This window comes from Rhinopithecus roxellana, chromosome 2 (assembly GCF_007565055.1).
Source record: "Rhinopithecus roxellana isolate Shanxi Qingling chromosome 2, ASM756505v1, whole genome shotgun sequence".
Classification (NCBI taxonomy): Eukaryota; Metazoa; Chordata; class Mammalia; order Primates; family Cercopithecidae; genus Rhinopithecus; species Rhinopithecus roxellana.
The window spans coordinates 40,476,318-40,620,496 of NC_044550.1; the positions used below are offsets into that span (position 1 = coordinate 40,476,318).

General features: G+C 36.9%; 2 protein-coding genes across 3 annotated transcripts in view; both read left to right on the plus strand.

The window, feature by feature from the left end:
• Positions 1-24,409: 24,409 nt before the first annotated feature.
• On the plus strand, positions 24,410-87,342 carry TMPRSS11D (transmembrane serine protease 11D). Its single transcript, XM_010365547.2, has 10 exons — positions 24,410-24,516; positions 53,507-53,628; positions 59,037-59,155; positions 65,452-65,519; positions 69,894-70,051; positions 73,122-73,160; positions 74,845-75,022; positions 80,688-80,947; positions 82,394-82,536; positions 85,721-87,342. The coding sequence occupies exons 1-10, from the start codon at positions 24,509-24,511 to the stop codon at positions 85,880-85,882; spliced, it is 1,257 nt and encodes a 418-aa protein (XP_010363849.1). The 5' UTR covers positions 24,410-24,508; the 3' UTR covers positions 85,883-87,342.
• Positions 87,343-144,036: 56,694 nt separating this feature from the next.
• Positions 144,037-144,179, plus strand: part of GNRHR (gonadotropin releasing hormone receptor) — a 14,834-nt gene continuing 14,691 nt past the window's right edge. The window contains exon 1 of one of the 2 annotated variants that reach the window (XM_010365545.2): positions 144,037-144,179. This exon is cut by the window's right edge and continues 420 nt beyond it. In XM_010365545.2, coding sequence (XP_010363847.2) covers positions 144,078-144,179 — 102 coding nt within the window. In that variant the 5' untranslated portion in view covers positions 144,037-144,077. The other variant, XM_010365546.2, reaches the window with a different exon arrangement.

The following is a 144,179-nucleotide window of genomic DNA, read 5'->3' on the forward strand; positions in this document are numbered from 1 at the left end:
TGTTCATCAGGTATATTGGTCTAAAATTCTCTTTTTTTGTTGTGTCTCTGCCAGGCTTTGGTATCAGGATGATGTTGACCTCATAAAATGAGTTAGGGAGGATTCCCTCTTTTTCTATTGATTGGAATAGTTTCAGAAGGAATGGTACCAGCTCCTCCTTGTACCTCTGGTAGAATTCAGCTGTGAATCCATCTGGTCCTGGACTTTTTTTGGTTGGTAGGCTATTAATTATTGCCTCAATTTCAGAGCCTTCTATTGGTCTATTTAGGGAATCAACTTCTTCCTGGTTTAGTCTTGGAAGAGTGTAAGTGTCCAGGAAATTATCCATTTCTTCTAGATTTTCTAGTTGATTTGTGTAGAGGTGTTTATAGTATTCTCTGATGGTAGTTTGTATTTCTGTGGGGTCGGTGGTGATATCCCCTTTATCAATTTTTATTGCGTCTATTTGATTCCTCTCTCTTTTCTTCTTTATTAGTCTTGCTAGCGGTCTGTCAATTTTGTTGATCTTTTCAAAAAACCAACTCCTGGATTCATTGATTTTTTGGAGAGTTTTTTGTGTCTCTATCTCCTTCAGTTCTGCTCTGATCTTAGTTATTTCTTGCCTTCTGTTAGCTTTTGAATGTGTTTGCTCTTGCCTCTCTAGTTCTTTTAATTGTGATGTTAGAGTGTCCATTTTAGATCTTTCCTGCTTTCTCTTGTGGGCATTTAGTGCTATAAATTTCCCTCTACACACTGCCTTAAATGTGTCCCAGAGATTCTGGTAAGTTGTATCTTTGTTCTCATTGGTTTCAAAGAACATCTTTATTTCTGCCTTCATTTCGTTATGTACCCAGTAGTCATTCAGGAGCAGGTTGTTCAGTTTCCATGTAGTTGAGTGGTTTTGATTGAGTTTCTAAGTCCTGAGTTCTAGTTTGATTGCACTGTGGTCTGAGAGACAGTTTGTTATCATTTCTGTTCTTTTCCATTTGCTGAGGAGTGCTTTACTTCCAATTATGTGGTCAATTTTGGAATAAGTGCGATGTGGTGCTGAGAAGAATGTATATTCTGTTGATTTGGGGTGGAGAGTTCTATAGATGTCTATTAGGTCCGCTTGGTGCAGAGATGAGTTCAATTCCTGGATATCCTTGTTAACTTTCTGTCTCGTTGATCTGTCTAATGTTGACAGTGGAGTGTTGAAGTCTCCCATTATTATTGTATGGGAGTCTAAGTCTCTTTGTAAGTCTCTAAGGACTTGCTTTATGAATCTGGGTGCTCCTGTATTGGGTGCATATATATTTAGGAGAGTTAGCTCTTCCTGTTGAATTGATCCCTTTACCATTATGTAATGGCCTTCTTTGTCTCTTTTGATCTTTGATGGTTTAAAGTCTATTTTATCAGAGACTAGGATTGTAACCCCTGCTTTTTTTTTTGTTCTCCATTTGCTTGGTAGATCTTCCTCCATCCCTTTATTTTGAGCCTATGTATGTCTCTGCATGTGAGATGGGTCTCCTGAATACAGCAGACTGATGGGTCTTGACTCTTTATCCAGTTTGCCGGTCTGTGTCTTTTAATTGGAGCATTTAGTCTATTTACATTTAAGGTTAATATTGTTATGTGTGAACTTGATCCTGCCATTATGATATTAACTGGTTATTTTGCTCCTTAGTTGATGCAGTTTCTTCCTAGCATCGATGCTCTTTATATTTTGGCATGTTTTTGCAATGGCATGTTTAGGGCTTACTTCAGGGTCTCTTGTAAGGCAGGCCTGGTGGTGACAAAATCTCTAAGCATTTGCTTATCTGTAAAGGATTTCATTTCTCCTTCACTGATGAAATTTAGTTTGGCTGGATATGAAATTCTGGGTTGAAAATTCTTTTATTTAAGAACGTTGAATGTTGGCCCCCACTCTCTTCTGGCTTGTAGAGTTTCTGCCGAGAGATCTGCTGTTAGTCTGATGGGCTTCCCTTTGTGGGTAACCCGACCTTTCTCTCTGGCTGCCCTTAAGATTTTTTCCTTCATTTCAACTTTGGTGAATCTGGCAATTATGTGTCTTGGAGTTGCTCTTCTCAAGGAGTATCTTTGTGGTGTTCTCTGTATTTCCTGAATTTGAATGTTGGCCTGCCCTACTAGGTTGGGGAAGTTCTCCTGGATGATATCCTGAAGAGTGTTTTCCAACTTGGTTCCATTTTCCCCCTCACTTTCAGGCACCCCAATCAGACGTAGATTTGGTCTTTTTACATAATCCCATACTTCTTGCAGGCTTTGTTCATTTCTTTTTCTTCTTTTTTCTTTTGGTTTCTCTTCTCACTTCATTTCATTCATTTGATCCTCAATCGCTGATACTCTTTCTTCCAGTTGATCGAGTCGGTTACTGAAGCTTGTGCATTTGTCACTTATTTCTCGTGTCATGGTTTTCATCTCTGTCATTTCGTTTATGACCTTCTCTGCATTAATTAGTCTAGCTGTCAATTCTTCCACTCTTTTTTCAAGATTTTTAGTTTCTTTGCGCTGGGTACGTAATTCCTCCTTTAGCTCTGAGAAGTTTGATGGACTGAAGCCTTCTTCTCTCATCTCGTCAAAGTCATTCTCTGACCAGCTTTGATCCGTGGCTGGCGATGGGCTGCGCTCCTTTGCAGGGGGAGATGCGCTCTTATTTTTTGAATTTCCAGCTTTTCTACCCTGCTTTTTCCCCATCTTTGTGGTTTTATCTGCCTCTGGTCTTTGATGATGGTGACATACTGATGGGGTTTTGGTATAGGTGTCCTTCCTGTTTGATAGTTTTCCTTCTAATAGTCAGGACCCTCAGCTGTAGGTCTGTTGGAGATTGCTTGAGGTCCACTCCAGACCCTGTTTGCCTGGGTATCAGCAGCAGAGGTTGCAGAAGATAGAATATTGCTGAACAGCAAGTGTACCTGCCTGATTCCTACTTTGGAAGCTTCCTCTCAGGGGTCTACTCCACCCTGTGAGGTGTGGGGTGTCAGACTGCCCCTAGTGGGGGATGTCTCCCAGTTAGGCTACTCAGGGGTCAGGGACCCACTTGAGCAGGCAGTCTGTCTGTTCTCAGATCTCAACCTCCGTGTTGGGAGATCCACTGCTCTCTTCAAAGCTGTCAGACAGAGTCGTTTGCGTCTGCAAAGGTTCCTGCTGCTTTTGTTGTTGTTGTTGTTAACTGTGCCCTGTCCCCAGAGGTGGAGTCTACAGAGACAGGCAGGTTTGCTTGAGCTGCTGTGAGCTCCACCCAGTTCGAGCTTCCCAGCAGCTTTGTTTACCTACTTATCCCTCAGCAATGGTGGGCGCCCCTCCCCCAGCCTCGCTGCTGCCTTGTGGTTAGATCGCAGACTGCTGTGTTAGCAATGAGGGAGGCTCCTTGGGCATGGAACCCTCCCGGCCATGTATGGGATATATTCTCCTGGTGTGCCCGTTTGCTTAAAGCGCAGTATTGGGGTGGGAGTTACCTGATTTTCCAGGTGTTGTGTGTCTCAGTTCCCCTGGCTAGGAAAAGGGATTCCCTTCCCCCTTGCGCTTCCCAGGTGAGGCGATGCCTCGCCCTGCTTCAGCTCTCGCTGGTCGGGCTGCAGCAACTGACCAGCACCGATTGTCCGGCACTCCCTAGTGAGACGACTCCAGTACCTCAGTTGAAAATGCAGAATCACCGGTCTTCTGTGTTGCTCGCGCGGGGAGTTGGAGACTGGAGCTGTTCCTATTCGGCCATCTGGCTCCTTGTTCCCACATTTCTTTTAAATAACTAGTTGGGATCACTTTGAAGCTGAGTTCATAAATTTGGCACTATTAATATTTTGGTCTGGATAATGTTTTATTGTGAAGGGCTATCCTGTTCATTGTAGAATACTTAGCAGCATCCCACTGGATGCCTGTAGCATACCCGTTTTCTCAAATTATTATAATCAAAAATATCTCCCGACTTGGCAAAGATCCCCTAAGGTATAAAATTATTCACTATTGAGAGCCACTATTCTGGATTCATTTGATCATTTTTAGAAATGTGAGAGATGACTCAAAGTTATGACACCAAATATTCAGAAACTATAGTTTTCTGATGAAGCTGAACATTCACTAGCATGTTCTTAAAAGAAATGGCAGAATACATGACTGGTGCTTCAGTCTGTGGCTGTTTCAAATGCAGACTGATCTCCCCAAACATAATGTGCTCAAAGAATTTGTCTAATGCTTCTGCCTGAACTAGAGTATAGTCATAGAGCACCATTAAACTTTTCCATGAAAACAGGGCTTTATGAAAAACACCCTCTAGCAGTTTCTCTACCTTGACCACAATTCACAGTAGGAAATATGTTATACATCACAGCTCCATACGTATACAACCAAATACATACAAAAATTGAAACATAAGTTTGATAAAACAATACTTACTATTAAAAAATGTAATGAAATCTAATATTTTCTACTTTATTGTACTCTATGCTATACAATTCTATTCCACTTTAGAAAAAAAAAAAAACATTTACCCCGTCTCCTAAATTGATTTCACAATCTAATCAATCATCATTGGCAATGCCAATAAAATGTTCTCAAATGATCATTTTCTATTATATTTTTTATTTGTATAAATTTAAGGGGTAGAAAGTACAGTTTTGTTACAGGAATATATGTACAGTGGTGAAGTCTGACCATTTAGTGTGTTATTAACATTCATTTGGGGAGGAGTGGATCAAGATAACAGAATAGAAGCCTCCACTGATTGTCCCCCTCCCCAAAGGACACCAATTTAACAACTATCTACACAAAATGATCACCTTCATAAGAACCAAAAATAACGTGAGAACTCACAGTATCTGGTTTTAACTTTATATCACTGAAAGAGGCACTGAAAAGGTAGGAGAAACAGTCCTGAATCACTGGCACCATGGCTCCCCCATACCCAGAAGCAGCGGTGTGGTGCAAAGAATATTTTGGTGTGCTGGGCAGAGAGATATGACAGTATTTTTGAGGCACTAAACTCGGTGCTGCTCTATTATAACAGAAAACAAACATAGACTAAACTTAGCTGACATGGAGGGAGTATATAAAACAGCCGTAATCAGAGGAGAATAATCCATCCCAGTGGTCCAACCTTGTGTTCCTGCGAGCCTCACCACCATGGGCTAAAGTGTACTGTGGCTCCAAATAAACTTGACAGGCAGGCTAGGCAACAAGGATTGAAACACTTAGGTGAGTCCCAGTGCTGAACTGGGCGCAGAGAGAGTGGATTGGAGGGGACATGTAACCTACTGAGACACCAACTGAGAGAGCGCTCGCATCACCTCTCCCCTAAGCCCAGGCTGCACAACTCATAGCCCCAAAAGAGAACCACTCCCTCCATTTGAGGAGAGAGGATAGAATAGTGGGAAGGACTTTGTCTTGCATCTTGGATACAAGCTCAGCCACAGCAGGATAGGGCACTGGTCAGAGTCATGAGGCCCTCGTTCCAGGTCCTAGTTCCTGGATGATATTTCTAAACATACCCTGGGCCAGAAGGGACCCTCCCTGCTTCCTCAAAGGGAAGGACCCAGTTCTGGCAGGATTCATCACCTGCTAATGAAAGGGCCCTTGGGCCCTGAAGAACCAGCAGCAATACCTAGGTACTACGTTGAAGGGTTTGGGTAAGACTCTAAGATGTGCTGGGCTCAGATGAGACTCAGCATATTACCAGCTTTAGTGGCTACGAGACTCCTTTCCTTTAAGAAAAGCAGAGAGAAAAGCAAAAGGGACTTTGTCCTGCACTTTAGGTACTAGTTTGGCCATAGGGGGATAGAGCACCAAGTGGGCTCTTGGGGTATCCAACTAGGACTTGAGGCTTGGATGGCATTTCTGGACCTTCCCCGGGCCAGAAGGGAGCCTATTCACCCTAAAGGGTGAATTTCAGGCCAGGCAAAATTCACCGCATGCTGACAAAAGAGGCCTTGGGCCTTAGGGGAACATCAGTGGCAGTCTGGCAGTACTCCCATGGGACTGTGGCAGTGAAGGCCATGGGGTGAGTCTCCTCTGCCTTTGGAAAAGGGAAGGACTGCATCTTTTGGTTTCAGTGCCAGCTCAGGCACAGTACAATAGAAAATCAGGTAGACTTCTAAAGTTTTTGACTCTAGTCCCTGGCTCCCAGAAGGCACCCTGGACATGCCCAGGGGTGGGGTGAACTTACCACCCTGAAGGGAAGGATACAGGCCTGGCTGGCTCTGCCACTTGTTGATAGTAGAGTCCCATGGTCTTGAATGAACATAGGTCATAGCCAGGGAGTGGTTACAGCAGGCCTTGGGTGAGACCCAGAGCTGTGCTGGCTTTGGGTCTGACCCAGCACTGTTCTAGCAGTGTTGGCCATAGAGATGCTTGTGTTAGTTACACCATCCCCAGTTTCAAGTGTCTTAGAAAAGAGAGAGAGAGAGACTTCATTCACTTTGGAGAAAGTAAGGAAAGAGAACAAGAATCTGTCTGGTAATCCAGAGAATTCTTCCAGATCTTGCCCAAGACCATCAAGGTGGTACTCTGTGAATCTGCAAGACCCACAGTGTTACTGGGCCTTGGGTGCTCCCTTAAAGCAGATAGAGCTTGGATCACAACACTCAAGTCCTTTTGAATATCTGGAAAGTCTTCCCAAGAAGGATGGGTACAAATAAGCCCATATTGAGAAAACTACAATAAATACCTAACTCTTTAAAGCTCAGACACTGAAGAACATCTACGAGCATTAACAACATCCAGGAAAAATGTGACCTCATCAAATGAACAAAATAAGGCACCAGGGACCAATCCTGGACAAAGAAAGATATGTGAACTTTAAAACAGGTAATTCAAAATAGCTATGTTGAAGACATTCAGAGAAATTCAAGACAAGACAGAGAAGGAATACGGAATGCAATCAGGTAAATTTAACAGAGATAGAAATAATTAGAAAGAATTATGCAGAAATTCTGGAGTTGAAAAATGCAATTGGCATACTAAAGAATGCATCAAAGTTTTTTTAATAGCAGAAGTAATCAAACAGAAGAAAAAATTAGTGAGCCTGAAGATAGCGTATTTGAAAATTCACAGTCAGATGAAACAAAAGAAGAAAGAATAAGAAAAAAGTGAAGCACACCTACAAGATTTAGAAAATAGCCTAAAAAGGGCAAATTAAGAGTTTTGAGCCTTAAAGAGGAAATAGAGAAAGAGATAGAGGTAAAAGAGTTTCATTCAAGGGATAATAATGGGGAACTTTCCAAACCTAGAGAAAGATATCAATATCCAAGTATAAGACGGTAAAAGAACACCAAGCCAATTTAACCCAAAGAAGACTACCTCAAGGCATTTGATACTCGAACTCCCAAAGGTCAAAGATAAAGAAAAGATCCTAAAAGCAACAAGAGAAAAGAAACAAATTACATACATTGGAGCTCCAATACATCTGGCAGCAGACTTTTCATTGGAAACCTTACTGGTCAGGAAAGAGTAGTATGACATATTTAAAGTGCTGAAGGAAAAAATATTTACCCCAGAATAGTATATCCAGCAAATATGTATTTCAAACATGAAGGAGAAATGAAGACTTTCTCAGACAAACAAAAGCTGAGAGATTTCACAACACCAGACCTGTCCTACAAGGAATGCTACAGGGAGTACTTCAATCAGAAAGAAAATGATGTTAATAAAATAAGAGATAAGAAGATACAAAACTCACTGGTAATAGGAAATACATAGAAAAACACAGAATATTATAACACAGTAAATGTGATGTGTAAACTACTCTTATCTTAAGTAGAAAGACTAAATGATGAACCAATCAAAAACAACAACTACAATAACTATTCAAGACAAAGTACAATAAGATACAAATAGAAACAATCAAAAGTTAAAAAGCAGGGGATCTAAATTAAGGCATAATGTCTTTGTTAGTTTTGTGTTGGCTAGTTTGTTTGTTTACGCAAACAGTATTAAATTGTTATCAGCTTAAAATAATGGGTTATAATATAGTATTTGCAAGCTTCATGGTAACCTCAAACCAAAAAAAATACAACAGATATGTAAAAAATAAAAAGCAAAAAACTAAATTGTATCACCAGAGAAAATCACCTTCACTAAAAGGAAGACAGGAGAAAAAGAAATAAGGAAGAGAAGATCACAAAACCATCAGGAAACAAATAACAAAATGGCTCAAATATGCCCCTACTTATCAATAATAACATTGATTGTAAATGGACTAAGTTCTTCAATCAAAAGACATTGAGTGGCTGAATGGATCTATTTTTTTTTTAAAAAGATCCAATGATCTGTTGCCTACAAGAAACATACTTTACCTATAAAGACCCAGGGATGTAAAAAGATATTCCATGCCAGTGGAAACCAGAAAAGAGCAAGAGTAGCTATACTTATAACAGACAAAATAGATTTCAAGAAAAAAACTATATGAAGAGACAAACAAGGTCACTATTTTAATATAAAGGGGTCAATTCAGCAAGAGACATGACAATTTTAAATGTGTATGCACCCAACACTGGCACACCCAGATATATAAGGCAAATATGATCAGAACTAAAGAAGGAGATAGGTCCAATATAATAATAGCTGGAGACTTCAGCATCTGATTTTCAGCAAAGAATAGATCTTCTAGACAGAAAATCAATAAAGAAACATCAGACTTAATCTGCACCATAGACCAAATGGACCTACTAGATATTTACAGAACATTTCATTCCATGGCTGCAGAATATACATTCTCTTCTTCAGCAAAGAATCATTCCCAAGGATAGACCACAGGTTAGGTCACAAAACAAGACTTAAAACATTTTTTAAAATTGAAATAGTATCCAGCATCTTGTTTGGCCACAATAGAATAGAACTAAAAATCAATAACAAGAGGAATTTGGGAAACTACACAAATACATTTAATTAAATAATATGCTCCTGAATGACCAGTGAGTCATTGAAGAAATTAAAAAGGAAATTAAAAATTTCCTGAAACAAATAATAATGGAAACACAACACACTAAAACCTGTGAAATACAGCAAAAGTGGTACTAAGAGAGAAGTTTATAGCTATAAGTGTCTACATAAAAAAAAAGAAAAAAAAACAACTTCATAATCTTATATTTGGAAAAACCTAAAGACTCCACCAAAAAACCATTCTAACTGATAAATAAATTCAGTTAAGTTGCAGCATACAAAAATCAACAGAAAAACATTAGTAGCATTTCCATATGCCAACAGCAAACAATCTGAAAAAGAAATTAAAAACATAATCCCATTTACAATAGTTGCAAATAAAATTAAATACCTAGGAATTAATTCAACTGAAGAAGTGAAAGATCTATATAATAAAATCTATAAAACACTAATAAAAAAATTGAAGAAGTCACCAAAAATGGAAAGATATTCCATGTTCATGGATTGGAAGGATCAATATTGTTAAAATGTCCATACAATCCAAAGCAATCTATAGAGTCAATGCAATCCCTATCAGAAGACCAAAGATATTCTCCACAAAAATAGAAAAAAACAATCCTAAAATTTATATGGAATCCCAAAAGACCTGGAATAGTCAAAGCTACACTAAGCAATAAGAACAAAACTGGAGGAATCACATTACTTGACTTGAAATTATACTACAGAGCTATTGTAACCAAAACAGTATGGAACTGGCATAGAAACAGACACACAGAACAATAGAACAGAATAGAGAATCCAGAAACAAATTCACACACCTAAAATAAACTCATTTTTTTCAAAGGTACCAAGAACAAACACTGGGGAAAAGACAATCTCTTCAATAAATTTTGCTAGGAAAACTGGATATCCATATGCAGAAGAATGAAACTATATCCCTATCTGTTATCATATACAAAAAATCAAATCAGAATGGATTAAAGACTTAAATTTAAAATTCTAAACTATGAAACTACTACAAGAAAACTTTGTGGAAACTCTCCAGGACGTCGGTCTGGACAAAAAGTTCTTTTTTTTTTTTGAAACAGAGTCTTTCTCTGTCACCCAGGCTGGAGTGCAATGCATGATCTCAGCCCACCGCAACCTCTGCCTCCTGGGTTCAAGCAATTATCCTGTCTCAGCTTCCCCAGTAGCTGGGACTACAGGTGCACATCAACATGCCTAGCTAATTTTTGTATTCTTAGTAGAGATGGAGTTTCACCATATTGGTAAGGGTGGTCTTGAAATCCTGACCTCAGGTGATCCACCTGCCTCAGCCTCTCAAAGTACTGGGATTACAGGCATGAGCCACAGCACTCGGTGACAAAAAGTTCACGAGCAATAACACCCCACAAGCATAGGTAACCAAAGCAAAAAATGGACAAATGGGATCACATCAAGTTGAAAAGCTTCTGCACAGCAAAGGAAACAATCAAAAAAGAGAAAAGACAACCCACAGAATGGGAGAAAACATCTGCAAACTGCCCAGATGGGATTTAATTGGTAAACTAACTTTTTAAACTGTTTTGATATTTTCTAAGCTCAGTAGACTCCTCCTACACCAGAAGTCACTAAATAAAATAAAGCAGAAAAATACTAAATGTCACACTGTAATTCAAAAAATATACCAATGGAAGTGATCTGGGGCTCATGAGCTAGCAAAAGACTGGAAAACAATGAGTGAGAGTATCAACACTCTCCACATAAGGAGGTACCTGAAACATCCAAACTTAGAGAAAGACTCGGTAACTAAAAACCACTTGTATATGAACTAATGTAGTATTAGTATTTTGAGCTAGCATTAACTTAGTATTTTGAGCTAATGTTAAAATTTCTGAGGTCAAGTTTTGGAGAGAAGACAAATCAAAAGCCATTTTACACATTTTTAATCTGAAGATTGTAACTGGTAGGGAAGGGAATCTGGATCCAAACCTACTTAGAGAATAGGTTCAAAAGAATGTGGACATTTAAAGCCTAATTCTTAGCCCAACAAACGGTAATCAGGCATATTATAATAAAGTAACAATATTGTTGGCAAAAATAAGGATGGAAAATTAAAGATACTATCTTATGTTTATTCATTAAAAGAACTAAAATGTGTCTGCTACATTTCTGAGGTAGGAAGTGAGTTACTACAGTGACTTCTCCCTCCAGCCCATATGCTTCCAAGTATGCAGAAACAGTAGTTAGCTGAGAACCTAACACTTGGATTTTCTGCCTCTGGTTAACGTTTCTGAGATAGGTAGATAAAGTAGAGTGAGTTCTTAGTGAACTGGGCATAGGTGAGAATTGTGAAAGAATGAATAGATGTAGATGGAGTGGAAACTGAAGCTCCAAATTACAAGAGAAATATTAATAGTTGCCAACACTTCAGAGGGAACCATTCAGCAGACCTCTAGACCCTGGCAATGGCCAGAGGAACCCTCAAAGAATATACTCTACACATACTCTACACAGCAGTCTTCCCTAAGGTTACACACTATTGTTGCACTTGATCTTGGTATCCCAGAGACTATGCTGGTGGCACTCCTGCATCGGGCTATAGATTTCCCAAGTGCTTTAAAAAAAGGCTATCAAGGGAATGTGTAACAGTATAGCCACTTTGGAAGAAAGTTTGGCAGTTTCTTACAAAACTAAACATACTCTTTGTTTGTTTGTTTGTTTGTTTGTTTGTTTGAAGACGGAGTCTCACTCTGTTGCCCAGGCTGGAGTGCAATGGCAGTCTCGGCTCGCTACAACCTCCACCCTCCAGGTTCAAGTGATTCTCCTGCCTCGGCCTCCCAAGTAGCTGGGATTACAGGCACCCACCACCATGCCCAGCTAATTTTTGTACTTTTAGTAGAGACTGGATTTCACCATGTTGACTAGGCTGGTCTCGCACTCCTGACCTCGTGATCCGCCCTCCTTGGCCTACCAAAGTGCTGGGATTACAGGCGCGAACCACCGCGCCCGGCCAACATACTGTTATATATAATCCATCAATCATTCTCTTTGGTATTTACTTAAACGAGTTGAAAGTTTATGTCCCTACAAAAACCTGCACATAGTTGTTTATAGCCATCATAATTATCAAAACTTGTAATCAAGGTGTCCTTTAGAAGGATAGTGGATTAAAAAAATAACTGTGGCACATCCATACAATGGAAACCTTAAATGTATACTACTAAGTGAAAGAAGACAATTTTAAAGGAATCAGTGGTTGTCAGGGGTTGCTGGGTGGGGAAGGATAAATACATGGAGCACAGAGATTTTTAGAGAAGTGAAACTACTCTTTACCATACTATAATGGTGGATACATGTTATTGTACACAAGTCAGAACCCACAGAATGTACACCACCAAGAGCGAACTCTAATGTAAACTATAGATTTTAGTTGGTAATGATATCAGGGTAGCTTTATCAGTTATAACAAATGTACCACTCTGGCTCAAAATGTTGATAGTAGGGGAGGCTGTGCACGTGATGTGGTAAGAAGATATATGGAAACTCCCTGTACTTTCCATCTAATTTTTCTACATACATAAAATTGCTCTGAAAAATAAAATCTATTTTTTATGTATTATTATTATCATTATTTTTGAGACGAAGTCTCACTCTGTCACCAGGCTGGAGTGCAGTGGCACGATCTCGGCTCACTGCAACCTCTGCCTCTCAGGTTCAAGCGATTCTCCTGTCTCAGCCTCGTGAGTAGCTGGGACTACAGGTGTGCACCACCACACCTGGCTAATTTTTGTATGTTTGGTGGAGACAGGGTTTCATCAGATTGGTTAGGATAGTCTTGATCTCTTGACCTCATGATCCACCCACCTTGGCCACCCAAAGTGCTGTGATTACAGGCATGAGCCACCACGCCAGACAAAATCTTTTTTTTAAAAAAAGCTACCAGATCCTCAAAGGCCCTTTGAGTTGTGGTGGAATATAGAGGAGTATAAAAGGAGAATATAGAGTTCTGGATGAAGGAGTGCAGGGAGTTAGAATAAGGGAATTACTTCTTCCATAGCTAAAGAATTCTGTGGCTGAATTTTATTGTTGAGAGAAAACATAAATCAGAAATTTTTGTAATAATCAAATTGAAACTCTTGATCAATGGATATAAGCAGAGAATAGGAACCAAAACTATTTTTCTTAAATAATGGAAGAGCTGAATATCATGTAACTTAAAGTTCTGTGGAAACTGATGATGATGATGTAGACAGAGGGTCAGTGCAGTATCTAATAGCCTCATGAGGATGTTGGAGACCTCCTTGCTAATGTCATAACAATGTTAGTGGGAAAAATCAAAGGTAACAAGTAGCTTCCACAGTCAGGAAAAGAAAATGATTTCTCAGATTACCCTCATCTGTCCTTAGCCTTCACATAAGCATTATTGGTTTGGGCATATTAGATGATATTATGTAGTATTTTCAAAATTTTTGCATAACTTACTTCATATTTTGCATGGGCTGTATTGATAAACTATGGTAGCATCATAGCACAGAAAAAGTCATAGGTTGAGTCACTCCCTGACTTACTGTCCTCGTGAAGTAAACCACCTCTGAATTCTGGGCCCTCCAGGGCCATCTCAGGAGGTTCTGGCATTCTGTTAGACACTATTATCCATAGCAATTCTCCAGTTATCTTTGAGGGATCATCTATATTAATTGGAGCCTGGGAGTTAAATGACTCAAATTCTCCAGTTAGTTAGATATCCTAGAGAAAAGTTTCCCTGACAAATCCCTGATAACCTAATTTCGCCAGTGTCAAGCCTATGAATGTGTTATGCTACCTGACAAAAGGAAATTTGCAGATGTAAATAAAGCTACCAAGTATTAGCATGTAGTTAAGATAATTCTAAGTTATCTGAGTGGGTCCAATGTAATATCATGAAACCTTAAAAACAGGGAGAGCTAAGCAAAATTTCACCAACTTTGAAAGGTGCTGTTGAAATGGTCTGCCTTAACATACTTAATAAAATTTCCCTTGAGGATTCCCAGAGCCAAATCAGGAAAAAATCCAAGTTCAATGAAAGGTTCGTGTGACTAAAGATCTAGTAGGATGTGTTATGTTTATTACAAGTAAAACAAAAACAATGGCAGCATTTTCAAATACAAACCCTAAATTGATCATAAGAACAAACATTTTGAATTGCAGTGTTTGACTTGAAGTCCACTTAAGCAACCCTACATACCTTGATCTAGAGAAAATAGTTAATTCTGAGGAATTATTAACTGCACATAATTAAATATAATTACTAAGTGTACATGTTTAAATAACCGTATATACTTAAATACAGTTAAAAATTCCTCAGAGCCACATTAGTCTATTTATGAGTGTTCTAACAAGATTTTTATTAATCAAGATAATGTGAACATTATGAGATCAACGGAAAAGATTTCCGCATGTTCTATTCTTAAAAATGGTTAACATAGGAAATAACTATTTCTTGAAACATTATGAGTCCAGATCATTTTAGAAAAAAAAAATTGTATATAATGTTTTCCATTCTTCCATGGTTATTTTTCACTTCAAGTTTTCTACTTCTTCAGTGAATTTCAATAATTTTCGTGTTTCATAAAATTATTTTCTTATGATTCAATATTTTTATCATAGTTTCACATAATGTTAGCATTTCTCATCTCTTCTGTGTCTGTTGTATTATTTTTCTCATTTTTAAAATTTTGCATTTTTGTGTACTTTTTATCGATACAAATTATACTTCTTATCTGTGTTAATGTTGTTGCTATGGACTTCTACCTATACTGTGTGTAGTAATCTCCTTTTTTTGAGACGAAGTCTCGCTCTGTCGCCCAGGCTGGAGTGCAGTGGCCGGATCTCAGCTCACTGCAAGCTCCGCCTCCCGGGTTTATGCCATTCTCCTACCTCAGCCTCCTGAGTAGCTGGGACTACAGGCTGCCCGCCACCTCGCCCGGCTAGTTTTTTGTATTTTTAGTAGAGACGGGGTTTCACCATGTTAGCCAGGATGGTCTCGAACTCCTGACCTCGGGTGGATCACCCCGTCTCAGCCTCCCAGAGTGCTGGGATTACAGGCTTGAGCCACCGCGCCCGGCCAATCTGCTGTTTTTGTTCTTCCTCTTTAACTTTTTTTGTTTGTTTTAGTTATGTATCTACTAATGCATTGGTTTCTGCTAACTGCATCTTCTTTCAAAAACCATTAGAAGAATCATTGTCTTTTACTATTTCTGTTGAAACAATTCATATATTGGCATAATCAACATTACATTTCTATCACATTTCTTTCTACCATTTATTTCTTATATTTTCTTAAGAACTTCCTAATCATCTATATTTTATTCCCCTAATACACACCCATCCCCAGAGCAACTGAGACCTTAGTAAATATTTCCAGGTACTTACCTCCCTTGGTGGGAGACTTTTTACTATTTGTTTGCTATTATTATTTGTTATAGTCTAATTGCTCCATTTTAAACAGATAGATGTTGTTCCCTTTTTTTAATTTTATTTTATTTTATTTTTTTTTTTGAGATGAGTCTCACTCTGTCACCAGGCTGGAGTGCAGTGGCGTGATCTCTGCTCACTGCAGCCTCCACCTCCAGGTTCAAGCGATTCTCCTGCCTCAGCCTCCCAAGTAGCTGGGACTACAGGTGTGCGCCACCATGCCCAGCTAATTTTTATATTTTTAGTAGAAACAGGGTTTCATCATGTTAGCCCAGGATGGTCTCAATCTCTTGACCTTGTGATCTGCCCACCTCGGCCTCCCAAAGTGCTGGTATTACAGGCGTGAGCCACCGCGCCCGGCCTATGTTGTTTCCTTTAAAGCATCTAAAACCAAAAATCAACAAAACAGTTTTTATGTCAAAACTTAATGTAACTTTATTTTCCACAACACTTCTGCTTGTTCTTCCTCTCCAGTGAAGCCGCATCTTTGCCAGAGGCCTGGTTTGTGTTCGTGCAGAGGCCTGGTGTGTGTTCTTATTAGGTTCTTAAAAAGAGCACTCACCATAGGAATTCATACCATGGGTTCTAAGGCCCTTAAATTACAACACTGCACAGCTATAGATATATTTTTCCAAAATAACTACTTTAAAATATTACCATATATTTACACCAATACATAATAAGACAATGTCTCTGGCTTTTAAAAGATTATAATTGATTTCCTTCTATATTATACAGGCTTATTACTGCTCAAGAATTCCTTTAAGATGAAAAGATAGATATAAATGTCATGATACTGGAAAAAAAATCAACTCTATGTCACACTCAAATTATACTTAGTCACAACCTGAAAAGAACATATTTCATAGCAGAAAACAAAGCAAAACAAAACAAATAACCTGTGACTTCTTTGGAATTTGTCTCTACATGTTAAAAAAGTGAAAATAATTTATTTATTCCACTTCCAAATGAGTAGGACAATACAACATATTTTAATGACTTATAACAATCACAATGAAATCAGTTATTTTAAAAAAATCTCTGGGAGACAGGAGAGGCTCCCTTCAATTATAAGGTATCTATGCAGTTAGAATGTTTCCAACAACCCAGATAGTGCTGTTGGCTAAGGCCCTCTAGGCAGGCAAGACAAACCCATATCTGGCATAGATTTCCATTCCTGTGAGAAGAAATGGCTGGTCCTTCCAGGATAGAAGGCATTCAACACAGCTAACTTGCCACTGACTGTCCAGTTGGCCCCTTTGAGTAACAGAGTTATCCAGTGGGTGTAGTTATTATCTAGGTTGATGGCAGGTTGGCATTCTGAGGAGGCATTTGTTGCACTGTTGTTGGTAAGTGGGAGTCCTTGCTGCTGGGCCTAGGCAGGACCTCTATCTTGCCCACTGCGGCCACATCATTTGTGCGCCCATCCTGCCAGCACTTAATGATATTGATCTAAGATGACCAATCATGCCAGTTTGCCTAGGATTGAGGAGGTTTCCAGGATGCTATACTTTCCATTTCAAAGCCTGGATTGTCCCAGGCAAAATGAGACAAATTGATCCTCTCCTAGTGCATATTCCACCAGCTCCTCTCACCAGCATATTCCTAACGGTCTTCATTTATTATCTGGACTTTCCCAGGGAATATAATTTTCTAATGGGTCTTCTGGCTTCACATAAGGTTATACATTACATCATGTCCGGTTCTCTGAGTCCTTTAATCCCCTTCCCTACTGTCTTCCATAACAATCCTAGCATTTCAACCTTGCTCAGGATGGGCCATCACTTTTTCCAGACTCCTAGGAGCCACTCCAACAGCAAGTTTACACCATTCCCTGGGTACCTTGTCAGGTGTTAAATCCTGTATACTGAGAGATTACTCCCAAATTAACAAAACTTTCCTCATCCAGCCTTATGCTACAATCCCCTTGACCAAGCACACTCAGGATCCTGTCCCACAGAAGGCACTCCCACGGTCTCTGCTGCCGCCTGCTGGCTACTTTATGCAGCACGTTTGGGGTGAAGATTGTTTCCTCCCTCTTCAGGCTTGACACATTCCCAGCTGGTTATGATAATAATCAGCTTAACTTTGATAGGCCCGGTAACCAGGAGAGGAGAGGCACACAGCTCCTAATTTATGAGCTATCGCCTTGTGGGGAAAAGGCCTGCCCAGTATCTCTTCACAATGCCAGCTGTCATTGAAAAAAGTGGGGCCACTTCCGCAAGGCCACAGGTTCAAAAGAAATCTGCAGAGTCAAAACCTTCAAGGCCATCTAGCTAGATGTCCACATCCCATGCATCAGGTCCCAGGTTTTCTTAATTAGACCCTTGACTTCAGAAGAGCAGATCTATTTCAACTAAGTATTTAACCATCATTGAAATTCAGCCACTCTATCCAATTCTGTGCTTGGTATTCATCTTTTCCTGCTCACCCACTAAGGTTAGGGCTTCTTAATAATCTACCAAAACGAGTCTCTGGAACATGTACGCAGCTTTTTCAATTACGTTCATTGCCCTCGACTTTTCATCATCTGCCTATTGGGCATAAAAGCAACCAAGTAGCAACCATGCAATTTCACTCTCGTTATGTTTATCACCCCAGTCCCCCATGCCTTTTAATATGTGAATCATCACACTAGCTTGTGTATTCACTAGCTTGCTGGCCTGCCTCACTACTAATGAAAATTTCAACAGACTACCACCTCTTGTTAGAGGTTGCCAGCTTGCCACCTACCACCAAGTCCTCATTACCAGCTGGGTAGTGAATAATAAGTCTCATCTTGATGCCTATTTTCCTGGAGTTGTCTCGGTATCAGCTATTACAAGTTGGGTTTCAGCACAGCAAATACTTACACAAAGTTAAAGTACAAAAATTTATTGAAAAGTAACACCTGTTAAAGGAGACGGAAAGAAGCAGGACTGGGCAGGGGTAGCTGTCAGAGAGCAGTGACAATCTGACAATATTTCTCCCAGGTCAACAGGGAATTTTGTAATAAATATTACTTGTTAGAGAAATCCATATTGAGTGGAAATAGCTAGACTCTTGTATCATCACCTTGCTCAATCACTGGCTTGGGGGCCACTGGGAAAAGAACATGTTCTTAGCTTGAAAGCTGAGGAAGGCCCTGACAAACCTATTAGTTAGACTGTCATGTTGTACTAAGCATGTCCTTTTTTTCTGATGTTTTCATATCTGCATGTCCTTATTGACCCTGGAGGGACTGCCCCACCCAGGGCTAACTAATTCCCAAAGATAGCAAATGACTCCTTAGGACTAGCCTGTCATATGCAAGCCAACCCTTCCCACCTGTCTTATGGAGCTCTTACACTCCAAGCCACTATTAGGGCCTTGCCCTAATTACTCCAGGGCCAGGTATCATGCAACTAATGACACCCCCCACACCTGAGAGCCCCTGATATTATTCAAACTAGCCAATCCGAAGCCTGCTTACCTTGTCCCACCGGTTCCTTACCACAGAAACAATAATAAAGGTTCTTCCTTATAGTACCTCTTTCACCCCTTTCATTCTGAGTGACCCTCATGCTTCACTGTGTGGCATGGTGTGCACCCTCCTCTTGGGAAGTGTGAGTAACAAGCTGTCTTTTCAGTGGCAATCTTCTTCTGATCACTTAGCCTCACCATACCTAAATAAAAAACAAATCTACAATTAAAAGACAGATACTCATACTCTTTGCAGTTAAGCACCAAGCTTTGTCTTGAAGAAGGATCTGAAGGATAGCTCCACGTCTGCTCTAAGAGTGAATTTTGTAACAGCTGAAACACAGTTACAGTATGCAGAAAGCAGTGAAGTTTTATTTACTCACTCAATAATTCAAAAATTATTCAAATAAATTAGTTAAGTAATTTATATAAATTATTGAAATTATTAAATGAATGATTAACCCCATGCCCGGTAGGAGTAACAGGCTCTGAGAACATAGCAATCCTTTCTTTTGTGGACTCTGTTGTCTACTGTGTAGGCAAATTTCAAAAAAAGTATGCTGAGGCCGGGCACAGTGGCTCACTCCTATAATCCCAGCACTTTTGGAGGCCAAGGCAGGAGGATTGCTTGAGGCCAAAAGTTTAAGACCAACTTGGGCAATCTAGCAAGACCCTCATCTCTACGAAAAATTAAGATATTAGCTGAGCATGGTTGCGCACACCTGTAGTCCCAGCTACTAGGGAGGCCAAGGTGGGAAGATTGCTTGAGCCCAGGAGTTCAAGGCTACAGTGAGACACAATCATGCCAATGCACTCCAGCATAGTCTATGGAGGAGTGAGATTCTGTCTCAAAATAAAATAAAAAAGTATACTGAGTGTTGTAAGGAGTATACGAGAAGTAAACTGATGATGGATCACACTTCTGAGGAACCAACCTACCAAAAGAGAAAAAGCCTATAAGTAGACCTTAATGATTATTCTGATTTGGGAATTAAGAAAAAAGTTTATTGAAAGAGGTAGAAAAAGATAATCCAAGCTAAAGGAACAGAACTGGAAGAGATAGAGGGGTAGCATATTGAAGTAATTAAAAGAAATTCAATGGATAGAGTGTGGAGTATTAGAGGTATGGTGGGAATGAGCATGAAAGGTGGGCAAGGGCCAGATACTACAGGGCATTGCCACCCATGTTAAGGAGAACAGATTCTATCTTAAGTGTACGGGAAGCTATTGAAGAGTTTTTAAAAGAATAGTGACATAATTCAATTTGTAATCATCATTCTTATAGCTGAGTAAACCAGAGTGGGAAAAGGATTAGAGGCAGAAGGGTCAATTAGAAGGCTGTGACAATGATCAAGCTGATGATTACCATGGCCTGGAGTCACGTAGTGGCAGTGGGGATGAGAGGGAAAGAAATTGGTTCAATAAATATTTATGTACATAGGGCACCAAGAAAAGAGATAGAGTCAAGGATGACACCTTAGTTTGTTAGGTTTCTGGAGTTCAAAACTGGGTGAATGGGAGTGGACTTGTGGAACTAGGGAATAGTGGAGAAACAGGTTTAGAAAAAGGAGAGAAGACATGAATACAGAGCACAATGAAAAGATTAGCCTCCCAAGGGATGAGGAAACCTCTTCTGCTATAACAGGAAGAACATGGGCAGATGGGTACAGATCTGTAGACATGATAGCAGGAAGTGAAGGGAGTGTCCATCTGAAGGCTTCTCTTTTGTTTTTCCAATAGTGGAAAGGTAAGTCATCTGCTGAAAGCAAGTGCAGTGAATAAGGAATGGAACATACATACTGGGGAAGAGTAGAAAGATTTGAAGTGGTTTTAATAAACCCTAGCTTGACATTGACCAGGGAAACCTAGCTGTATTGTTAGGCAGTATTGAAGGGCCAGCTAAGACCAATAGTCATAAATTTATAATGTACTAATTCTTAAAATAGATACTATGTAATATCTATTTTAATACATACTAGTATCTCTTTAATAACAGAGTTTATCAGTCAGACCATCCAGTATGTGAAATGATGTATGATGTTGCATGCTAAATGAAATTAGATTTATTTGCTCTGATTGCTTTTCTCAATGTCGAGAAAAATTACAAGAGTAAAATTTGTGAATGCGTGCAGGAAAGTGAAATTTACTCTCCATATAAGAAAACAACTCTATGCAGCTCAAAGGGGACGATGTAGAAAACTTAGGAGAGGGGTAAAGGATACATACGTCTTCCTTTAACAAGATTAAAGAATACCTCTAGTCAAGATGTTTCTTTGGCCTCCTATGGTTAAGTGCAGGTAAAAAAAAAAATTACTTGTGGAAAACACAAGAAAATAACTGACTGTCAACCTGAAAGCCATCACAGTTTGTAATGAGTGTTGGATTTCTTAAACCATGTTTGGATGAATGCTTTAGGAATAAGACTGATTTGTAGAAGCAAAAGAACATGCCAATCTAAGCAGGGGCGGTATTTTGGAAACATCCAGGACCAGTTTCAAACTGTATGAGGTCTCCACTCCTTAGAGATTATGACCCCTGTACACACACACACACACACACACACACACACACACACACACACACTGCCATGAGAACAAGTACCCTGCGAATTGAACATGACAAGTGCTTTACATTTATTAGATCACTTGATTTGATTTGACTAAATTTAGTTTTCTCAACTCTATGAGAATGGTATTTTAATCCAATTTTCACATGTTAAAAAAAACTCTGAGGCTTACAGAGATACATAACTTTTCCTGACCTTGTGGGGTAGTAAAGAGAAGAGTCAATGTTTTATTTAAAGTGTATTCTAACTCCAAAGAGAATACTGTTTCCATTACATCATGCCTTCTAAATAGATAAATGCCTTTAAAACATGGTAGAATGTACTTGTACCTTTGCCTCCAACTACCTGGAAGTCATAAGCCACAAAATTACATTTAGCCACACTAGCAAAATCCAATTATTACCCAATTTTAAAATGTACATTTATAACAAATATGAATACTTGTATTTAAATAACATTTATAGCTTTTATACGGTGAGCACATCCATTCTTTTTTCTTTTTCTACAATAACTCTGTGAGGGAGGTCATGACAAATATATAACCTACCATAACCATATGACTGTGCTTTCCTGGACTTGATGACTAAACAAACTTCAAATTCAAAAAAACACTACTGGCCCACACCTTCTTAGGTCATCTGCCTTTTTGGTTGTTTTTTTTTTTTTTTTTTTTTTCTGCTAATATTGTTATGACGGTCCCATTGAATGATTCACACTTCCTTCTAAACCAAGTGTGTTAATAGACATTTGTAGGGAAATATGTCCAGAGTTCAAGATTTCATGGGTCTCTTAACCACACTGTCTCCCTATCAGCAGGCAAAATAACCAGTCTTAATAGTTCTTACATAGCATAGTTCATCTTCCAGAAATATAAATGATCTCTACTATGTCCCTGAAAACTGTTCCTGTCATTCCTTCTCAGTCTAGCTGCCTTGGTTTTGTGACTGTTCAACCAGAAGAATAAAATCAGCCTGTAACCAGAAGGCAGACGACTTTTATATTTTTTGTATAATGTGATTCTACATTTCTCATTCATGCAATCTCTTAAAAAGAGAATAGGTCAAGGCCTATCCTGCCACTCCCTGAGGATCTAAAGATGAAGAGTCAACATCTTTAAACTGGTCCCTGTTATGAACAATTCCTTTGCCTCACAAACCATAATTTCCTGCCCCACCTCCCTTTCTGTGTTGAGTTCATCATGCGGGAAGTCACTTTCAGACTGAATCCAATTTTCCCCATACCTTTCCCCCGACTCATCCCCAAGTTCTGTTGTGAATAGTAATAGAGCACTGGGATTTGCGCTAATATGTTAATTACGAGACATCTAAACAACATATGTTGAGTAAGTACCTTTGGTAAAAAGGTCTTTACTGCTGAGCGTTCCAGGAAATAAAAAGACATACAAGAAAGAGCATGCATAATTAGGGAAATTTTCTGTAAACAAAAAACAGAAGATAACACTTTAAATCCTGGTAAAAATTATTAAACCAAAAGTAAAATTTTATAAGCCATTAAAATATTTAAATTACTTGGCTCAATAAGCCTCTTCAGTTTATTCTGAAGAAAAATTCAACTGTAGGATGACAAAGAAAAACTATGTTTGTGAAGGTAGTCATTCAAAGACTCATCTACAATTAAAAAAAATAGAAAATATCTAAATACTTCACATTAGAAGATAACTTTGGTACCTTATGATGAGTCCATTCAATGTAATATGATTTACCTTTTAAAGTGCAGCCATTAAAACTGCTAATAATGGGTGAATCTTGTGAGTTTTAAATTATATAAAACTAAAAAGTTATAAATATATAGCTACTAAAAATAAAAATTAGTAATACCAATATGTTTGTGAAATAATATTAAGTATAAAAAGCATAACACAAAATTATATACCATGATATAACTATATTTAAAGGTACTTGAAGTTAACATGTAAAATTTAAAAATGTTTTGTTTATGTAAGTTCATTTTTTAAACTTTTAAATCTTGTTATATTTATTTATTTATTGTTAAAAATAATGGCAGAATGTCAGGCATGAGATACAGTATGTAAAAAATTTATTTGGGAAGGGTAGAGAGTAACCACTCACTCATTCCTGTCTCTGTTGTTTGCTTTGCACATTATATTTTAAAAAGTCAAATAATTGAACACAACTGAAGTTGCAGTACTGGAGTAAATTTAATCATGAGTGGTCAGTGCTTTACAAGATGAAGTCAAAGAACTTTATAATTGAAAGAGTCCTTTAAGACCTCCTGATTCAACTTCCCATTTTCTTAGTAGATACATGTGACCCATGGAGAAATAAGTAAATTTTTCCCTTAAGCTACACAATTAGTTGGTGAAAAAGCTAAGACTAGAATTCATATTGTAATAATAATAATATTGTAATAATTCTATTACAAGTTCCAATTATTTAGCATTCATTAGTTCTCATAAAGTAACCCCAGTATAACCTTCCAAATTTATATCCTGCTTTGCAATGTTAGACAGGAATGCCCTTTTTCCCCTCCATGCTAGTCTTGTCTGCTTTCTTGAGCTCTCCACCCTTACCCTAACCCCCTACACACTCATACTGTCTTCTTCTATCTGCTACTCTTCTAGTAGTAGTGTGTTAGAATACCTTTTTCAAATGATCATATTTGGAAAAAGACAAAGTGGATTTTAGTTCCAACTATTCTGTTTGCTAGTCTTACTTTGTGCACCTACTCAATTACTGCTCTATTTCATATATTATGAGAAAAACAGCATTTAATCATAGAGATGAGGGAATTCAGAGGTAGTCCCCATTAATGTATGGAAAGTATATTCTGATAGTTCTTGGCTGGCTGTGGCAAGGTATGAGGTATATGACAGTATGATAACACGAGCAAAAGAATTGTCAAATCCTCTTGAACTAAAAGTGATTCTACAATTGTGAAGTAGTCACAGGCTTTCACAAAATACCTGTCAACTGTAATTGTGTTTAATGTCAACTTACCAGAATAAATTTTTTACTAATTTGTGAAATTCCTGTCTATTTTTAATTATCTTCCACAAGTCATACTATTGGTTTGCTGATTCCCTCAAACTTGTTTAACAAGTTATATTTTAATTACATGAGATTTCCTCCTTTGTCCTCAACTATAGATCACACGTAATACATGAGAGTCATTCATTTGAGTGGGAATCTCAAAGCAGTTGAGTAGGCAGAAAAAGGAACCCCTTCATTAAGGATTAAAATGTATAGGTAAGTCCTGTTTTTGTCTTTGTAGCTTTAAAAGTTTTACTATATCTTACAGTATGGGAAAAATATAAAAAAGCTTTGGAAATTTTGACTGTGTCTAGCAATCTTCTAGTTACTTCTCTGAAAACTTCATTGAAACTCTTAGATATTGTTTAGATAATATGCTTGATATTATTTCCATAAGGTACATAGTTGCTTAACTGAATTTTTTATAAAACAAATAACCACAAAAATTCAGCTTAGCGTTATGACAACATATCTTTAAATAAGGAAGTGGTTTTGTTTCTCATGTGCAACGTTTTAAAAAGTGGTGTGTGGATTTTAAAATTGCAATCTGTAAATAATTCTTTTGTTGTTTAGAACTTTTTGAGGATTCTGTATTTTGACTTCCATTACAGTTTTATTGCTAATTATTAAATAAATATGCCATAAATCCTAAAGTACACTTTTAGAAAGTAAAGACGGTATTTTTCTACTTTTTATGTAGTCGTGGAATTATTTTCAGGAAAGTTCTTGCTAATATTTAAGAAAAAATAATATCTCTCTGGTTTTCTTTTTAGTTAATGAATAGGTATTTTCATATACTTTCACATAAAGAAAGCAAAAAGTTGTGGGATAATCAAGTCACACGTTAATCTCAAAACAATGAAATGATTATATAATTTGGTATGCTTATATGTGCACTTAAGTGTATATATATGCATATTATTTTTCTATGACTACAGAAAAACATGATACTGGTAAGTCATGCTGAAAGGATCAACAAAAACATGAACAATGTGTTGGCTATAAGTGTAGTTGAATTTATTTTAAATGTCCTGAACACTGGAAAATTCAATCAAAAGTCAAACCATTTTAAATAATAAAAATATATATACAATTATATGCACTTGAATATATATATATGAGTGAAAAGTGGATAGCTGTCTAAGCTTCCAATGATAGAAGAAATAAAATTATTTCATAATCATGTAATAGATACAAGACATTTATTAAAGTAGCTTAAAAAACCTATGAAGTAATTCGCATACTGAGTTTGTTCTCGTTTTATGCGGAAAAAAAAACCAAATCACAAAATCATGTTTACTCATCAACTACTACTTTGTAAAGCTGTACATGGGAGAAAGTCTAATAAAGAACATAGAATATTTATCAGGTTTGTTATACTAAAGCAGTGAGTTTATGAATTATATTTTTTATTATTCTTAAACCATCTATAACAGTGTAATATTATTTGGGTAATATAGTGCATTTTAAAATGTATTTTGTGGAAATATTTTAATTTTAAAGGAATTGCTCTGATTTTAAAATATTGCCCTTATAAGCAGCCAAGTGTATATCAAAACATCATTCAATGGAAAATAATAAAAGAAGACATGTAAATAACACAAATCCTGAAAGAGTTGTACAATTTCAGAAGGCTTTGAATCAATCAAATTTCTAAGTTGATCCATCGTACAGGAAATTTGCCACTCAATCAGAGCCAACCTTGCCAATTACAAAGAACTCTCCTGTGGAATTTTGGTTTCTAAGGATCACACTTTTTGGAATATTTTATCTCTTTAATAGTCTGTACCTACTACTAATAAATAGTAGCTAGGTGTTTGTATTATATAATGGAAGGGAAATTAAATTGTACAATATAATTTTTTAGGTAATTCTAGGTAATTTTGGCATAATTTTAGGTAAGTCTTCAGGTAATTCTGAAATACTTTTGGTTGAAAATGGGCTGCCTTGGATGGTTTGATTGCTTTTTTATAAAAATTAAACTCCTAGCTCTCTTCCAAGCTGCTGCAAGATGAAATGCTCCTTTCTTTGTCTACCTTCTTCCCTTCTTTGAAGAAGGAAATCCCACCACAGGGCCCAGGAACCTAAACAGCTGTGTTACTCATTTCAGATCCTTGGTCACTTGAGATTTTCTCAGATTCACCAAGGGAACATCTGTGCCCACCAGATTACATAAAAAGTGAGAAATGAGGTTTGGGAAATAGGATAAAGATTTATAAACTGGAATTCAGAATATAGTTTATGGAAAGATTTAAGGTAAATGAGCACATCTCAGCTCAGGGACACACAAGTCTTAGCAGGAGTCCTCCTACCAAACAAATCTTATTTCCATTTCTTCCCTTTTCTCAAGACATGATTAACTGACTGCAGAGACATGCCAAAGACAATCAGATGTCCTGCCTCCCAACAGTCCAAAAGAACCTGAGACAGAAGTTGGGGGGGAAGAGCCATCGCTGTCAAAAATGCATTCCAAATTCTGCCTGTTGTTTCAATCCTGGTTTTTGAACTGCTATAGGAACTTAGAAAAACATGCTTAATAAATTGTAAATCATTAGGCAAAGAATATATTTCTTCATAGAAATTAGACAGGTGGACACCAATTTATATTTACAGTCATGAAGCCCAAAATAGTGCATTTAAAGTACAAGTTGTTGCCTATAAAATCTTGGGCCACATGCTAAAGCAGCTGCTGCACTTGGCCCAAATGTTTTTCTAATGATGGTGTGGGATGGGCCCGCACACAGGAGGATGAGCTGCAGTAAGTCATCTGGGATTATATATTTTCTAGCAAATTATCCCATGCCACTGCCAACTTGTCTTCCAGAAGGCACTCCCAATTTATTTTCTCAGTAACTCATTACTTACCTAATTCTTACACTACTGCGACTCCCAAATAGCTATGACTGGCACCCCTAAAATGAGTCATGAGGAAGGAAATCAATACCTACTGTTGTAAGGGAACTTAAAGTTATCCAATCCAATTTCGTAAAAGGTATTGCTCCCATTTGAAGGATCCCATTCTTTTGAGCAAAGAAGACTTGGCATGATTTCACAGTTTGGGGGAGTATTCTTTCTCTAGCTTTAGTGTGTGCTCATGACATATAAAATAAAAGCACCATCCCAAGTCTAAAGTCATTAATTGGATAACTGCCTAAGATTGTTGTAAATAAAATGAACTTTGGAAAAGTTTATACTGATGAGTCATTCAGCAGAAAGTAAAAGCAGATTCTATGGAATATTTACAATATCCATTTGCCAGAGGTTTTAAAAAGTGTATCAGTGATGAATAAAGTAATACATGCACTCAGAGTTCAAGGCAGTGGAGCAATAAGTCACTGATGGCCATGGTAGTGCTTGTATTCCGTGTATTCCCTGAAGGCTGAGGTAGGAGGATCACTTGAGTCCAGAAGTTCAGTGTTGCAGTGAGCCATGATCGTGCCACTGCACTCCAGCTGGGGTGACGGAGCAAAAACCTATCTCAAGAAAAAGATTAAAAATTATAAATAAATAAAAGCCGTCAAGTATATTTTTTCTAAATTAGACACGTTTTTATTCTGACAAGCTTTCTTCTTAGCCAAGATATCTACCTGAGTTTAATAGTGCAAGAATAAATTAAGATGTAATTCTCTAATGAATATTTGTCAGCATAAAGACATGCCATACTATCCCTAATTTTTAAAAAATCCCTCCCTTGGCCCATATCCCCTGTCCAGCTATTGCCTCATTTCTCATCTCCTGCTCTTAAAAGCAAAAGTATTCTAAAGATCTGTCTAAACCTATTGCCTCTATTTTTATTTTCTTCCTCCATTATCTCCTTTTGCTTTTTAACTTTTTATCATTAAACATATCACATATAAATTCTAATTTTAAAATAATGAACCTCTGGGTATGAGACATCTATTAATAAAAATAGCATCACCAGTATCTTAGAAGACCCCGTGGGCACCTCCTGTCTATTAACTGACCTTTCCCCACTTTTCACGATGTAACTGTTACGTGGCATGGTATCTTAATTTCTTTCATTTTCTTCATGATTTTACCATTCATAGATATATTCCTTAAAAACTTATGGTTTAATTCTACCTGCCTTTGAAAATCATATAAATGAGAAATATATTATATATTATATACAATAAAGTGTGCATAGCTTATTCGTGTTCATAGCTATATAATATTTCGTTGTAAGACTGTCCTATAACTTAAATATTTACTTTTCTAGTATATTGCCATTACAGATAATGTAGCACTGAATATTCTTACACAGGTCCAATGGTACAAACATGCAAGAGTTTCTCTTGGATATGTTCCTAGAAATGGATTTTCTGAGTCAAATGGTGTATGCATTTTTATCTTTAATGCATCCTCCCTTTTCCCAGTGCAATAGTTTCTGATCTTCACAGCTCTGAAACAGCTCTTGTCTTGCTCCACATTGCAAAATCCAGTGGTCAGATCTCAGTGAGTTTACATTATCACTCCACCAGAGACCATTCTTTTCTTGAAACGTGATCTTCACAGAGCTTCCAAAACACCATTCTTTCCTTTTATTTGTTTATTTATTTTTTTGCCTATCCCATGGGTCAAATTTTCTCTGTTTCTGTTACTAGAATCTACTCATTTTCCTGTCCCCCAGAGTTTAAGTGCTTTTCTTCTTACATTCTGTGTGATTCCATCAGTCTCATGGTTTTCAATATTACATAAGCTAATGATTCCCTAGGATAGATAATGATCCCTTAAGTCCACTATCATTCACTGGAAAACACAAAATGCTGTTACCTCAAAGCAACTTCTGATATCATATGGCAAAATAAACCATTTTGAATCCTAAATACCTTAGTGCTTTATTTATACTTATACATCTTTTATGATATGTACAATTGCTACATATATATATATATATATGTTTTGAGACAGAGTCTCCCTCCATCGCCAAGGCTGGAGTGCAGTGATGCAATCTTGGCTCACTGAAACCTCTGCCTCCCAGATTCAAGTGATTCTCCTTCCTCAGCCTCCTTATAGCTGGAATTATTGGCACGTGCCACCACACCTGGCCAATTTTTGTATTTTTAGTAGAGACGAGGTTTCACCATGTTGGTCAGGCTGGTCTCAAACTCTTGACCTCATCATCTACCTGCCTCGGCCTCCCAAAGTGCTAGGATTACAGGCATGAGCCACTGCTCCCAGCCAATTACTCCTTATATTATAATTCATTTATTCATTCATTCATTGAGTGCTAGGTATACAGCACTGGAACAAAAAGGCCCAGACCTTGTTCTCATGGTGCTTGCTGAGAAGACAGACACTAAAATACATCAGGCAAGCAAATACTTATCTAATTATAGTTTTGGTGGTGCTATCAAGAAAAGTTTAAGGACTTTGGGTAATTAAGATAAATGGAAACAACCATCATTGAAAACATTTACTCTGTGGAAATCTCAGTAGGGCAAAATGTAGTCTTTACTGAAAACCACAGACCTTCTCATTCAAAAGACAACTGTTCCAGTGATTAACATGGAAATATATAATTTCATTATGATTTGTTTAATACAACGACACTGAAATAAGTATTATAATAGTGAAAACGAAACCAGTCTAGAAGCTCATGGAAGACTTCTCTGAGGAAGCATTGTTTAAGCAGAAACTTAAAGGCAGGCAAGAAACAGATCCTGCTGCTTTTTGAAGACCATGTTTAGGATTTGGGATTATATCCTCAGAGAAACATAAAATTGTTAAAGATGTAGCAGGGCAGATATGTTATTATATTAGAATCTTTTTTCTTTATAAATTACCCAGTTTTAGGTCTTTTTTTTTTTATGCTTTAAGTTCTGGGGTACATGTGTAGGTTTGTTACAAAGGTATACATATGCCATAATGTTTTTTTAAAAGATGATCTTAGCTTCATATAGAGAACGATCTCTGTGGAGAAAGGAGATATCTTTTGATGAAGGGAGACTAGTTGGAGGCTCGTTCAGTATTTCGGAAAAAGGATAAACATGGCTTGGATAAAGTGGTGGGAGTGGTAATACAACTTGAGATGTGTCTAAGAAGTCAAAAGAACCAGATTTGACATTCAATTGGATGTGAGGGATGAGAGAAGTGTCAAGTATGATTTTCAGGTTTTTCACATGAATAACTTGGTGAATTTTGGCATCATTTACTGAGAAAGAAAATGCCAGAAAACGGTCTATTTGACGGGGCAAAAGAAGGTTTTGAAAATCAGAAAGACGATGATCAGCTCAGCTTTGCAAATGCTGAATTCTAAGCACCGAATAGAGATATGTGAAAGATGCAGCTGGATATTGTAGTCTGGAAATCATGTACAGATCAATGTTTCTCAGGTGTAATTTTTGGTTTATCTCTTTCTGAATCCCCCATGCTACTTGTATAAAATGCAGAACTCTGCGACGCAAGACCAGACCTACTGAAATAGTCTGGGTGGGTATTGGATTCAGTACAGGAATTTGCATTTTTCCAAGTTTTCAAGTAATTATTACTCACAAAAATTCAAGAAGCATTGGCTTAGATGGTAATTGAAACTGACTGAATGAGATCAACTAGAGAGAAAGGAGAACACCCAGGACAGAGCATGGAGCAACACCAGATACTTAGGTTGACTAGAGGAGATGCAACTAGCAAAAGATCTAAAAAAAAAAAAAAAAAAAAAAAAAAAAAACTTTTTATTGTAGAATATTTTAAAGATATACCAAAGTACAGAGAACAATAGAGTGAATTCTCACACCTATGGCCAGTTTCAAGTTACCACACCCCAGCAGCCAGTATTGTTTCCTCCATACCCTACTCACAACCAAAAGATATTTAAAGAGGAGATGGGGCCAGAAAGAAAAAAGAGTATGAAATTATGGAAATCAAAAGAAAAAGAGTGTTTCAATAAAAAGGGATATTCAAGGGTGGGAAATGCTGCTAAGGGGCTATGTAATAACCTTCTTCAGTAAGACATGAGTACTTTAAGGGAAGGACAATTATTTGGCCATTTAAAAAAATGTCCTAAGTGCTTGGCAGAATATTGCAATAGGTACTCAATAGCTATTAGTTTTTCCAACATTCATTCAATAAGCACTGTACCTATAGAGCACCCACCATGTCTTGGGTTGCAAAAAACAATAAGGCTTCAGAAAAAAAGCACAGACAAAAAAGTCAAGAGGTTTAAATGCTGGCCTCTCTGTGGTACTACTTAATCTCACTGCAGATCAGTTTATTTATCTGCATAATAGCAAAATCAGAGTGGATATTTTTGAAACTCTCTTCCATTGCTAACATTCTATGATTCCGCAAAATGCTATCAATCTTATAAAATGTTATTATAAAAATATATCATATCGTATACCTTGAATATATAAAATTGTATTTGTCAATTAAATATTTTAAAATAAAAATAAAATGTATATATTCTATTGCATGTTTTCAAAAAATGTATTATTTTTAGCCGAAGTTAGGTTCTACATATAAAAGACTAACAAATTTATAATTTATTGAACATACAACAGAATCTAAGTACTTTATAAACAGCATCTCAGTTATTCTTCACAACCCTCTGAGCCACGTGGCTATCTCCATTTTATGAATGAGGAAACTAAGGCTCAGAGAGGTTTTATTACTTCCCAGTGATCACATGGGTCTGTCTGATTATAAAACTCATGGTTATTACTATTGTAATGTATTACCTTTCTGCATTGCCTGTGTAGTAATTAAAAACACAGGCCTCTAGACAGGACTAGTGTTTCATAGTAATCTTTATATAAAAGAGAAGAAAAAGAATAAACAAGTACATTTGTTCAGGAGACAGAAAAAAATCCCTTTTTTGTGTGACTCTTTGTGCCAGTATTAGATTCCATGGTGAGATTCACAAAGTAGACAGAGCCTTCCTTCCATCATCTAACCTATCCTTTTACTGTACAGATTCACTTAATGAACAGATCATTAAATACTTTGGGAGATATAGCAGAAAAGAAATCACAGTCTGTGCTTGCTTTTGACTTATTTGATTTACCAAGCACTGACATAGGGCCAAATGCCAGACATTATTTGAGTTGTGTTAAAACATTTTTAATTCACTGTGCTCATAACAACAAGGAGGTAGGTACTACTGTCACTTCCATTTTGCAAAGAAGGAAATTGAGGAGTTAGGTGACTTCCTAGGTTCACACAGCAAATAAATGGCAGAAGTGGGATTTGAACCCAATTAGTCCAGTCTCAGGGTCTGTGCCCTCAGCTGTTATCCTGTGCTGTCTCTCTCACGGAGCGGTTTATTTGTAGGGACAGGTTGTGGATGCAGAGACAGGTAATAAATATATGAGCAAACAGACCTTCCAGGGGAATAAAGTACTTGCAAAGATTGAGAGTGTGTAGGAGTGGTGGGAGGATCTATCCATGGACTAGCCATGGGAAGGAAGAAGGAACCTTCTTGTTAAGAAGGGAGGATATAGAGAACAGTGTGAAGGTGATGAAGAAACTTGCTGATTCTTCATTCAATGACAAGGAAGAAAATTGAAATCCAAAGAAGGGATTTGCCTCCTGTCGAGCAGCTTTTTCTGATTACAACAGCTTTTTCCTCTCACCCTGCCAGTATGCATACTCCTCCCCTGGATAAGAGAATATATGTGCAGCATTTTTCATAAGCTCTGAGGATCACATTGTATAGGCATCAAAAGTATTCATTCCATAGACCTTGGAACTCTGTTCATTTCATTATAACACAAAATCATCCTTGGAAAATAAAACTAAGAAGCTTGATTCTTTCCTCTGCTTCTGAAGACAATCTAGGCAAGAAGCCAGTAGGATTAAATTCAGAAGGGATTGAATGCAAGATGTTGTTTATAAATATATATTGATGCAACTAAATATTACTCAAGCACATTTCAAAGAACTAATCTAGGGTTTGGTCCATGATTCACTAAAAGTCACCTTTTTTTTTCTGTGAGAATAATTATGATTTAGTAGATATGGTTAAATAGAATGAACCGTGATGAATACAGATGAGGCTCTGATTCCAGCATCCACTCCTCTCTACTAAATGACCCTCAACCAGTTGCTGTGAGAAAATAATTTCAGTAAATTTCTGGATTCCCTACTCTATCATTTCCTCTGACTTATTTCACCCAATATATGTTGAATATGTCATCTTTCTTTCTTTATGCTCTTTATTAATAGATTTTTATGTATTTAACCTGTGCGTTTAATGATATATGTCTTTCTTACTTACTCTACTCCATAATTCACAGTGCCTCCCTTCTCACCAACTCACTCCCATCCCCAACATTTTTAACATTGCAACCAATGTTGTGGTTTAGGTCTATCTACAAAAATAAAATCAAACATTGGAGGATGCCCACATTTGGAGCAAAAAACACTGCCATGAACTCCTTTAGAGTGTAATGTACCACATTTCTCACCTCTTTGGGACACATTTTGTAGAGATAATGATGGGTGGAGAATATCTTGACACTTTCTATTGAACATTACAAATCAGATCACACTGAGCTATGTATAGGAACTTCTAAATCCTTCACTGATTTATATCCTACAGGAAGCAAACATGGATCCACCAGTCATGCGTTACTTGACAGGGAAACATTCTGGGAAATACATCATTAGGCGATTTTGTCCTGATGCAAACATCGTAGAGTATACTTAGATACACCTAGATGATATAACCTACTACACACCTAGGCTATGCAGTCTATTACTCCTTGGCTACAGACCTGTATAGCACATTACTGTACTGAATACCATAGGCAATTGTAACACAGTAGTAAATATTTGTGTATCTACACATATCTAAACATAAAAAAGGTACAGTAAAAATGTGTATAACAATTGTATGGGACCACTGTCATACATGTGATCTGTGATTGACAAAGATGTTGTTATATGTTTCATGACTGTAGTTCTATAATAGGGTCAGTATATTTTGATGAAGCAATAAGTTAAGGCTTTGAACATTTCATAATAATCCTATAGCAAAGAGGATTGCCTATTTACTTGGGCTTTAGGAAACAGAGAAGGCTCTATTATGCCTTCAGTGCAATCACTCCACTTTTCTCTGATCTTTTCTGATGTAATTGTATCTAGAACCCTTGCTACACAAAACATAGTCTTGGACCTATAGCATTTACATCACCTGGGAGGCTTGTTGGAAATGCAGACTCAGGTCCAACCCAGATTCACTAATTTAAAATTTGCATTTTAATTGACAATTCACATATCCACTAAAAATTGAGAAGTGCTGGACTAAACAACTTATTTCACCCAATATGTGCTGAAATGTCATCTTTCTTTCTTTAGGCTCTTTATTAATAGATTTTTATTTATTTAACCTGTACATTTAATGACATATTTCTTTCTTATTTATTCTACTCCATCATTCATGCTACAAGCTACAAGTTACAAGCTTAGTCTCCCAGATTCCCAAAATGGAAGAGAGGGGTACAGTAAGACATTTCCTTGTGTATTTAAATACGAATAAACATGTATCTAACCTGAGTGTGCAATAGATTTCCCCATTCCTCTCCTGCAGAAACACTGAATGCCTTGGCAAGTTAGAACTCACAGAGCAGCACATTCCTGAGTTCCAGGAATACTGTGCTCCTCAAAATGCTAGGTATTTCCGAAATAAATATTTCTGTGCTTTGGTAAGTTCAGGAAACACTGCTGTTTCATCAGTTCAGGCTACAGAAGGAAAAGAAGAAATAGAATTGGAAATGTGCAAAGAGCAATTGACTTTTTGTCATTTGGCATCTTGAGGTTAAACATGAACTTTTCTCTAGGCTTTCTTAGTCCTTTTTCCACTCTGACATATGACAGTGATGAAAATATGTGACACATCTCCATGGGTCCAACCAGGTTTAAAGCAATTCCCAATGCACTATTTGTAATTCCACACAGAAAACAAAAACAAACAAAAAAAATGCACATGAGTAGGAAGAACATTATCCTAGAATTAAGTAGTTTAAATTGCGTAAGAAGTAAATCATTTCAAAACTCTGATGCGTTTTAACCATTATGTGTAACAAATTGCTTGTCATTAATACTAACGGACTCCTGTATTCCAATGTCTCATTAACAATTGCTACCTAGGAAATAGCATTGAAACCTGAGCTGAATGGGCTATTGAGCCTTTTTCTGTTCTGGAAATTTAAGTCCACCCTCATTGTCAATTGAACACAGGAAATTTGGTAATTTTGTTATTCCACTAAGTTAACAATTATTAAAAGATAAATTTAATTTTAACCACTTTATTGAAATAAAATTACAAAACAGCAACTTCACGTGTTTAAGGTGTTAAGGTTCAATGATTGCTAGTATATGTACAGAGATGTGCAACCATCACCAAATCCAATTTCAAAATACTTTCATCATCCCCAAAGATATTCAAATACATGTGATATTCAAGTACTCATTTCCCAAAGGCATTTTTACAATAAAATATCACATATTTAAACAGTCATGAATATTTCTTTATAATTTGTGGTAGCTGGCAAAATTATTTTGTGCCAATAAAGGTTAGAAGATATCTTTAGTTAAAAATAAAGGGGGGAAAAGGAAAGAAAATGAAAAGAAAGAATGAAAGAAAGGAGGAAGAAAACATATCTATTTGGAAACTAAATCCAAACAGGGAAAAATTTTATTTTGGCCATTTTAGGGGCAAATAGGCAAGGAAGCAAACAAGTCTATAAATAGTTTTGTTCTTGTTTTGAAACTGGTATGGTCTTCATGGCTCTGTCAATGACTACACTTTGTAGAACTCAGAAAAAAAATATTAACATTGAACAGCAGTGCCCTCTACAGTATATATTGGGCTATCCCTAACTAGCATTAATCAGTAAGGAGATAGCTAACCCATCAGAGCTCTCTCTGTTATGGTTCTTGGTAACAGGTTACAAACACTCAGTGCATGTTCTTAAACACTAGTAGAGTCAATTAAGTATTGTTCCCAGCACTTTGCAAATCTGGTGACTCCTAGAGAAATTTACTTAAAATCTTAGCATCATAAAGTTCCAGAAAAAAATATTTCCATTTGTTCTGTTGTTTTCAAATCATTTTGTCAGACTCACCTTTGTAGGTGGTGCCACCCCTACCATAATATCACCATGCTCATTTGCAGACAGAAAAGGCTTCATAATCTCAATTATAGAAGCAAGAATCCACACTTTGGGCAGATGTAAAATGCCAGAAAAGATTACTTTCCTTAGCAAAGTAAGTGTATATTAAGTTTAAGAGAGCAGTAATCAGAATATGTTTTTAAGTCTTCAACTGATTCTTCACAGAAATGGCAAGTAGTCTTCAGACATTTATTAATAATCATGCAAAGCTGACCCTATTATTAAATATGGGGATAGATTCTGAGTGAAGGAAAACATGGCAAACTTTCCTGACTTGTGTCAGCAGCATTCTCGAAACCCTACTCAGCAGTCTATACCATCCTCCTAGCTATACCATTGCTTGAAGAAGATGAGGTATGAGAGTGACAATACAGATATACCATCTCCTTCCTCAGTTTAAAATAAGATATATAGCACATGAGGATCAGAAACAGCATCTGAAAATTCTTGCCTTGCAAATTATGAGTACAGAGCTGTATCACAGCTCTGACTTGAAAGGGAAACACTCTGAATGTCTTTAAATACGTCTTCTGCAGTCAAGAAGTTCTTTCCCTAGAAAGGCTACAAATTAGTCTGACTAATGAATAAAGACTCTTGGCTTTGGTATTCGTCACCTTCCTTTATAGATTTTTCAAGACCAGAATCAATTCCTACGCCTAGCCAATGCCTTCCTAGGAACAGTTCTTGAATGTATTAAATATACAGAAGCCAGAGTAATGAGATCACCGTCTTTTAAAATAAAGGCATTATTAATGAATTGGTAGGAAGAAAGAAAGGAAGGAACATAAAAATCCTCACCTTTGTGGAGCTTCTTAACTGGTGGAGGGAGACACATAACAAACAAAATAAGTAAATTGTGGGGTATATTAGAAAGTTGTAAGTGTACTGCAAAATAATAAAGCAAATAGTAATAATAAAGCAGAGAGAGGAGGTGCAATTTTAAATAGGGTACTTAGCAAGGTCTCACTGAGAAGACAGCAATTGAGCAAAGACATACGAGAGGCCAGGGAGCAAGGCCTGTGAAAACCTGAGGTTAGAGTGTTCCAGGCAGCAGGAAGAGCAAGCACAAAGCCCCAGAGGTAGAGAGGTCCTACCGTGCTTGAGGAGCAGCAGAGAGGCCAGGATGTCTGGAACAGGATATGGAGGCAGAGTGAAGTTAGAGATACAGTCAGAGACTTAAGGACATATGGAACCACATTAGAAATTCCTGGAAGTAGTGTCTTGATGCAGCACCAAGAAATTAAGAGGCAAAACAGTACAAGATAAATACCCATGGCTATCCTGGATGTCTAATAAACATGTCCACTATGAAAATTTTATTTTAAATATTCTAGAAAATCTTAAAATATACAAAAACGATGTTGCCACACACAAGAAAAGCGTATGACGCTCGGCATGAAGTCCTTAGTGGGCGATCAATGTAGCACCACAGGTGGGGTAGCTTGTGCCAAGACCATCTTTTTTAATTAGAGACTTCCTTCCATTTTTGGCAGGGAAGGGTGTTTGCTAAAAAAAAAAAAAAAAAGGAGCACAAATTTGCAAAATAGCAAATAAGAATAAGGGTTGAGCCTATATCTGTGAACTAATTGAACAATCTATATAAAATTAAACCTTTGACCTTGGTCTCATTATACCATACCCTAAGTACCTAAAATAACCAGCTACTGATTGATGGCTTAATGTGGTAGGTGTGATCCTTCTACCAACTTATTAAATAACCACACACCCAAGCAGCCGGCATGAGTAATTATTTATGTTGTTTTCATTCATTACCAGTAACTCTTTAAGAATTAACATGCACTAGTAAATGAAGTACAGACCAAATTTAATATTTCTTTCTTTTCTATTTGTAAGCCACAGTTTACAAATATGAAACAAATGAAACAAAAGTGTCATTTTCCCTGGGTCATAAATCACTCTCTGTGTTTTTAGCCTCACATGTAAAATTATTTCACTTATGGCAATGGTATGATCGTATGATTATAAATATTAATTGATAGGTTCCTAAATTATATACGTGTAATATTGCATATATAGTAAGCTACACACATTATTATAAATTATATATCATATATGTAATCATAATTGCCAATTGTTTCCTCTTATTATTAGATACCTAAGGCAATAGTAATGGGAAATTCTTTATTGTATCAAATTCATGTGTGTCTACATATATGCCTACAGATTTATATTGAAGGATCTGTATTTTTTAATCCAAAGGCAGTGAAATAAGTGGTTTCCAATACTCTTTTTCAGAGCTTCAAATACTACCTGTAAGATAATGACTTCAAAAAAAAATACTTCCAGTCCCAAGACCTTTGCTCAGCCGAGACCCATCTTAACAGCTGACTGCTAGGAATTAACAGAAAAATATTAACAGTTACTGAAGTCTCAAAACAACTCAAATTGTCTAGTCATGTGACCAGTATAACTAAATCCCCAGTCACACAAGCTCAATCTTCAAAGTTTCATCTTGGACTTCCACTCCTGCCCCTGGCACTGAATTCTCTATGAGGGAGTGGTCCTAATTCTTCATCTTCCACATTTTCCTCAACCCTTTCTTTTCCACACACACAGCCTCTACACGGCCCTTGGCACTTCATATCCCATTAATGGATTAATAAATTTGTCTGTGCGATGAGACCTCCTGCCTCATAACTCCTGCCTCTTGCAGCCCAACCGGGTCACCAGATTAACCTTTCTAAAACACTGCTGCTTTTCTTTAACTTCTCATTTCAAAAAGCCCATTGATACCCTAAGACCAAGAAAGAGTCCAAACCCATTACTCATAAAGTCTTCTATAATCTTGACCAGCCTTATTTTTCTAGATTATTTTCCATCTGCTTTCCTATAAGCACCAGACTGGGCCAATTACTTTTCACCAAATACACTTTGCACTTCTACCTCTTCTGTTCCCATTTCTTCATTTACCCAGAAGGCCTACCCATCTTTCAAAGCATAGCTCACATGTCACATGTTCTATGAAGATTGGTGACATTTCCTCCTCCCTCCTCTGAGTGAAGGAATTTTTATAATAGTTTTAAGGGGTAGAAGTGCAGTTTTGTTACATGGATGTATTGCATTGTTATGAAATCTGGGCTTTTAGTATAGCCTTCACCTGAATAGGGTACCCTGTATACATTAAGTAATTTCTCATCCTTCATTTCCCTCCCATCCTTCCATGTCTCCATTATTCTACTCTCTCTCTCCATGTATACACATTATTTAGCTACCATGTATAAGGGAGAACATGCAATCTTTGACTTTCTAAAAATCTTTTTGTTTTTATTATACTTTAAGTTCTGGGACACACGTGCAGAACGTGCAGGTTTGTTACATAGGTATACACGTGCCATGGTGGTTTGCTGCACCCATCAACCCGTCATCTACATTAGGTATTTCTCCTAATGCTATCCCTCCCCTAGCCCCCTAGCCCCCAGTAGGCCCCGGTGTGTGACGTTCTCCTCCTTGTGTCCATGTGTTCTCATTGTTCAACTCCCACTTATGAATGAGAACATGTGGTGTTTGGTTTTCTGTTCCTGTGATAGTTTGCTGATAATGATGGTTTCCAGCTTCATCCACGTCCCTGCAAAGGATGCAAACTCATCCTTTTTATGGAGGCATAGTATTCCACTGGTGTACATGTGCCACATTTCCTTTTTCTTTTCTTTTCTTTTTTTTTTTCAGTAAGAACTTTTTTTATTGTTTACTTTTTAGTTTCAGTAGTTTTAGGGGTACAGGTGGCTTTTGGTTACATGGATGAGTTCTTTAGTAGTAAATTCTGAGATATTGGCACAACCATCACCCGAGCAAGTGTACACTGTACCCAACATTTAGTCTTCTATCCCTCATCCACCTCCCAGCCTCCTCCTGCTCAGGCCCCACAGTCCACTATCACTGTGCATTTTTGTGTCCTCCTAGCTTAGCTCCCACTTATAAGTGAGAACACACAGTATTTGATTTTCCATTCCTGAGTTACTCAGTTAAGAAAATTCTTAATACAAGGCTAATCAACCCATGTTGCCTTTTTTTCTTGCTCTCTCAAAGTTATAACCCAAATCGGAAAATACAAGCTCTTCTGCAGAGAGGTGGACTGATCCCTAGACAGGGGCTAAGAGGCCCGTCTTGACTCCTGTCTCCTTTCTATGTTCCAGTTCACCAGCCATGCTCCCGCGGGCCTGAGCTGCTCTTGTCTGCTACTAGTCACCCTGCTGCAGCTTCCCTCCCCAAGGCCCTGATTCTTGCTTCCTGAGTGTGAACTTCCTCCTGTCATTTACAACTGGCTGTGCTTCACACTGCACACCTGGCCGGGGGCAAGGAGGGGCTGGTGCTTGGAAATCCCAGACAATGTATATCAGGACAGTGACTGTAACAATTTTGGCAGATGGGAGGGAAGTGTCTTGAGGGAACTTTTTATAATTTGCACCAAGTCCCCATTTGGGATAGTGTCAGGGCTGCTCAAATCTTTCTTTTTTTATTATTATACTTTAAGTTCTAGGGTACATGCACACAACGTGCAAGTTTGTTACACATGTATACATGTGCCATGTTGGTTTGCTGCACCAATTAACTCGTCATTTACATTAGGTATATCTCCCAATGCTATGCCTCCCCCCTCCCCCTACCCCACAACAGGCCCTGGTGTGTGATGTTCTCCTTCCTGTGTCCAAATGTTCTCATTGTTCAGCTCCCACCTATGAGTGAGAATATGCGGTGTTTGGTTTTTTGTCCCTGCGATAGTTTGCTGAGAATGATGGTTTCCAGTTTCATCCATGTCTCTACAAAGGACATGAACTCATCCTTTTTTATGGCTGCATAGTATTCTATGGTATATATGAACTACATTTTCTTAAGCCACTCTATCATTGATGGACATCTGGGTTGGTTCCAAGTCTCTGCTATTTTGAATAGTGCCACAATAAACATACGTGTACATGTGTCTTTATAGCAGCATGATTTATAATCCTTTGGGTATATACCCAGTAATGCGATGGCTGGGTCAAATGGTATTTCTAGTGCTAGATCCTTGAGGAATCGCCGCACTGTCTTTCACAATGGATGAACCAGTTTGCAGTCCCACCAACAGTTTAAAAGTGTTCCTATTTCTCCACATCCTCTCCAACACCTGTTGTTTCCTGACTTTTTAATAATCGCCATTCTGACTGATGTGAGATGGTATCTCATTGTGGTTTTGATTTGCATTTCTCTGATGGCCAGTGATGATGAGCATTTTTTCATGTGTCTGTTGGCTGCATAAATGTCTTCTTTTGAGAAGTGTCTGTTCATATCCTTCACCCACTTTTTGATGGGGTTGTTTCTTTCTTGTAAATTTGTTTGAGTTCTTTGTAGATTCTGGATATTAGCCCTTTGTCAAATGAGTAGATTGCAAAAATTTTCTCCCATTCTGTAGGTTGCCTGTTCGCTCTGATGGTAGTTTTTTGTTGTTGTTGTTGTGCAGAAGCTCTTTAGTTTAGTTATATCCCATTTGTCAATTTTGGCTTTTGTTGCCATTGCTTTTGGTGTTTTAGACTTGAAGTCCTTGCCATGCCTATCCTGAATGGTATTGCCCAGGTTTTCTGCTAGGGTTTTTATAGTTTTACGTCTAATATTTAAGTTGTTAATCTGTCTTGAATTAATTTTTATATAAGGTGTAAGGAAGGGATCCAGTTTCAACTTTCTACATATGGCTATCCAGTTTTCCCAGCACCATTTATTAAATAGGGAATCCTTTCCCCATTTCTTGTTTCTCTCAGGTTTGTCAAAGATCAGATGGTTGTAGATGTGTAGTGTTATTTCTGAGGGCTCTGTTCTGTTCCACTGGTCTATATCTCTGTTTTGGTACCAGTACCATTCTGTTTCGGTTACTGTAGCCTTGTAGTATAGTTTGAAGTGAGGTAGTGTGATGCCTCCAGCTTTGTTCTTTTTGCTTCGGATTGTCTTGGCAATGCGGGCTCTTTTTTGGTTCCATATGAACTTTAAAGCAGTTTTTTCCAATTCTGTGAAGAAAGTCATTGGTAGCTTGATGGGGATGGCATTGAATCTATAAATTATCTTGGGCAGTATGACCATTTTCACAATATTGTTTCTTCCTATCCATGAAGGTGGAATGTTCTTCCATTTGTTTGTGTGCTCTTTTATTTCATTGAGTAGTGGTTTGTAGTTCTCCTTGAAGAGGTCCTTCACATCCCTTGTAAGCTGGATTCTTAGGTATTTTATTCTATTTAAAGCAATTGTGAATGGGAGTTCACTCATGATTTGGCTCTCTGTTTGTCTGTTATTGGTGTATAAGAATGCTTGTGATTTTTACACACTGATTTTGTATCCTGAGACTTTGCTGAAGTTACTTATCAGCTTAAGGAGATTTTGGGCTGAGACAATGGAGTTTTCTAAATATACAATCACGTCATCTGCAAATAGGATAATTTTACTTCCTCTTTTCCTAATTGAATATCTTTTATTTCTTTCTCCTGCCTGATTGCCCTGGCCAGAACTTCCAACACTATGTTGAATAGGAGTGGTGACAGAGGGCATCCCTGTCTTGTGCCAGTTTTCAAAGGAAATGTTTCCTGTTTTTGCCCATTCAGTATGATATTGGCTGTGGGTTTGTCATAAATAGCTCTTATTATTTTGAGATACATCCCATCAATACCGAATTTATTGAGCGTTTTTAGCATGAAGGGCTGTTGAATTTTGTCAAAAGCCTTTTCTGCATCTATTGAGATAATCATGTGGTTCTTGTCTTTGGTTCTGTTTATATGCTGGATTACGTTTATTGATTTGCGAATGTTGAACCAGCCTTGCATCCCAGGGATGAAGCCCACTTGATCATGGTGGATAAGCTTTTTGATGTGCTGCTGAATCCGGTTTGCCAGTATTTTATTGAGGATTTTTGCATCGATGTTCATCAGGGATATTGGTCTAAAATTCTCTTTTTTTGTTGTGTCTCTGCCAGGCTTTGGTATCAGGATGATGTTGACCTCATAAAATGAGTTAGGGAGGATTCCCTCTTTTTCTATTGATTGGAATAGTTTCAGAAGGAATGGTACCAGCTCCTCTTTGTACCTCTGGTAGAATTCAGCTGTGACTCCATCTGGTCCTGGACTTTTTTTGGTTGGTAGGCTATTAATTATTGCCTCAATTTCAGAGCCTACTATTGGTCTATTCAGGGATTCAACTTCTTCCTGGTTTAGTCTTGGAAGAGTGTAAGTGTCCAGGAAATTATCCAAAAAAAGAAAATGCCAGATATCCCCTTTATCATTTTTTATTGCGTCTATTTGATTCTTCTCTCTTTTCTTTTTATTAGTCTTGCTAGCGGTCTGTCAATTTTGTTGATTTTTTCAAAAAACCAACTCCTGGATTCATTGATTTTTTGGAGGGTTTTTTGTGTCTCTATGTCCTTCAGTTCTGCTCTGATCTTAGTTATTTCTTGCCTTCTGCTAGCTTTTGAATGTGTTTGCTCTTGCTTCTCCAGTTCTTTTAATTGTGATGTTAGAGTGTCAATTTTAGATCTTTCCAGCTTTCTCTTGTGGGCATTTAGTGCTATAAATTTCCCTCTACACACTGCTTTAAATGTGTCCCAGAGATTCTGGTATGTTGTATCTTTGTTCTTATTGGTTTCAAAGAACATCTTTATTTCTGCCTTCATTTCGTTATGTACCCAGTAGTCATTCAGGAGCAGGTTGTTCAGTTTCCATGTAGTTGAGCGGTTTTGATTGAGTTTCTTCGTCCTGAGTTCTAGTTTGATTGCACTGTGGTCTGAGAGACAGTTTGTTATAATTTCTGTTCTTTTACATTTGCTAAGGAGTGCTTTACTTCCAATTATGTGGTCAATTTTGGAATAAGTGTGATGTGGTGCTGAGAAGAATGTATATTCTGTTGATTTGGGGTGGAGAGTTCTATAGATGTCTATTAGGTCTGCTTGGTGTAGAGATGAGTTCAATTCCTGGATATCCTTGTTAACTTTCTGTCTCGTTGATCTGTCTAATGTTGACAGTGGAGTGTTGAAGTCTCCCATTATTATTGTATGGGAGTCTAAGTCTCTTTGTAAGTTTCTAAGGACTTGCTTTATGAATTTGGGTGATCCTGTATTGGGTGCATATATATTTAGGATAGTTAGCTCTTCCTGTTGAATTGATCCCTTTACCATTATGTAATGGCCTTCTTTGTCTCTTTTGATCTTTGATGGTTTAAAGTCTGTTTTATCAGAGACAAGGATTGCAACCCCTGTTTTTTTTTGTTCTCCATTTGCTTGGTAGATCTTCCTCCATCCCTTTATTTTGAGCCTATGTATGTCTCTGCATGTGAGATGGGTCTCCTGAATACAGCAGACTGATGGGTCTTGACTCTTTATCCAGTTTGCCAGTCTGTGTCTTTTAGTTGAAGCATTTAGTCCATTAACATTTAAGGTTAATATTGTTATGTGTGAACTTGATCCTGCCATTATGATATTAACTGGTTATTTTGCTCGTTAGTTGATGCAGTTTCTTCCTAGCCTCGATGGTCTTTACATTTTGGCATGTTTTTGCAATGGCTGGTACTGGTTGTTCCTTTCCATGTTTAGGGCTTCCTTCAGGGTCTCTTGTAAGGCAGGCCTGGTGGTGACAAAATCTCTAAGCATTTGCTTATCTGTAAAGGATTTTATTTCTCCTTCACTTATGAAATTTAGTTTGGCTGGATATGAAATTCTGGGTTTAAAATTCTTTTCTTTAAGAACTTTGGATATTGGCCCCCACTCTCCTCTGGCTTGTAGAGTTTCTGCCGAGAGATCTGCTGTTAGTCCGATGGGCTTCTCTTTGTGGGTAACCCGACCTTTCTCTCTGGCTGCCCTTAACAGTTTTTCCTTCATTTCAACTTTGGTGAATCTGGCAGTTATGTGTCTTGGAGTTGCTCTTCTCGAGGAGTATCTTTGTGGCGTTCTCTGTATTTCCTGAATTTGAATGTTGGCCTGCCCTACTAGGTTGGGGAAGTTCTCCTGGATGATATCCTGAAGAGTGTTTTCCAACTTGGTTCCATTTTCCCCCTCACTTTCAGGCACCCCAATCAGACGTAGATTTGGTCTTTTTACATAATCCCATACTTCTTGCAGGCTTTGCTCATTTCTTTTTCTTCTTTTTTCTTTTGGTTTCTCTTCTCATTTCATTTCATTCATTTGATCCTCAATCGCTGATACTCTTTCTTCCAGTTGATCGAGTCGGTTACTGAAGCTTGTGCATTTGTCACTTATTTCTCGTGTCATGGTTTTCATCTCTGTCATTTCGTTTATGACCTTCTCTGCATTAATTATTCTAGCTATCAATTCTTCCACTCTTTTTTCAAGATTTTTAGTTTCTTTGCGCTGGGTACGTAATTCCTCCTTTAGCTCTGAGAAGTTTGATGGACTGAAGCCTTCTTCTCTCATCTCGTCAAAGTCATTCTCTGACCAGCTTTGATCCGTGGCTGGCGATGAGCTGCGCTCCTTTGCAGGGGGAGAGGCACTCTTATTTTTTGAATTTCCAGCTTTTCTGCCCTGCTTTTTCCCCATCTTTGTGGTTTTATCTGCCTCTGGTCTTTGATGATGGTGACGTACTGATGGGGTTTTGGTATAGGTGTTCTTCCTGTTTGATATTTTTCCTTCTAATAGTCAGGACCCTCAGCTGTAGGTCTGTTGGCGATTGCTTGAGGTCCACTCCAGACCCTGTTTGCCTGGGTATCAGCAGCAGAGGTTGCAGAAGATAGAATATTGCTGAACAGCGAGTATACCTGTCTGATTCTTACTTTGGGAGCTTCCTCTCAGGGGTCTACTCCACCCTGTGAGGTGTGGGGTGTCAGACTGCCCCTAGTGGGGGATGTCTCCCAGTTAGGCTACTCAGGGGTCAGGGACCCACTTGAGCAGGCAGTCTGTCCGTTCTCAGATCTCAACCTCCGTGTTGGGAGATCCACTGCTCTCTTCAAAGCTGTCAGACAGAGTCGTTCGGGTCTGCACAGGCCTCTGCTGGTTTCCCTGTTTTTTTTTTTTTTAGCTGCGCCCTGTCCCCAGTGGTGGAGTCTACAGAGACAGGCAGGTTTCCTTGAGCTGCTGTGAGCTCCACCCAGTTCGAGCTTCCCAGCGGCTTTGTTTACCTACTTTAGCCTCAGCAATGGCTGGCGCCCCTCCCCCAGTCTCGCTGCTGCCTTGCGTATAGATTGCAGACTGCTGTGCTAGCAATGAGGGAGGCTCCGTGGCCGTGGGACCCTCCCAGCCAGGTGTGGGTATAATCTCCTGGTGTGCCCGTTTGCTTAAAGCGCAGTATTGGGGTGGGAATTACCGAGTTTTCCAGGTGTTGTGTGTCTCAGTTCGCCTGGCTAGGAAAAGGGATTACCTTCCCCCTTGTGCTTCCCAGGTGAGGCAATGCCTCGCCCTGCTTCAGCTCTCGCTGGCCGGGCTGCAGCAGCTGACCAGCACCGATTGTCCGGCACTCCCCAGTGAGATGACCCCAGTACCTCAGTTGAAAATGCAGAAATCAGCGGTCTTCTGTGTCGCTCGCGCCGGGAGTTGGAGACTGGAGCTGTTCCTATTCGGCCATCGTGCTCCCCCCACCGTGTTGATTTTTTTTATCTCCATTTCTTTTATCAGTGTTTTGTACTTTTCCTTGTAGAGATCTATTTTATTTTTTAATCTATTGTAAATAGGATTGACTTACTGATTTGGTTCTCAGCTTGGTCATTATTGGTGTATAAAAATACTACTGAGTTTTGTACATTGACTTTGTATCCTGAGACATTTCTGAATTCATTTATCAAATCTAGGAGTCCTTTTGGAGGACTTTTAAGAATTTTCTAGGTATAAGATCATATTGTCAGCAGAGATAATTTGACTTCCTCTTTTCCAAGTTGGATGTCTTTTATTTATTTCTCTTGCCTGATAGCTCTTCTATGACTTCAAATAATGTGTTTAATAGACGTGATGAAAGTGGGCATCCTTGCCTTGTTCCAATTCTTTGGTGGAATGCTTTCAACTTTTCCCTGTACAGTATGATGTTAGCTGTGGGTTTATCATATAGAGTTTTTATTATTTTGAGGTATGCTCCCTTTATGCCTAGCTTGTAAGGGTTTTTATCATGAAGGGACGCTAAATTTTATCAAATACCTTTTTCTGTATCTATTGAGATGATCATATGGTTTGGTTTCTAATTCTGTTTATGTGGTGAATCACATTTATCATCTTGTATATGTTGAATCATACTTGCATCCCTGGAACAAAACCCAGTTGACCATGAAATATTATCATTTTGATGTCCTGTTGGATTCAGTTTTCTAGTATTTTGTTAAGGATTTTTACGTAGCATTCATCAGAGATATTGGCCTATAATTTTCCCTTTTGTGTGTGTGCCCTTGTCTCGTTTTGGTATCGGAGTAATACTGGAGTCATAGAATGAATTAGGAAAGATTCCCTCCCTCTCAATATTTTGGAACAATTTAATTAGGATTGTTATCAGTTTTTCTTTAAAAAACTGGTAGAATTTGGCTGCGAATGCATCTGGTCCTGGGATTTTGTTGTTGTTGAAAGATTTTTTTTTTTCTTATTCAATTTTACTACTCATTATTGGTCTGGTCGGAATTTCTATTTTTGCCTGGTTTAATCTGTAGATTAAACTTGGTAGATTTCTACCTGGTTACATGTTTCCAGGAATTTATTGATTGCTCTAGGTTTTCTAGTTTGTGAGTGTAGAGTTGTTCATAATTGTGTCTAACGGTCTTTGTGTTCCTATGATGTCATTGTAATGTCTCCTTTTTCATTTCTAATTTTGTTTATTTGAATCTGCTCTTTTTTTCTTGGCTAGTCTAGGTAGCAGTCTATCAATTTTTTTATCTTTTCAAGTAACCAACTTTTTATTTCATTAATACTTTGTAATTTTGGGGTCTAAATTTTATTTAGTTCTACTCTGATCATTGTTATTTATTTTCTTCTGCTAGTTTAGAGTTTGGTTTGCTCTTGTTCTTCTAGTTCCTTAAGGTGCATCATTAGGCTGTTAATATGTGATCTTTTAATTTTTTTGACATTGGCATTTAATGTTATAAAATTCCTTCTTAGCACTGTTTTTTCTATATTTTAGAGAGTTTGGTATGTTTTGTCCCCATTTTCATTCATTTCAATTTTTTTAAATTCCCTCTTTATTTCGTTATTGACCCAGAGATCATTCAGTAGCATGTTGGGTTTTTTATTGTTGTTGTTGTTGTTGTTCATTTCTTTGTTTCTGTATGTTTTTGTATAGTTTTAAGAGTTCCTCCTGGTATTGATTTCTAGTTTTAGACCATTGTAATTTGAGAAGATACTCGATATGATGATTTTTTAAAGTTTTTTCAGACTTGTTTTGTGCCCTAATACATGATCTATCTTGGAGAATGTTCCGTGTACTGATGAGAATGTATATTCCATGATAGTTGGGCCGAATTTTCTGTACATGTCTATTAGGTTCATTTGGTCTAAGTCCAATTTAAGTCCAGTGTTTCTTTGTTGATTTTCTGTCTTGATGATCTGTCTAGTACTGTCAGTGGGGGTGTTGAAGTTCTCCATCATTATTGTATTCCTGTCTATCTTTTTTCTTAAGTGTGGTAATATTTGTTTTATGCATATGGGTGCTCTAGTGTTGGATATGTATATATTTAGGATTGTTATATCTTCTTGTCGAGTCAATTCTGTTATCATTATATAACTTTCTTTGTCTTTTTTTTTTTTTTTTTTTTTTTTACTATTGTTGATTTAAACCCTGTTTTATCTGATATAAATCTAACTACTTCTACTGTCTTTTGGTTTTCATTTGTGTGGAATATATTTTTTCTATACCTTTGCCTTTAGTCTATTAGTGCCTTTATCAGTAAAGTAAGTTTTTTGTAAGCAGCATATGGTTGATGGAGTTCTGTCATGCAACCATTTTACTTCTTTCTCTGTCATCTCTGTAATTGTTTCATAAGCCCCATGGTTTGGTGGAGTTCTGCCATATTGCCACTTTGTTTCTTTCTCTTTCTCATTTCTTTAAGTGTTTTGTAAGACAGGTGAGTTTCATACTTTCATGTATGTTTATGATAGGTGAGTACCGACCTCTCATTCCCATGTTTAGAATTCCTTTGAGTATTTCTTGCAGAGCCAGTCTAGAGAGTTAAGGAATTAATTACTACAGAAGAGTAGAAAACTAGTATTGACTCTCCTACTCCAAAAGTACTTCAATGGAGGTAGGTGTTGACACATTCCTCTTCTTTACTATAAAGTTACCTGTGTGATAAAAATGATATAGAGCACGACAAAAAGTGTGGAGAAAAAGTGAAATAGGTAAATCAGTAAACAGGTAATACTGAATATTTTAAAGAAATGCGTTTTTTTCTCTTGATAGTATAAGTTAAAATATATAGTAATAAACTAATTAATTAAAAACTTATTTTTCTCAAAAGTTTTTTATGGTTATTTAGCCCTTTATAATTTATACAGCATGCATGTCATCTACTCTAATTCTCACAAAATATACTGTACAATAACTGTTGTTATTACCAACATGTCGCAGGGGAACTAAGATTCCGCAATATTAAAAGGACTCATCTAAGCTCACGCAACAGTTACTGGCAGAAAAATCTTCAGTTCTAGGAATCTTGCTGTTATACTTCAGTTGCCTCTATAGTAATACCTTAAATTCCAGTTTACAAATCATTGGTATATACACTGTTTTATTTGATTTTTAAAAAATCAAATTATGAGGAAGGTATTATCTTTATCATTTAAATTTTTTTGAAACCTGAAGCTTAAAACAGTTATGATTAATGTGAGATCACATAGCTTATATTTGACAGAAAGAGTACTTGAATCCACATCTCCTACCTCCAGTCTAGTTCCCTTTCCCATCCCCTTAGAAGTGCTTTATGATGTGGGAATTAAACACTGTGCTTAGAAGTTTAAAATCAATTAAATAAATCTTTCATATCTCAGTTCCTTCATTTGAAAGACATGACTGATATTAGAACAAAGTAAATTTCAAAAAAAATAACAAATGATCGTGTTTTAATTGGAAAAAATATCTTGCAGAAAAATTCTTTAATACAACCCTGGGCATATCCTCAAACCCTGTAGTCCAATGGGAGAAAAAACCCATTTGTACCAAGTTTGGTTTGAACTTTTCTATTTAAGGTGGTTGTAAAGCACCCACAACACATTCAATTAGTAATTGGAAATGATGATGTGCAGCTCAAAGAGAGAGGTCTGGGCTCAAGATCTATCTTGAGAAATATTATTATTAATAGATGGTGATTCCATTTGCTTCCCCCCAAGTGAGGTCAGGAGAGACATGAAATCCAAAGCTTTTCCATTCTCTGTAGTGTGAAGCAATGTACTTAGGGACGAAGTGTATGTGAGAGGAAGTTCATGTCTCTTTATTCAAACTTACCTGGTTTCTGTTTCCAGCTCCGTCACTCCTGAATAAGCATAAGTTATTCACTCTCTGAGCTTCACCTTTCCTATGTTTACAATGCAGTCATAATACAGAATTTACAACGCTATGAAAAGATCGTGAAGATTGACAATGTACATGTACAATGCCTGACAGATAGGCTTTCACAATAAAGTATAAAAAGATAAATTTTCCACCCTCATGCAATTTTTTCAAGTCAATATAAAAGAGAAAGAGTGAGAGGGAAACTAGGGTAAATGGGTCACAAATGAGTATCTGCTTTGCTGTTTAAATGCAAGCACTAAAAATCTCTCTGATCAAGACCCTGCTTTAAAAGCAAAATATTTTGTTTCACATATTTCCATTGCATTATGAATTAAAATTCAGTATTTACAAACATATTCAGTATTTACAAACAAATTCAGTATTTACAAACACAGTAAATACTGTGCACAATTTAGTTTGTGTTAGCAACGTTCAGAGGTTCAACTATAAGTTGAACATGCTATTGAAAGTTGAAACATGCTATTTCTTCAGTTGCTTCTACAGGGTGGAACAATTCATTCTTACGTAATTAGTTATGGCTTGTGAAAGTAAGGTAATTTTGGCTCCACACCCTTTGTTGAATCATATGTCTCATGGTGCTTTTCAGTTATTGAGTTCAAGGTGTTTTTCATGAACTGAAAGCAAAATTGGCTGTAATGTCATTCCTGTGGGAGGCTCATCCAAGTTAAAGCATATATTGACTCTAGTCTTTTGATTTCATTTTTTGGAGATTTTAGCCTCCAACTTAATCCTTGTTTACAGTTCCTCTCACTCCAAGCTTGCAGATCCTGACATATCAGCTCATCTCCGGAAACATAATCAATCCCTAATTGTTGCAGAAAGGAACAATTTGAGATTTGTTTAGCCTTTGGAGTTACATTTGCCTCCAACTCTGACTCTTTTTGACTCTTTCACTACTCAGCAGCCACTATTAATTACTGAAATCACAAATACCAAACACTATGCATTTGTGATTGCATGTAACAGGCACAATAACCTCATGAGGTAACAAATGGGTAAACTGAAACTCAAATAGTAAACAAATGTCAAAGTGACAGTTTTCAACTAGAAAATTACTACAGTAGTGGTTGCTGAACACTGGACTCTCAACCCATGTCAGTGAAAGCCAGTTTTCATTAGTGTAGCAAAATGAACAAATAAGACAAATATAGCAAAAAGACATCATAAAGTTATAGCATTTAATAAATTGTTCTGAGGTTATTTTCTTCCTATGTTATATATTTAAATGCTCTTTTTAAAAGTGATCATGCTTGAGCAGGGTCAATTTTTATAAAGTGTTCTGTGTTTATTCAACAAAATGGAAAACTGGCAAATCTATGTCTGCTTCCAACAATCTTCTGATATGTTACTAGTTCCAGTGCCACAGCGTACAATGTGCAAGTGACGCAATACAAAATATAAAGAGGTGCCCTTTTATAGGCCTGTGAGTTGGGTAGAGGCCAAACAATACCAGACGACACTGCAGTGAAATGTGTCCCACAGCACTGACCCTCAGAATGTACCCTTCTCACTTGTACCAGAATGTTGGCAAAACAAAATAGAAAAATATAAAAATTAGAATATGCCTAAATATAACTGCTTCTCAGCTCTATTGAGGCTTTTAAATCTGAAATATGTCAAGAATTAACATAAGCAATAAATATTTATAAATACCATAAGTATTTATAAAACACCTATATAACCCAAGCATTCTGCAAAGTGTTAAACACTTTGCCTATGTTAAGCATAGGCATGAATAGTATCTTTACCTTCAAGGTGTTCACAGCCAAGTTGGATAACCTATTGAACTAGAAATATATACTTTATAACACATAACATGACCCCACTTAATCTTCAAAACAGCCTTTTGAGGTAGGTATTATTATTCCTATTTTTCAGATAAAGAAAATCTCAGATAAATGACAATATGACCTCCAAGCAAACAAAGGGTAAAACTGAAATTCACACCCAGCTCCTCTGGTGACTTTTCCAGTGTGAGTGTGTGTGACTATATATTAGTACAAATTCTTGGAGAAAATATGATAAATCAAATAAATCATTGGCTGTTGGAGCAGTTCAAATTCATTTCAGGTGCTTGCTATTCTCCCTGATTCTCTATGCCTCTGCCGATTTTTAATAATATGGGGAATCTTGCAATGAGAAATGCTACTGTCCTGACCCCCTTACCACCCCACCCCTGCTTCTTTATCTTCCTCGACACTTCTTCCCACTCAAATGTACTCTCTCTTCAGTACAGCCTTGGGGATGGTGCCCAAGCAAGGATGATTACTACAGTAGGGTCTAGCATAGAATTTTGGATGACATTGCAGTAGAACAGAGAATGATTTGTTGTTATTCTTGAAAACTTTATCAATTGGCAGAAGGGAAAGCAATTCCAAACCATAAGTCAGACTTCCTTCTTTCGTCAGACTAATTGAACTTCAATCATTTTGTGCTGGAAAAAAAAAAACCTTGAAAGAAAAACCATTAAGGACAGCCCTGTTAAGTTCAGTTTCATTTCTAGGAATATGTTTCTATGACTAGAGCCATGTGCCAGATAAGAGTTCGTGAAAGACAGAAGACAATCGTGAGCACTAAAATGATGGCTGAAATCAGTGAAATGAATGACTTTCTTTGATCTCTCTCTCTCGTAAGGCCAGCACGTGTACCATCGACTTCAAGATTTCTGAATCCATATGTAGTATGTTTCATTGTCGTCGCAGGGGTAGTGATCCTGGCAGTGACCATAGCTCTACTTGTTTACTTTTTAGCTTTTGGTAAGTACCAGAGCATTATTACTCTTTAGATTTAATAGTGACGTAAGATTTCAGATTTAAAATTTGGCATTCTTTCTTTTATTATGGCTTTTATTTCTTAATATAATGTGATTATATATCTTACTTATAGTACTTCCGCAAATATAGATTCATATCTGTATTTTTCCTCAATCAGTATTTTTTCTCTTTCCTATTTTGGCCATTTTTAGTGCCCCAAACATACCTTTTGAGTATACCAAACATTGTTACTCAAAAAAGAATTATTCTATCCAAAGGAAAAAAAATCTCAATAATTTTCTGATGCTAAAGTTTACTCATTTTGTTGTTCATTAATACTATGATTTCCTTCATTGACAACCTGATAAAATCACAAAAGTGAAATATTGCAAAGAACCCTAAGTTTCAACACCTAAAATTTGGATGTACGTAAGTATTTGCCCATTCTTATTAATAAATAATGCTCTGTCTTCTGAAAACAGTGTCTTACAGGCCTAACAGTTAGGATGGTCAGGAGATAAATTTTCAGTTGAGAAATAAAAAGGGGTAAAGTCAAACTTTTTAAAACATCATGTTCTTTAGTTATTTGTCTCCTTTATTTTGTTTAATTTTTTATTATATCACTAAAACAATAGACAACATGGACAAGAAAAAATAATGTAAAGAATACACATACCATCCTCATTCATAAACAACTTACTGTAAAAATCTCTGTGAAGGCTCTTTCAGATGCTTTAACATAGATATGTAAAATATGTCAAATTTTACTAAATAATATCATATATTAGAATCTTTTTTCACTTAAAATACACTTTGAGGTTATTTTTATTTCAAATATAATTCTATTAAATCACTTAAATCATGTGTGTGGGTGTGCAGGTGTGTACATGGGTATGTGTGAGTGTTAAGAGAAAAAGAGAAATAATATAATTTATAGTATGTCCAATTGTAAATAGGTAAAAATGCTTAATTATGCAAAGGTTGAAATACTTCCAATGATGCAATACAATTACCAACATTAGAAATACCAATAATGATACACAATCATTTCAGCCAATCAAATGTAAAGGTTGTGGCTAAATTTTGCTTTTGACTGCATTTTGCTATTAAATCACCTGGAGTCACCTATCCCTAAGGTGAACTACAGAGGTAGAAAAAAGAGACATGGAGTTTCAGGTTAAATTAATGAATTTTCACTCTTAATGACATGGCATTGTCATGCCTAAAGAGTAGGCCCTTTGGTAAGTCATCTGCAAACTGTGTTCCAGAGATCACTTATGGCCCCTAAATGACTTGATCTTCCACTACAAACAACCACGGTTCCCCCAGTATCTCCAACTCTTGCCCCTTACCAAGGTGTTTGTTTGCATAAGTAATGCATATGAATGATCAAAGGAAAGCAGAGATTTTTGTTCTGAGACAGATTCCATTAGGTTATGTACATCTTCATAATGTTTATGAGTTGTGTACAGATATGTTTTAGAGACTTTTGTCTCTTTCACACAGGTGAAAAGGTCCTCTGGAAGACTCCTGTCATTGTTGTTGTTGTTTTTGTTGTTTTAATGATACATAACATCTTACATATTTGTGGGATACATGTGATATTTTGTTACATACATAGAATGATCAAGTAATCTTAGTAAGATTAGTAATCTTAACTGAGGTGAATGATCAAGCCTGGGTATTTGAGGTATACAGTACTTTGAGTATTTATCATTTCTATGTGTTGGAACAACTCAAGTCCTCTTTTCTAGCTACTTTGAAATACATAATATATTGTTGTTAATCATCTGCTCTGCTATTAAACTCTAAAACTTACACCATTTACCTAACTATATGTTTATACCTGTTAGCCAACCTCTCTTCAATCCCCCTCACAATGCTCCACCCTTTCCAGTCTCTAGTATCTGTCATTCTACTCTCTACACTGATGAGATCAAATTTTTAAGCTCCCACATATGAGTTAGAACATATTTGTCTTTCTTTTTTATTCTCTTTTTAGTTATAGAGATGGGGTCTCACTTTGCTGCCCAGGCTGGTCTCAAATTTCTGGCTTCAAGTGATCTTCTCAGCTCTGCCTACCCAAGTACTAGGATTACAGGCATGTGCCACCATGCCTGGCTAATTTTGTCTTTTCTGTGCTTGGCTTATTTCACTTAACACAATGACCTCCAATTCCATCCATATTGCTGCAAATGACAAGATTTCATTCTTTTTATGGCCAAATAGTATTCTATTGTGTGTGTGTGTGTATGTGTGTGTATATACATATATATGTAAATATATATGTGTAAATATATATATATAAAATATTTTCTTTATCCATTCATTTCTTGATGGACACATAGGTTGATTCCACATCTTGGCTGTTGTGAAGTGCTGAGATAAACACCCAAGTACAAATATTTCTTTGACATGATGATTTCTTTTCCTTTGGATAAATATCCAGTAGTGGAATTGCTGGATCATATGGTAGTTCTGTTTTAGTTTTATGAGAAATCTCAATGCCGTTTTCCACAATGGCTGCACTAATTTACATTTCCACCAACAGTGTATAAGAATTCTCTTCTCTCTGCATTCTCATCAGCATCTGTTATTTTTTGTCTTTTGGTAATAGTAATCTTAACTGAGGTGAGATGATATCTCATTGTGGTTTTGATTTGTGTTTCTCTGATGATTAGCAATGTTGAGTATTTTTTCATGTACGTGTTCATGATTTGTATGTCTTATTTTGAGAAATGTTCGCTCATGTTCTTTGCCCACTCCTTAATAGAATTTTTATTTTTATTTTTTTTAGTGTTGTGTTGTTTGGGTCCTTGTATATTCTGGATATTAGTCTCTTGTCAGATGAACAGTTGGCAAATATTTTTTTCCCATTCAATAGATTGTCTTTCCATTCTGTTGGTTGTTTCCTTTGCTGTGCAGAAGCTTTTTAGTTTAATTAATTCCCATTTGTCTATTTTTGGTTTTGTTGTCTGTACTTTTCAGGTCATAGTCATAAATTATTTCCCTAGACTAAAGACATGAAGTGTTTCCTCTAGGTTTTATTTTAATAGTTCTCATAGTTGTAGGTCTTACATTTAAGTCTTTGACCCATCTTGTGTTGATTTGTGTATATAGTGAGAGATAAGGGTCCAGTTTCATACTTCTGCAAATGGATATCCAGTTTTCCTAGTACTATTTATTGAAGAGAGTGTGCTTTCCCCATTGTTTGTTCTTAACACTTTTGTTGAAATTCAGTTGGCTGTATGTGAATTTCTTTCTGGGCTTTCTATTCTATTTCATTGGTCTATGTGTCGGTTTTTATACCAATACCATGCTGTTTTGGTTGCTATAGCCTTGGAGTATAGTTTGATGTCAGGTAGTGTGATGTCTCCAGATTTTTTCTTTCTGCTCAGGTTTGATTCGACTATTTGGGCTCTTTTTTGTTTCATACAAATTTTAGGATGGTTTTTTTCTATTTCTGTGAAAAGTGATGTTGGTATTTTGATAGGAATTGCATTGAATCCATAGATTGCTTTGAAAAGTATAGTCACTTAAATGGTATCAGTTCTTTCAATCCATGAGCAAGAAATGTCTTTCCATTTGTTTGTGTCCTCTTCCATTTCTTTCATCAGTGTTTTGCAGTTTTCCTTGTAGAAGATGGAATTACCTTCTTGATTTGTTTCTCAGCTATTTCATTGTTGGTGTATAGAAATGCTACAGATTTTTTATGTTGAGTTATATCCTGCAACTTTATTGAAATTATATAACAGATCTAAGAGTTTTTGGTGGAGTCTTTAGGTTTTTGGGGTATAAAATTATATAATCTGCAAAAGGAACAATTTGAATATGTAACTTCTTTTCCAATTTGAATGCCTTTTTATTTCTTTCTGTCACGTGATTGCTCTGGTTAGGACTTCCAGTACTATATTGAATAGGAGTGATGAAAGTGGACATACTTGTCTTAGAGGAAAGGCTTTCAGCTTTTCCCTATTTGGTAAAATGTTAGCTGTGGGTTGGTCAGCCTTCATGTTGTTGAGGTAGTCCTCTTCTAAGCCTAGTTTGTTGAGAGTTTTTGTTATGACGGGATATTGAATCTATTGCACGTCTATTGAGATGATCATACGGTTTTTGTCTTCATTCTGTTTATGTGATGTATTAAGTTTATTGATTTGCATATGTTGAACCATTCTTGCATCTCTGGGATAAACCCTAGTTGATTGTGGTATCATTTTGGTATGCTGGCTGTTGGATTCAGTTTGATAGTATTTTGTTGAGGATTTTTGCCTCTGTGTTCATCAGTAATATTGGCCTGTATTTTTTTTTTTTTTTTTTTTTTTTTTTTTTTTGAGACAGAGTCTTGTTCTGTCACCCAGGCTGGAGCGAAGTGGCTTGATCTTTGCTCACTTTAACCTCTACCTCCCGGGTTCAAGCAATTCTCCTGCCTCAGCCTCCCAAGTAGCTGAGATTACAGGTGCCCACCACCACACCTGGTTAATTTTTGTATATTTAGTAGAGACAGGGTTTCACCATGTTGGTCAGGCTGGTCTCCAACTCCTGACCTCGTGATCCACCCGCCTTGGCCTTCCAAAGTGCTGGGATTACAGTCATGAGCCACTGCACCTGGCCTGTAGTATTATTTTTTTTTTTATTGTGTCCTTGCCTGGTTTTCTATCAGAGTAATACTGGCTTCATAGAATGACTTGGGGAGAACTCCCTCCTGTTTGATGTTTTTGAATAGTTTGAGGAGAATTGGTGTTAGTTCTTCTTTGAAGGTTCGGTAGAATAGCAATAACGCCATCAGTCCTGGACATTTATTTATTAGGAGACATTTTATTACTGATTCAATCTTATTACTTGTTATTGGTCTGTCAAGCTTTTTATTTTGCAAGGTGCCTTTTGATGAAAATAATTTACATTGGATTACTAGATAGGATATCTTGTCAGATGACTTATCTTCTAGCTTACTCCAGAAAAACTAATGGCGAATCACTAACTCCTCTACAAAGAACATTATTTGAAAATAATTTTTTAAAATTTCATAATTACTTTGGGTTCTTTCCTAATGATACATGAATAATAGTATATTACAAACACTCATTAATATTTCCTGAATAAATACACCACAAATCTCCCTTAAAATATAGCAAGAACAAAAATTATAGTATTTGTGACTATTTTTAATTTCTCAAATAATAATTCCACTCTGATTGTAAAACATCTACACCACTCTGGCTTTGCCAATCTTTTTAAAAATGGAAAAGATAACAATTTTATCATAATTACACTCATATTAAGCATAGAACTTTTTCTTTCAAGGAAAGCAAATTTTTGAAATTCTATAATATAACATGCCATAATCCTGAATAAATTAAAAGTTTAACTACTTTGTAAAGTAAGACTGACCCTCCCTTTTATTTCTTTTCCAGATCAAAAATCTTACTTTTACAGGAGCAGTTTTCAACTCCTAAATGTTGAATATAATAGTCAGTTAAATTCACCAGCTACACAGGAATACAGGACTTTGAGTGGAAGAATTGAATCTCTGGTAAGTTAATGTTTGTCTCTGCTCTTTATTCCATTATAAAATGAATATGATAATAAACCTAATGCTTTGTAATATATTTTCAGTTGTTAGGTGCTCTACACATTTTCCTTCTTTGTATGGTGAAACATGTGTTTCTCTCTGCTTTTATCAAGTTAGTTTACTCATATACTGGTTCTTATTCACATATTTGTCATGAGTAAAAAGTGTTAGAAAGGCCATGAGTAAATACGCATTTTATTTGTTTATGAATTCAATTACTGAAAGTTTTTTATTTGTTTAATTAAGCATTGACATGGTCTTTTTAAATTCTTTTCATTTTGCCCTCCTCCCTCTTCCTTATCCAACTGAAGACACAAGGCAGGAGGTGTTAAAAGACAGGTTTACCATATCAGTAATAACATAGTTTGGACAACATTACACTTTGGATCAATAATAGACATAGAAGTTTGAACAGAAATATGCAAAGCAAGTATGAGCTCTGACTTGAAGAGGGCCTCTGGCTGCCTGCCAGGAAACCTCACCAGTGAACCCTTAACATTCACGTATCACCACAAACCAGGGGCTGCCCTTTAGCTTTGACCAGGTTCAGTGTTGCTCACTTACCCTTACCTTTTCAAAAATATGTCCTAAGACTATAAAGTAATTCAATGGTTCTACAATTTTAGCATGTAACTGAGTCACCTGGCAGGGTTGCTTTGGTGCGTTCAATATAAAATTTTATCAGCATTTCTACATTTTCTGAAATATTCCTTAATCCAAGCTTTTAATCCCTTGGTGCTTTTCTGAACCACTGCAATGAGCTTCTAACTGTTCTCACTGTGTGCAGGCTCTTTTCCCTCTAATCTAATTTAAATCTAATTTCTGAACACAAATCTCTCACAGCCTGTTTCCTTCATGTTACCTCCAGCTCAAGACTTCTTGCCTACAAAATAAATTCCAAACTTGTTAGCTAAGCAACTTCTCATGTCTATGCTGTGTCTCATATTTCAGTCATCGTGTGCCCTACTTATTCTTATAGCCAACCTGAAATGCCATCTTTTATAAGAAATTACCTCTGATCTCCATGGTTGGATATAATTAATCTTCCTTCCACATCACCTCATCACAAAATCATATCTGTGTGGATCTCATGCCACATACCTCTACGTATTTTATGTTATAAATATTTGTAGACTTGTTTAATCTGCCGTGTTAGACTAAGTTCCATGAGGACAGCTCCACATCCATTCCATTTTTGTATATCCACAACATTTGATGGGGTTGATGCTTAATAAATGTTTATTGAAGGAACAGGAGTCTCCCACTTCTGACATAATGAACTTATTTTCCCCAATGTTAACCCTACATCTGGTTCCTGCCCTAAATTCTTTTCCCAAATCATTCTGATTCAACTGTTCATTCCGATCTCATTAAACATTTAAATGATGTATCTAACTCCCCTTGCTTTATTCTATGCTCACCCTGCTGTCTTCTCATAACTGGGTTTTCAATGATGCTTGCTTCTAGAGAAAAAAAATGTGTTAAATAAGCTTATGATTCAGTCCTCCAGCTGTGATGGTTCTCACTGGAGATTAGCTCAGTAGTTTTCGAAGTATGGTCTCTCTAGTATCACCTAGAAACTTGTTAGAAATGCAAATTCTTGGGCTCACCAAGACCTACCAAATCAGAAATTTTGACATTGGGGCCTAAAAATCTGGGTTTTAACAAGTCTGCCAGTGCAGCCTGGTCCCTTTGTTCCTCGGAGCCCCGCTCAAAGCTTTCAGCGCTCATCTCCCACCAATGACAGGGTCCTCTATGGAAACCGGCAGGAGGGTTTCCAACTCTAACTATGTTTTAGAGTTTGCTTCCTAGGGCTATCCAGGCCCCAAGTATCACAGGTCAGGTTCCCAGGGAAGCAGACTCTAAGACCTGCATGCAGAGAGTGCCTCTGGAGTGCTCTCAACCAACACCTTCAGGAAGAGAAGGAAGCAGCATTGGGCAGAGGCAGAGTCAAACTACAGTGCTGTTGGCACAGAAGACTGAAGGGAGCCAGAGGCAGGGGGTAGAAGTGGGCCCTTAGCAACCATCCTTCACCATTGGGTGTGAGTTGCCCTACCCCCTGTGTGTAACCTCAGTCCCAAGGTGGGTGGTAGTGCAGCAAAGCAGCCCCTACAAGGGCCAAACCAGAGACACATCAGGTGCCAGGAGTGCTGCCAGGGAATAGAGAGGAAAGGATTGGCTTAAGATAGGATCCACAGAACTTGGCAATGGATTAGAAGACAGGATGAGAAGTGGCAGGTTAACACTGACACAGAAATGTCTAACTTGGGTAGATAATGGTTCCATTGGCTGGAAGAGAAAACCAAAATGAAAACAGGCTGTTCAGGGAGACAAAAGTTCACTGTGGACATCTTAGCAGAGTGATTCAATGGGGAAAGGAATGGATGCCTAGACTACCTCAGAGGTAGATCTAAGCTGGAGCCAGCAATAAAGATACAAGATGAACAATCCCTAACGAACTGTTCCTCAGCCATGCTCCCCAGCCCCACTGCTTCAGTTTTACCATCCAAGCGAGGCTAGGAGGTACACCTCCCTCAGTGGAGGACAGCAAAGCACCAGTGGCTCCAGGGAGTTGAGATCTTTTGATACTTTTTGTTCTACCATCTATCTGAAAAGCTGTCTCTCAGCCATTGCCTGCCTTTACACACAAGTGCAGTCCGGAATTGGGAGATGGGTGAGATTTATTATGCCTAGAGATCTGGATACCCAGTTGTTTGGGAGTGCATTTTCTGAATCACTTGTTGGTTTAAGTAATGCAGGTTTATTGATGCCACTTCTCTTGAATCCATAACTCTGGACCCGCCACCTACGTGAATGTGCAGAGGGAACGGAATAGCTGCAGTAGATCTCCATTAAAACCAGTGCATCCTCCCAGACACATACAGTAGCAGGGAAGTGAGTCAATGCCAGGACAGCACCAGCTCCCGCTTCGGTACATTTCCAAAGCTCTCAGTCTGTGTACAAAAGTTTGCTCTGGGCAGTAGAAATGGCCCTGGGCAGGCAGTCAAAGGCCTGGTTTGATTTCCTCCACTTCCAGGCAAGTCACTACAAGGCTCACAGACTTTTTCCTCACCTGCCACATGGGTCCAGTGAGATCTACTGAGCTGTAAATAATGAAATGAGTGTGTGTGCAGTCACCTATAAGTTGTAAAGTACTACAAAATGGTGAAACTTTGGGATTTAGGTTATTTAAGGCTGAATGCTAAAAATGTCAGGCATTGTGGCAAAAGGAATTGAAAAATAAGATTGATTGACTGGGATTTAAAGACAAATGAAGGCACACATGCAAGTGCACATACACACTGACACTGCACAGCTCCCCTTGGAGGCAGATCCTGACCATGCAGACCTGGGGCTCTGCCTCTCCAAGTGCACTCCTTTACTACATAAACCCTCCTTCTCTTCTGGGGCTGTCACCCCACCAGAGCTGGCACTGAGCCCCTGCTGCTGAGCTTCCCTGGGGCGTCAGCTTTTGATAGGGGGCTAACTCCCTCTGTAGGAGCCTTAGCATCCCTGGGACTTCTTTCCCCCACCCCTAGCCCTAGCAGTTTGTATCTATTCCTAACTCAGTCACCTGGCATTGTTAAGTTCTAATGAGTGTCAGTAGTAACATTTTCACCCACTCTGTGAAATATGGAATCTTATTCACAGGCCTCTTCTTTTATATTTGTATTTGCATATCAACCAATTAATCAACTTGCTTTCTTTATGCTGCTTATTATCTTAGTCCTTACTAAATTGCCTCTTAATGTTTTCCGCATAACAGAAATGTTAAAGTGGATCTTTAAGATTTTGGTCCAGTCAACCTGTGCCAGTGCAATGCCAAATCATGAATTAAAATATAATTACAAGAACCACTTATCCAAATTTTAACAGTTCCTTCAACTTTACGACAGTTTCTTCTACTTCGGTTAAAGTCAAGTAAAATTAAAGTTCAATATTTTTATTAAAATATCTCTTTTAACATTCCATATTAATAAACATATTAAAGCTCATGATTCTAAGTAGATTACTGGAAGTTACTTTATCCAATTATGGCAATGGTTAATTTTAGATTATAGAATTTAGAATGAATTTTTGCCTTCTTTTTTTCCTGTTTTTTAAACAGAGTCTTGCTCTGTTGTCCAGGCTGGAGTGTACTGGCATGATCTTGACTCACTGAGACCTCTGCCCTGCAGGTTCAAGTGATTCTCCTGCCTCAGCCTCCTGAGCAGTTGGGATTATAGGTGCCTGCCACCACACCTGGCTAATATTTTTTTTGTATTTTTAGGAGAGACAGGGTTTCACCATGTTGGCCAGGCTGGTCTCGAACTTCTGACCTCAAGTGATCCACTCATCTCAGCCTCCCAAAGTGCTGGGATTACAGATGTGAGCAACCATGCCTGGCCTGACTTTTTCTTTCTTCTTAATACTTACTAGTATTTCTTGAATTTTTAAAAAAGAAACATAAAGTACTTTGATAAAACCAACAGTCTCGTTGTTCTTAAAGTTGTTCAAATGTTCTCTGGAAAAAAAAAAAAACCCAGAAAGTTATCATTTGGTTAAGAATCATGTTGGTCTGACATCAATCATCCTATAGGAGTGAATATTGAAAAAGTAAGATATATTGTGGTGTAATCGACACTGCATAAATTTTACCATTTTGAGAAGAATCGGCTTCAAATCCTGGCTTAATGTAATACCCACTATGCTAGTTAATTTTCTTATCTTCACCTTTTCATATCCACATCCACCTAGGTGCCACCTCACAGTATAAGCCAGCATAATCCATTCTTCTTAATGAAACCACAATACATCTGACCCTGCATCTCAGGAGAACTGTATCAGGCACAGCACTTCCAGTTGACTGTGAATCTGAATGTTATGCCTCAGGAGAAACATCCTTGCTGGGACCAAGTAGTGATTCAAAGAGATAGTTATGATTTGGTTAAGAAATTAATTGTTATTATTACTATTTTTATTATTGAGACAGAGTCTCGTTCTGTCGCCCAGGCTGGAGTACAGTGGCGTGATCTCGGCTCACTGCAACCTCTGCCTCCCAGGTTCAAGTGATTCTCCTGCCTCGGTCTCCCAAATAGCTGGGACAACAGGTGCTTGCCACCACTCCCAGCTAATTTTTTGTATTTTTAGTAGATAGGGAGTTTCACTGTGTTAGCCAGGATGGTCTCGATCTCCTGACCTCATGGTCCACCCGCCTTGGCCTCCCAAAGTGTTGGGATTAGAGGCGTGAGCCATCACGCCTGGCCAATAAATTATTAACTGAGCCAGGCACAGTGGTACACACCTGTAGTCCCAGATACACAGGAGACTGAGGTTGGAGTACCCTTTTTTATGTTATTTTATTTTTAACTATTATGGGTACATAATAGGTGTACGTACCCATGGAGTATAAGTCATGTTCTGATACAGGCACATAATGTTTAATAATCACATGAGAGTAATTGGGATATCCATCACCTCAAGCATTTATCTTTCTTTGTGTTAGGAACATTCCAACTCCTCTCTTGGAATAGGCACCCTGTTGTGCTATTAAATGTGAGATCTTATTCATTTCATCTAACTATATTTTTCTACCCATTAACCATCACCACTTTTCCCCTCTTCCCCACTACGTTTCCTGTGAGGCTGGAGGATTCTTAAACACAGCAGTTAGAGGCCAGCCTGGGTAACATATGAGACTCAATTTCTAAAAAATAAAAAGATATTACCAACTAATGCTAAAAAAAAATAGTCCCTGATGCTTAGGTATGAATCAGAAATGACAAAAAAAAAAAAAAAAAAAAGACTGCCCTTTGCTTCCTTCTCCCCTTCTCTTCAAGTTTTCCATTGCTACTCATTTTAGTCTGGTTTAATCAGGTTTCATCCATTAAAAGCAATTGTTGGGATCACACATTTTGAGTTGTGTCAGTGGACTTCCCTCATGCTAGCATGACTCCTGCCCCAAGCCTTTAGACCAGTCACCAAGCCATATAACATAACCTCTCATTGAGTAAAACACCTGATGTGTTTAGAATGATTTCTAGCAAAAACCCATCCTGTCGTGCATCATCTCTGGGTAACAGATAAAGGAATAGGTACTGCATCAAAAGGTTACAGAACCTGTCCAAATCAATCCCATGTGTTTTACAATGGAACTGGGTTGAACTAAAGTGAAAATTCAGTTGTCTACTCCTCATTAACATGTCTCATGTTGCAAGGTTGAGAGGAAGGAGAAGAACTGTAATTACAGAGAGTTTCTCCCCTCTTTCTTTCTACAGATTACTAGAACATTCAAAGAATCAAATTTAAGAAACCAGTTCATGAGAGCCCATGTTGTCAAACTGAGGTGAGTGGAACTGTAGAAAAAGTATTTAACTATAGATACAATGTGGCATATTTGACTTTTTGTCACAGAATGAATAGTAAATGACATGTTCAGATAAGTTGTTGCAATATTATGAAAATAGTATTTTAGTCATCTTAAAAAACAATGCCAAAAAAGCCAAACATATGATCTATTTAGCTACTAATGTAAATAACCATATTACATCTATTTTTATTGGGAAGAGGAAGAAGGGGTGGAGAGAGAGTTGGGGTGAAGGTACAGTAACAAAGTCATCCTATTGTAAAACTCCAGTGGATATCACTCACAGTGCAGCCTATGTCAATAGTCCTTCCTGGAGTTGTACAATGCTGTGGCTTGGGTGTATCCATCCAAGATCAAGACACTATGACCATCATCAAAAGTGGTTTTTTGGTTTTATCTGCCTGACGTGCTATAATGAAAGGGTATTATGGCCAAATCCAAGGCGTGTTTGTCATGAATTAATAATAGGAGGAGTAGCAGCATGCATACTAGTTATTTGCCATTCCTGCCTTAGTTAAATATGATGTGATAAAACCGGCCTTTCCAACTGAAATAGTCACCTTTACTGACTCTCCTGTAAATGACTCAAATGACCACATTGCTCTAGCCTTTAAGTAATATGCAATAGTTCTTTGGCAGAAGAGGAATTATACCAATTCTTTTTCAAATACTAGCATCACAAGAAAATTAATTCTTACTCTCTGGAGAGTCACCTAGTAAGCATCTGGAGCACACATGTCTGGTCAGGTAAGTTTTGATGAGGAGTTAAAGGGGTAAGAAGAGTCCATGAGAAGGAAATTTTCCAAAACACCTCTCAGTCAATTCAGTGCACATTCACGTAGTACTTTCTTGTGAGTATCTGTATCAGCCACTAATGCTCAAAAGTAAGTAAGCCCTGAAAACCTGTAGGACTACATGAGCCTTCTGCATTTTCTCTCTTTTCGGTCACTTCCTACTTATCACTCAATCCTCTGCAACATGGCTTCAATACCATCACAAAATATAAACTGCTCTTGCCAATTCAACAATGACATCCAAATAACAAAATCCAAAGAAACCACATCAGTCCTATTCTTGGACCTCTCAACAGTATTTCGTCCTGTTGGCTTGTCACTCCTTGAAATAGAACTATCCCTTGGTTTGTATGGCCTTGTACACTCTGATTTTCCCCTTATCTCCCTAGCTATTCCTTCTTGGTTTCCTTTACTAGGTCTTACTTCTTTGTATATTCCTCATATGTTGCTGAACATCAGGCTGTGCTCTAGGCCTCTCATCTTCTCAGGTCACACTCTCTCCTTTCATTGACCTTCACTGCCACCCATATGCTGAGTGCTCTCAAAGTTATATCTCTAGGCCAGTCCTCTTTTTTCTTTAGACATGAATATATGCAGCCATCTACTTGGTACCATCACGTGGATAATTCTCATGATCTCTTCCAGTTTGACTGCTTCTTTATTTTTTTCTGGGCTCCTTTTTAGCATTGCTTTACATGGAACTTTACCATGTCTCTCAACCTCTATTTTATCTTTTATCTATGTTAGATTCTGTGTAATTTCTTTATCTCTTTTAGATAACGAATTTCTCTTCAACTTTGACTTGTATTCTGTGTAACCCATTTATTGCGTTTTCAATTTCAATGAGTATGATTTCCTATCTGAAAGTTCTATTTGTTTCTTTTGAGAATCTGCCTGGTCTTTTAAAAACATTTCTTATTTTAATTTTTGTGGGTACCTAGTAGTTGTATGTATTTATCTGGTACATGAGATGTTTTGGTATAAGCAAACAATGCATAAAAATCACATTGTGTAAATGGGGTATCCATCCCCTCAAGCATTTATTCTTTGTGTTACAAACAATCCAATTATATTCTTTTAGTTATTTTTAAATGTATAATTAAATTATTATTGGCCATAGTCACTCTGTTGTGTTATCAGATACTAGGTGACCTTTTAAAAATAATGTTTTCTACTTAATCTCCTTTTTATGATTCCATCTTTTATGTCATTTGTCACTTCAAATATAATCACTTGTCTGTTGATTCTGTTATGTGAAGTTTTTGAGGATAATCTTTTTGTTATTTTGATTCCACCTTGGTATGGTTTGGCTGTGCCCCTACCAAAATCTCATCTTGAACTCTGGTTCCCATAATACCCACATGTCATGGAAGGGACCTTGTGGGACGTGATTAGATTGTAGGGACTTTTCTCCCCTTTGCTCTGTTCTTCTCTTTCCTGTCACCATGTAAGAAAGATGGGTTTGCTTCTCCTTCTGCAATGATTGTAAATTTCCTTAGGTCTCCCCAGCCATGGGGACCTCTTTTCTTTATAAATTACCCAGTCTTGGGCAGTTATTTATAGCTCCATGAGAAAATACTAATACACTCCTCATGATGTGTTGTTTACCATTGAAATTGTATGCTTAAATTTAATCTCACTTGGGACCCTGTACAACCTAGACTTAACACATCTACCTCCAGAGCAGTTACATCTGTCAGACATTCTAGAGGAATCAGCAGCACATGGATTTTGTTGTTGTTGTTAATTTCTTAGTTTAAAGGTTCTGGGAGTATTCAGGAAGATTCAGACATCATGCAGCCAGGCCCATGATTATGAATTTTCAGGTGATACTTCTTTTTTTTTTTCTTAATTTAAAGCTGGATCTTGGAAACAGATAAATTTATCTTTTTATGAGATGATGAGCATATTTTTTTCTTTTTTTCTTTCTTTTTTTTTTTTTTTTTTTTTTTTTGAGACGGAGTCTCGCTCTGTTGCCCGGGCTGGAGTGCAGTGGCCGGTTCTCAGCTCACTGCAAGCTCCGCCTCCCGGGTTTATGCCATTCTCCTGCCTCAGCCTCCGAGTAGCTGGGACTACAGGCGTCCGCCACCTCGCCCGGCTAGTTTTTTGTGTTTTTTAGTAGAGACGGGGTTTCACCGTGTTAGCCAGGATGGTCTCGATCTCCTGACCTCGTGATCCGCCCGTCTCGGCCTCCCAAAGTGCTGGGATTACAGGCTTGAGCCACCGCGCCCGGCCGATATTTTTTTCATTCTAGTTCATGCTGTTTGTGGGGTTTAGTTCGAGACTCCTGGCCTTATTCTAAAACCTCAAGTTCAACTTCCTATTTTGCACTAGCCCAAGGTCCCATCTCCAGCCTCTATGTAAATGCTAAACATAAGCCTGTGGAATATTCTAGTCTTACCACATACTATTCATATTCTTCTTTATTTTTGGTCTTCCAGGATTTTCCTTACTTTTCTGTGAGCCCAGTTTTGCACTTGAAATGGAATTTATTATATATTATCTATCGTTTCTATTTGTGTTATACAGAAAGTGTTTTCTAAAATTATTTAGGCTTCCATGTTGCTAGACATGGCGGTGGTAATTATTTGTTCAGTGCCTGTTTCTACATCTAAACTGCAAGACCCACATGGCAACTGTGAATCTTGGTCACAGCTAATTTCTGAAGCTTAGAATAGTGCCTAGCACAAGAAGTTGTTTATCTAACATTTTTAAAAATAAATATTAGATTAGTATCTGGAATGAATATTAAGTTACAGCTGGTCATTGAGGTGAGAGGAGGAAGCCGAGAGAGAATATGAGGGCCTCAAAGCCAAATATCTTTAACGTACTTTTTCAGAAGAGAAGATAGCCAATGTTAGGTAGAGAAACTGGTTTATGAGGTAATTTTCATGGAAGAAAATAGAAATTACTGAGGCTTTAGATAATCAGAATATTTAATCAAGTCACCAAGGTTTATTGTGAGGAATATTTATCGTTAATTAAAATGATTGATGAAATCTTAATATATGACAAAAGTTAAAATTTGCTTTTGTAGCCAGATGAATGGTCCAGGTACCAAGAAATTGAGTCTCTCACACAAATTTAGAATCTCATCACTTTATGAATTTGTTTAAGGAGATTAATTTTAATAACATTGGAGAAGTCTAAGAATAGCTAATATTTATAGTACACTTACTGTATATTATTGACTCTTCTTCGAAGTTTTGCATATAGTGATTCATCTAATCTTCATAACCCATTTTACATGTGAAGAGACTTAGATATAGAAAGATCAAGAAACTTACATAACTTATCCAAAGTTACACTGTAAAATTCTGGCATTATAACTTCAAAATCAGCTCTCTATAGTGAGTACAATGTTCTGTGCATTGAAATCAAATTTGTGAGATAGCATCGTGATATAGTATTATGTATACAAACACTGTTACAGAGATCTAGCTAAAGTTAAATTCCACAAATGAATGCTTTAAAGGGGTTTAATCAAGAAGAGTATACAAACAGGATGGTGAAAAAGTGTCATGTTATTTGTTTTTTAAAATATCTTTATGATTTACAGTCAAGATGGTAGTGGTGTGAGAGCGGATATTGTCATGAAATTTCGATTCACTAGAAATAACAATGGAGCATCAATGAAAAGCAGAATTGAGTCTGTTTTACAACAAATGCTAAATAACTCTGGAAATCTGGAAATAAACTCTTCAACTGAGATAACATGTAAGTGTAATTTTTCATAAACAATTTTATTTCACCATATCCCTCAAGTTTACCAATTCAAATTCACATTTTAATTGAGAGGCTAACTTTTCTTTCTTTGAAACTAAACTATGAAAACAATACATTAAAAAGCTAAATACGCCATATAGCTCTCTAACGTAAAACATTCTAAGATTTAAAGAATCATTTGGCATTTATATAGTAAATTTTATTTGCTAAAAATTATCATTAATTATCCCTGCAACATTCCTTATGAGTGATGTTACTGTCAGATGTCATTTGTGGATATGACATAGGAGGGGTACATAGATGCTCAAGGTCAGAGAACTATTTAATTAATGATCCACCTCAGAGGCTTCTTCATTTTTCTTTGTAACATTTATCACAATTGAAATTACAAAGTTATTTGTGTAATTTTTGTATTGTTTGGCTTCATCCTACACTATAATCGTCCTGAAAAAAAGAACCAGTCAAACTTCTTCATCCTACTACCCTCCTACCACCTAGTCTCCATCATATAACACATATTCAATAAATAATTCTTGCATGACTGAAATAAAAGAAATAATATATGCATAGAATTTAAGGACATTCCTCCAAGTTGGTCACGTTCTGCTAGTTTAGTAAGTTATGATTTCTTCACTATGAGCTCAAGATTAAAAGGATTTTGATGATTCCCACACTAGACTGGTAGGTACCAGTTACAGATGTACTAACTGTTAAATATTGAAATGCTTTCCTATTTGTTAGTAAACAATTACTGCATCAGGCCCACAAAGTTGTCTTCCGAGATGCTTCAAATCCACTGCCCCTGCAGCTGAAGAGTTATGCTTAGCAAAGCAAAGAACTCTAAGACACTGCTCCAACTCCATAGCCTGATTGCATCTTTTATGACTGGCTGATGCTCATGCACTGCAGTTTGTTAGGTAGTTGAATATTACCTCTGCTTCCACACATTAAGGAATTCTCATGAATGCACTTCCTGAGTGTTTATTTATTTAGCATTATACTAGACAGTATGGTGATACAATGGTAACATAACAGCAGTTTCCACCTCCAGAGCCCATAATCTAGTTGAAGGGAAAGATATTCCAACACAAGAGTGTTGACAATCAAAATAGAATACGATCAAGGGCCCAGTGTGAGGCCCAGGCAGTGACCACTGCAGGAATCTAGGGAAGAAAGAGACCAGTGTGCTTAGGATATCTAGCAAAAGTTTCATGAAGGAGAATGGACTTTGACTTTGAAATATGGGTAGGATTTACATATTTTGAGATGAGAGAAAGAAAATTGCCAGAGAAGGAAAGCGTGAAAAAGGAAAATAGTCTGTACCGAACGTGATGCTTTGACAGAACAATGAAGAAAGGGGCCTGCTGGAAAGATTGATTAGTGTTCATCATTCACATCATCATCATCAAAACACTTATTTAATGAGAACTTACTATTTTTAGGCATGGTTTTAATGCCTTATATGAATTTTTTTCTTGATTAATCCTTACAACAACCATATCCCATAGATAGTTTTATTGTCCCCCTTAGAAGAGATAAATTGCCCAGGCTGACACAGTCAGTATATGAGGCAGTCAGGATTCAAACTAAGTCTGTTTTGTTCAAAAAATTAAGAATGGCCAGCTTTTTAAAATGTTCTCTCTCCAAAAGTATGATTTGGCTCCACTGAAGCTTGCAAAACAAATATGATACCCAAACCTTGTGAAACTTTTAGTGGGAAATAACTTTGGATAAATCGGTTTGAGAGAGCATGGAAACCTGTCTTGAAAAGTTTTAATTTATCTTGCAGGAAATAAAAATGATGGGTTTCTCAATTAAAAATTACAATCAAGGAAGGATATAATCTAACATAACATTTTTTAGAAAGGATCAGTCTGGTAAGGTAGAGGTGCATAAACTGAAAAGGAGCAAAAGTGGTGGAATTCAGTTAGAAAATTGTTGTAACCGTACTGATGTCAAATGATGAAAGCATGAACTAAAGTAGTAGCAAAAGGAATGAAGAGGAGAGAATAATTCAAAACATAGAGGACAGAGGTACAGAATCTGAAGATTATAAGATGTGGAAATGATGAGAAAGGAGGAGTTTGAGACAGTTTCAGATTTTGGAAGTGGTGTCATTTTACTAAAAGGAAAGAAAAAATGGCAAATTTTGGATAAAACTGGGTCACAATGCATTTGATATGGGTGTTGGACATGCAGAGAAAACGGTCTTGTATGCCGTTCTTAAATTGAAATAGACAGACCTTTACCATCTGATACTGACATATTTTCCTTTCCAGGCTCACCCTCTATTTCCCTAAACACAACACAACACATGCTCTAGCTCTCCTTACTTTATTGGTCCACAAACATCTTACACCTCCAAGCATTTGTGCCCACTATACCTTCCATCTGAAATCTCTTTTGTCCTCTTGTGTGCCTGAAAAATTCCTTTCAGATCTTCAAAATACAGTGCAGATGCTATTTCCTCTAGCTCAAATGTTATCTCCTCCATATAATTTATATTAATTATTCTCTTTTTTCTTTTCTCTACTTTGCACTTACATTCGTTTGAATGATTGCTTGATTAATTTCTATCTGTAAATTATATGAGGGCAAGTCCTCTATATTTTGCTCACGGTTAAATCTGCAGCACTTATTATAGAATGGTATCATTAGAGTAATATACATATATTTAAGTACATGATAAATTAACTTCCCTTATAGCATTTATCACATTGCATCTCAATGACTTGTTTATGTTTCTGTTTTCCCATATAAATTGAGTACCTTGAAAGAAGAGATACCTACTAAGTATTTAATGAGAAATTAAAGTACGAACTTTAGTATGCATAACAACAAATTGGGAAAAGGTTGTAAACAAAGAGATTTGTAGGGCCCATGAGTTAGAGATTGTTTCAGCAGGTCTGAAAGGGAGCCTAGGAATCTGCATTTTAGAGGACTGCCCCCCTACAACAAGTAATTCTGCTTCTTGTTGTCTGAGTACTGTACTTTAAGAAATTATGGTGAAATGATCTACAGCCTTTACTGTATTTATCTTATTCTCATTTTTAAATTCTAGCACTTACTGACCAGGCTGCAGCAAATTGGCTTATTAATGGTAAGTTTTTAAATTATTTTGTAATTATAATTTGCCAAATCATAAAGAGTAAAAGTGCAAGTCTTTTGTGTACTTTTGGCCAGGGCAGTGTCTATCAAGTTGATGTCTTTGATCTTAGATCACTCAGGTGGTGTTGAAACAAGACAGTGCTGATCCCAAGTGCCCCATGCAATGGACTTTAGGTTTCCCCCTTCCTTTTAGAAAAAGGAAGAAGTTGTAGTGGAGGACTACCCACTCTGTACTCAAAATTGGCCTCATGAAAATTTCCTTGGCAGCTTTGAGAAGCTTTTACTGCCCTGGTTCTAAAGTGGCATTTCTGCAGACTTACAAATTATGTTTGATGACACCATTTATGTAGCTTCTCCTAAACACCAGAGTAGCTTGCTTTGTTGTGAATTCAGGTTAATCACAAAATATAATAAAAAAGAATTATGAGAGGTCTTCTCAGCTTTGGGTCTATAACCTGAAGGAAAAGTCACTACTTTTCAACATCATCCTATGTATTCTCAGGCTAGGATAGCAGAAATGCAATCCCTAGAAAACAGCAACTTACTTCTCTGACCAAAAAAATGCAGTTAAAAATGAGTTCAATGTAACTGGTAGCTGGCCTATCTTAGGTACTTAAGTGATTTTACAAAGTGATGCTAGTCCCATCAGTGTTTTTCAGCTTCACTACATATTTAATTCATGCTTATTGTTAATGAAACTGTGATAAACAATTTACTAGGATATTTGTTTGGGAGATGCCACAAAGGAACATATGTATATCTTAATGAAAGCCTGGTCCTCCTTTATCCAGGAAATTTGCTAGGAAAAAAAGCCTTTAGGTGGTTGTGCTATTAAAGCAGGGCACTACTTAAGAGCCAACCCAGCAATAGTTGTGCAATTTACCATTAATTTCTGAGTAATACACCACAAAAGAGAAGAAAATCATGGGAATGGGAGTTAAGAGGAATCGGGTGATCAGCCTACCATTTCAGCTCTGGCCAGTAGAGTGGTCACAGGCTCTTTGAAAACATTTAAATAAACCTTATTTAAATGAAACCCTCTGTCACCCTCAAGAATATTCTGTGGTATAGTAGCTCCTTTTTGAGGGCATGTTTGGTAATACAGCATCAGTCTTGGACTGGATTCTACAAGATGAACTGCAGTCACTAAGGAGTCTTTTGGATGAGACAAGTTTTCCTCCAACTTCAGTGTGTGCATGAACCTCACATCAAAACACAGCTTTAGATTTGTCCCATGATGTGGTTCTGAGAATCAGCACTTCTAATAAGTTTCCAGGGGATGCCCATGCTGCAGGTCCACAAAGCACACTGAGCATAGCAAGACTATTGAGAAAAAGGAAATTTCCCAGGAGTCTGTGGCCTGAGCTGGCACATTCAATAATGATCTCTCTTAACCTCAACTCATGGAGAATTCCAGGGAACTCTGAAACTGCCCAAAATTTGAAGCCCATATGCCAACTAAATTCAGAAATATTCTCCAAAATGCCATCTATAAGCAACAGTAGTCACAAATGAATTGTAAAAATGCATTGATCATGCTTTTTGGAAAGTCCAGCATGTCCTGAGGAAGAATGTATAAGGCATAAAAGTCATAAATTATGGAAGAACTCTTCAGTTTCTTCCAAATGTAAAGGAATCATGACCTTCCCAGCACATGAATGCCCTTTTCTCATTAGAATGTGGGGCCGGTCCAGACCTAATAACATTGTCTGAGCAGAGAATCATTGGAGGCACTGAGGCTGCGGAGGGAAGCTGGCCGTGGCAAGTCAGTCTACGGGTCAATAATGCCCACCACTGTGGAGGCAGCCTGATCAGTAACACGTGGATCCTGACAGCAGCTCACTGCTTCAGAAGGTGAGAACACCACTACCTACCCATCTGGGAACAATTAGAATAGACAGGCCATGAAGACTGCACCCTAGGATTGAATTGAGCTAGAAATAATTCAGTACAAAAAAATCAATAAGAATTTTCTTCCTATTCATGAGAGGAAAAGCATTTTTCCCCTTTAGCATGCTAATTTAGTGCTATTTCTCTGTTTCAGGTAATAGTATATGAGCACAGTAAAGAACAAAAATTTATATGTCAGAATGTTTTTTAAATCCTAGCTATAAAAGCTTAAGAAATTTACTAAATCTCCATAAGCTTTGTTTTTTTTTCCAAATTAAGGGACAACACTGTTATCCGTGACTTAGTGTTACTGGTAGCATTGAGTACACTAATGTAAACGTATGTTAAATGTTAGCAAAATGAATTGTTGTGGAAGATTTGCACATTATATCATAGAAGCTGATGGCTAACCTAGAGACCACCCCATGCCATTAATTTATTCATTCATAAAGATTATCAAGTATCTAGTATGAGCACAGTGTTATATATTGTAGAAGCTACTAGTATAAACAAAGTATTGCCTCTGCCTTCAAAGAGCTTACACTCTAATGTTGGAATTAGAATGCACAAAAACAATGATCAATTACAATGAGTAGCATAAATAAATTTTTTTTAAAAAGGCAACTTATAAGAATTCTTAATTGAGGTGACTAAACTATTGCCAACACTAGGGTGATATGCTGCCAGTGGAGAGTAGGTTGCATAAACTTACCCTATTGGTAAAAAGAAAAGTTCACATTGCTCATAAAAGAAGGATTTTAGACTTCAGCATAACTAAAATCTATTTGTTTCAAACCTGCCTTGTTACTGGGGCATCATAGACCACAACAGTTGTTGGGAACTTAACTCAAAAAGTTCACCCAGAAAAATAATGGAGATTTGAACTCGTGTGCCCGTGACCATATCAATTTTCTTCTCAGACTCTTACTATAAATTAGACTTCCTTATCACACACACAAAGCCTTATATAGCCAGATCAATCCAGTCTTATTTCTCAAAGCATGTACCTTGAGCTTCAGATAAACAGCATTGTTCTCTTGCCCTGGACTCTTCCTACATTTCCCTACCTATGAGTATCTGCTCAATCTGCTTATCCTTGGAATGTTTATATATTTCCCAAATCTCTATTTGAATTTTATGAAATTTTTGATAATTTCTAAGTAGTCTTTTTCAGATTTATAGGCACTACTTCATGGTACAGTGCCTGTTACAAAAGTATTTGTTAAATTTAGAAGGAATAAAGGTTTAAAAGACTAGGGTCATTTCTGAACTAAAGTTTTAGGAAATCCCAAATTATTGTGAATTTTTCTTATAGTAATTGTATAACTTAATATTTTTATATGCAGTGAACACATTTGAAATTTCAAAAGATACTTCCAGAATTACCAGTTTTCTGATATAGATTGGCAAATTTATTACTACATCCCAAATAACCCAAGAGATAAAATTCACAAAACATTTCAATCTTCATTGCCACTTGAAAGGCCAAAAAGCAGAAATGGCACGCATTGATTTCAATCATACTCTTGAATGTGGGAACCAGGAATTCAAATACCTGGACTTATCAGGCACTTAGCATAACCAAGAATGGAATAGAAACCTTACTGGATTCTAAGCCCTATTCAGGCCCAACCACCAAAAACTAAGTAAATGATATCACTATAATGAAAGCCACAGTTATAAACATCACCAATGATTACCAAAGGAATCCATGGAACTTTGAATTTTGCCACCCCACATCCTTCTATTCATTACCATGATTGATCCGCTAAAGCTAACAAACACCGTGAACCTTGTATTGGGCCCCTCCCTAAAGAGCTGATTGTCACTGAGAACCATCAGTGAGCATTTGTTTGGGGCACGACCAGCCTTACATCAAAGTACATAGAAGTGATGAGATCTTATCATAGAGGATTATCGAATTATCACCTCTTCTATGTAGCTTTCCCTGATATTCTCTTTCCTCTACATTGAGTTCCACAGAAATTTGTTTATCTGCCTTTAACAGTTGTCCTTATGATTTGTGATATTTGACTTACCTCTTGCCAGTTTCCTTCACTAGTGTGGAGTTCCTCAAGGAAAGAGATCATAATTACTTTTATTTTTATTCCTGGACACTCATATTATTCCTTATACAAAGTAGACACTTAACAATGGCTTGTTGAACTATAATTAATGAAAATAATAGCTACCTTCATGAAAGTTCACTTTGTGCCAAACACTATACTTGACATAATACATTTCTCATTAATACTTAACAATCGTGTGAGAAGGTATCACCAATCACATTTTATATGTAAATAAACCTCAGAGCTATTAATTAACTTGTCATAAATAATACTTTTAATATGTGGCATAGCCAAGATTTAAATATAAACGTGACTGGTTCCAAAACAATGCTCTAATTCACTAGCTGAAAAGAAGAAAAGGAAGAAAATAAATAAGTGGGAGGAAGAGAGGGAGGGAAGAGAGAAAAGGAAGGAAAGAAAGAAGAGTCTCTTCAGAACCTTCACTGGGAGTAAAGACTCTGAGCAAAGGAAGTTGAATATAAAAACAATCATGGGTTTGTTTTCTAATGTTTTTTCTTCAAAATTTTAAACTCAGGTTCACTCTTACACAAACTACTGTGTCTTATAAAAGTATTTCAGGTCATAGAGTTTTTATTTTCTGTATTAACTTCACTATCTAATCTCCATAAAACTCCTAAATTGGTATTATTTGGTTACATTTTGTTTTTACTCAACCCTTAGGAACAATGTTAAGTTAATCAGCCCACTAAATCACAGATCCTTATTTTCGTCAGTCTGTACAAGGCATTTCTCTCATTTTATTTTTTTTCCTCCTGTCATCCCTGGAGTTCACTTCCACTGCCCTCCTTCTGCCCGTATGCCTCATACTAATATATTCGAAATACACATGTCTTAAAGGTACATGCATGCACCTACAAAACCTATAGTGCTTTTTTGTATGTATATGTCTTTAATTTAAATAAGTAGCATTGTGTAAAAGTCTAATATTGTTTCTTAACGTTTTCACTCAATCCTTGGAATTTTCATCTGAAGCACTGCTGCATAGCACCCCATGGTATGCAGTCACCATATTTCCTTCATCCAATTAGGTTGCATGACCTACCTTCCCATTGCCACAAAGAGCACACACAAAATATTTGTGCTTATCTTTCTGTAAACCTCCAGTAATTTCAGAAGCACACATGCAGGCTGTTAATACACCAGAATACTCTCTGGGCACTTAAATCTTTACCAGTAATGCAAAAGAGGTCCAATTTCCCTCCACATCAACATTTAGTATTATTCTTTTGTTTAAGTCTTATCAGTCTTTTAAATGTACATAAGATGCTCATTTTTATAATTTTAATTTCTCAGATTCCTAGTTTGAGTATCTTTTCATGTATCTAAGAGCTGTTTTGATCTCCCCTACAATGAACTGCCATTGATATTCTTTGCCTATTTTATAATGGTTTTACTGCTTATTTATTACTGGTTTACAGACTTTTAAAATATATTCTACAAAAATTTTAGACAGTAAACATTACCAATCTTTTCCCATGGTTTCTCATTCATCTGGTAAATTTAGATACAGTATATCTAATTCTGATTTAATAGAATTCATTCTTTTTTTACTTTTTAGTTTGTGTTGTTGTTGTTTAGCCAAAAAGTCCCTATTCCTAGGTCACAAAGGTAATGTCCTTTTTTTTTCATGCTACTGTTCTATCTCTGTCTTCCTCTATGTATATAGATGCACATATACTTGTACACACACACATATACATATACATGAGGGGAGTTCAATAAGTTTATGGAAAATAAAATTAAAAGATAAAATAAAAAATTATAAACTTTATTTCTCAACATAAGCTCCATCAAGTTCAAGACACTTTTGTAAGCAGTAATACCAGCCATATATTCCATCCCTAAAGAACTGAAGGTCCAGAGAATTTAACTATGTCAATGCAGTCTTTTTTACATTACCTTTTTACAGTACTTATTGAAGAAAAATGGGTGCCCTTTAAAGATTGTTTTAAGATTAGGAAACAAAAATAAATCAGAAGGAGTCAAATCAGGACTGAAAGGTGGATACCTGGTGATTTCTTACTGAAACTTTCATAAAACTAACCTTATTTGATGAGAGGAATGAGCATGAGCGTGGTTGTGGTGGCGAAGAACTCTGGTGGAGCTTTCCTGGACACTTTTTCTACTAAAGCTTTGGCTAACTTTCTTACTCTCATAAGAAGAAGATGTTATTTTTCATTGACCCTTTAGAAGGTCAACAAGCAAAATGCCTTCAGCATCCCAAAAATCAGTTGTCATGACTTTTGTTCTTGACTAGTCTGGTTTTGCTTTGACTGGACCACTTCTACCTCTTTGGAGTCATTGCTTTGATGGTGCTTTGTCTTCAAGATTGTATTGCTAAAGCCATGTTTCATCTTCTGTTATAATTCTTCAAAGAAATACTTCAGAATCTTGATCTGAAGTGTTTAAAATTTCTACTGGAAGCTCTGACCTTGTGTTCAGCCGATCTGGGCAAAACAGTTTTGGTATCCATCAAGTAGAAAGTTTGCTCAACTTTAGTTTTTCAGTCAGAATTGTATAAGCTGAACCAGTTGAGATGTCTATGGTGTTGTCTATTGTTTCTTACTGTTAATTGTTGGTCCTCTTTAATTTAGACATGAACAAGATGAAATTTGTCCTAGCAAATTGACGTGGATGATCTGTTGCTGCAGACTTCACCCTCAACCACATCTCTTTCTTTCTTAAAACAGATTATCCATTCATAAACTGATGACTAGGGGAGACGTTGTCCCCATAAACTTTTTGTAAGGCATAAATAATTTCACCATTCTTCCAGTTTCATCATAAATTTGATGTTTTTTTGCTTCAGTTTTAGCAGCATTCATGTTGCTTTGATAAGAGCTCTTTTCAAATTCACGTCTTACTCCTCTTAGTGCCTCAAACTGATCCTGTTCAGTATAACAAGTTAGTATGAGTCTATTTGCATGCAAAAATTTTTGAAATCCATGTATAATTTGTTTATAATATACATTTTCCATGAACTTTTGAAGACCCCATATGTACATATGTATATATATGCACACACACACCAAGATCTTCAACCATTATCAGACTTAGTGCAGAAAAATTATTCATCCAGTAATAAGAATGCCCCTTGTCATCACTGCTATTTAAATGGTGCTCCTGGCTAAAGGAAAAGATAGGAATTGAAAGAAATTAGTTAAATCTAAAATGTTTATTATTTCAGGTTTCTTAGTTGCTTAAATGGGAAGGGAGGTATGGACAAAAGAGAAATCAAAGATATTTGTGTTATGCTATTTATCATTAAAGTATCAGCATAACTTCATTGGAGTAGAAAAACACCAAGATCACCCCAAGATACGTTTTCTAAAATCTTCTCCATTTCTTTAGACAAGTGCCCACGTATTCTGCCAGTGAAGAATTAAACTCATTTGCCAGCTTCTAATGCAGGAATATATAACAAAGAGATGTGGATCCAATAGTTTCTGGATAGTGGTACAGGATGGCTAAGACAAATTTATATATCTGAAATGTTCACAAATTCCCTACTCATATAATATGTTTTCATAATGTTTTAGCAACTCCAATCCTCGTGAATGGATTGCCACCTTTGGTATTTCCACAACAAATCCTAGACTAAGAATGAGAGTAAGAAGTATTTTAATTCATAACAATTATATATCTGCAACTCATGAAAATGACATTGCACTTGTGAGACTTGAGAACAGTGTCACCTTTACCAGAGACATCCATAGTGTGTGTCTCCCAGCCGCTACCCAGAATATTCCACTTGGCTCTACTGCTTATGTAACAGGATGGGGTGCTCAAGAGTATTCTGGTAAGTATATGTCGGTAAGTGTCTCAGAAAAAAAAATTAACAATAGAAATGTCTTATATTTGCTATTATGTAATTTTTTAAATTAGGAAACACCTGGAATAGGTGTTTCTATTCTTCTACAGACAGAATCATTCTATATTCTGTTCAGCCCAAGCTCTGGCTACCCCTGAGTTTCCTTAGCAAAGCAAAGCAATGCCCCAGGAATTATGGAGAATCGTCAAATATAGTAAAAGGAAAATGTAAAACAAAGTTATGAAGAAACATGAGTTATTTAACAATACGGAGATTCTAAAAGATTCAAACAGCTTCCCTATAAACAATAAGAAAGATTTTGTTTGTTTGTTTGCTTGTTTTTTAGAGACAAAGACTTTCTCAGACTGCAGTGCAGTGGCACAATCGTGGCTTACTGCAGCCTCAAACTCTGGTCTTAAGAAATCCTCTTGCTTCAGCCTCCCAAGTAGCTGGGACTATAAATAAGTGTGTACCAGCATACCCAGCTTTTTTTTTTTTTTTTTTTTTTTTTTTTTTTCTAGAAATAAATTCTTGCTATGTTGCTCAGGCTGGTTTCGAATTCCTGCCCTCAAGTCAGCCTCCTGCCTTGGCCTCCCAAAGCAATGGGAGTATTTAGATTAGACATTCTATGAGGCCTTAATAATTCTTAAAGTATTAACTGCCCTTTAAAGTATTCTAGGATAAAATAAATCCTGCCTCTATGGCAAAGACTCGATGTGAACATAAGTATTGTTTATATTTGTTTATTGAATGCATAAAAAGGAAACTAAAATGAGGACAATGCACAAGAGCTACTAGAACCAAAGAGAAAGTAAGAGTGTCAGCGAAGGAGTGGAAGGGTAGCATTGACAATTTCCCTGGGCTTTTACCCATGTTGTAGATTGTCTCTCCAAGGAGTAATATAAAGCCTTAATAGTTCTAGAACATGTTCTATTGTGTTCTTGTGACCCAAAGTAATTTGGTATAATAGATAAAATTTGCACCAGTCATGAAATACTGGTGGTGTCATTGTGAGAGTACATCAATATAAAATAGACTAGTTCTTTAGCCTTGAAACTAGGCTGGTTTCTCTTTTGCTGCTAGGTTAAAGGTTATTCAATATGTAATCTTCCAATCCAAAGTCTGTCAGTGGATAATTTAAATTCTTTTAGCCAATTTTAAGGTAGCAAATTTGTTTTCTCTAAAGGTTTAAGGGGCACTGTGTCACAAAGCTAAAGCAAAAAAAAAAAAAAAAAAACTGATCTGTGAAAGGGGTTATCTTCATCTACTCGGAGAATTTTTGCTGCAAAGAAACTCCAAAGTAAATCTTTAGGAGCCTTCACTGTTAAATATGAAATAATGTTTGGAGTACATTTATTTCTTCTCAAATTCATTATAGGGTCAATAATGTACATATCTTGAAGTCCATTTTTTTCCTGCTTTTATACCAAACAGGCCCCACAGTTTCACAGCTAAGGCAAGGACAGGTCAGAATAATAAGTAATGATGTATGTAATGCACCATATAGTTATAATGGAGCCATCTTGTCTGGAATGCTGTGTGCTGGAGTACCTCAAGGTGGAGTGGATGCATGTCAGGTAAGCTCAAGAAAATCTGATCCATGTCATCATCCAAGAAGTGTATGAGCACTCCCTAGTATCTGATAATGTGATAGACATAAAGGTAACAGTTACAATACACAGTTCTGTTCCTCTAAAATTTATAATCTAGAGTTTAGAAATAAAATTTTTTATGAAGTTTATCTATTATGAAAGCATTCACTCTGAGAGGCCACATTACAGAGTAGTTAACCATCCAAAGCCAAGAATCAGAAAGATCTCGATTTGAATTCCTTAACCTCCATTACCAAGTCTCTTTATCTAAAAGCTGGGGATAATCATAATAGCACCTAACTTTTTGCGTACTAAGAAAAATTAAATGAAGACTAAATATGTCAGGCACATTTTAAGCAACAAAGAAATCTCATCTATTTCACTGTTGTTAATGTAGACCATGGTCACTGGTGTTAATAACTTTAACCTCAACCTTTTAACTGCTAAGAAGGATTAAATAAAAAATTAATCACTATATTATAAAATTAATATATATAGTAAATGAATTTTAAGAGATAAATAGTAATTCTTGGACACCTTGAAGACAGAAACTTTATACAAAATCCTAGTAATTTAAGTTACAAAAGCTCCTACAATAATGAAACAGCACAAATGAAAAGGAAAAGAAATATTATATTTGGATCCAGCCCATAATTTTTAAACAAATGTACAAAAACAAACAATAAATATGAAATCCTCACTGTAAAGTGATTAAAATCAAGTTTTAATTCTAAAATGTTAAATTAAATTATCTAAACATAATCGATGCAGTTATATCTTTTAATAGGCTTTGTTCACATATCTGAAATCCAACTCCATATAGTAACAGGAACAGGTAGTGTCAGAAATTGAATATTCTTTTAGCCTGGAGTTTTAAAAAATCAATCTGTTTACTTGTGTAACTTGTTGCTGTTTTTGTGGGGGAATTGTATACAGAAGGATAAGAATTATTCTTCACATCAAAAGGTCACTGACTTTTCTATTTAGTGCTCATGGTCTTTAAAAAGTGGATAAAAAGTAGTTCTCACATTTTACGTAAAGCCCCCAATGCATGAGCACTTTTCCCAAAATGAAACATTTTTATCAGCTGTAAGTTGTGTGTAGGTGGAGATTTGTTTTTCAATTGTCAAGATACTGTTAATTACCCAGTCCTTTATCTCCTTTCGGTAGAGATGTCTCTGTAGTAGGAAATCCTTCTTGCTCTCCTTCCTGTTTCTCTGTTACTACTAGCCCTGAAACAACAAATTCTCAAGTTTCATGATAGCTTTCCAAAGAATCCACCAATCAAATAAGCAACACACCTCCACACTGACAATTCCAGACTTACTGAGAGCATTAATTAAGACTTAAAAATAAGCATGAGTTTTAAAAGGGTGTTATTCATTATTTTTCCATTTATAATGTCGCTTACCTTCTGTCCTTCGGTGCATACAAATTATTCTCTTCCTTCAAGCCCAGTTCAAGCCATAACTCATCATGATACCGTCCATGTGTATTCCACTCTATGGCTCACTAATTTTTAACTGAAATACTATAATGCATATTTCACACTTCAAAAAAAAAAAAAAAAAGAACACAGCACTTTACATAAGAACTTAAAAGATCTTGTTTGTTTTATCCATTCTTTTGTTCATTTTTACGTTCATTAATTCGAAGGAATTATATTAATTACTTTCTATGCACCAGACATTATGTTAGCACAACAATACTATCCCTGCATTCAGCAAGCCTATGGTCTACAAGAGAGGACACAAATTCAAATGTCTGCAGTTAGGCAATGAAGTTGGCTAGATATGGAAAAATTACAAGTCCCTCTTGCTTTAACATTTACTTGCCCACATTTGGTCAGACATCATGCAAAATAATTTCTCACTATAGAAAAAGCACTACAAAAACAATAATAGAAAGTACGGAGAACTGGTTAACTGAAGCATGCATATGTCATATAAAAGAAGCAGGTGACAACCAGCTTCATGAAGTTTTTGCCATGCATACTGGCACTTCACACACTGACTCTTCTCCCCATCTAGACCAGTAATTAAACAGGTATGGGTGAGCTAGCTACTAAGAGCAGCCAATGAATAGCTGACTAATTTAGAAGCACACTTGGTAATAATAGCTGACTTTTATTAGTACTGACTATACTATATGCTAAGCTGTACTCAAAGTGCTTTGAGTTTTAAACTCATACAAACATTATAAGAGGAAACAGAGGTACAGAGAGCTATTCACCAGCTTATCAACGGTCACATAGGTTGTAAGTGGAGGATTTAAACCCAGAATGTAAGACATACTCAATATGTCTCCCCAACTAGATTATTATGTGCACAAATGTTTGTTGGTTTGTTGGTTCATTATTATGACTGGGTGGTAAGTATCTCATTAGGAGTGTTTTGCTTATGACTATATACATTTCTTCACCAAAAGAAGACTTTTTGATGAAATACTATGCATCAGACACCATGCAGTGTGCTAAGGTTAGGAAGATAAGTCAGATTTCCAGGAACTCATTCATTCAACAAACATCTCTTAAGGGCTAGAAGCTTCGGTTTCAGCAGTGTACAGAATACGTATGTTTTCTTTCCTGTTGGACCTTACAGTATATCTGGGAAAACAGACATTGAACAAATATAATAAATGCAAGTGAATGTTTCAGAGGCATGCAGCTGCTATATCAAAAACAAAACAAAACAAACAAACAAACAAAAAACTGACCAATGGGATTAAGTCTAAATAGGCACACAAATGCACAACTGTGCTTTTATAAAGTAGTAGAGCAGTGACAGAGACACACACAAGATGTAAGGACACAGTGAAGAACAATTGAGCCCAAAGCTGGAAAGGGTGAGAGTGGGAAGGAAAAAGGTTGCTCAGAGAAGTTTTCCTGAAGGAGAGAAAGCCTGGATGAGTAGGAGGCAACCACGCAGTGACTGAGGGAAATCTGAAAAATGTATTTGTTATCTTCTCAGACTCGCTGAAGGAACAACTTGGGTACTTTGAGGATTTCAGTGATTTTTCCACGACTTGGTATAATATTTCAAAAGGAAATAGGCTGACTTTATTCATATAATGGATGTGACTCCTTCCTCGACTGCCATAGAAATAAACTCCTTAATATTTTGGGTTTGTCTTTGCACTTAAGTAATAAGTCATTCTGTTTTTTTTACAGGGTGACTCTGGTGGCCCCCTAGTACAAGAAGACTCACGGCGGCTTTGGTTTGTTGTGGGGATAGTAAGCTGGGGAGATCAGTGTGGCCTGCCAGATAGGCCAGGAGTGTATACCCGAGTGACAACCTACCGAGACTGGATTAGGCAACAAACTGGGATCTAGTGCAACAAGTGCATCCCTGTTGCAAAGTCTGTATGCGGGTGTGCCTGTCTTAAATTCCAAAGCTTTACATTTCAACCGAAAAAGAAACTGGAAATGTCCTAATTTAACAACTTGTTACATAAATATGATTTAACAAACACTGTTTAATCTTTCTTTATTATTAAACGTTTTCTATTTTCTCCAGAGAACTACATGAATGTTGCATAGTACTGTGGCTGTGTAACAGAAAAAACACACTAAACTAATTACAGAGTGAACAATTTCATTATAGTTGTGCTAAATACTAGTAGTGAGAAAAACAGGAACCTTGAGCATGTATAGTAGAGGAATCTGCACAGGTCTAATGGGTCAGAGGGGTCTTCTCTGAGGGTTTCACTGAGGATGAGAAGCAAGCAAAGTGTGGAAACATGCAAAGGAAAAAGTGATGGAATAATATTCAGGACAAAAAGAACAGTATGAGGCAAGAGAAATAATATGTATTTAAAATATTTGGTTACTCAATATCTTATAGTCAGTATGAGTCCTAAAATTAAAAATGTGAAACTGTTGTACTACATATAACCTAATCTTAATTATCCTGTAAGAACACGCTCCCATAGGAAATAGTGGATAATTTTCAGCTATTTAAGGCAAAAGTTAAAATAGTTCACTCCTCAACTGGGACTCAAATAATTGTAGATATTTTCATGATGACCCATGAAAAATATCCTTCATCTACATAACGGAGAGGCTATATCTACTTTACAGAGAAGTTAAGAAATATACCTACACAACCTTCTCAGGTGCTTTACAACTACATAGTACTTTTTAACAACAAAATAATAATATTTTTAAGAATGAAAAATTTAATCGTCAGGAAGAATTTCCCACTACAGACTTCTTATCACTGGCAGTTATATTTTTGAGAGTAAAATGGTCTTCAAATGCTAAATCTAAATAATGAATTGAAAGTTTAAAGAGGGGAAAGAGTTGGTTTGCAAAGGAAAAGTTTAAAAGCTTAATATCAACAGAATGATCTTGAAGACAGAAAAAATTTTTTCACTCTTCCTCTCTCATTTTCTCTTTCTCTCTCTCTCCCCTTCTCATATACATGCCTCCCCCACCAAAGAATATAATGTAAATTAAATCCACTAAAATGTAATGGCACAAAAATCTATGTAGTCTGAATCATTAATATTCCTGAGTTTTTATGAGCTCCTAGTGCAGCTAAAGCTTGCCTATGCATGATCATCTACGCGTCAGGGCTTCCTCCTTCTAGAAGCTAACTCCCTACATCTGGGCGTCAGGACTGCTCCATACATTTGCTGAAAACTTCTTGCATTTCCTGATGTAAAACTGTGAAAATACCTACATTAAAGCCATCTACTTTAAGGGAAGGGGAGTTGAAAATGCCACCAACTCTTGGCGAAATGTACAAAGAAATCTTTGCTATACTTTATTTCAAATAAATTCTTTTAAAATAATTTCCCTGCCTAATTATCTATGGAAGTTATGACTTTTGAAGGACAATTCAAAAGCATTTATTTAATTGGTTCTGCAATGAAATAACTGCCACCTATACTCTAGTAAAGGCCTGGCACTTTCTGCTACCTTGTAATCAAGCGCTATAATTGAGGCAAGCGTCCAGCTTCACACTCCTCAGCTGCACCCTGTGAAGACAACATTGAACTGGTAATTTAGAGTAAACCTCAAGGGGAGGGATTCTTTGTGCTTGAGTGTGTTCGTGTGTTTCTGTGCGCAGCTGCCCTCATATAATAGCAAACATATGTGTGTTTATTCTTATGTATTGAAAGCTATATAAAAGGAGATGATTATTTAGCAGAAAATAGAGCAAATTCAATTATTTATTGAAAACAATAAAAACTTATTTAGCAAAATATGCATATTTTGTGAAAAGATATTTGAAAACTAGGGGAGCATTTATTTTAAGAGCTTTTTTTATGTATTGATAAATTCAATTTTTCTGACACCTATGTGTGGCTTTATGAAAGTAATTTGAGTAGTTACAGAGGAGTGGTGATTTATAAATGCTTTTAGTCCTTAAAAAGTCATTCTGGGAGCTCTGGAAGAAACTTTCTAGCACCCTAATTCAGTTGTAGAAAGAGTTTTTGAACAGGGAAAATTCTGTTCAGCATACATACTAATCAATTCTTAAAAGCACACATACTAATCAATTAAAAAATGTGTCAAACAAAGTGAATATTTGGTACTAAAACTGAATCCTCCTGAATTTAAAATAGTGAACAGAACTAATGAAAAGAGAATTATTCAAGAAAGTTTAGAGCAAACAGTTGACTACTTATTGCACTAATTGGACGTCTTAATTACAGAGAGTAAACTGTTCCTTTAATAAATGTATTGAATCCTACTATGTTTGAGGTTCTCTGCTAACCAATGAAACAAAGACAAATAAGACATAACACTTGCTCGTAAGACATACAGAGAATAGTGATGTTGAAAAACACATTATGCAATATAACATAATGGATGAAATGATAAAGAGTACAACATTTCTGACCAGACAATAAAAGAATGGGAAGGTCATAGAAGACTAATTAAAAATATATTTAATTTATAATAAAATCGAAACTGAGCCTTTCAGAGCAGCAATTTGCCATAAACCATGATAATTTCCCTGTGGTTAGGGAAAAGGAAACTAGGAACGTCTCAGATTATGAATCTAAATCCTTCACAAGCTCCAGTTTACACAACTCACTTTCTTTTTTTTTTTTTTTCTAACTTGCTAAATATGAAATGGTTCAATTAGACCAAAAATAGATTTTTCCCTTTATATTTATTACATGTCTACATAATCCAGATATCAAACCTAGTCCTTTTCAACTCACAACAGTCAGTTTGATTGATCTTCTGTAGGGGAAACAGGTTATTTCCTTCTCTATTTCTGGTGTTTCATTTCATTTCTTTTTTCTTTTTTTTTTTTTTTATTTATTTTTATTATACTTCAAGTTCTAGGGTACATGTGCATAACATGCAGGTTTGTTACATATGTATACTTGTGCCATGTTGATGTGCTGCACCCATCAACTCGTCAGCACCCATCAATTCATCATTTATATCATGTATAACTCCCAAACGCAATCCCTCCCCCCTCCCCCATCCCCATAATAGGCCCCAGTGTGTGATGTTCCCCTTCCTGAGTCCAAGTGATCTCATTGTTCAGTTCCCACCTATGAGTGAGAACATGCGGTGTTTGGTTTTCTGTTCTTGTGATAGTTTGCTAAGAATGATGGTTACCAGCTGCATCCATGTCCCTACAAAGGACGCAAACTCATCCTTTTTTATGGGTGCATAGTATTCCATGGTGCATATGTGCCACATTTTCTTAATCCAGTCTGTCACAGACGGACATTTGGGTTGATTCCAAGTCTTTGCTATTGTGAATAGTGACACAATAAACATACGTGTGCATGTGTCTTTGTAGTAGAATAATTTATAATCCTTTGGGTATGTACCCAGTAGTGGGATGGCTGGGTCATATGGTACATCTAGTTCTAGATCCTTGAGGAATTGCCATACTGTTTTCCATAATGGTTGAACTGGTTTACAATCCCACCAACAGTGTAAAAGTGTTCCTATTTCTCCACATCCTCTCCAACACCTGTTGTTTCCTGATTTTTTAATGATTGCCATTCTAACTGGTGTGAGATGGTATCTCATTGTAGTTTTGATTTGCATTTCTCTGATGGCGAGTGATGATGAGCATTTTTTCATGTGTCTGTTGGCTGTATGAATGTCTTCTTTTGAGAAATGTCTGTTCATATCCTTTGCCCACTTTTTGATGGGGTTGTTGTTTTTTTCTTGTATATTTGTTTGAGTTCTTTGTAGATTCTGGATATTAGCCCTTTGTCAGATGAGTAGATTGCAAAAATTTTCTCCCATTCTGTAGGTTGCCTGTTACACTCTGATGGTAGTTTCTTTTGCTGTGCAGAAGCTCTTTAGTTTAATTAGATCCCATTTGTCAATTTTGGCTTTTGCTGCCATTGCTTTTGGTGTTTTAGACATGAAGTCCTTGCCCATGCCTATGTCCTGAATGGTACTACCTAGATTTTCTTCTAGGGTTTTTATGGTATTAGGTCTAACATTTAAGTCTCTAATCCATCTTGAATTAATCTTCGTATAAGGAGTAAGGAAAGGATCCAGTTTCAGCTTTCTACTTATGGCTAGCCAATTTTCCCAACACCATTTATTAAATAAGGAATCCTTTCCCCATTTCTTTTTTCTCTCAGGTTTGTCAAGGATCAGATGGCTGTACATGTGTGGTATTATTTCTGAGGACTCTGTTCTGTTCCATTGGTCTATTTCTCTGTTTTGGTACCAGTACCATGCTGTTTTGGTTACTGTAGCCTTGTAGTATAGTTTGAAGTCAGGTAGCGTGATGCCTCCAGCTTTGTCCTTTTGACTTAGGATTGTCTTGGCAATGTGGGCTCTTTTTTGGTTCCATATGAACTTTAAAGCCGTTTTTTTCCAATTCTGTGAAGAAACTCATTGGTAGCTTGATGGGGATGGCATTGAATCTATAAATAACCTTGGGAAGTATGGCCATTTTCACGATACTGATTCTTCCTATCCATGAGCATGGTATGTTCTTCCATTTGTTTGTGTCCTCTTTGATTTCACTGAGCAGTGGTTTGTAGTTCTCCTTGAAGAGGTCCTTTACATCCCTTGTAAGTTGGATTCCTAGGTATTTTATTCTCTTTGAAGCAATTGTGAATGGGAGTTCATTCCTGATTTGGCTCTCTGCTTGTCTGTTACTGGTGTATAAGAATGCTTGTGATTTTTGCACATTAATTTTGTATCCTGAGACTTTGCTGAAGTTGCTTATCAGCTTAAGGAGATTTTGGGCTGAGACAATGGGGTTTTCTAAATATACAATCATGTCATCTGCAAACAGGGACAATTTGACTTCTTCTTTTCCTAACTGAATACCCTTGACTTCTTTCTCTTGCCTGATTGCCCTAGCCAGAACTTCCAACACTATGTTGAATAGGAGTGGTGAGAGAGGGCATCCCTGTCTTGTGCCAGTTTTCAAAGGTAATTTTTCCAATTTTTGCCCATTCAGTATGATATTAGCTGTGGGTTTGTCATAAATAGCTCTTATTATTTTGAGATATGTTCCATCAATACCGAATTTATTGAGTGTTTTTAGCATGAAGGGGTGTTGAATTTTGTCAAAAGCCTTTTCTGCATCTATTGAGATAATCATGTGGTTTTTGTCTTTGGTTCTGTTTATATGCTGGATTACGTTTATTGATTTGCGAATGTTGAATCAGCCTTGCATCCCAGGGATGAAGTCCACTTGATCATGGTGGATAAGCTTTTTGATGTGCTGCTGAATCCGGTTTGCCAGTATTTTATTGAGGATTTTTGCATCGATGTTCATCAGGGATATTGGTCTAAAATTCTCTTTTTTTGTTGTGTCTCTGCCAGGCTTTGATATCAGGATGATGTTGGCCTCATAAAATTAGTTAGGGAGGATTCCCTCTTTTTCTGTTGATTGGAATAGTTTCAGAAGGAATGGTACCAGCTCCTCCTTGTACCTCTGGTAGAATTCAGCTGTGAATCCATCTGGTCCTGGACTTTTTTGGTGGGTAGGCTATTGATTGTTGCCTCGATTTCAGAGCCTGCTACTGGTCTATTCAGGGATTCAAATTCTTCCTGGTTTAGTCTTGAGAGAGTGTAAGTGTCCAGGAAATTATCCATTTCTTCTAGGTTTTCTAGTTGATTTGCGTAGAGGTGTTTATAGTATTCTCTGATGGTAGTTTGTATTTCTGTGGGGTTGGTGGTGATATCCCCTTTATCATTTTTTATTGCGTCTATTTGATTCTTCTCTCTTTTCGTCTTTATTAGTCTTGCTAGTGGTCTATCAATTTTGTTGATCTTTTCAAAAAACCAGCTCCTGAATTCATTGATTTTTTTGGAGGGTTTTTCTGTCTCTAGCTCCTTCAGTTCTGCTGTGATCTTAGTTATTTCTTGCCTTCCGCTAGCTTTTGAATGTGCTAGCTCTTGCTTCTCTAGTTCTTTTAATTGTGATGTTAGGGTGTCAATTTTAGATCTTTCCAGCTTTCTCTTGAGGGCATTTAGTGCTATAAATTTCCCTCTACACACTGCTTTAAATGTGTCCCAGAGATTCTGGTATGTTGTATCTTTGTTCTCATTGGTTTCAAAGAACATCTTTATTTCTGCCTTCATTTCATTATGTACCCAGTAGTCATTCAGGAGCAGGTTGTTCAGTTTCCATGTAGTTGAGCGGTTTTGATTGAGTTTCTTAATCCTGAGTTCTAGTTTGATTGCACTGTGGTCTGCGAGACAGTTTGTTATAATTTCTGCTCTTTTACATTTGCTGAGGAGTGCTTTACTTCCAACTATGTGGTCAATTTTGTAATAGGTGCGATGTGGTGCTGAGAAGAATGTATATTCTGTTGATTTGGGGTGGAGAGTTCTGTAGATGTCTATTAGGTCTGCTGGGTGCAGAGTTGAGTTCAATTCCTGGATATCCTTGTTAACTTTGTGTCTCATTGATCTGTCTAATATTGACCGTGGGGTGTTGAAATCTCCCATTATTATTGTATGGGAGTCTAAGTCTCTTTGTAAGTCTCTAAGGACTTGCTTTATGAATCTGGGTGCTCCTGTATTGGGTGCATATATATTTAGGATAGTGAGCTCTTCTTGTTGAATTGAATCCTTTACCATTATGTAATGGCCTTCATTGTCTCTTTAGATCTTTGATGGTTTAACGTCTGTTTTATCAGAGACTGGTATTGCAACCCCTACTTTTTTTTGTTCTCCATTTGCTTGGTAGATCTTCCTCCATCTCTTTATTTTGAGCCTACATGTGTCTCTGCACGTGAGATGGGTCTCCTGAACACAGCAAACTGATGGGTCTTGACTCTTTATCCAATTTGCCACTCTGTGTCTTTTAATTGTACAATTTAGTCCATTTACACTTAAGGTTAATATTGTTATGTGTAAACTTGATCCTGTCATTGTGATATTAGCTGGTTATTTTGCTCATTAGTTGATGCTGTTTCTTCCTAGTATCGATGGTCTTTACATTTTGGCATGTTTTTGCAATGGCTGGTACCGGTTGTTCTTTTCCATGTTTAGTGTTTCCTTCAGGATCTCTTGTAGGACAGACCTGGTGGTGACAAAATCTCTAAGCATTTGCTTGTCTGTAAAGTATTTTATTTCTCCTTCACTTATGAAACTTAGTTTGGCTGGATATGAAATTCTGGGTTTAAAATTCTTTTCTTTAAGAATATTGGCCGGGCGCGGTGGCTCAAGCCTGTAATCCCAGCAATTTGGGAGGCCGAGATGGGCGGATCATGAGGTCAGGAGATCGAGACCATCCTGGCTAACACAGGTGAAACCCCGTCTCTACTAAAAAATACAAAAAACTAGCCGGGCGAGGTGGCGGGTGCCTGTAGTCCCAGCTACTCGGGAGGCTGAGGCAGGAGAATGGCATAAACCCAGGAGGCGGGGCTTGCAGTGAGCTGAGATCCGGCCACTGCACTCCAGCCCGGGCGACAGAGCGAGACTCCATCTCAAAAAAAATAAAATAAAATAAAAAATAAAAATTGAATATTGACCCCTACTCTCTTCTGGCTTGTAGAGTTTCTGCCAAGAGATCTGCTGTTAGTCTGATGGGCTTCCCTTTGTGGGTAACCCAACCTTTCTCTCTGGCTGCCCTTAACAGTTTTTCCTTCATTTCAACTTTGGTGAATCTGACAATTATGTGTCTTGGAGTTGCTCTTCTCGAGGATTATCTTTGTGGCATTCTTTGCATTTCCTGAATTTGAATGTTGGCCTGCCTTACTAGGTTGGGGAAGTTCTCCTGGATGATATCTTGAAGAGTGTTTTCCAACTTGGTTCCATTTTCCCCCTCACTTTTCAGGCACACCAATCAGATGTAGATTTGGTCTTTTCACATAATCGCATATTTCTTGGAGGCTTTGTTCATTTCTTTTTCCTTTTTTCTCTAGATTTCTCTTCTCACTTCATATCATTCATTTGATCTTCAATTATTGATACTCTTTCTTCCAGTTGATCGAGTCAGTTACTGAAGCTTGTGCATTTGTCACGTATTTCTCGTGTCATGGTTTTTATCTCTGTCCATCATTTATGGCTTTCTCTGCATTGATTATTCTAGTTATCCATTCTTCCTTTCTTTTTTCAAGATTATTAGTTTCTTTGCTCTGGGTACGTAGTTCCTCCTTTAGCTCTGAGAAGTTTGATTGACTGAAGCCTTCTCCTCTCAACTCATCAATGTCATTCTCCATCCAGCTTTGATCTGTTGCTGGCGATGAGCTGCGTTCCTTTGGAGGGGAAGATGTGCTCTTATTTTTTGAATTTCCAGCTTTTCTGCCCAACTTTTTCCCCATCTTTGTGGTTTTATCTGCCTTTGGTCTTTGATGCTGGCAACGTACTGATGGGGTTTTGGTGTGGGGGTCCTTTCTGTTTGTTAGGTTTCCTTCTAACAGTCAGGACCCTCGGCTGCAGGTCTGTTGGAGATTGCTTGAGGTCTACTCCAGACCCTGTTTGCCTGGGTATCAGCAGCGGAGGCTGCAGAATATAGAATATTGCTGAACAGCAAGTGCTGCTGTCTGATTCTTGCTCTGGAAGCTTCGTCTCAGGGGTGTACCCTGCCATGTGAGGTGTGAGGTGTTGGTCTGCACCTAGTGAGGGATGTCTCCCAGTTAGGCTACTCAGGCATCAGGGACCCACTTGAGCAGGCAGTCTGTCTGTTCTCAGATCTCAACCCCCTGCTGGGAGATCCACTGCTCTCTTCAAAGCTGTCAGACAGCTCTCAGACTCCACCTAGAGGTGGAGTGGTACAGAGACAGGCAGGCCTTCTTGAGCTGTGGTGGGTTCCACCCAGTTTGAGTTTCCCAGAGGCTTTGTTTACCTACTTAAGCCTCAGCAATGGCGGGTGCCCCTGCCCCAGCCTCGCTGCCGCCTTGCAGTTAGATCTCAGACTGCTGTGCTAGCAATGAGGGAGGCTCCGTGGGCATGGGACCCTCCGGGCCAGGTGTGGGATATAATCTCCTGGTGTGCCGCTTGCTAAGACCCTTGGTAAAGCACAGTATTAGGGTGGGAGTTACCCAATTTTCCACGTGTTGTGTGTCTCAGTTTCCCTTGGCTAGGAAAAGGGATTCCCTTCCTCCTTGCAGTTCCCAGGTGAGGCAATGCCTTGCCCTGCCTCAGCTCTCGCTGGTCAGGCTGCACCAGCTTACCAGCATCGACTGTCCGGCACTCCCCAGTGAGATGAACCCGGTACTTCAGTTGAAAATGCAGAAATCACCCATCTTCTGTGTAACTCGCGCTGGGAGCTGGAGACTGGAGCTGTTCCTATTCGGCCATCTTGCTCCCCACTCCTCCTTTCTTACCTTTAATGTATTAAGGGTAATGTATTAAGGTATTCAGGAATTCCCCTTAATACCTTACAGTATTCTTTCTCTTTTTCTCTTCTTCTTTTTTTTTTTTTTTAAGAGTCTTATTTTGTCGCCCAGACTGGAGTGCAATGGCGTGATCTCAGCTCACTGCAACCTCCCCCTCCCAAGTTCAAGTGATTCTCCTGCCTCGGCCTCCTGAGTAGCTGGGCCTACAGGCACTCACCACAACGCCCAGTTAATTTTTGTATTTTTAGTAGAGACTGGGTTCACCAGGTTGGCCAGGCTGGTCTTGAACTCCTGACCTCAAGTGATCTGCCCGCCTCAGTCTCCCGAAGTCCAAAGGATTACAGGCATGAGCCACTGTGCCCAGCCTTTAGAGTATTATTTCTAATTATATAGTTAACATCGTGTCAGTGCCATAACAGGTGTGCAATATATATTTTTTGGTCAATGAAGGTAGAAGATAACCCGTGTCAGGATCTTTGATCTCCAGAAACCATTTTAGGACAATAATTAGGGAAGCTTCTCACCTGGTCTCTTATCTAATATACTAATGGGATCTAATAGGATCAAATTAAATTACCAGAAATGCCTGGGCATGGTGGTTCACACCTGTAATCCCAGTATTTTGGGAGGCCGAGGTGGGAGGATCACTTGAGGACAGGAGTTTCAGACCAGCCTGGCCAACATGGCAAAATGTAGTCTTTATTAAAACTACAAAAATTAGCTGAGCATGGTGGCACATGTCTATAATCCAAGCTACTTTTGAGGCTGAGGCATGAGAATCACTTGAACCTGGGAGACGGAGGTTGTAGTGAGCTGAGATCGCACCACTACATTCCACCCTGGGCGACAGAGCAAGACCCTATCTCCAAAAAACTAGAAAAAAAAAAAAAGAAATTATCAAAAATGAAAAAACACAACATACAACATTTCAAAATGTTGTTCTGAACACTTGTTTTGTTTTCTGTAAAAGGTAAGCCCCACAAAATAGGTCAACATGGTGGTGTCTCAAATATTTTATCTCAGGTATAATGTCTCCTTTTAGTCTCAACCTTGTATATTATGATATTGGCTACTCCTACCAAAATGTTTTCATTTTTCCTAAATTTTGGTTAAAATATTGAATAAAGCAAAGCCAAAACAAAGTGTGTACTAAATAACTTCACTAGGATTCATATTCAATTACTGATCAACATTACTTGGATAGAGTTGTTTAACAAACTGATCACTGACCAAGGCATTATCATGCAGCTTATTGTTTGCTATGTCATTCACCAGGATGCCATAGATACCTTTGTCAAAACAATATTTCATGAAGTCATTCGTCAGTGTTGCTTTGATTCCTCCACTCCCTCACTTGCCATACCCAATCAATCATTAAATCCTATCAAGTCCAGATATCTCCATTTCACTACCTTAGTTCAAAGCACTGGCACCTGAATAACTGTCTAGCTGTTCCCTTTCAACTCCAGTTTCTCCATTTTCCAATCTTCTTTCCAATTAGCAAGCCAGATTTATTTTAATTAAATGTCAATCTAATCATATTTATACTCTTCACTGACACTGTATGGCTCTGAAATCAAGTCCAAACTCCCTAAATAGACGAGCATGCCTTACAGAATCTGGATACTTCTGATTTCCGTCACCCTCCCTCCTGTCAACATCTTCCACCACTGCCACCCACTAAACACACATACACACACACACACACACACAGACACACACACACACACACAGACACACACACATACTCCTGCACCTTCTTCAACTTGGTCATTACCTTGGGGTAATTTTCAATCATCCCAAATTGCAATTCTCCCTTTATTTTTACCAGGGTGACTCATTACTTTCACCTGTCTAAATATTATGTTCCTATGCATTCCTTTATGTGTTGGGTTAGATATGACATGTTCTGAGTACTCTTTCCTTACTCCTTCCCAGAACAATGGGATTAAGTTTCACTTCTATGTTCATATAGTGCTCCACGTATGCTCTGTCCAGTGTTCATTTTGATGTGTTTCAATTTCTGGTTTATTTGATTGCTTTCATCGTAAGATTGCAATCACCTTAGAGTATTATTTCTAATTCTATGCCAATGTGTCAATGTCACAGCAGGTGTGCAATATATATTTTTTTGATCAATGAAGGAAGAAGGTAATCTGTGTCAAGATCTTTGATCCCCAAAAGTCATTCTAGGACAATGATTAGGGAGACTTATCACCTGTTCTCTAGTCTAATATACTCCAAGTCCTGTGTACATTTTGTTGCAAGACACCAGGAGTTTGTGAGCTTCAGACGATAAAGCAATATGTTTTGAGAGGCCCACATGGAGAAAGTAGGATCGAGCTAACCTCAAAGGATTAGCAGAATTTACATAGACAAAGAGAATGGGAATAATATACTAGAATTTTGCACACACACCAAGGATAGTGTCTGGAATGCTCAAATATATACAATTAATGTAGACTTTTTAAATGTAGATGATCTGCTCAAGATCCTATTAATAACTGATATAAGAACTGACATTATGGTTCTTTTCATCCTAATACAAATATGGCTTCCCTAATTATCTTCCCCTGAAAATGTTTCTGGAAGGAGGGAGGTAGGACAATGATTCTACTTGATCATATACTGAGTTTGAGTTTCTTTAACAAAGTCTATTATCCAAGAATCCTCTTCTCCTAGACTAATTCTCCTTTACTGCTGCCTCAGATTTCTAACAAATTCTTTCCTTTCCAGATAGCTAAACATTAAGGTATGTCCTATCTAGTCTCTACACCAGTATCAAAATTGACTGCTAAAAACCAGAATGCCGTCCAAAACTTTGGGAAATTACTGGTTAAACCCGTATTTTTTAAAATAAAAAACACCCTGTGCATTTCAGGGATTCAAATTCTTTAATGAGCACTAGTATTAGTGTGGCAATAAAAAAATTCAGGGAGGAATTCATGAAAGGATGATACATGGTTGAAGGAGGCAAGAGAGGCTGGGCATGGGGGCTCATGCCTGTAATCCCAGCACTTTGGGAGGCCAAGGCAGGCAAATCACGTAGGTCAGGAGTTCGAGACCAGACTGGCCACCATTGTGAAACACTGTCTCTACCAAAAATACAAAAAATTAGCCAGTCATGGTGGCATGTGCCTTTAGTCCCAGCTACTCAGGAGGCAGTGGCAGGAGAATTTCTTGAACCCAGGAGGTGGAGGCTGCAGTGAGCCAAGATTGCACCACCACTGCACTCCAGCCTGGGCAAAAGAGCAAGACTCTGTCTCAAAAAAAAAAAAAAAAAAAAAAAAAAAAAAAAAAAAAAAAAGGAGGCAAGAGAATTATAAGTTGAAAAACATTTAGATGCTAAGGAAGGGTTAGAATTTGGAGAGCCATTGGCTTTTCATCAAAAAGGAGCAAAAAACATTCCCATAATTTTTGGAAGTGGATTTTAGGGAGTGAGAAGAGCAGCCATTTGTCTCCAAATTCACAAAAATGTGAAACTGAGTTAAGGCTCACTGTCCTTCTCAAACCAGGTAGCCTGTGGTTTCCTCATTCACACTGAGTTTTAAATTCTACCTCCACTTGGGTCATATGATTATTTATTATTTATGGAGTGACATATACACAGCTCATGTTTTACTAATGTAAAATTCATTAGTAAATGTTCAGAAAACCCTTTGAAGATGAAAAGTTGTATAAGTGCTAAGTATTATTATGTCATTATCACAAAACTATGTATTATTATGTTCTGTAACACATAAAAGTCACAGAACCTCTTAAACTAAATAGGTGGAGAATGACCTGACTCAGCACACAGGAGAGGATGGCAGAGGGTCAGTCTTGGTGGAGTCAGCAGGCATGGACACCTCTGTAGGACAGGGGGCCTCAAGGAGGGTGATAACAGGAAGGCTTGCCATTACTCCTCAGGTAAATTTTCTAAAAGGACCAAATTTGTAACAGTAACTTAATTTGTGTTTTAAAGGTCTTGAAAAGGAGTTGCTTGCTTAATATTTTTGTAGAAATAGAAACACTATATATCCTAAATAAAAGAAAAACAAAAGTAATTAAGACGAATACATTTTAATTATTAGTGTCTGTTTGGTTGATTAATTTTTGTGAGTAATCTTTCAATCATAATTAGAGCATTCATGTAAAGTGAGTATGTAACCGCTGAAACTTCAACATGTTTGGGAGATTTCTTTTATATTATTTTTGTGCTTTTATTTTAGGTTCAGTGATACATGTGAAGGTTTGTTACATGGGCGAATTCGTGTCATGGGTTTTGTTGTACATGTTATTTCATCACCCACATATTAAGCCCAATACCCAAGAGTTATCTTATCTGCTCCTCTTCCTCCTGCCACTCTCCACCCTCAAGTAGACCCCAGAGTCTGTTGTTCTCTTCTTTGTGTTCATGAGTTCTCATCATTTAGCTTCCACTGAGAAGTCAGACCATGTCATATTTGGTTTTTTGATCCTGTGGTAGTTTGCTAATGATAATGGTCTCCAGTTCCATCTATGTCCCTGCAGAAGACATGATGTCATTCTTTTTTATGGCTGCATAGTATTCCATGGTGTATATGTACCACATCTTCTTTATGCAGTCTGTCATTGCTGAGCATTTAGGTTGATTCCATGTCTTTGCTATTGTGAATACTGCTGCAATAAACATTTGCGTGCATGTGTCTTTGTGGCAGAATGATTTATATTCCTCTAGGTATACACCCAGTAATGGGGTTGCTGGGTCCAATGGTTTTAGCTCTTTGAGGAATTGCTATACTGCTTTCCACAATAAGTGAACTAATTCACACTCCTACCAACAGTGTATAAGTATTCCTTTTTCTTCACAACCTCACCAGCATCTGTTACTTGTTTGCTTTTTAGTAATAGCCATTCTGACTAGTGTGAGATGGTATCTCATTGTTGTTTTGATTGCATTTATCTGATGATCACTGACATTGAACTTTTTTTCATACGCTTGTTGGTCACATGTATGTCTTCTTTTGAAAAGTGTCTGTTCATGTCCTTTATTTTTTATTTTATTTTATTTTTTGAGGCTGAGTCTCGCTCTGTCCTCCAGGCTGGAGTGCAGTGGCGAGATCTCGGCTCACTGCAAGCTCCGCCTCCCGGGTTCATGCCATTTTCCTGTCTCAGTCTCCCCAGTAGCTGGGACTACAGGTGCCTGCCACCATGCCCGGCTAATTTTTTGTATTTTTAGTAGAGACAGGGTTTCACCGTGTTAGTCAGGATGGTCTCGATCTCCTGACCTCGTGATCAACCTGCCTCGGCCTCCCAAAGTGCTGGGATTACAGCCACTGCACTCAGCCCATGTCCTTTATTTTTAGAAAGATAATTATACTATGAAAATCAAGAGGACACAAGATATCTATTTCTAATGACGTATGTTGATATAGAGACACTAATAGATATGTTTGCACCATTCTATTTTACCTATAGAAAGTGGTAAGCCAGAATTTAGGTCTTAATTTTTGATTATTGGAGCACTACAGTGCTTCACTTCTATACATTGTTACTGGTATGATTTAACATTGTGGTTGAACACAAGAACAGCAACACAAGAACAGCAATTAGAGAGTATTTAGTTCCTTCCCATTAGCAATGCCTAATACTTAAATAGCAGTTGGCCTCAAAGTCAAACAAATTGCTGACTGGTTCTATGGCACACACAGGTGGACAAATAATTTTTACAATTTTATTATAAAGCTAATGAAATTAACACAAAGACAAATGTTCACATACACATTATGGTCTTTTCTGTCACTCCAACAAAATATATGTGTTGATAAACCTATTGAGACTAACTCATATTTTCAATAAAATTTGTAGACAGTTTTTTGGTTTTCATATCTTGCCATCATCTAGATTCTAGCTGCAGTATAATACTTGGCAGAGTGGAATTTCTTGATAAAGAGCTTTAAAAATCAGTCACTTTACACATTCACATTAATATTTAGCTTAATTAGCTGTAAGAGAAAGTCTGAAATATTTTCCATCAAATTAAGTTACTGTTAATCTTATTAATTTAACTAACAAAACTAGCTAAAATGTTTCATCTCAGCTTCTAAGTAATATATTCTATGTCTTTCATGTCAACTTGCTCAGCTCCTTCTGCTTCATAAACTATGTATGAGAAAGAGTGTGTAGACAGACCCTGGTTTCATCCTTTCAAGGAATGAATAATTATTTTAGGTACCACTCACTGGCGACTCACAGTTTCTGAAATATCTAAATAATGCTTGATATCATTAGCACTTTATTATTATTATATCTGAATGGCTTCAGAGTATACTTGGTGAATAAATACAACACATATAGAAAATTAAGGCATGTTGCTAAAATCAAAGCAGGATTTTTACTACTCACTTTAACTTCCACCCAAGACCCAATTTGTGTTGAATGATAAGTAGTCTATTTTTCAACCAACATTCCACATAATAACAATACTTTGGGAAAATAGAATTTATTTGTGTTACACTGTTTATAGAGAATGCTTTAAAGAAAAAAAAAAACTAGATGTTGACAAAGTTTAATTTTCCTGTGTGTATGCATAAATTTTGTATGTATTTTGTATTGTTTGTACATGTATTTTGTGTATGTGTATACATAAGTATTGAATCTATGTATATATACACACACATGTACACATGCTGGATAACTACTTTCTCAATAAAACCTTTTGCAAGTAGGCAGAACATCTGAATCTTAGAAAATGCAGACTAAAATGATAGAAATAAGCAGCTCATCTACCTTTAAAATTAATTTTTATTCATTAACCATGATTTCACATTTTCAAGTCAAGATAGATAGCTCACTGTAATGATCTTAGATTTGGGCTGTAAGATAAGTGAGAGTTGTAAATTAAAATGACTATATGGTTTAATTTTCCTTCTGGAGATCAGGAAAGAAGAACTTTAATCCCAATTCTAACCCAAACTTTAAATACACTGATAATAACTAAAGGAGAAATTTCTACCTTAAATGCTAATCTTTTCTAGATTTGAAATGTCCTAAAGTGAAAATATTGTCCCACAGTTTCCCTTATTTAAAATTAGAAAACTGGAATGGGTGATTTGCAAAGTTTCTTCCAGTTCCCAACAGCTATGAGTCTCTTGTCTCTTACTCCAGGACATTTATGTTAGATGGGAGTTTGAGGTCAAACAATGCTCTCTCTTAGACAAATTATTGCACAAAAGATGCACTTGTATATCATCTTGTACACAAAACCAAAGGTGAAAAAATAAATGAAGAATATTTGTGTATCTGTAGATTCAATTATGATATTTATCATTATTCAATTTTTCATTTACAAAAGCAGCAATTTTTAAATAGTTCAGTCTAGTAGAAGGACACAATTAAGAAGAATAGAAAAATATAGCCCAAATACTTGCCACATAAAATTTCACACTTATTTATTACACTATCATTGGGGCTTATCCCATGGCAAGCTGTGTTGAGGAAACTATGCAAACATATACCAATGGGTATAGAGGAGGACGTTTTACAACACATACTCACCCCTAAGAAATTGATTGAATAGGGTTTACCATATCATTTAATCAATATTATTTCCATAAATTTTAAGCACTATCCTAGACTCAATAGTCAGTTGATCAGATTGAAACAGTACCTTCCTCTAAGTTCTTACATAGTGAGTTTTTTTTAGGTTTTTTTTCAATGGACCAAACATTTCAAGGGTATAAATATCCATAGAAATATTGAGACATTAATTTTTACACACAGTGTGCAAACATAATTTGAACAAAATACTTTACAATGTTGGGAGTGCTATTTAAGTAAAATTAAGTTTCCCCAGAAATTAAGACTTTACCTGCATTGGAGATCTAGTTAATACTATCTGTTCAGAGAATATCATCTGTTCCGACATTGCTAGAAAATTAAAAAACAAATTTTCTGATAAATATTTGATTGTTTGCAGGTAAAAATAATATAGGTACTAATATAGGTCTCTCAAATTAATATTTAGTAAAGTCATTTCAATGTATGTTGATTTTTCTTTATCTATATTAGAAACACCTTACACACACACATACATACATATAAGCATATCCAAAGTATTACAGATGGGTATTTAGTATCCAAAATATTAAAATGTGTTTTATTATATTAATATAAAATATATAAATAAAAAATAAAAATATTTTTATGGGCTGAATTGTGTTTTCTCAAATTTTTATATTGAAATCCTAATCCCTAGTACCTCAGAATGTAACTTTATTTGAAGACAGGTAAATAGAAGTAAGTTAAAATATGGTTATTAGGGTAGGCCATAATCCAATATGACTGTTGTCCCTAAAAGAGGAGGAAATTAGGACACAGATATGTGCAGAGGAAAGATCATGTGAAAATACAGGGAAAAGACTATCTAAAAGCCAAGGAGGGAAGCCTCAGAAAGAAACAAACCTGATAACACTTTAACTTCAGACTTCTATCCTCTAGAATTGTAAGAAAAAAAATTTCTGTTGTCAAAGCCACTCAGTCTATGTACTTTGTTATAGCAGCCCTAGAAAACTAATATAAGATGCAGTATAGTAGAAAGCATATAAAACAAAATTAATTTTTTATAGTTTTTGCATTTTTACATTTATTAGTAATCTTGTTCATCATTGTACTCCCCTTGACTGGAATAATAGTTTGCACATAGAAAATGTTCAATGAACGTGAGTACAATAAATTATTTAATTAGCTTCTTAAGAGACATTTATTCCATATCTGTGTAGGCCAAAGTAAAACATTATTTAACAATATTAAAACATAAATATATTGGGAAAAAGTTGTCTCCCAATTCATAAATGACAGACAATTTATTCTAAAAGTGTTTAACATTATTATCCTCTTCCTCTGTCCAATTACTATTTCCAAGTTGTACATACAACTTAATACGTATAACAGTCCTATAAATCTGTGAGTAGTGATGAATAGACCCTAGAGCATCAGAAGGCTGCTTTAATTAAGGTATTAAAATAGCAGACTTGAATCCTAATATCAATAATTACTTCAAATGTAAATAATCTAAATACCTAATTGAAAGATATTGACAGAGTAGATGAAAAAATACCACCAGTCATATGTTGTCTATAAAAACTCACTTGAAATACAATAATATAAGTTAGTTAAAAGTAGGAGATCAGAAAAAGACCTATCATGTAACATTAATCAAAAGAAAACAGGAATAGCTATATTAATATCAAATAGACTTCAGAGCAAAGAAAAGCACCAGAGACAGAGAGGAACATTGTACAATGATAAAAGGATCAATCCACTGTAAAGACACACCAATCCTAAAAATGCATGAACCAAACAACAGAGCAGCAAAATATGTAAAATAAAATGTGATAGAAATGAAAGGACAAATAGAAAAATTTAGAATTATAACTGTAGACTTCAACATTCCTTTCTCAATAATTGTTGGAACTACACAGAAAAACAAGAATGTGAAAGAATTCAACAACACCATTAACCAACAGGATCTAATCAACATTTTAGAAAACCACACCCAACAACAGCAAACACATTCTATTTAAGTGCTCATAGAACATATACCAAGATAGATTATATCCAGAGCCATAAAACAAACCTTAAAAAATGTAAAAGAATTGAAACCATACGTAGTATATTTTCCAAGCACGATGAAATCACACAAGAGATCAATTTTAAAAAGACAAATATCCTTGTTAGCATGTCTCAAAACACTTAGAAATGAAAAAAACGTATTTATAAATAATCCATGGCTCAAGGAGGCATTGTAAGGAAAAACTTAAAAATACATTAAACTGACTAAAATGAAAATAAAACATATCAAATTTTGGGGGCATAGTCAAAACAGTGCTGAAAATGGAATTTTATACACCAAAAGCATAAAATTAGAAAAAAGAAAAAAATCTTAAATCAGTAATTTAAGCTCCTGCTGCAAGAACCTAGTAAAAGAAGGGAAAAAAACAAGAAAAAGGATAGAAATAATGATTCAAATAATATTTGCACAAATAAAAAGAAGACATAAATGAGAAGGGGAATTAAGAAGGAGAAATTTTTTTAACTGCTTATAGAGAAAATGGTAGGTTTATAGAATCAGCAGAAATATCTCTGGGACCTAGAATTCATGTAAGAACATGTGAATTCTGAGCATAAAAGTAATTGCATTATTCTATCTTTTCCATACGATGCTATTTCCTACAGGAAATAAGATAACATAATACTATTGGTCTCCTAGAATGCACTACAGTATTCATGGTCTTTTCCTCAGAGACATCAATAACTAGCTCAAACACTGTCATTTTCCTAAATCTTCTCTCTTGACTCTGTTTACCCTCAGCATCATTTACCTATTCCTCTTCTCAATAAAATTTTATTGAAAAGTTAGGTATGCCTGCTATTTATGCACACACACACATACACACACACACACACACACACACACACACACACACATATATATACATACACACAGATAGAAGATTGATAACTAAATAAGGTTATTATTTTTATTTATAGTCCTGCTTCTACCCTCCCTCCAAACTCAGGCTGTGCTAGGGGTGAGAGGAAAGGAAGTGGAGACATTCCTAAGCAAGAATGACCTCCCAAAGCACTAGTATAGTAGAGACAACTCTGCCTCTCCACCTCTAAGCCTCCTCCAAAAGCAAATCACTTTATCTCACAGAGTCTTCATTTCTTCATTGTCAAGAAGAAGATTATGATATAGTCTTAGTTTCTTTATCTTTGAAAAGAAGATTATGACATCATATCCATATCGAACCACTTCATAGTGTTTTTTTCTGAGAATAAATGAAAAAATACATCAAAAGTATTTAACACAGTGCCTGTCATAGCATCAGTACTCAATAAATACTAGCCAAGATCTCTTTATATCTATGTATGTATGTATGTATGTATGTATGTATCTATCTATCTATCTATCTATCTATCTATCTATCTATCTATCATCTATCTATCTAACCTATCTACCTATCTACCTATCCATCCATCTATCTGTCTATCTATCTAGCATATCCTTTACAAAGGACTATTTTCCAAGCCATTGCAATTATTCTGAGTAACTACAATTGGATGTTCACTACAGAGCCAACTGAGCTTGGGGAACATACATATATGCTTTCTCTCCATGGATTTAAAGCAAGGCAGTAAGCCCATTTAAAAAGGTTTTACAAGCCACAGGAATGAAGTAAATCAGGAATGAAAATTATTGCTTTTACAGGTGTAAAAACAGATAAGCAAGCAAAGTGTCCATTAACATTTCAGGACTGGGTGTGGTGGCTCACACCTGTAATCCCACCACTTTGAGAAGCCAAGGTGGGTGGATCACTTGAGACCAGGAGTTTGAAACCAGTCTGGGCAATATAGTGGGACCCCCATCTCTACAAAAATAAATTTAAAAATTAGTCAGGCATGATAGCATGCATCTGTGGTCCCAGCTATCTGGGAGACTGAGATAGGAGGATCACTTGAGCCCAGAAGGTGGAGGTTGCAGTGAGCCATGATCACAACACTGCACTCCAACCTAAGTGACAGAGAAAAACCCTGTCTCAAAAAAAAAAAAAAAAAAAAAATTGCACTTAATACCTACCCCAGGAAAATTATATTATATAATTGAATTATATAAATTATATAACTATATAATAGTATATAGTTATAATACTAAACCAAGCCAGGGAAAAAAATTTAATCATCTATTATTGGTTTAATTTGTTGATTCATCAATTGAACACTGACTATGACCCAGGAAATTGGAATAAAATTCTAACTCACAAATTATTTGTTTATGCTAATATTAAATTTATTTTCTTTTCCTATGAACATGCCAAATGATACTGGAATGAGTGTATAAAAAAGCTTTTTTTGATGATTTTTTTAAAAGATGCCATAGATGATCAAATCTAGAAATCAGGTCAGGCAAGGTGGTTCATGTCTATAATTCCAGCAATTTGAGAGGCCAAGGTGGGTGGATCACTTGAGGTCAAGAGTTCGAAACCAGCCTGGTCAACATGGTGAAACTCCATCTCTACTAAAAATATAAAAATGGTAGTGGGTGCCTGTAGTCTCAACTACTTGGGAGGCTGAGGCATGAGAATCACTTGAACCTGGGAAGTAGAGGTTACATGGGAGGTAGAGGTTACAGTGAGCCAGGATTACAGATCGCACCACTATACTCCAGTCTGGGTGACACAGTGAGACTCTGTCTCAGAAAAAAAAAAAAAAAAAAAAAAAAACTACAAATCAAAATATCACATAATTTCTACTTAACATTCATATTACCTATAGCTGTTATGCCTGTTAAGTCATTTATCTTAGATCAGTGGCAACATCAGGAATAGTGAAAATAGGTTATTGATTTTTGTTTTAAAGTAAATGCACGGAAATTCACTGCTCACTGCACAGTAGATATTTAAAAGACTTTATGGATAGAAAAATCCTTAGAAATCCCAAGTCTGGTTGCTACATTTACGACAAAGAAAATGAAATGAAATTTAATGAAGTAGTGATTCATCCTAAATCGTAAAGCAAATCATGGACATACCCAAGACTTGAATTGTGAATTCTTATTCTATGGTCCGTGTGTTCTCTACACTACTTTTATGAATTAGTTTAGAACTGATGGCTATGTTAAAAATCTGTTTAAGCTGCAGATTTAAAGTTCCTAGTGGGGGGGAAAAAAAAAAGATCTGCCTTCTTTTTTTTTTTTTTCGAGATGAAATCTTGCTCTGTCACCCAGGCTGGAATGGAATGGCATCATCTCAGCTCACAGAAACCTCTGCCTCCTGGGTTCAAGTGATTCTGCTGCCTCAGCCTCCCAAGTAACTGGGATTACAGGTGCCCGCCACCATGCCCAGCTAATTTTTTTTTTTTTTTTTTTTTTTAGTAGAGATGGGGTTTCACGATGTTGGTCATGCTGGTCTTGAACTCCTGACCTCAGGTGATCCACCCACCTCAGCCTCCCAAAGAGCTATGCCTTCTTTTTCTAAATTTGCATCCAATCATTCCAAGTCCAAATGTTTAAAACTCTGTTCTCAGTTTTAGCATCAAAGAAGGAAGGCTATAAATCTATATCTAAACTTAACAAAAAACACTGAGGGGAATAAAATAAATATTATAAAATATTAAATTTAATAAGCAATTATGAAGTATTTATACAATGCCTTGTTAGGTGCTATGGGGAATTCAAAGAGAAAGAGAATATTGTCCCTCTCAGCAAAAAGTTTACTTACACTTAAGCTTAAAGAAAGAGTTAGTGTATATGAGATGAAAGGCACAATTAGCATCATTGTTTCACAAATATATTTTAAGCTTGTTCAGTATAAGCTGTGTGGTGTGGAGGGGACCTAATGCTGCGGTTAGTTGATAAAATCAACAGTGACTGAAAGCTGCTCAATGAGAAGAGTCGAAAACTCTTGTCAACAAGATGCCCAGAGCCCCATATTTTTTCATCCACTAGTCCACTAGTCTGTACATCCTTTGTCACCATTTGGCCAACAGTCCCAGTCGGGGCCAGGATCCTTTGCAACAACTCTTATAGAAGGTGTTTTTTTTTTCAGAGCACTTCCTCTCAAGATTTTTTTTTTCTTATTTATTCACAGATTTTAATTGACAGAGAAAAATAATATATATTTATCATGTAAAATATGATGTTTTGAAATACATAGACATTGTAGAATGGCTAAATCAATCTAATTAACATAAGTATTACCTTCAGATATTCATCATTTGCATGGTGAAAATTCTAAAATCTACTTGTTTAGCAATTTTCAAGAATATAAGACATTGTGATTAACTACAGTTATCCTGTTATACAATACAGCTCTTGAACTTTTTTCCTTCTATCTGACTGAAATTTTGTGTCCTTTGACCAATAAATCCCCAACCTATTTCTAATCCATGGTAACCACCATTCTACTCTCTACTTCTATGAGTTCAACTTTTTTAGTTTCTGCATGTAAGTGAGATCATGCAGTATTTGTCTTTCTGTGCCTGGTTTATTTCATTTATAGTTTCCTCCAGATTCAACCATGTTGTTTCAAATGACAGGACTTCCTTCTTTTTTTATTATTTATTTATTTTTATTTTTTTATTTTATGTTTTGTGGTGAAACTTAGTGAATCTTTATTAAACTAGGGCCCACCCCAGGAGGACAGCTGGGGCGGGGACAGGGTCTCAAATGACAGGACTTCCTTCTTTTTTATGACAGAATAGTATTCCTCTATGGATACATCCCACACTTTTTAAAATCATTCATCCTTTGATGGACATTTTGGTTGTTTCCATATATTGGCTATTGTGAAAAATGATGCAATGAACATGGGAGTGCAGATATCTCTTCAACATACTAATTGTATTTCCTTTGAATATAAACTAGCAGTGGAATTGCTGGATCATATGGTAGTTCTGTTTTTAGATTTTTGAGAAACCTCCATATTGTCTTCCTTAATGGCTATACTAATTTACATTCCATTAACAGTGTGCAAGAGTTCACTTTTCTCCACATCCTCTCCAACACTTGTTGTCTTTTGCCTTTTCCTTTGCCCATTTTTAATTGGGTTATTTGTTCTCTTGCTGTTTAAGTTCCTTATATTTTGGATATTAATCCCTTATCAGACATGTGGCTTGCATATATATTCTCCCATTCCAAAGGTTATCTCTTCATTCTGTTGATTGTTTCCTTTACTCTGCAGGAGCGTTTTCGTTTAATGTAATCCTGTTTGTCTATTTTCCTTTCTGTTGTCCATGCTTTTTCATATCCAAAAATTATTGCCAAGGCCAATGTCTTAGAGTTTTTCCTCTATATTTTCTTCTAGTAGTTTTACAGTTTCAGGTCTTACGTTGAAGTCTTTCTATCAGTTTTGAGTTATTTTGTATAAGATAAGAAACTCCAGATTACAGTAGATATGAATCTCTAGATTACTATCTTTCCCACCTTTAGATTATAGTTTGATGGGAAAGACAGTCAGTGGACGAATAATCACTTTAGTAAATGTATAGTTCAAACCTCTTGCAGAGGCCATATTCATTTTTGCCCATCATTATATTGTCAGAGCCTAGCACAGGGCCAGACACATAGCAGTAAATATTTATTGGATGCATTAATGTTTCATAATATCAAAGCTGCAACTAACAACCAGGATAGCAAGAGAGAACATATGTACCTCTTCTCAACTCATGTTACACAAAAAATTAAGCCCTAAAAATGTGACACGAGTGAATATGCTTTCAGTTCTTCCAAAGGTGATACATAGTTAATACCATTCCAGTTGCATAAGAGAGAGGTTTATTCATTTCATACAATTGTTGCCATAGGACAGTAGAGTTTAATTTTCTTCCAGAACGTCAATTTAGGACGGATGATGACAAGCATGGTAGAGGTGTGCTGCTAGTAGACATTGCTACCCCCAGATTTAGGATGTAAAAAGTACTTCAATTATTAAGATCCAAAAACATAATGTATAATTTTATTTTCCAGTTACTCCTGAATCTCATGAAAAGTAACAATGCTACTACTTTCCAAGAAACTAATAAAATCAGTATTTCTGGAGTGTGTTATTTAGTGAGAGATCAAAGTTTTCTCTATCAATTCTAAACTCTCTAAATCAGAAAACTTTAAAATTGCCTATTTAGCATAAAACCTAGAAAAACCATTGATAGCATAGTTTTCCTCTGCCTATGAAATAATTATTTCCTGAAAAATCTCACATAGGGTAAATTCCTTGACCTAATTCTATTGATTTCAATGGGAAAAGATTTTAAGCATCCCCAAGCCCTCAAATTTGTATTCATTTATGCTTGAACAATATCACATTCTTGTAATAAAGAGATGATTACCTAGTTAAAATTAGTTAAAACAATTTTTCTTTTATTAAATAATTTATGACTTCTTACAAAATCTCATTAGGCTATTCTATAGTTTAACAATCAAAACAGAATATACATATGATATTTAATGTTTATATAATTCAAACTTCAATGCAAAAAAAGAAAGAAAAGAACAAGTAGAGAAACGCAGGTGATATCTTACTTACCAAACAGTTGACTTCATGGCATGATACACTTGACTATCACTGCCATAAGCTATCAAGCCAAGAGCTAAAAGAAAGAACACAACACTAGATTAGCTGAGCCAATTATAAAACTGCAAAAATGGCCACATAGTAGATCTCTCCTGAAAGCTCTCAAAGGAAAAATTCAAATCAGTCCTTGAAAAAGCAAAGAAATGCCTTATATGTTAAAGTGAGAGTTTTTTGTTTTGTTTTGTTTTGTTGTTGTTGTTGTTTTTGAGACGGAGTCTCGCTGTGTCACCCAGGCTGGAGTGCAGTGGCGCGATCTCGGCTCACTGCAAGCTCCGCCTCCCGGGTTCAGGCCATTCTCCTGCCTCAGACTCCCTAGTAGCTGGGACTACAGGCGCCCGCCATCACGCCCGGCTAATTTTTTGTATTTTTACTAGAGACGGGGTTTCACTGTGTTAGCCAGGATGGTCTCGATCTCCTGACCTTGTGATCCACCCGCCTCAGCCTCCCAAAGTGCTGGGATTACAGGCTTGAGCCACCGCGCCCGGCCAAAGTGAGAGTTTTTAATGAAATGCTTCATAAAGTTGACTACTCAGAACTTTAGTTAGCATACTTAAGGATATGACTATCATTTGTTTTAAAATATAGTCATCATTTTCCAAATAAAAATGTCTTCTCTATCCTGGCAAACTCCATCTCATGAATAGAATAGGTATGAAAAACATTTTTAAAAAGTACTTACTCAAAACCATGATTGGTTAAAGTAAAAATTCAAATTATATAGAAATAATAGAAAAAATAATAGCAAATACCTTAGTATACAAGGACAATGGCCCAGACCCACTACAAAGAGCTTTGGAAGAAAAATGAAGCTTGGCCTAGTAGTCACTTGTGAGTGGCTAGCCTACACAGAGGTATAGATTGTTAGCAGAGCACACCTTTTTCATGCAATTTAATCCTGAGACAATGCATGGCTTCATTTATATCATGCTTTAAGCAACTGAACTAACCAATCATTCTTTGCTAAATTCCAAAAGACAGTTTTTAAAACATATTATTGCCCAGAGTGTGCTTTCTTAATCAAGAACCAATCTTCAGTTCTATAAACCTGTGTTATATTAGCCAAATGTTTCTTAAATTATTCCAAGTAGTGTAAGACTTGGACCACCCACAATTCTCTGAAAATAAGTATTCTCTAAATTGACAAATTTTCTGAGTAGTTTATCTTTTAAATAAAGTTTAAAAGTTCTTTTTAAAATTATTGATAGGGTTTGGCTCTGTGTCCCCACTCAAATATCATGTTGAATTATAATCTCCAGTATTTGGGGAGGGACCTGGTAGGAGGCCATTGGATCATGGGGGTGGTTTCTCCCTTGCTGTTTTCATGATAGTGAGTGAGTTCTCACAAGATCTGATGGTTTAAAAGTGTGTGGACATTCCCCTTTGTTCTCTCTGTCTCCTCTCACCTTGGGAAGAAGGTACTTGTTTCCTCTTCACCTTTTGCCATGATTGTAAGTTCCCTGAGGCCTCCCAGTCATGCTCCCTGTTAAGCCTGCAGAACTGTGAATCAACAAAACCTCTTTTCTTCATACATTACCCAGTCTCACGTAGTTCTTTATAGCAGTGTGAGAACAGACTAATATAATTATATTTTTACAAAAATCTTTCTCAAATTTACCACTGACTTTTCTGACATCACTAAGGGTATATAGTGGATATTGTGGTGACCTTCAGGCATTTTGGAAAATGTACAGTTACTGCCACCTTCACCAAATGACCCCAATATTGTTTTTTTCAGTTCTCATATTTATTCTTTATATTTTATTTATTTGTTATTCCTCAATATCAATCAGTTCAGTGATCCTTTCTATGGTCTTTCTTCTATCTTCTTCTAGTTCATGTTAACTATTTTACAGTAATTTATATACCTATATTAGAAAAATTGGCTGGGTGCAGTGGCTCACGCCTGCAATCCCAATATTTTGAAAGGCTGAAGTTGGAGGGTCACTTGAAGCCAGGAGTTGAAAACCAGCCTAGGCAACAAAGTGAGACCCAATCTCTACAAAAAATAAAAATAAAAATTAGTCAGGTAGAGTGGCATGCACCTGTAGTCTTCACTACTCAGGAGGCTGAGGGAAGAGAATTGCTGGAGCCCAGGAGTTGAGGACCTCAGTGAGGTATAATAACGACATTGCACTCCAGCCTGAGCAACAGAGTGAGACACTCTCTTAAAATTAAAAAATTAAAAGATAAATTAGAAAAATAGCCTTTGAATGTGAGTGTGTTGGGCCTTCTTAGTTAATTATGTAAGTTTCAGTGTATTGATTATATATATATCATATATATATATATATCTTTTATATATATCTTTTGGCTCCACAGACACCCTTGTTTCCTGATTCTTGGCTTTATTCTCAGAGAAAGAATATTCATAAAGAAAGTGTTGCCAAATCTCCTGAAAGATGTGGAGAACTGTACCTATTGGTATTTCAAAATGTTTTTCTATAAAACCAGGAATATACTAAAAGAATTTTTTAAAGCATTTTTCAAATTCAGTCTTGTGCTTAAAGTTTGCAATTTTTATTGTTAAATAATACAACTATATATTAGACACTGTCTGGATACTTTATGAGAGTTTAATTATTGGTAAATTAAAGAAATCTACTACCAGTAAGGCACATGAGATAAACTTCCACAAAAATATCTATGGACTAATTGTTCTTTTTTTTTTTTTTTTTTTTTTTTTTTGAGGCAGAGACAGAGTCTTACTCTGTAACCCAGGTTAGAGTGCAGTGGTGCAATCTTGGCTCACTGCAACCTCTACCTCCCAAGCTCAACCGATTCTCCTGCCTCAGCCTCCTGAGTAGCTGGGATTACAGGTGTATGCCACCATGCCTGGATAATTTTTTGTATTTTTAGTAGAGACGGGGTTTCACCATGTTGGCTATGCTGGCTTTGAACTCTTGACCTCAAGTAATCCGCCTGCTTTGGCCTCCCAACATGCTGGGATTACAGGCATGAGCCACCTGCCCAGCCTAATTGTTCTTATGTTCTAATCTCTGTCAGAGGAAAAATCATTATAATTTTTGAATAGTTATTTTTTACAGTTGGGCACAAATTTTAAATGATTAATACTAAAACATTCCATCTTGTTGGCCAATGCAGTCAATAGACTGGACTACTTGGGGAGTCCATCAGGATTGATTCATTTCTAGACACAGAAAATGTTTTTGAAACTTCAGATCAAAGTAGGCAGGCTATTAGTACACTAGACCCAAATAGACTTTATTTATTTTAGTTCTAAATTCATGTTGCCAATTTAGATCAAATATACCCAGGATGAGTCCTGAACGTCAGCTGTGTGCTCTCTGCATCACATCCTTTCTTTGACACTACTTGAATGAATTCCTAATCAGCTTCTCCACTTTAGATAGTTTTGTACAACTATTTCTACTTTAGCTAATTTGTAGTTTTGCATTCTCATCCTCTGCTAAAATGGAAGCTCTTCATAGAAACAGCCCTTTTGACTGGGCTACCAATAACTAAACTAGTTCTTGACACCGCCTCCATTAAATGGTTGGGGTCTTTAGCCCATGGGATTGAGCAGCTGGAATCAAACACTACTGTGTTGACTGATGACCAGTTCTGAGGTTGAAATACGCCTGTGTGATGGTTAATTTCATGCATCAACCTGCCTGCCCATGGAATGAATGCCCAGATATCTTGTTAAACATAATTTATGGGTATATTTGTAAGGCTGCTTGCAAAAGAGATTAACATTTGAACTGGTGGACTCGGTAAAGCTGATTGTCCTTCCCAACATGGTTATGTGTCATCCAATCTATTGAGGACCTGAGTAGAACAAAAGGGCCAAAGAAGGTTAAATTATCTCTCTGCCTGACTGGGTTGGGACATTGCTTTTCTTCTGCCCCCAGGCTGGTACTTACACCATCACCTCTCCTGTTCTCAAGTCTTTGGACTCAGGCTGGAACTACACCAGGTCTCCAGCTTGCACGTGGCAGATCAGCAATCACAGGACTTCTCAGCCTCCATGATCCTGTGAGCAAATTCCTTATAATAAATATGTATTTTACACTTTGGGAGACCGGGTCAGGTGGATTACTTGAGGCCAGGAGTTTGAGACCAGCATGGACAACATGAAAAAACCCTGTCTCCACCTTTAAAAAATACAAAAATTGGCCGGGCGCGGTGGCTCAAGCCTGTAATCCCAGCACTTTCGGAGGCCGAGACGGGCGGATCACGAGGTCAGGAGATCAAGACCATCCTGGCTAACATGGTGAAACCCCGTCTCTACTAAAAATACAAAAAATTAGCCGGGTGCGGTGGTGGGCGCCTGTAGTCCCAGCTACTCGGGAGGCTGAGGCAGGAGAATGGCGTGAAGCCGGGAGGCGGAGCTTGCAGTGAGCTGAGATCCGGCCACTGCACTCCAGCCTGGGCGACAGAGCGAGACTCCGTCTCAAAAAAAAAAAAAAAAAAAAATACAAAAGTTAGCCAGCTGTGGTGGCGGGTGCCTATAGTCCCAGCTACTCAGAAGGCTGAGGCAGAAGAATCACTTGAACCGGGGGAGGTGGAGGTTGCAATGAGCAGAGATTGTGCCACTGTACTTCTGCCTGGTGCCAGAGCCAGACTCTGTCTCAAAATAAATACATACATATGTATAAATATATATATATATTTCACAATATTTATACATATGCACATATACTATTTGCTTTCTTTCTTTTTTTTTTTTTTTTTCTGAGACGGTGTCTTACTCTGTTGTCCACACTGAGTGCAGTGGTGCAATCATGGTTCACTGAAGCCTTAATCAACCTCCCAGGCTCCAGTGATCCTCCTGCCTCAGCCTCCTGAGTAGCTAGGACTACATGTGCCACCACACCTGGCTAATTTTTTTATTTTTTGTAAGAGATGGGGTCTCACTATATTGCCCAGGCTGGTCTGGAACTCCTGGATGCAAATAATCCTCCCACCTCAGCCTCCCAAAGTGCTGGAATCACAGGCATGAGACACTACGCCCTGGCTGGTTCTATTTCTCTAGGGAACACTAATTAATACAAACTGCTGAAGTGGACTGCCAATAACCACCAAGCCCAAATTTGCTATGGCCTTTCAGAAACTCCATTTGCCTCACATATTCCTAGGAGGCCAATTGCACATACAACTAGACCAATTCTATCTCCTTTCAAATGTGTCTCAGCTTCCTTTCATTTCCCAGGACCCTGAGGCCCTGAAGCCACAGTATTACTCATTCCGGGCTTAAATGAGTTATAATCAAAATTAAGAGTGAAAAGTTTTGGGTTAAACAGTTTGTACTTTGGTAGTATAAAGGGTCTATATGAGAGACACATAATCATAGTTTTGTGTTCTAAAATTTATCTGATAATACTGTGTAAAATGAACCAGAGGGAGGAGAGTCTTCAGATAGAGGAATCAGTTAGGAAGCAATTACAATGGTGCAAATGTGAGGAACTGAAAACCTCCACTGTCATAGAGAAAAATAATATTAGAAAGAGTGGACATATGTCAGAGATGATATTTATAGAATTGACAGAACTTATCTACTTGGATGTGAATCACAACTGTGAGAGGAATCAAATACAACATCCAACTCTGAGTAACTAGAGGGATGATAACCTCGTAAAGAAAAGGAGACAATGCAGAAGGTGTGTAAGACAGAAGATGATGATTTAGCAAGCACTGAGAAATAAAGAATTGGTCATCGGGAGAAAGCTCACATCTAAAACCCCAAATACGGTGTTCATTCCCAAAGGCTGATAATGAAATCCTGAAAAAGGATAGGATTACAAAGAATACATGAAAATCAGAAGAGAGAGGGTCAAAGGTAGAATGTCAGGGAATATTTCACTTATTAAAAAGAAAAAGGAGTCAGAATGTCAGATGATAAAACAAAAAATAAATAAATAAAAATAGCTTGATAAACATTCAGTAAGGAAGCATGATTTCTCATTCCAGGAAAATGGGATAAATGTGTTTTTGCTTATTCCTCCCACTAAATACAACTAAGAACTCTAGCCAGTAATTACAAAACAAACAGAAGCAGCCAGACTAGCTAGTGACTTCAGAGTTTAATAACATAATAGTGAGTTCCATGAGTTTTCTTTTTGCTTCATATATCCCAAAATCGGAGCTAAAGAAGCCAGCACCCCCAAAACTCCCAAGGGTACAGGAAGAAAAAAGGAGCCCCAGAAAAAGCCCGCTCTTTCTGGCTTGCTAGGCTGTTAGCAAGATAAAAATCTTTTTTTTTTTTTTTTTTTTTTTTTTTTTTTTGAGACAGAGTCGCCCAGGCTGGAGTGCAGTGGTGCCACCTCGGCTGGCTGCAAGCTCCGCCTCCCGGATTCACGCCTTTCTCCTGCCTCAGCCTACCAAGTAGCTGGGACTACAGGCGCCCGCCACGCCCGGCTAATTTTTTTGTCTTTTTAGTAGAGACGGAGTTTCACCGTGTTAGCCAGGATGGTCTCGATCTCCTGACCTCGTGATCCGCCCGCCTCGGCCTCCCAAAGTGCTGAGATTACAGGCGTGAGCCACCGCACCCGGCGATAAAATTCTTTTAGACAATACTGGCTCTACTCCAGCCAAAACACCATAGAAAAACTATTGCCTCACCGGCACCCATGCTGGCAAAGGCTGAGTTGGAACCCTATATTTTCACGCTTTCCAGCCTCTAACAAATTATGTACAGGATGTGTATGCTGAAAACTGCGCAACACTTATACTTCAACAAAATTAAAAACTTCTGCTCTGTGAAATACCCTGTTAAGAAGATGAAAAGACAAGCCACAGACTGGGGAAAAATATTTGCACATCACATAACAAAGCACTAGGGTCTAGATTATATAAAGAACTCTTAAAACAGTGGTGCAATCCTGGGTCACTGCAACCTCCCCCTCTGAGTTCAAGCGATTTTCCTGCCTCAGCCAACCTAGTAGCTGGGATTACAGGCGCCGCCACCAGGCCGGGCTAAAATTTGTATTTTTAGTGGAGACAGGGTTTCACCATGTTGGCCAGGCTTGTCTCAAACTCTTGACCTTAACTGATCCACCCGCCTTGGCCTCCCAAAGTGCTGAGATTACAGGTATGAGCCACTGCACCCAGCCTATGAGATTTTATTGTAACTCATAATGTGGCAAAAAATTAATAAGGAACAGGAAGAGGCATTCAAAATATTAATAGCTCTTTTTTTAAAAAAAAGACAGAGAGATAGTTACCAAGTTTGTCAGTCTAATTTCTATTTAAAATTTAAGCTACATGTTTTAAGTAAGAAAATAATACTTACAGTTTGTGTTTAATGACAGCTTAATTATGCAAATTCAAAAACCATGTAATTGCCATATATAAGTGCCATATAAGTGTTGCAGCAAGTAAGTCTATAAATTCTGTCATAAATTCTGTTATTGGGTCTATTAACTACCACCTAGATATTTATTTTTCTATATTTTCCCATCATATACAGTTTCCAGAAGAAATGCTTTTTTAACTATAGGAAAGACACATTTATTGTAAAAACAAGAACTTGAAATAAATTCCAGAAGAAAAAAGTGAATTCATTAAGAATGAATGAGTTAATATTATTAGGTGATGGGTAATTTGTATCAGAAACTACTATGTGCAAACTGGCAAGGAAATATGAAGCTAAGTGATAATCTCAAAAGAGGGAGATAAGAAGGAAAGTTTACTGGAAAGGATGCCTCTTAAGATAGGTCTTAAAAAAAGCAGTGGGCATCAACTTGAAGGAACCCACAGTCTTCTCTGCTGAATGAAACATCGGAGCTATGCCATCAAAGTGCAGACCCTTAGAAGGTATCTAGGTGCCTGGAAGAACCAAACTGAAAACTTTCCAAACTGAAAGTAGTAATCCTAAATATTAAACCCCTGTTAGTGTGTGTTTTCAAAACAGCCCCTTACAAACACGGATGGCACATCAAAAACATAAGACATGTTATAACATACATTATCCATTCCTCACTATACCAACATGATTGCCTAAATATATGATTTGCTACACGTCTTCTTCTCTCTTCATCACAACAGCCTTTTGTACTGCTTCCAAAGCTTAAAATAAAGTCTTGTGTTATAGGAGAAGAATATAAAATATCCAAATAAAAATAGATAGTACTGATTTTTCATATTTCTTGAAATCTGTATGAAGGTTTAAAGAAATTGAAGTACAGTTTTACCTTAAAAACTACTACCTGTGTATACAATTCATTATAAATTAACTTTAATTAATTTATAAAGATTTAATTTTATTTAATAAAATCTTTAGCATTGTATCTTCATAGTCAAAATGGTAAACATCGAAGATATGTACTGTGAAAGACTAACCTACATGACTTTAAGACATAGCAAATGATATGTAATATCTAACCACAGAGATAAATTTCAGTCTACTTAGTAACATAAAGAAAAGCATTTTTTTTTTTTTTTTTTTTTTTTTTTAGCTCAAATATGCAGCCAGGGACTAATCAAAACCTGCAGTGAGGCCAGGTATGGTGACTCATGCCTATAATCCCAGCACTGTGGGAGGCCAAGACAGCAAGATCTCTTGAAACCAGGAGTTCAAGACCAGCCAGGGCATCATAGTGAAACCCCATCTCTACAAAAACAAACAAACAAACAAACAAACAACTTGCAGTAGCAAAGAATTCAAATTTTGTTCAACCACAATCCAGGTATATGCTCTGCTCCTTTATTTTTAATGTAGACCAGTCTTATTAGAGCTTTTTTGGAAAAAGTATTATAAATAAACTTCCATGGTGGAAGATGATTTCTGTGTCATAAAACAATTTACAGTTGTTACCTCATTCAGTAAGTCCATGTATGTAAGTTTCAACATTTTCAGAAATCTACCACATGAACATTTTTAATATCTCATAAAGCACATTCCATAAGAGAATACAGCTCAGTTATTCTAAATTTGTGTTGGTAGGCTCAAAGCAAAACGATCTAAATTCATCCACTAATTTAGCATTTGGACCCATGTAAAGTAATGAATTCACCTAAGTAGAGTTAAAGCCTGTGATCTATGTAGAATTTATAGTGTAAGTTAGTCTATAGCTACTGGAAAATCATTCCTTATACTTTAAAATTACAGAGTTTAGATTTGAATATCCTTATCTGTTTCTGATTTCTTCTTTTAAGGAAGAAATATTCACTGGAAATCAGACTTTATGAGGAGCCATCCTTCTTAAAAGCGCATCTAAAGTTGCATTTTTCACTTCCTAACATTGGCAAATATGAACAGTAGTCATGGACTTGCTACACTAAAGATCCAAAACGCCCATTTAGAAAGTATCTAAGATTTTTTTCTAATCTAATGTTCAACAGCCAGTGAATTTTGCCTATTTTACCTCTGAAATAAATCTTGACTCCCTTCCGCCCTTCCGGAAGAATTTTTCTTGTCAGCTGTGCCAATTCTCCCTGTCACTCCTCTATGCTAAGTGACTTTTCTTGGTGTTTTCGATTGTCTGTGCACACTTCTTGCATATTATTGTGAGCCCAAAAGTATCTGAAACGGGTCTCAATCAATTCAGAAAGTTAATTTTGCCAAGGTTAAAGACATACCCGTGACACAGCCTCAGGAGGTCCTGATAACATGTGTTCAAGGTGGTCAGAGTAGTTTGCTTTTATACATTTTAGGAAGACATAGTACATCGATCAGTACATGTAAGAGTTACAATAGTTTGATCTGGAAGTGCAGGACAACTTGAAGCAGGGCTTCCAAGTCACAGGTAGATTTAAAATTTTTCTGATTGGCAATTGGTTTAAAGAGTTATTATCAATAGAAAGGAATACCTGGGTTACGATAAGGGGTAACCAAGGTGTTATCATGCAGATGAAGCCTCCATATAGCAGACTTCAAAGAAAAAAGATTGTTTCTTATTAGACTTAAGGTCTATGTTGATCCTAATGCTGGCTGGGTTTTCTGGAATTCTAAAAGGGAGGAGGGTACAATGAGACATCTGAACCCCACTTCCAATCATGGCCTTGAACTAGATTTTCAGGTTAATTTTCGAATGATCTCGCCTGAGAGGAAGGGTCCATTCAGATGGCTTGGGGTACTTAGAATTTTATTTTTGGTTTACAGCACTTTCACACTGATATTAACTTATTATTATTATTTTTTTAATCTCTTCCATTAGACTCCAAGTTTACTAAGGGCTGGGTCCACCCATGGTCCATGAAGAATGTCTATTATTTGATTCCTGCCCGACAGGAGAAGACCAATGCACATTTGCTGAGCTGTTTTTCAAAACTGCTTTGCCTTATTATCCTTTGATGGAATTTCCTCTTGGCAGGCATGTGCCATTGTTTCTTGTCACTTCCTTTATATGGGACATTGCAAACAGAGTATCTTAGGTTACAATGTTGACTCCTTAACTCAGAGGCAAATCTACAGGAATATCCAGATTCTGAGGGTGTGCCAAGGGTCTTAAAAGGAAGGAAACAAAAACAGCCACAGCAGCGACTTAGCCAAAAGGGGTGATGGCTTAAGTCACTTCCCTGCTCATCTTAACCTGTCTTCCACCTACCCACGGGATAGTTATTCTATTAAGTTCTGGGATAATACAACTATTAAAAGTAAATTATAGCCGGGTGCGGTGGCTCACGCCTATAATCCCAGCACTTTGGGAGGCCAAGGTGGGTGGATCACGAGATCAGGAGTGCAAGACCAGCCTGACCAATATGGTGAAACCCCATCTCTACTAAAAATGCAAAAAGTAGACAAACATGGTGACACACACCTGTAATCTCAGCTCCTCAGGAGACTGAGGCAGGAGAATCGCTTGAACCTGGGAAGCAGAGGTTGCAGTGAGCAGAGGTTGTGCCGTTGCACTCCAGCCTGGGTGACAGTGCGAGACTCCATCTCAAACAAAAAAAAAAGAAAAAGTATGTTATAAGTCAAAAATATTTCTTCTCTTTAGCAAGACACACATCAATAAAGAAAATCTCAAAGTAAGAAGAAATTTCCATGAACATTATAGGGTTTCTAAATAATTAGTTCCAAAGCTATTGGATTAACATTTTTTTCCAGTCCACATAAAAGCTAAATTATTCCTAAATAATCTTGATATGGTTTGATATATTTACCAAGCTACAAAACTAAAAACTGAGCCCTAGAGGTATCATGTCAAATAAAAAAACAGCCTTTGGAAAGCACCTGTGAAAGATTAGATGAGAAGATGCCAACTTTCAATTTAAGCAGGTGTGTCTCATATCAACTCACAACCCTGATGACTATTTAGCCCTCACTGCTAAATTACTTTGGCTTTTTTGTTCAGACAAGTTGACTTTCTGGGAAATGGTTCTTTTGTCTCCTTGATTTGAAGTGCAACCTAATAAGAGTGTGTTATTGTAACTGGCATGTAGAACTGAATATTCTTTTCTTTCTTGAATTTATAGAAATCCAGGAAACTGATAAGAATGAACCTACAGTGACATAGTATTTAATTCATGCAACAGCTGCCGATTTATTTTTGAAGAGGAACTCTTTAAGTAGATACGGTAAGTAGGTTTATGGTTCTCTGGACTTGAAATTTGAAGCATCACTCATTTGTTCACCCTCTCCTCACACATTTATCACATGAAATGGATAGGTTTGCAATTCTGCAGATTCTACTAATCCCTGATATGGGGTCACAACAGGTTTGAAATTCTACAGAGATATGGATCTAATAATTCGTCTATCAGAGATCCACTAATTTAAATTTAATTCAATAATGAAGGAAACTTTAACATTGTCTACTAATCCCTGGATAGACAAATTATTTCAGGAAATAGTTACTCCAGTAAATAATTCCATTCTGTAACATTCCTTAAATAATTTGTCTACCCAGGGATTAGTAGACAATGTTAAAGTTTGCTTCATTACTGAATATTACTGAATTAAATTTCTTTTGACCCAAAATGAATGGAAAATGGGATGACATGCTTAACCAAATGTTTTGAGTAACTGAAACTTAACACACAAAGAGTATTAATTTTTAAAGAGTTAAAATATTGTTAAATGCACTTGACACAATAAAATACATTAAATACAACAATATATGTACTCTCTCCTCGTTATTACTGTTATTTGTTAAGATACACAATTATTTGAGTGTCTTAGCTTGGTTTCTCAAAAAGCAGATCCTGAAACAAAAGCTTGCATGAAGTTGAACAATGAGAGTGAGTTGGCCATCACTAGGGGCAACTCCAGCTCCATCCTCTGGGACCTAGTTAGTTGTATTTCAGAACTGTACCCCCGGTGACTAAAGAGGGAAGCTTTTGTCCATCAGCTCCCACTTTACATTCGTCAGTGGCTATCCTGGCATTAACTCCTGCATTTCCAAATTGTCCATCTGGGAGTGTCCAGCAGGTTTCTCCTGGCAGAAAGTCAGAAGTCTGGCCAGGCCCTGTGGCTCATGCCTGTAATCTCATCACTTTGGAAGGCCGAGGTGGGTGAATCACAAGGTCAGGAGATCGAGACCATCCTGGCTAACACGGTGAAACCCCGTTTCTACTAAAAATACAAAAAAAAAAAATTAGCCGGACGTGGTGGCGGCCCCTGTAGTCTCAGCTACTTAAGACACTGAGGCAGGAGAATGCCGTGAACCCGGGAGGCGGAGCTTGCAGTGACTGGAGACCGTGCCACTGCACTCCAGCCTGGGTGACAGAGCAAGATTCCATCTCAAAAAGAAAGAAAGAAAGAAAGAAAGTGAGAAGTCTTAGGTGCTGACTTTAGCAGGGCACCTATCAAGTTACCCTTGAGCAAAGCAGATCCAAATCTATGTGGTCACCACAACTGCAGTTGAAATAAGAGATAAGGGCTGGACGCGGTGGCTCATGCCTGTAATCCCAACACTTTGGGAGGCCGAAGCAGGCGGATCACCTGAGGTCGGGGGTTCAAGACCAGCCTGGCCAACAGGGCAAAAACCCGGTTTCTACCAAAAATACAAAATTAGCTGGGCTTGGTTGTGCATGCCTGTAATCTCAGCTACTTGGGAGGCTGAGGCAAGAGAATCACTTGAACCCAGGAGGCAGAGGTTGCGGTGAGCCAATATCACACCATTGCACTCCAGCTTGGGCAACAAAAGCACAACTCCTTCTCAAAAAATAAATATAAATAAATAAAAATAAAAAATAAAGAAATCAGAGATAAGTCAAAAGAATTTAAAGTGGTCCATAAAAGGTGTCAAGTACATTCAGTTTTCTGGTGTTGTCGATTCAGAATATGATAGAAGATCACAATTTTTCATATATTTTAGTACTTTCCAGGATCCAGAACTCTTTTTCAGATAACTTATAATGAAGAACTTGAGAGTCTCTTTAGAAACTGAAGAATGAATGCAAAGATGTTATTACTCGCTATACTAACTTATGAACATAGAAATTATATAGTCAAGATTGAATAAGATGATTATGCCTACAGAATAATGTGTTTCCAAAAAGAAAACAATTAACATTAATATGAAAATAAAATGTGTTCATAAGTGTAAATATTTTCATTTTCTTTTCCCTTGACTTTTAGACATTGCAATACTGGCACCAGAAAATCTTCTCAAGTTAGTTCATCAATAATAAGTTGCTTTCAAGGAAAAATTAATTCTTTGGATGCCAAAAGAGACCTCTCCTTGAGTGTCATTGTGATATCTATAAATGTGTAATAATAGAAAAGCTGCTTTTAGAAACTTGCGTAAAGGTTACCGAGTTGGCCTTAAATTGACTGATATCATTGATTAAAATGAGGAATACATTATCACGTACCATATGGCAGAGGGGATATAGGGATATAGGGGATATAGGGACAAGCAATGATAATTAAGAACTTAGAATCAGCTACATATGAATTTTGAGTCCCAGCTCCGTCACTTACTAACTGGATGAATTTTTACAGTTATTTAACTTATCAATGCCCCAGTTCCAAATTATTTTGAAGATAAAAAAGGTAACACAAGTAAAGTACTTATCAGAGTACATAGCTCATATTATAAACTCAGTACATTTCATCTATTAGCATTTTCTATTTTGCTTATGAAAGCTCCAGGTCTAGAAACTCACTGGGGAATTCTGATCCTAGAACCCAAATTCAGTGTGCGAAGAGTAAGCTGCCTTACATACAAGCAGCTTCTTCCTAGCTGGCCAAGGCATTCTGCTTCCATTCTTCCACTACCTGCCTAGGAAATATGATCTTCTGGGTTGCTGGAACCTAGAGCAGGCTGTCAGAAGAGGCACTGCTGTTATCTGGGGCCTGAGACTGACTGAGACAGCTGGATTAGAGGACTTACCCTCTGGAACCAGGTGACACTGACCCTGACTGCTCTTACTATCCCTCAGTCACAGCATAGCTATTTCTGAGAAACCTGGGCAAAACTTAAATGGAAACCTGTACTGGATTATTTTTCTTTCTTATAGAGTTTGAGCAAACAATCCTCAAGAAACTTAATAAGATATCTTACAGTCAATTATTCTAATGAAAAACTTCAGTGCCAATATGATCAAAATCCACAACTGAGATTTGTCAGGTTCATAGAAGAGAGATAGTCAAGACAGGAATAAAAGCAGTGGTAAGAAAGAGATCTGCCCATTGTCTATCCAGCTGGAATACTAAACAACCATCCATAACAGTATTCTGAATTTGACTTGGCCTCTTTAGCTTCTTTATACTTTAGAAAGGAGGGGTAGAAAAAAAAAATCAAACAGCATTAAAAAATAGAGCCTTGATATGCAACATAGAGCATATTAAAATGCAGTAACAGACAACAGAGTAGAAGTTACCAGAGTTGGAAGGCTGTACGAACTCAGCAGATTTGCCTATGTTTCTGAAAGTATCAGTCAGCAATTTTCATTATAGTCCTTAAATCCTTGAAATTTTTCATATGATCTCTTTTGACATAACAAAGCTATAAGATGACATGTAAGACTCAGCAGAGATAATAAGGTAATAACTGCAGAGGTGGCAGCTGAAAGCCTAACAGATGCAGTTATATGATTAAATGAGAATTTAGAATGAAAGTTAATGCATGAATACAAACGAGATTAGAGTTCTGAGTAAGAGGAGAAACATGGAAGCAGAGTCAGAGAGGGCAGGTTCTCCTCACCCACAGAGAAGCATCTTTGTTTTTATATTTATCTGAAGGAAGCTGAGTAAAAGCCAACTTCCTGTAGGAGTTGTCCAGACAGAAGAAAGGATAGGAGGAAACCATTATACCTCTGGTTGTCCATGATAAGGGACAACCATTACATCATGGTTGTCTATGATAAGGGAGTGGAAAGAAAAGGAAAAGGGAGTTACATTCAGTAAGTTAGTGTGAATACTGGCTCATTCAGAAAAAGCAACCACAAAGGCCACAGTTTAGCCAAGTGAGTTTTATGAAAAGGATGCCTTCACAACATGAAGTTTGGTTTGCAACAAGAGATAACCTAGAATTAGAAGCAATATACAAACTCAAAGACTTCAGAGGACCAGTTGCCCTTTTTAAAGTTTACATGAAAAAAGTTTTAATAAAAAAATTATAAAAATATACATGATTCTCCCTTATCTTCTAATGCCCTTTCACCCTCAGAAAAGAGTACCTCAGTGTACATCTAGTCACATATAATTAACATCTCTAGGAAGCAATTGACCATCTAACCTTTCCAATTTATTTAAATATTCTCATTCTCAGTAATAAGTACTTTTACCTAACCCATCGTTTCTCAACATTAACACTGTTGACATGTGGGGCCAGATAATTGTTTCAGAGCCTGTCCTGTGTATTACAAAATACTTAATAGTATCCCCGGTCTTTATTCACTAGATACCAGTAGGCTCTTCACTCCACAATTGTGACAATCAAAAATGTCTCCAAGTGTTACCAGTGACCAATCTATATGGGTCTGCAGCAACCTTAGTTCTTGCTTTCTCAGAAAAAAGAATTCAGCCGAAGGGGCATAAGGCAGAATGAGGGACCGAAGCAAGTTTTAGGGGTGAAGTGAAAGTTTATTAAAAAATTTTTGAGCAGGAACAGAAGGAATTAAAGTACACTTGGAAGAGGGCTAAGCAAGTGACTTGAGAGATCAAGTGCACAGTTTGACATTTCACTTGGGATGTTACATGTTGACATGCTTCTGGGCTCTGCTTTACTTATCCCCTGATTCTTCCCTTGGGGTGAGCTGTGCACAGGCACAGTGGCCTGCCAGCACTTGGGACGGGCTGCATGCACAGTGTTTTACATAAGTTGTATGCATGCTCATTTGAGGCGTTTTTCTTTTACCAGTTGAGATTTCCTAAAGGAAAGTCATATACCAGTTAAATTCCACCATTTTCCCTCTTAGTGCTCATGCTTGAGCCCAGTTGCCCACCTCCTGAGATCTCACTGGGAAGCTGCTGATCACCCACTTCAGGTGTCTTCTACCCATTGGGTGACTGCCTTTCTCTGGCACTGGCTGTGACCAACTATTACTTTAGAGAGACTGTTTAACAACCAACTCACCATCACCTGATGGTCACCTGACATTCCTCGTTGCGGGAGTGCTCTCCTGCTCCGTTCATGTCTACCTAACTACTTGCTCTAACACAGGAATAGCCAAATACATCTCTCCTGGAGAGGTGGTGTACAAAATTGTCCTGATTCAAAGTCACTGCATTAATCAATGCCCATGCATTGATTATGGCAAGTATTTTCATTATACAAATACTCTGGAATATATCCATTACAGAAAAGGGCTTTGTAATCAAGTATCATTTTTATTTTAAAATATCTTCCATGGGCCGGGTGCGGTGGCTCAAGCCTGTAATCCCAGCACTTTGGGAGGCCGAGGCGGGCGGATCACAAGGTCAGGAGATCGAGACCATCCTGGCTAACACGTTGAAACCCCGTCTCTACTAAAAAAAAAAAATACAAAAAACTAGCCGGGCGACGTAGTGGGCACCTGTAGTCCCAGCTACTCGGGAGGCTGAGGCAGGAGAATGGCGTAAGCCCGGGAGGCGGAGCTTGCAGTGAGCTGAGATCCGGCCACTGCACTCCAGCCTGGGCGACAGAGCCAGACTCCGTCTCAAAAAAAAAATAAAAATAAAATAAAATAAAATATCTTCCTAAGGCAGGTCCCTTCTTAAAGAAATACAAAAACAAAAGCGATCTCATGGATAATACAATATGGACTTCATTTCTTTTTTCTTTTCTTTTTTTTTTTGAGACAGAGTCTTGCTCTGTCACCAGGTTGGAGTGCAGTGGTGCAATCTCGGATCACCGCAACTTCCGACTCCCTGGTTCAAGCGATTCTCTTGCCTCAGTCTCCCGAGTAGCTGGGATTATAGGCACACGCCACCACGCCAAGCTAATTTTGTATTTTTAGTAGAGACTGGGTTTCACCATGTTGACCAGGATGGTCTCAATCTCCTGACCTTGTGATCCACCCACCTTGGCCTCCCAAAATGCTGGGATTACACAGGCATGAGCCACCGCGCCTGGCCCAATATGGACTTCATTTCTGCAAGTATTTCTTGAGTTCCTTTTATGGGATAGATTCTCTGTGGTAGGTTCTACTATACCAATATACACGCATAAGCAGAACTGTATTTTGAGCACGTTGTGGACAATGCACAACAACTTCCTCTGGCAACAAAATAGCAGAGGGTCCGGATGCTGAGGAAGGAGAATGGCCCTGGCAAGCTAGCCTTCCACAGAACAATGTCTACTGATGTGGAGGCCCGTGGCTTCGTAACAGCTAGTTTATCACTATTGCTCACTGCTTCATAAAGTAAGGCCTCAAAGCCACTCAAGTCCTTAAAAGCCTACTGTCTTTCAATAATACACCCACACAACTACACGTCCAACTGTCTAATACTGTTAGGTATAGTCTCAAAATTACTCAGTTAATTATCAATGTAATGACAGACATAGGCTGAAGCAGGATTTGTCAAAAATGGCACTATAGACAGTTTGGACTGTATAAGTAATTCTTTGTTATGGAAAGTTACCTGACTCCTAACCATTAATAGCACCCCTCAGTATTGACAACCAAAATGTCTCCAGACATGCTAAATGTGGGGGATGAAATTGTCCCCTGTTGAGAACCACTACACTACAGTCACTGTACTTCATCTTTATAAAGAAACTATAAATCCCCAATTGAACTTGGATCTTATTTCTTTCTCATCATTATTGCCTTTGGTTTAAAGTATTTAGTCATAGGTTTTGAATTCATTCTACATCTTTCCATATTTGTACAGCCCTATTTGAAATGATGATATATTTAAAGGGTATATTATTGTACCAATAGTTTGCCCTTTTTAACTAAGACATGTTTACCCTTTTGTTTGATGATACTTTTAATTAACTTCCATTGGTATTATATAGCACTCATTGCGTCTTTTTTAAGCAAAAAATCTCTCCCAAACCTGCTCAGCTCTCCTCAAAATCATGCTTGCTTCTTACGTTGCTTTAGTAGAGAGTTTGAAATGTGAAAATGTTTCAGCAGCACTATTTTTCAGCACTTAATATACAAATCCTAGATTAATGAATAATAAGTAAGAAATACATTTCTATTTATAGATTTTATATAGATTTTAATGGTCAAAAAGAGGATTTAGACTATTTCCATAATTTCCCTTAGTTCACTTTCCCATACCCTTGACCATTTTTAATTTAATCGTATTATCCTGTATTGTCATTATTTATTTTTCTAAATCCCCTTCAGTCTTTTCTGTACAGAATAAGAAATAAAATGTAGTTTTCATGGGTTATCTTCTAAAAATAACATTGCGTTATTCAAAATCTGCTCATGTTATCATTATTTTTATTTTTCTCTTATACACAACTTTATTTTTGTATGCTTACAAGCATTATGGGAATTCAAAACATACCTAATTGTTTTTAAAATTGTAAGACATTAATTCCTACAAGTCCAATATATAGGATTTTTAATTAATAAATCTGTTTTTTAGGGTCCATGATCCCAAAGAATGGAATGTTAGTTTTTGTCTTATTTTAAGTCATCCACAAACACAGTGAAATATCAAGAATGTTATAATTCAAGAAAACTGCTATTACCCTGCACACAATAATGACATTGCTGTTGTGTATTTATCTTCACCAGTGTTATATACAAGCAACCTCCAAAAAGCATGTCTTCTAGATGTTAATTATATATTCCTATACAATTCAGAAGCAGTGGTCACTGGACGGGAAACATTTAAAGTCTGATGGTGAGTTCCTCAACTGACTCCATTATATGGTTTGAATTTTAGGAGTTAAAAAGAAAAAAACTCAGAATTACACCTAAACCGAAAAATACTTTCTCTGGATCATTTTTAATAGTGCAATGTGGAATGGGTTGAAAATTATCCTCAACAACATTTATGCAGAAACTATAACTTCATAGAGCTATTTACTATAATTCCTCTTAAGATGGCAGTTTTTCAAGAAATATATTATTTGAATAAGTAATTCATTTCCTTCATTCATTTAATAATGAAAAATAATTACCACCTTTGTTCCAGGGATTGTTTTAGGTGGTTTGGATACATTAATGAATGAAATGGGCAGATATTCCTGCCTATTTTCTTAGCAAAAAAAAAAAAAAAAAAAAAGGAAAAAGCTTTCATCCTTAACAAAGGAAAACGGACAATTTCATGAAATGAAGAATATAAGTAGATGAAAGGAAATAAGTAAGTTATAGCAAATTTTATACAGTTAAGTGCCATAGAAAAATATACGAACTACAGGGGATTCAGCATTTTTAATGAGGTGACAAGGTGGTACTTGAGCAAAGATTTAAATATGTGCATCCCCATGACCCTAATAATGTGAACATTTAGTGACTATTCATGGTTATAAATGCAGTTTGAAAGCAGAAAAATAAAACTAAAATTAATTTCAAGGTTCAGAATTACAGTAAAAAACGTAGCCAAAAAATTTTTAAATAATCATAAAATGTATGAGTTTTTCATTTTGTTTTCTTTTGTTTGTTTGGTTGGTTTTTTTTTTTTTTTTTTTTTTTTTTTTTTTTTTTTTTGAGACAGAGTCTCGCTCTGTTGCCCAGACTGGAGTGCTGCAGTGGTGTGATCTCGGCTCACTGCAATCTCCGCCTCTCAGGTTCAAGTGATTCTCCTGCCTCAGCCTACTGAGTAGCTGGAACTACAGGCATGAACCACAACAGTTGGCTAATTTTTGTGTTTTTAATAGAGACGGAGGTTTCACCATGTTGGCCAGGCTGATCTCGAACTCGTGACATCTGGTGATCCGCCCACCTCGGCCTCCCAAACCGCACCTGATTCATTTTGTTTTCTAAGACAATCTTTTCTGTACAGAATAAGAAACAAGATGTGGTTTCCATGAGTTATCTTCTAAAACATAGCTTATTGAGTTATTGAAAGTATGCTCATGCTATTATTTTTATATTTTGCTTATCTACAACATATTAATACATTAATAAACATATCATTACCTATTAATACATGTAATAAATATAAAATTTCAAAACAATTCAAAAGAAAAAATCTTATTACATATAGATGTACACACTAAATATTTCTAAAAATGGTCATTTTTCAGCAATAGCTTGGTATGTTTATAAACATTACTTGCTTTTTTGTTACTAAGAAAACAGCTAAAAACTTAATTATACTTTACACTGATTTGAGTCAGAAATTGTACATAGTGTTAAAGTTAGATACTAATAGCTTAGCCAGAAAGATTAATAGTGACATCAACAAAAATTATATAATTTTCTTCCTTTAGGAACTACTCTTAATGTACTCCAAAAGGGATTAGTGAAGATTATAGATAATAGGTCCTGCAACATTGGAGAGGCAGATGGCAGAGTCATCACATCTGGAATGTTGTGTGCCGGGTTCCTGGAGCCACGTGTGGATGCCTGCCAGGTAAGTCTGTGTATTCTAATTTCAAGAACTTTATTCCTGTAGGTTTAAATTTCCAAATAATCAGTTCAGTTTTCTCAAGGGATTGACAATTTTTAAAGGCTTAAGTATGTTTCCTAGCCAAAGTATCTAATTAGAATTACAATGATATCAAATAGGTCTCATTGAAGTCCTAAAGTGCTAAATCACCTTACCGTGTAAAGCTGTGAGCAGGAGTGGGAAAGAGACTCAATTTAGAATATGCAATGAAGAGATGAGACGGTTTGCTGGTGACTCTAGTGTGATTGTCATTTCACTGGGAAACACTCAACTGGGTCTAATAGCAAAATTAACAATCATGGAGCTGTCACAAGGTGTTTCCAACATCCTAAATATTTTATTTATTTAACAACTCTTACATAGTATTCCCATGTGCCAAGCACTGTTTTAAGTTCTTTACAAATATTAATGTATTATAGCTACCTCAGTCCTCTGCAGTATATTTGTGCTATTGTAAGCCCTATTTCTAGATGAGGAAATTGAGATCTAGAACTTATAACTGAAAGTTTGTACTCTTCGATCAACATCCCTTTATTTTCCCCAACCACTCCCCAATGCCCCATCCATGGCAACTATTGTTATACTATGCTTCAATGAGTTTGATTTTTTTAGATTCTAGGTATAAGCGAATTTATGGATTATTTTTCTTTCTGTGTCTGGCATATTTTACTTAGCATAGTGTCCTCTAAGTTTATCATTGTTGTTGAAAATCACAGGATTTTTTTTCTTTTATATGGCTGAATAATGCTACTGTGTGTGCATGTGTGTGTGTGTGTGTGTGTGTGTGTGTGTGTGTATCACAAATTTTTAATCTACTCATTCACTGATGGACACTTAGATGGTTTCCATATCTTGGCTATTGTGAATAAAGCTGGAATGAACATAGGAGTGTAAATATTTCTTTAAAATCCTGTTTACAATTCTTTTGGATGAATACTTAAAAGTGTGATTGCTGGATACCATAAATAAAAGTTTTTAAAAAATACTTCATTGTTAAAAAAAAAATGCTAACAATCTGAAACAAAAAAGAAAATAAGCTGGCTAAGGACCTGTAAATATTGCTTAGAGGTGTTGGTTTAAGGATGTACATTTGTAACATGGCTTCACAGTGTCTGGTTTGGCCCATGTTATGATGGGGAGAAAGATAAGGAGCTGAGAAGCTGTTGACAAAATAGTGGTATGGTGCGTTATGAAATAGAGCAGGAGGACATGAGCTAATACATTCGTAGAGGAGTCCAAGGATTCACATTATTTGACTGAAGAGCAGACACAGAGTAAAAAGTGGAATAAGTGGAACAGAAAAACTTAAAGGGTAGATGCACTCAATTGTAATACTGAATAATGATGTTTTAGAGGTGGAGCAGTTCCAGTTGATAACAAGGAGTGACAGGGAAATGTTCAATAAAATTATCAGAGTCAAGGAAGCCAAGAGACTGTGAGCTGAAGTATTGCATGTATCACCAATAGATGTTGAAAATTATCCAGGATGATGGGAAGAATTACAGCAAAGGGAAATCCAGATGCCGAGGTGTTCCATCATTCTGGGAAAATGGCCTAAAGATCAGCAGATGAAAATTACAAGTGTAGAGAGGGTATATATATAATGATATATATATATATATGTATATATCATTTTGTTCTCTAAGGTGACTTTGGTGGACCACTGGTTGGTACAGATTCTAAAGGCATCCTTGCTAAAGGTTCCCTGCTGGTATTGAAAGTTGGAGAAATGAACGTGTTCTTCCAATCAAGCCTAGTGTCTACACTCAAGTGACATACTATTGAGACTTGATTATATCCAAAACTGGTCTTTAGTGCAGAATTTATCTGTAGATTAAAGCTCAAATGTTATACGCTTGTTACGTGTTTGTAATTCCCAAACCATATTTAACTTAGATGTCACCTCTCCTTACGCACATTTAATGTTGCATTTAAATACATACTATTTCAGAACTATGAAAACTTTGTTTATTATAATTTGACAAAAGTTTAATGAGACTAATGGACTAGGACATACAATTTTCCCTTTTACCTTTTCAGATTGATGGTAATTATATGAGTAAACGTGGATTAATTACAGTTTATTAAGGAAGTTTTCTCTACTAATTTGCAGATCCAGGACTCTTGGAGAATCATAGAGTAGGTATTAGCAACATACTCCCTTCTGAGTCATTGTCTGCTGACAAGCACATAGATTTCACAGGATCAACATATTAGTAGGTTGTAGTCTAGGGAGTTACAATAATATTGCCTATAAAAGTTACCCAGGAAAATGTATCTACCTGTTTTCTTTCTGGTTCTTGTGCCAACTCTAATCCCTTACCTATTTATGACTTCCTAACCTTGAGTGACACAAGCAACATGATAATCCCCTGAGGTACACTGAATAGGTCACAATGCTTGCTGACTTGTTCTCATTCTCCTTCAAGCATGAAAGTGAAGCCAGAAAATGGTTCTCAAATATATACACACTTAACAGTAAAATAATCCTCAGACACATGGGCTGTGTTTCAATAAGTGCCTTGAATAGACCATGCAAATACTACTGTGCTGTATTTCTCCAAACTAAAATTTCTCAGTCATGCAAATTATCAACCAGAATAAATAATAGAAAATTTTGCTTCCACTTCACTTGCTTTTTTCCCCATATAGAAATCCTAGCTGATGGTACAGATGTTTGTAAAGGCACTGTAATGCCAAATTAGCAAGTCAGTTGGAATTTACCTGAAAATTATCTCATCAGAGTCCTTTCCCAGATTGTAGTCCACCAGTGTCTCTTCAGTAGTTTATCCTCCTCTTCTTCATTGCTGACAATCCCACAGCTATCACCAATTGCTTTCATTTTGATGTAATTTTTTTCATAAAACCCCTCAAAATTGCATTAATAGCAGATAATATTTGCTGATTCCTTACTATGTGCCAGGCACACTTTACATGTATTATTACACTGAACTCTCCCCACAATGATGTGATGATGATGGGAAACTGAGGTAGAGAAGTCAAGTAACTTGCCAAAAACAGAGAATTTATAATGAACCGAACTGGAATTCAAAATCAGACAATTGGATTCCAGAGCTAACAGTTTTAGTATCTATACTATGGTATGTGACATGATTATAACCAAAGCTCTACCTTCCATAGTCTTCTAAAATGTACTATTTGTCATAAACTTTATGGATGACTCATTACAGTAGCTTTATTATTTAATTGCTTTTAAAATATTTGGCACATCATTACACACTTACAAGATATTTTTTGATGTTTAACTTTTTACTTTTTGATGTTTTAGAAATTAAGCATAAACAAAATAAAACTATAGGCATAATGTTCAGGATTCTTTGGTTGCAAGTGACAGAAATTCAATCAACACTAGCCTAAGTAAAAAGAAGACATTTATTGGCTCATCTAACTAAAAAATTTAGAGATCTGCATCCTTTGACATAGCTGAGACTGGATCCAGGAGCTCAAACAGTGTATCTCTCTTTCTCTCTAGTCACATCTCAACTCTCCTCTCCTTAGTCTTCATTCATAGGCAAACACTTCCCTATGAGGTGGTGAAGACATGCTCACTGATTGTAGACTTAGATTGTCGTTAGTGCTAAGCTACCAGTCTCAGACAAAAATACAGTCATCTTGCCCACTGGCTACAGTAAAAATAAAAACTAAAAAGTCCTAAGGACGCCTCTGATTACAAGTTTGGATCATGGTGTCACTCCTGTGATGGACTTTTGATTGACAGCTCCTCTGATAAAGGAGGGACAGTTCCAGAAAAAAAAAAAAAAAAAACAACTTATTTTTCCTGGAGGAATTGTATATGGTTTACATACACACAAAAACATAGGTAAAGAGGAGTACTGGTGGCTTAAATCACTAGGCTATGTTGCTTTTTTCCAAGATAACAGAATATGCCTAGTATGCAAAAGCTATGACTTACAAGTTAAAAACACATGAAAATATAAAATCTTTGTTTGTTTGGCATTATATTATTTTGAATAACAGTGTATTGATTGAGAATGTAGCATATTTTGCATTGGGTAATAGGTAAGTATTATTTTTATCTAATTAGCATACAAAATATTTTATTTTAATTTAGAAAATAATTTAACACAAAGATAAGTATGTTAATACATTTTAAGAATGTACCTCCAAATAAGTTGGCTGTAAGTGACCTGCATGATGATATGTTGTATAATAATGGATTCCCTTTTCCTCTCTACAAGCCAAGACAGTAACAATGAGGAGACACCATTATTACTATTAATAGTGTCTCCCCACCTGGGCACCTGCATCATAAAGCTTCAGATTTCAGCATTTATGCTATAAAAAGTATCTGGCAAGAATTCATGATGAAAACACACACAAAAGAATGAAATTGGATCCTGATCTTATATCATATGCAAAAACTAACTCAAAATGGATTAAAGACTTAAATGTAAAATCTGAAACCGTAAAACTCTTAGAAGAAAATGTAAGGCAGAAAACTTCTTAGCATTGATTTTGGTGATGAATTTTTGCATATGACACCAAAAGAATAGGCAACAAAAGCAAAAACAGACAAACAAAAACAAGTGGTACTGCATCGAACTAAAAAAACTGCTGCACAGCAAAAGAAACAATGAACAAATGAAAGGGCAACCTATGAAATGGGAGAAAATATTGCCAAACCATATACCTATTAAGGATATTATAATCATATATCCAAAACATATATGGAACTCACACAATTTAATACCAAAAAAACCCAATAATCTAATTTAACTATGGGCAAATGACCTGAATAGATGTTTTTCCAAAGAAGACATGGAAACAGCCAAGTACATGAAAAGATGCTCAACATCACTAATCACCAGAGAGTGCAAATTAAAACCACAATTAAATAACACCTCAATGAGCTAATACCTTACACCTGTTAGGATGGCTTTTATCAAAAAGATAAGTATTGGTGAGGGTGTGGAGAAAAGGGAACCCTTGTACACTATTGGTAGGAAGGTAAATTGGTACAGTCATTATGGAAAACAGTATGGAGATTTCTCAAAAAATTAAAAACAGATCTACTATAAGATCTAGCGATCCTACTTCTGGGTGTATATCCAAGGGAGTGAAATCAGTATCTCACAAGATATCTCCATCCCAGTGTTGATTACAGCATTTATTCACAATAATTAAAACATGGAAACAACCTAAGTGTCCATTAATGGATGAATGAATTTCTTTAAAGATGATACACACATACACACATACACACACACATACACACACACACAGACAAAGCATTATTCAGCCATAGAAAAGAAGTAAATCCTACCATTTGTGACAACATTGATGAACCTGGAGGGCATTATGCTAAGTAAAATAACCTAGACACAGAATGACAAATACTTCATGATCGAAAAAAAAGGCAACCTCATTCTAAAAATATAACAGGGGGTGCCAGGGGCTGGGGTTTGGGGGAAATAGGGAGATGTTAATCAAAGAGTACAGTTATAAGATGAACTAGTTCTGGGGATCTAATGTACAGCACGAGTTATGGTGAATGCATTAATTAATTAGATTGTAATCATTACACAATGTAATGTTACCACATTTTTTTTTTCCTTTTTCTTTATCTCTTTCTCATAGGAGTGGAATGCAAGCGCATTTTCAGGTAACTAACCATAACCCTGGTTAGCAGAATGTCAGTTAATCAAGTTTAACTATTCAAAGACTCTTGCTTTAAAAGATTTTTCTTTGTTTTTATGGATGCTTTGGCGATCTAGTAAAGAAAAAATTTTATACAAGTAATACTATATCATAGACATATACTCCACCTGTGAAATTATACCTTAAAAGAAAGGCCTGGTATGTGTGATATCTGCATCACAAACAAGGAGAAATAAGCAGAGGGAAAGGGGTTTTTATTCTTCCCGTTCTGATGATCATTTCTACCTTTGAAAAATAATGCTAATAAATTTCCAAATTATACATTGTAGCAAATCAATTAGTGGAAAATTTTCAGATAAAAGTAACTATAAAGGAAGTGAGTGATTTACCTGAATAAAAGTACTTTTTAAAGACTTTATTAAACAACTACAGCATCTCTGGGCTTCAACAGTGTTTTTTTGTTTTGTGAGACAGGATCTCGCTCTGTCACCCAGACTGGAGTGGCTCAGTCTCAGCTCACTGCAATATTCTCCTCCCAGGCTCAAGGGATCCTCCTACCTTAGCCTCCAGAGTACCTGGGACTATAGGTGGGTGCCACCATGCTTGACTAATTTGTTTTAAATTTCTTTGTAGAGATAGGTTCTCCTTATATTGCCCAGGCTTCATCTTTGTTTTAATCTTATTTCTTAAATATTTTAAAAATATAATATTTAGTTTTACAAAATTCCATTAAAAAACTATTTTATTTTAAAAGTCCTAAAATAAGAAGAAATAATAATAAAATAGAAATGAATACGTTATATAGAAATTAACAGGATGTCAATTTCATGTGTGCCTAGTCTTACTGAAACTTAAAGAGAAACAGATAATACTAATAATAGTATTTTTCTAAATTGTATTTTAAAATCTTATTTATGTTATTATACATTTGCATCGTAAATTCTTTTTTTTTTTTTTTTTTTTTTTTTTTGAGACAGAGGCTTTTACTGTCAGCCAGGCTGGAGTGCACTGGCGTGATCTCAACTCACTGCAACCTCTGCCTCCGGGGTTCAAGTGATTCTCCTGCCTCAGCCTCCTGAGTAGCTGGAATTACAGGCACACACCACCACACCTGGCTAATTTTTATATTTTTAGTAGAGACAGGGTTTCACCATGTTGGGCAGGCTGGTCTCGAACTGCTGACCTCGTGATCCACCAGCCTTGGCCTCGCAAAGTGCTGGGATTACAGGCGTGAACCACTGCACCCGGCATAAATTCTTAATTAATACAACTATTGGGGATCTAGCTTTCAAATTTCCAATTCTGAACAAGGTGGAAATAAGATATGTTGTATTTTAAAATTGAATTGCATCATGAAATAGAAATGCTGTGTGCCAACAGATTATTGGCAAAAGAACAAAATTAAAAGTATACTCTTTTTACTATAAGCAAACTACATAAAGTTTATGTAAATAAAAATATCTTGGCCAGGCACAGTGGCTCACGCCTGTAATCCCAGCACTTTGGGAGGCCATGGCGGGTGGATCACAAGGTCAGGAGTTCGAGACCAGCCTGGGAAGTATGATGAAACCCCATCTCTACTAAAAATACAAAAATTAGCCATGCGTAGTGGCGTGCACCTATAGTCCCAGCTACTTGGGATGCTGAGGCAGAAGAATCGCTTGAACCCAGGCGGCAGAGGTTGTAGTGAGCCAAGATCGCGCCACTGCACTCCAGCCTGGGTGACAGAGCAAGACTCTGTCTCAAAAATAAATAAATAAAATAAATAAAAAATTATAAAAATACAATATAATTATAAAATATGTTTGGAAATATCAAATATGAGCTTTGGCTAGCCTTATTTTTGGTATCCACAAGTATAGTGTGTAGTACATAATGCTTAATAGATGGTTAATTGAATTGTTGAAATAAATATAATTCTTACATTGCTGGTCTAAATCTTTTTATATATTCCTAATTATACTTAAAAGTAAAAGATTACTACTTTTAGTATTTAGTGAATATACATTTTGAAAAATAAACATACTTATTATGCTCCTGCTTTTTTGTTCATTTCATATGTTGATGATTTATATTATATATGCATTTCCTTAATCTGATCTCCAAAATCTTACATCAATTTTCAACCATAATTTCCCATCATTTACCTCTTACACATCTATACCGACATAAAAATTGCAACAATGTTTTACAGTGTGATTCTCCAAATAATATGCACTCTTGGAATAATGAAAGTGAATCTGCCATGTTAAATGCTATACATAATTTAACATGGCTCAGAAAAATTTGTATGACTTTTAGAATTTGTTGCTCTCCTTCACAGCAATTTTGTGTAAATATTTCCTCATACTACTTCATCCACAGTCCTTCCTCAAATGCTTCCATTTAAATTTAAATTTTAAAAGTTCCCCTTTTACTCATTTCACAGTTGTCATAGACACTATCACTTTTGGCTCAACAAAGTAAGTCATGTTTTCAAAAACTAAAAAAAAAAAAAAAATTCTTTTTTTTCTGATATTGTGCTACTTCCATCTTCTCTCCTTACCGGAAACAAAATATTTTCCCAAATACATTTTCATACACATTCTTCTTATTAGAAGGAGCTGCCTTCCTCTATTATTTTATTCTCATGAGTAAAGGTGTGAAAAATATTTCTTGCTCCCTGGGTGACTTCTAAATCATCATCACTCTTTCCCTTCAGAAGTTGGACTAGCTAATAAAAAAAAAAAAAAAAAAAAAAACTGGCTAGTTAGTTTCAAAAAGATGATGGGAAAAATAATACGAAGAAAAAAAGTTACTGTAATTGAAAATCAGCTCAGGTGATAATCAGCAGGAGTTGCTCATCCTTAGAGCTGCCTGGGCTCCTGTTGGCTTTCTAGGTCTTGTGTATCATGAAAGAGACCTCCATTATCTAAGACAGTCTCCTTTTCTTGCAACCAAATGGTTAACATGGCCCTTCATTTGCTAACGACTATGACACCTGGCTCATAGACCTTTCCACCCCAACTGCTACCAGAAAGGTAGCATTGCATGGTAGTTAAAGACACGAGCTGTGAAGGCAGACTGCATGAAACATAAGTACAATTCTGTGGTATCCTAATTAGGGAAAAGGAGTCAGGCTAGTGGTAGCAGGGGAAAGAAAAAAGAAAAAGCAGATAAGCTACAAGGACACATAGCCCTCCTACGCAAATAACTCTCAATCTTCCTGTGCCCAACTATCACCAGACACCTGCAAGTTAGCTCACTGCAACCTTGGCATTATCAGTACTGCACAAAGCCCTCTTCAGCATACAGCATAAACACCATCCTATAAAATCTCTAGCAAGCCCTTGTTTCTTTGCAGTCAGCTTCCCTTCCGCTGATCCTGCCCATTGTCTCCCTGGTAATGTATTTTCCTACTTTCTCTAGCAAATTTGCCTTTCTTTTGCCTACAAGGGTAAACTCTTTTGCCCCTGCATCACCGGCCTAGATAGCCACCACTCCCCCATGACAAACTCTAATATGGATCAGGTATGTAAAACTCTCTGCTTCACTTTCTTCAACCATAAAATGAAAATAATAGTACTGACTTCTAGGGTTGTTGTAAGGTCTACGTGTGTTAATATGTGTAACATACTTAGAAAAGTGCCTGACACAAAGTAAGTACCCAATAAATGTTAACTCTTAGCAGTAGTATCAGTATGGACAACACCTTCAAAATCTATGTAGTTGACTCATCCAACAACTTAGATTCAACAACTTAGAGCTCCTCAAATGTGTCAAACATCATTCACCCTCTACTTCCTCTACCAACTTTCATAGTCACACCCTGCACTTTAGGGCTTTATAACTTTCATGTTGTGTTATTAGCAAGGGTTTTCCAAATAGACTAACTCACCTGAATTTTGATTGCACACTATTCCCCAAATCCCTTCAAGGCATTCTCTGTATGCTACACAGTAAGCTTTGTGAAGCATAAATCTGGCCATACCTACCCTATATTACTCCATTCTTTATATAGGTAAAGCCTAAACTCTTTTTCTTGGAATACAGGCTCTCCAGATTTGAAGACTGCCTCATTATCTACACTTTTGCTCTCACATACCCTTTGAGCTTTCTCACATTGTCTTCATATTTAAGTGTGCTGCTCCAGCTTCTAAGCATGCCCTCCCTGTCCTCATACCCCATTCCCCAGTCACTTATTACCCTGTATGCTGTAGTCCCATTCAGCTCCATTGCAACCTCTTCCCTAATCAATCAGTCCATCACTAACAAAGAAAGGGAGGGAGGAAGACAGGAAGAAAAGGAGGAAAAGGGAAGGAAGAGGAAGGGAAGGGGAGGGGAAAGAATGGGAGGGAAAGGGACAAATAATGAAGCTTTTTGCTCTAATCTTTTTCCCCTAGATATACAAGACAAAGAGCAAAAGATACTTTACTAAAATCGGATTTTTACATGAATGTTCTTTCCTTTGTTCTTTTGGTTGCTGGTTCACTTACAAAAACTTTTCATATTTGTATGTCTTTCCAATGGTTATTCTGTTTTGTTCATTTCAGGCATGTGGCCCTGATCAGATTAACTGATATGATGTATATGCAAAGCCTTTTGAGTTCTTCAGAAAAATAAATTATCTTAGTCAAGAGTGGTTATAAGGAACTTATTATAACTAATGTAGTCTGCACAATTTTTTTTTTGTAATTCTCCTAGATGAGTCAGAACTTAGTTTTGACATAGGTAAAAATTTTATGGTCACAAATCTCAGGTGTGAGAAAATCTCTTTCTTTCATATGCTGTATAAATAAAGGATATAAATATTTCAAGCCTGGAAGTAGTGAGAGAAGCTGGTATTTCTGGACATATAGTGACAGTCAAAAAGGAGCTCAGGTACAGGACTGGCCTAAGCTGCTCAAGATTCAGGAGACAGCCAGTACACAGGGAAGCTGAGGAGATATGTAAGATATGTCTAAAACACTTACCTAACCTTCTGTGGTAACAAGCTCCTTAAAGGGGCTGGATGATGTTGTGTTCACTTTTTATCACCAGCAAAGGCTAAGATAATGTATATAGCAAATATTTAGTAACTATTTATTAAATAAATAAATATTTAAGACAGAATAAACAAATATAATAAATGAACCAATAAGAATGCACCATCTAAGTCAAAATAGTCACTTTTATCCTTAACATTGTACCTGCTTTGGCTGCCGCAGAAGCAAACTTGTTGGCATTAGACAAATCAAGCTGGTGATTTAATAAATTCCAATGTAAGTCTTACAAGTATTAATAAACAACTATCCAGCACTCACCATGAAAGTTAAAGAAGCAACACAGAAAAAGTTCCTAAGTGGTCCCAATTTGAAGTGATCAGATAACCTATAAAGGAACATATTCATATTACACTAACATAAACACATATAAATGCACTTACAGCAGTTACACAGTCTTCTCTTCAATAACTAGTTCCCCTATGCATTAGTGTGTAATAACAGCAAGTACAATATTTAGATAATTATAAAAACCAAGGCAATAATTTAAAAACTGATTAACCGTTTAAGCATGGATCTGAGCAGTAAGATTGATTAATACATTTGAATGCAGCCAATTGGATTGATTCTAATTTAAAGTTTTAATTTGTTGTAGAATAATTTTAAATGAGTGTATTTGTCCAGTGTTGGAGTGCTCAACAGTGTGTTTGAAAAGGAAGACCAAGAAATGTTTTTGAGAAATGTGTTAATTCCTTAAGACAATGGATTTTAATTGGATCAAGTTGTTTGCATTTTTCTTCATTATCATTCTACATCTGTATATTGGACAGAACACTAACGCTAAATAGTTCTTAGACAAAAATTTTAAAATTATTTAAATCATAATATCATGTCTGTCTTTTAAATTCAAAATTAGGCTGTGAGTATCCTTCTTCACTTAGGAAGAGTGTTATGAAAGCCAGGCCATCTGCTGAGGTGCTACAATTACATATGGCCCTCAGAATGCGTTTGGCCTGCTCTGTTTTAGCCCTCTGTTGGATTACCAATACACAAAACAAGTTAACCTTGATCTTTCTCATTAAGTATCTCAGGGACAAAATTTGACATACGTCTAAACCTGTGACGTTTCCATCTAAAGAAGGCAGAAATAAAACAGGACTTTAGATTCGGTTACAATAAAATATCAGATGCGCCACAGACACAAGTCTTGAAGCTCTGTCCTGGGAAAATATGGCAAATAGTGCCTCTCCTGAAGAGAATCAAAATCACTGTTCAGTCATCAACAACAGTATCCCACTGATGCAGGGCAACCTCCCCACTCTGACCTTGTCT

What these genes read in the sequence shown, in the direction of transcription:
- TMPRSS11D (XM_010365547.2), top strand. An exon ending in TGTTTACTTTTTAGCTTTTG is followed by an intron (nt 53,629 to 59,036) that starts GTAAGTACCAGA and finishes TTTCTTTTCCAG; the next exon opens with ATCAAAAATCTTACTTTTAC. An exon ending in CTCTTCAACTGAGATAACAT is followed by an intron (nt 70,052 to 73,121) that starts GTAAGTGTAATT and finishes TTTAAATTCTAG; the next exon opens with CACTTACTGACCAGGCTGCA.